Raw genomic sequence first — 119,939 nt, forward strand, 5'->3', positions numbered from 1 at the left:
CTGGAGAGATCATCAACCTGAAAGTATGTAAATAATTAATCAAAGACAGAAATAGAAAGACTAGCTAATTAACAATAAAAGTAAAGAAAAAGTTGCTCTACCTTGTCATCTCTCAGCAATGCACGGCACCCTGAGTGCTCCTTTTCTAGAAGCTGATTTGCATACACAACCAACAGCTCATGTTGTACTTTCTGCATACAAAAGATAAATATAGAGGTCAAATAGATGCCAATCAATAAAAACAATATATGCTTGTCTGAAAATACAGAGTTTGAAAAGTATATCTCTACAAATAAAGATGCAAAATCATTGCTTCGTTTAAGTACATGTATAAAGACTACTGTGCATAATGTTAAAATAACTAACCTCGACCAGCTTTGGCTCGCTGCTTGAGTGAAGGTAGTGAGCCACTCTCTCCCTCTCCTTTCTAAGACATTCTTCAGACTGCAACACAAAAGTACAAGAGTCAACAAATGCATTTTACAAATTCGGTACGAAAACACAATCTAGAAACGATATGACGAGTCATACCTTCAGCATGTAATCAGGGCAAGAATCTTCTTGGATCCAGCTTGATGCCTTGCGAGAATAGTAAGATGCTGAATCTAAAAGCATGAAGCTTTCAAAATCTTCTTCGTATCTTTCCATCTGTCCCATTCCAATCTCTACATAAATGTCTAATACGTTTTTCAGTAGAGCCCTATCAATCTGCTCGCCTTCACGTTCTTTATCAATCTGACATAAAAACAGATCATGTTAGACCTTCAATAAGGCAAATACAGGAAGTTGGAGGACAAATGTACATTATAAATGCCAAACTTACAAGCGCTATTACAGCATCTTTGACCTTGGAATGCAACTCGTTATAAACCTGAAACAAGAAAATCAAACAAGAATTAAAACATTCTTGATGCAGTGGAAAGCCATAATAAATCATAGGAATGAATGCCAAACCCGGTCACGGAAGCAGGTCAGGCCAACTTCATTCAGGGGTGGAAGTGATCTCCGAGCAATGAAGTAACGGTCAAGATAGTAGAAGAAGCGGGATAGCCATCGAACCATAACTTTATGGTTAGACCATCTTTTGACCAGCTCCCGCAGCATGTATTCATCATGTTTCTCCATTAAAGCAGGCAAAACCTAATCACAGAAAACAAGAGAGAGAAAATAATCAAACCGCTTGATTAACTTAAAAAGCATATCAAGCTTCACAGATGAAGAGGATATATAAAACTAAAAATAATGAAGAAGAAGACTCACAGTTGAGTTGATATACTCCTCAAATGCTTCACGATACTTGTCATAAAGCTGCTGTGAGTAATCATGAGGCGGTTTCTGAGTGCACATGTTGTAGATAGTCCTGAGAGAAACACAATACGATCCTCAATTATTGTCAAAACAAATAAACAAAACTGCTGTAAGGAACAAGTAGTATGTATGGAACAACGTACGTGTAGAGCATCATGTATTGCTCAGAGTCAAACTGCGGCTCAGGCAGGCCTTCGAGAATCCGTTTCAGCTTAGTGATACCAGTCTGCATATAGTCCCATCCTTGGTCCAAATCAATCGTCTTGCGCTCCATCTTGAAAAGATAAGAATCTTAAAATGCTCCCCTGAAACATTGGAATTAAACAAAACCACATTACTGAATCATAAACTCGTTTTATCATCCAACAACAAAACCAAAACTAGTCTACGAAGCGTAACCATCATCAGAAACAACAATCGAGAAATTGAACAGTACCAACGCCCAATCCAGATAGACCGACGGAACCCTAACAATCGCGATCCCTAACACAAACTCAAAAACTAGGTCAATAGACGAGATAGCAACGAAACGATTCAGAACAAGCGTTGAAAAGTGATACCGAGAGATTTTTAAACCCTAATCGGACCCGATTCAAAAACAAACAAAAAAACCTTGAGGATTCCCGATTCAAAAAGGATCGAGATAGATTTTGCGATCAATAGAGAATCAAAAGTTGTAGAGAAAAGGCGTAAGATAGAGAGGAGAGGAGGAAGAGGTGGAGAGACCTTTGAACGAAGAACAGATATATCTCCGGAAAGGAACAAGCAGCTCCTTCTCTTCTCTCTATTATTCAGGTCCTAGATTTATTCATTTATATATAAGTATTTTTTTTATTTTTATTTAATAGTATATTTCGTTTTTTTTAATAAGACTTTTCATTTCAACGCGTCAAAACGCTTCGTTTATATTTTTATGCCCCTTCTATTCCGTCTTCATTTTATTTTTTTCTCTATAATTAACCTTTTCATATTACTTCTTGCATCTTTACAATTATTTACCTAGATTTTAACTTGTGATTTTAACTTGTGATTTTAAAGCTCATGATCATATTTTTAGTTAAATATTTTAATTTTTAGAAAAACATTTTAAAATTATTTTTACATAGCTTTGAAAATTAAATTATCTTTAGTGTTTGTTATATGGATAAAGTTTTTAGGCTTTAAAAATTTAGTGTTTAAATTTAAAATATTAAATTAAATTTTAGTTTTTAAATTAAGAATAGTACATTTAAAATGTATGTATTTATTAACAAAGATACTGAAAATATTATCACGTAACTGATTTTCAAAGTGATTAATCAAAAAATAAATTTAAAATACTACACTTAATGAATATTTTAAAAATAAAAATATTTTCAAATACACAAATAGTAAAATACTATGGAAGGAAAAAATATTGTAAGCAATATTTATGTTTTAGCAAGCTAGATTTCTTACCCTTTTTAACTAAGACTAGATTCGATCTCCGCGTTACGCGCGAATAAGTGTTGAAATTGTTACTTCCTCTGTTTCATATTAAGTGTCGTTGTAGAGAAAATTTTTCGTTGTAAAATAAGTGTCGTTTTAGCATTTCAATGCAAAATTTATCAACTTTATTCTCCATTATATTTTTCTATTGGTTGAATTGTATCAGTAATGATGTTTTTATATCGGAAAAATGCAAAATTAAATAATTTCTTAATATGTGTGTACAAGTTTAAAATGACACTTATAATGAAACAGAGAGTATTTTTTTAGATCATAAGTTTAAATTTTGTATGGGATTAGAGTAATATTTTTCCCCCAAATAAATGAAAGCAGATAGTTACTAAATGCACGTAACTAACAAAAAGAGTAAAATGGTTGCTTAAAGTAACGTAAATAATGTAAAAAGACTTCAACTATCCTGAAGAATAGAGTCTATAATGTGGTCCATATTAAAATAACTTGAAATAGATAAAAATCAAGACAATTAACTTTATTTAAATGGGTACGAAACAATTGCTATTAGAAGTTAAAGATACATACTTGATATATCTGAATAAGAACTCTATAATATGATTTCTCAAAAATAATCACAAATTTTTACTACTTATTTTTAAGAGATATTAAAGCTAAAAATAATTTTTAACAATAAACGTATTTTGATCAAATAATTTAAAAATATTTATAAATAGCATAACATTATATACTTGAATGAGGTAAATCTAATTTATTTTATCCTTATTAAAATTATTTTTTTTAATATTTGATTTGCTTTTTAATTTTATGTTTTTATGCTTGTGGAACTTATTATAACCATAATAAAAACATACCCAAGAAAATCTGAATTCTCATTTTAAGGTTATTTAAAATATCTATATGTGTTCATGTGCTTCTAAATTTTTTTCAGTTACTCACGTATATTGATCATCGCTTTATTTTCTAACATTTTAAAAAACCAACATATAATTTGATAAATATTATGAAAATACATGCACATTTAGACGATAAATAAAAATAATTTTATTTGACGTATTTATAATCAAAAACAATTATACATCAGTTCAAATTTGAAAGAATATATATAACTTAATATACTCACAACATGAGTTACTCGACTAATCCAACTTATGTCTAAAATCATAGAATTAAATACAATAGAATAATAGTTTATTTACTATATATATCGTAGGATGACTCAAAACATATTAATAAATGAAAATAAAATATATAACCAACTGTTACAATTTAGTTATTTTGTAGAATTTATATATATGCATGAGACTTCAGAATACTATCGTTATATTGATTTTCGTAATTTAGATTCAGACACTTTAGTTTATTTTTTTATTTTATTCTAAGCACAATATATCTTAAGTTATATATAATCTTACTAAAATACATTTACATTTCTAAGACAACAACATCCTAAATGCTAATAAGAAAGTTAATCAATATTTTAATATATTTAGAAAAAATACTCTAGTTGAATTCATAGAAATAGATGCAATCTAATATACACGAATGATAACTAAACTGGCTGTAAAAACATCAAAACCGACTAACTATAACATATCTAAAATCATATTTCTAATTAAAGTAATATAATATTATTAATATAAATTATACATATAATTTATAAATTAATTTTAAATTAACAGTAAATGTCAATCTATTATTATAGTATATCTATTTTAAAAATATTTATATATGTGCATGGGCACGGGAAAATCATCTAGTATATATTTATAAAACATACAATATTTTTTCATAGTACGATTTTATCATTATTTAATTTAATTTCTAATAAATTTTAATTTAATTTAATTTCTAATAAATTTTAAACTGACCAAAAGTATTATAAATTTATGAAAATATTTTATTAAAACATAGCTAAAATGCTATGTCTAGTTTTTTATTCTCGAACAAAATATGATGTCTCGTTTTCTTATAGTTATGCAAATTTTTAATAAAATACAGATTATGTTTTAAACTAAATTAAGCATTAAATCACATGCATCTATCTTATTAAAACAGAAACATTACAACTTCTTTTAGGTGGATTTTAAAGTTGGACCTTATGTAATTAATGTTATATTAATCTACTTATTATTAGACATGTCTTTTTATATCTATCTTATTAAAACAAAAACATTACAACTTCTTTTAGGTGGATTTTAAAGTTGGACCTTATGTAATTAATGTTATATTAATCTACTTATTATTAGACATGTCTTTTTATAAATAATTAATATCAATTATTACTATAGTTTTTCACTTCTTACTTTATTATTATATCTACTGCGCATGTTTCCTTATATTGCATACATTAGACATGCCTTTTTATAAATAATTAATATCAACCATTACCATAGTTTTTCAGTTCTTACCTTATTATTATATCCACTATGCATGTTTCCTTATATTGCATACATTTTACTATAAGCTAGATACATCCACTAACATATTATACTATAAGATAGATTATTAATAATACATCTACTAACATATAATACTATACCACAGATTACTAATAATACAATATATTGTATGTATTCATTAACTTACATCTATCAATATTAGCAATACTATGAAGACGACTAACTTTATACTTTGAATCTATAAACCATAATATTCTAATTTATAACAAAAATGATATTACTGTTACAAATTAGTTTTTATAAAAATTATTCATAGCAACAATTTGTTATATAAGATAAATTTAATCAAAAACCATTTTTTTTTTACTTTTTTCCTGTTCAGAAAAAAAAACCTACAAATATATACCACTAAGTTAGCCAAAAATCTTCCGAATAAACAGTAAATCTCACCAACCCAACAAAATGAATTAAAAATATAACAAAAGATATTATGTTTGGAATTTAGCTTACTGAGTCGGATATAAATCTGTTCATTTCAGGTATGAGTTCTTCGAGTCCTCAACATTTGGATCTAAGTAGGTATTTGAAATTTTTTGGTCCGGATTGATTTCTTTTGGATCCGGATTATTTTAACTTTTTATATTATAAATCTTAAATAATATACAACGTGTATATAAAATATGTGAATCAAAATAAATCCGCGCGGACGCGCGGGTCATGATCTAGTTAGCTTATTATAAGATCACATGCTTGGAAAGTGGGTAGAGTATATGTGTCAATCAATAGAAAGACTAATATTGTACCATGTGACACATATTCTCGGCTTATTCATATTAGGTCTGTAGAATATAAGGTAGAAGCTACCAAGGCATAAGGGAGAATACTAAATGAAAAAAATGTAATAATGAACCTTTTTTCTAGTACACACAGACTTCGTACTTCAGGGAGGCCTGTTAACTAAATCTGAAGATGTAAGCTAGATGTCATGTAAAGACGCAAGGTCAGACGACAACAACCAAATTGCTGAGGGGATCTACGTAAAGCAAGTAATGAGTTCAGACTTTAGCCATGAGGCGTCCACTGGATTGTTTTTTTCGGTGTAAGTGGTCCTTATGGCCCTCACCTTCCTAACGATTTATGCAGAGAAACATAAGGATAATAAAAGTTTGAAATTAAAACTGGCGTCTTTAGCATAATACAATGAATATTTTTGTTACATGGATTAAAGCTTCGGGGTTTTGATACACACAGAAACACATACCATTGACAAAGGAAAAAAACCTTCGCATATGCTTGAACATCATGGAGATCATATCTTCTCTGTTTGATGTACTCTGAAAACTCAGGAGATGGAGCTTTCAAGCTCCTACATCAGTCGCTGATGAACCTGGTTTAAGCCACGCGAAGAAAGTCTTGAAGAAAGCTTGTTTGTCCTGTTAAAAGTGAGAGAGAGACCATCTTTGAGGTCTTTGACAGCTTCAGTAAGAGCAATTAAATTATTAAAGCCAGTGGTTTCAGCTCCTCTGCCAAGAGCTTCTGCCTGGTTAACACATCCTCGCTGTTTGCTATAAACCTAGCTGTTGTACCCGGATTAGTGATTACCAGCGCAGTGCAGGTGGGTTGGAACCACTTGTGGCATTACCCCTGAAACAGAGGGCTGTGTATACCTTGGGCCATGCTTGATGAGATCATCAAGTATGCTCTGCTGAGCTTTCTTAAGACCTTGCATCGACACCACAAATCGGTAGGAGTTAGTATCCGGCAGTCCAAATATTTATATAGACATATCTATGTGTTAAAGATGGTTCCGTGATCCTATTCATCTAGACCAGTCATGTGAGTATGTAACATGATTTTCAAACAGATAATCTGAGTACTATTATCACCTTGAGTTTAATGATGTGCTGCAACTCCATGGGAGTTCCTTCTGGAAACAGTGCATGATAACTGCCTACCACTGAATCGATTAGGGATAGAATGATCTTAAAGCACTTCTTATTTCATGGCTCACAAATTTATAGTAGCTAGCAGCAGTTCAAGTCTGCAATGATATCACAAACTTCAGATTTAAAAGACTAAATTGGTATCATACTGAAACAAAAATACTTTATGATACCCAATGTTTTATGCTCAGATAACACGAATAACAAAAAGTTTAAAATACAGAGACACCAGCAGATGCACATATACATAAATTGGTGATGATCAGATAGCTAACCAGTCCGGCAAGGGAAGGAATTTCTAGACGAATTGTCATCATCGCTTGCGTATCTACTAACATCTGTGAACCAAAAAGAGAAAAAAAAAACAGATAATCATATTCCAACTCTACTTTTGTAGCTTTGACACCTCAAAGATAGCTACATTTCAAGCTCCCTTTATATAACATTACCTTCTGCTAACAGAGATGCAATCCGAGATTCAGCTTGGTAATAATATGTACCTAACATCAACATATCCTGCCAAAAAAAAAACTTAAACCAAAACTCTGTTTGATCAGAACAATATTCTGATTGGTTTGTTAATCAAAACGAAGAGATCTGAAGATTCACCTGAAGCTCAACTCCATAGTCTAAACGTGACCAATCTCCAAGGATGGAGCGTTGGACGCTGCATTTTTGCAGTCGCAAGAAACATCCGTGTGAGATTATCGAATCTATCATTTTGTCTTTAATAGTTTCAATAACTTCCAAATAGTCTCAGAATATGTATCCATAACAACAAAATTGCAAAGGTGTTTGATTAATATTGTCCTCTAAGGATAACAAAGAAGAAGAGGATTTTATTCTTACTTAAACATCGTGATCTCTTCTGGCAGGAGGAATAATTTCAGCAAAGTCATTGGAACTCGAATACTGTTTGGTTTATTCGTCTTAGGATCGTAGGAGACTTCTGAGGGGACAACTTCTTTTCCATTTGGTTTCTTCGCGGTAAGATCGCCGGAAACAGGTTTTTTACTGTTGAAATTCATTGCCTGTGAGTTTTTTTTTTGTTTGTAACAAATCTGTGAGAATAAGATACTTATAAGGAGAGTTAGAGAAGAAAGGCGAAAGGAATCCATTAATGAGAACCCCAGAGGATTCATTGCACACTAATGAATTCGGTGTGGATTGATCCGTTGAGGAAAGGGAAAAGGCGAAGAAAGGAGCTGTCGAAGAGATTCAGAACACTGGTTCTGGGCTTTGATACACATGATCCGAAACTGTGATAGGTTGACAAAGCCCATATACATGAATTGCGATTGAAGTCCAGCAGAGTTAAATGACAGATCTGACGTGGACGAAAGCTCATCTCCTATTAGTCTGAATTAAATTGCTGATGTGGAGGCATTCTCCTTTAATCTTATTAGCCTTTTAGTATAGTATTGACTAGATTTTTGAACCGCGCTACGCGCGGTTTATATTTTTGAATTATATATTTTGAATTTATTTTTTATATTAATTAATTTTTTTCCGTCAAAATTAACTATGTTTCACAATAATAATGTTTTAAAGAAAAAATAAGTTTAAAAATTATTATATTTTTTATTAGGTAACAATGATAATTTGTAAAATTTGAAAAGAAATAATTTAACTTACAATTGACTGAATAATAAATATTTTATTTATAACTGAGACCATGTGAATGGAATAAATGTTGAATGCACGACTTAAAACCTTTTCTGAACACTTTTGACATAAATCTTTTGGCATCAACATCTTTGTTATGTGAGAATTGTATGTTCATATTTTTGATTAAATATTTTATTTTCTTTAACATGAATTTATAAAATAAATTATTGTAATGTATCCATTATTTTTATCATATATTTGTTTTTATTGTCTTATGTTTTTATTGTCTTAAATTATGTTCATCAAATAAATTTTCGTTGTTATTTAAATAATAATATATTAAATAAATTAACTTTAGTATTGATTTTTAATTCATATTTAACTTATTGAGTTTGGGTATAGTTAGTAAAGGTCATCTACCCATCTTTTTTTTTTTTGCAAAATAACATTTGAGACATCATAATAACAATAAGATTTGAAATACACGATATTAAATGTACTAAAAATGTGTAGTTATGTTACCATATTTTTTAGTTCATCTTTCACATCTATTTTCTTATAAAAACTAATTTGAAAATAAAAGTTAAAGAAATTATTTTGATTAGGAATTACACGAAGCTACTCTTCTAAAATGAGTATTCTATAGCTAATATCATTCAATGAAAATATTAGTTTAGTTATTACTCCATCCGTTTTATTTTTAAGTGTCATTTTAAAATTGTGTACACAGAGAAAAAAATAATTTTGTATATTTTTTTATATATGAACATCTTTACCAACACATATGATCACATTTCAACTAATAAAATATAAACTGACTCATAAATTTTGTATCGAAATTCTGAAATAACATTTATTTTATAATGAAGTATTTATGTACAACAATATTTAATATAAAACAGAGAGAGTATTGTGTCATTGACGAAGTTGTTGTTTTATTTTGATGTGTGCAAGTGACCGTATTTGTAAAGTTTGCATTTTTCTGTCGTCTTTGATTTACTTACGCAGTTGCATGTGGGGTTCATTTGTGTTGTTGTTTTTTTTTGAAAAAACATTTGTGTCGTTTAAGCCTTTTGATATTGTATATCATTGAAATTTCTGTTTTACTAAAAGATTTTCATTTAATCTTTTTTGTTATCTAAATTTCTTGTGTTTTTCTTTGTATCCTTGCTACAAACTCTTTTGTTCTTCTTCCTATCATTACATATTTGAAAAATTCCTTTGTTCATCTTCCTATCATTACATATTTGCAGTACCACCTAACCTTATTCGACTTTGTATAATGGTTTTTTTTTTACTTTTACTTCAGCCAATTTACATTGCCACTCATTTGACTGTATCATTTTCCTTGAATTTTTTCCATTCTTTTCGTGTTTCATTTTTTTTTTTATGATTCCACGAATCTGAAAACCTACCTTGTGCCTAGTGATATTAAAGCTTACTTCACATTGAAGCTTAATGATATTAAATAGTTATTTTTTTGTTTGTTTATATATCCGCCGTGTTTCCGAGGGTCTCACACTACAAGAAAACAGTATTTTGGCGAGGAAAGTTAACGAGGAAATATAATCCTCGTAAATTTACGAGGAACTTACGAGGAATTTACAAAGAAAGAAATAAACCTCGTTATTTCCTCGTAAACTAACGAAGAGAAAATTTCGTCGTAAAACCCACGTAACTTTACGTGGTCTTTACGAGGAAATACATTTTCCTCGTAAAGACCACGTAAAGCTTGCATTATCTTTACGAGGAAAAGTGGAAATATACTTTCCTCGTTAAATCAACGTAAATTTACGTCACCTTTACGAGGAAATGATATACGTGAACTTAACGAGGAATTTTAAAGCACGTTTTTTTTGGCTACCTACCTTTTCCTCGCAAATTCATCGCAAAACTTCAACTACCAGATTCGAAAATTTTCTATAAATATGGAAGTTTCAACATCATTTTAAACACACCAACAAGAAAAAAAAAAGAAAAACGTGAAAGGAAAAAAATGTCAGGTTCCGGGAATGTCTACGAGTTGCGGAGGTGGATGTATATGCATAGAGATGCTAACGGGAGAGTGACGAAAGAATACATTGCGGGACTGGAGACATTTATGCATCAAGCAGATTCCACACCGCTCGCCCTAGAAAGCGGTAAGATGTTCTGTCCATGTCGGAAATGCAACAATTCGAAATTGGCAAATCGTGAAAATGTTTGGAAGCATTTAATAAATAGAGGTTTCACGCCAAATTACTATATCTGGTTTCAACATGGAGAAGGTTATAATAATTATGATCAGAATGAAGCTAGTAGTAGTAATAGCAATTTTCAGGAAGAACCGGTTGCTCTTCATTTGCATAATGAACCTAGTTACCATCAGGAGGAGCAGATGGTAGATTTTGATAGGGTTCATGATATGGTAACTGATGCATTTGTAGCTCATGATGAAGATGAAGAACCTAACATAGATGCAAAAAAGTTTTATGAAATGTTAAATGCGGCGAATCAACCACTTTACAGTGGTTGTAGAGAAGGTCTCTCTAAATTGTCGTTGGCTGCTAGAATGATGAATATTAAAATTGATCACAATCTACCTGAAAGTTGCATGAATGAATGGGCAGACTTGTTCAAAGAGTATTTGCCGGAAGACAATGTGTCTGCTGATTCTTATTATGAGATTCAGAAACTGGTGTATAGTCTTGGGTTGCCTTCGGAGATGATAGATGTTTGCATCGACAACTGCATGATCTATTGGGGAAATGATGAGAAGTTAGAAGAATGTCGATTCTGCAAGAAGCCACGATTCAAGCCGCAAGGACGGGGACGTAATAGGGTACCGTACCAAAGGATGTGGTACCTACCAATTACAGACAGATTGAAAAGATTGTACCAATCAGAGCAGACTGCTGGAAAGATGAGATGGCATGCCGAGCATACTCAGATGGATGGTGAGATGACACATCCATCAGATGCAAGAGCCTGGAAACATTTTAACAAAGTATATCCGGAATTCGCTAGCAATATCCGGAATGTGTATCTCGGATTATGCACAGATGGATTTAGTCCATTCGGAATGTCAGGGAGACAATATTCATTGTGGCCAGTCTTTCTTACGCCATACAACCTGCCACCGGAGATGTGCATGCAACGGGAGTTGCTATTCTTGACCATATTAATACCTGGTCCATAACATCCTAAAAGGTCGCTGGATGTTTTCCTGCAACCACTGATAAAAGAGTTGAAGGATTTGTGGTCAACAGGGGAGAGGACGTATGACTGCTCAACGAAGACGAATTTCACGATGCGAGCGATGCTTTTGTAGACCATAAGTGACTTTCCTGCCTATGGGATGTTGTCGGGATGGACTACACATGGGAGATTAGCTTGTCCATATTGTAATGGAGCGACAGATGCGTTTCAACTGAAGAATGGGAGGAAGACAAGTTGGTTCGATTGTCATCGTAGATTTCTTCCCATTGGCCATCCGTACCGAAGAAACAAGACATTGTTTAGGCACAAAAGGGTTGTGAGAGACACTCCTCCTCCATATTTAACTGGAGAAGAAACTGAAAAGCAACTCGATTACTATGGAGCTTTGGAAACAGTTCCTCGTGGTGGTAATTGGCATGTTCCCCCTAATATGCCTGATTCTTACGGTGTTCATCACAACTGGCACAAGAAGAGTATATTTTGGGAGTTGCCATATTGGAAGGATCTTCTTCTGCGCCACAACCTTGATGTGATGCATATAGAGAAGAATTTCTTTGAGAACATCATGAATACAATATTGAATGTCCCGGGGAAGACAAAAGACAACATAAAATCAAGGTTAGACTTGCCGGATATTTGCTCAAGAAGCGAGTTACATATAAACAGCAATGGGCAAGTTCCTGTTCCGATATTCAGATTGTCTTCAGAAAAAAAGTCGGTGTTGTTCAACTGGGTAGCATCAGAAGTGAAATTCCCTGATGGGTATGTTTCAAATCTGTCTAGATGCGTTGAAAAGGGTCAAAAGTTCTCTGGGATGAAGAGTCATGACTGTCATGTCTTTATGCAACGACTACTTCCCTTTGCTTTTGCGGAGCTACTTCCTACAAACGTACATGAAGCACTTGCAGGTACTATATTTATTATTGCAGTTATTTTATATATAATGATTTAGTTTGAAATATATATGACTAATATGTGTATAATTGTTTTTGGAATATACAAGGCATTGGAGCATTTTTCAGGGATCTGAGCACCCGCACCCTTAAAGTAGAAGTCGTGGAACAGCTTCAAGAGAACATTCCCATCTTATTGTGCAACTTGGAGAAGATATTTCCTCCTGGGTTTTTTGACGTAATGGAGCATCTAGCTGTCCACCTTCCATATGAGGCATTGCTTCGTGGACCTGTACATTACGGATGGATGTATCAGTATGAGCGAGCCATGAAATATTTGAAGGGAAAAGCAAAGAACCTTGCAAAGGTTGAAGGTTCTATAATTGCTGGAAGTTTGACGGAAGAAACTTCTCACTTCACATCGTACTACTTTGCGTCAAAAGTACGTACTCGGAAAAGAGCTCCAAGGAGATATGATGATGGTGGTGTCGCGCCAACATACGCAGTTGCTGGTGTTCCAGACATCTTTAGCCAGATTGGGCGACTGGGTGGAAAATCAAAAGAGGTTTGGTGGTCGAGTGAAGAAGACGCTCATAGTGCACACACCTATATTCTACTTAATTGTGAGGATCCATTGATTCGTTATTTTGAAAGGTAACATAAATGGACACGTATATATAAATTAACACATATATATAATTGCCAAATATTAATTAATATAAAATGTGATTTTACAGCCTATTTGTTTCACAAGTCGAAGAAACATTTCCTGGTATATCCACAACTGACGTAGACAAAAGGAAAGATCAACACTTTATAAAGTGGTTGAAGAGTCAGGTATTAACTCAAACTCTTTATTCATAAATGATTTGTATTTTAACGTTCACTTTGTTTTTGCAGGTTGATTTTGACGACGATGCAGATTATCCTAAGTGGTTACATGAAGTAATTCAATCTCCACATGTAAAGGTCACCACTTCACAGATGTATTTCACACGAGGCTATACTTTTCACACATATGACTATGGTAGACAGCGGGCAACCAGTAACTATGGAATATGTGTGAAAGGGGAAACCGATTTCTACGGTATCTTGACAGAGATTATCGAAGTGGAATTTCCAGGGATATTGAAGCTGAAATGCGTCCTCTTCAAATGTGAGTGGTTCGACCCCGTCGTCAACAGAGGTGTTCGGTTTAACAAATTCGGTGTAGTTGATGTCAATGGTGGAAGAAGGTACAACAAATTCTTTATTTGGCATACATGAGCACAATAAGCTTACTTCTATGTTTTCTTTATTTTCAGGTACAACAAATTCGAGCCTTTCATCTTAGCTTCACAAGCAGATCAAGTTAGCTACCTTCCATACCCTCGGATGAGAGAATCGGGAATAAATTGGTTATCCGTGATCAAAGTTACACCTCGAGGACGAATCATAAGTGGAGAAGAACCACCATTGCAAGAAGAACAGATAAATGAAGTCGAGGAACCTGAACAACAAATTGATGACATTCTTCTCATTGATCCGCATAATCATGAGTATGAAGATCTTACCGACGATGGCACAGATGAAGCTGTTGAAGACGAGTTTAATGAAAATGATGATGTTTCTAGTGATGACGAAAATGTATCCGATTGATGTATTTGTGTTTTAATATGATTGATTTTCAGACTTAATGCATGTGATTCGATTATAAAAAAAAAATATTGAGTTTGAGGGTTTGAATGAAAAATAATAGATTGAGGTTTGGGATTGGAATATGAAGAGTAGAAGATAGGAAAGATGGTGTTTGTGGTTTGGGGTTTTTGATTTTAGAGGTTTAGAAAGAAAACCTCGTTAATTCCTCGTAATTTACGACGAAATAACAAGGAAAGTAGAAAAAAAGAAATACACGGGCCTCGTTAATTCCACGTAAGCACAAATCGTCGTAACGTCCTCGTAAGCTTACGTGGAATTAACGAGGCTTTCTTTTTTTTTTTAGTTCCTCGTTATTTCCTCGTAGGTTTACGAGGTTTTAACGAGATATGTTGTCTAAACCCCTAAACCCTAAACCCCAAACCCCATCTTTCTTATCTCTTTTGTCTAAATCCCAAACTCCAAACCCCATTAATAATTTTATAATTTTCAAAAGATTATATTTTTAAATCTTCAAAAGATTATATTTTCAAATCTTCAAATGATTATATTTTCAAATCTTCAAATGATTATATTTTCAAATCTTCAAATGATTATTTTCAAATCTTCAAATGATTATATTTAAATAAATAATTTGATTTTGTATAAGTTTTAATTAGGAAGAAGAGATTGATATTAGAAGTTAAAGAATTGTGATTATAAATTTTGAGGTTTGAAATGTTAAGAATGTTGAGGTTTGAGGTTTTGAATGAAAAATAAAAGATTGAGGTTTGGGATTGGAATATGAAGAGTAGAAGATAGGAAAGATGGTGTTTGTGGTTTGGGGTTTTTGATTTTAGAGGTTTAGAAAGAAAACCTCGTTAATTTACGACGAAATAACGAGGAAAGTAGAAAAAAAGAAATACACGGGCCTCGTTAATTCCACGTAAGCACAAATCGTCGTAACGACCTCGTAAGCTTACGTGGAATTAACGAGGCTTTCTTTTTTTTTTTAGTTCCTCGTTATTTCCTCGTAGGTTTACGAGGTTTTAACGAGATAAGTTGTCTAAACCCCTAAACCCTAAACCCCAAACCCCATCTTTCTTATCTATTTTGTCTAAATCCCAAACTCCAAACCCCATTAATAATTTTATAATTTTCAAAAGATTATATTTTTAAATCTTCAAAAGATTATATTTTTAAATCTTCAAAAGATTATATTTTCAAATCTTCAAATGATTATATTTTCAAATCTTCAAATGATTATATTTAAATAAATAATTTGATTTTGTATAAGTTTAAATTAGGAAGAAGAGATTGATATTAGAAGTTAAAGAATTGTGGTTATAAATTTTGAGGTTTGATATGTTATGAATATATAAAGTAGAATATAAGAAAGATGGGGTTTAAGGTTTGGGGTTTAGAGTTTAGAGGTTTAGAAAATAACCTCGTTAATAACTCGTAACTTACGAGGCATTTACGAGGGACAGAAAGACGGGCCTCGAAATTTCATCGTTTTATTTGGGACGGGCCTCGCAATTTCCTCGTAAGGTTACGAGGGTTTTACGAGGAACAAAAAGACGGGCCTCGCTAATTTATCGTTTAATTTGGGACGGGCCTCGCAATATCCTCGTAAGCTTACGAGGTTTTTACGAGGAAGAGGAACACGGGCCTCTTTAATTCCTCGTAAACTTACGAGGAAATTGCGAGACCTCCGTAACTTATATATACAACCTCACAAACCTCACACTTTCCATTCCTCCCAACTTCCTCTCCACTTCCTCCCCATTTCGTCTCCAACTCCTTTCCCATTCCTCTCTCCTCCGAAAATGGTAATTTCCTCGCCCCCTTTATTAGTTTAGACAATTTAGATAGGTGGTTAATTTAGGTGGTTAGTTTAGAGAATTTAGATAGGTTTACGGATTTTATGTTCGTTAGATAGATTATTAAATTATTGATGATAGCTTTTTAATTATTGATGATCATAATCTCAAAAAAATATATTTTTGCAGGTTCGCCAGCGCATGCTTTCTGCTCACTACAGGGAGATATTCGGTGAGCCTGGTAGTCAGTTAGACCCGCCAGGTTCTTCTTCAGGTGCCGGCGGTTCAGGTTCTTCGGATCAGGAGTCTGTTCCCGAGACTCAGCATTTCTTCCCTCCGATGCCTCCTCCGATGGCTCAGCCTCAGCCGATGCCTCAGCCGATGGCTCAGCCGATGGCTCAGCCGATGGCTCCTCCGATGGCTCCTCCGGTGCCTCCTCCGATGGCTCCTCCTGAGATCCCCGCCGCTGTTCATTCCAATCTCATGGTGCCACCTACTGTTCCCTTCTCGCAGTACACTGTCGAGGATATTCTCGGTATGCCAGGCAGAGCTGGTTTACCAATCATAGACCCCGACAGACCCGACGGGACTTTATGGTAAGTGTATTTTTTAAATAATTATTTTAATTTATAACTTCATTAAATAATTTAAATTTTCATTTTTTTCCAGGTTTGGGGTTGACAATTCCCTTGCGACAGATGTAACCGAGACGATTAAAGGTTACTTCTCCATGGCGCATCCAAACTGGAAATTGACGCCGATCTACATCCGAAAGACGTGGTTCAAGATTTACGCTGTAAGTAATTCTATTAATTAAATTTTTTTTTTATTAACTAATTATTAAATTTTTTTTGCAGCAAAAGTATCATTGGTCCATCGGGGTCAGTGAGAGAGTGAGGAAGGCGTTTTACGAAAAGGCGCAAGTTCGCTTGTCGGACACGGTTTGCAACTGGAAGGGTGCCTGGATCGTCAAGGGGTACACCCGTGGCAAACCCGCTGAGCTTACCACGGATGTTTGGGATGGCCTCATCCGTTACTGGAAGGATCCTAACTCCATTAGGATCGCAAACATTTGTGCTGCCGCCCGTAACACGGTAGACGAGCACGGTAACGGCCCGATGCTACATTCTACGGGCCAAAAACCACATGCCGGTGTCCGTTTGAAAATGGTACGTAATTAAATATTTAATTATTATTTTTAATATAATTAAATATATTTCTAACAATTTTCTTAAATGTTTTTAGGCCAAAGAGTTGGGACGTCTCCCGACTCTTCCGGAACTTTACGAGCGGACCCACAAAAACAAGGCGGGCCAGTTTTTAGATGGCAAGTCCGAGCAAATCTACAACAACGTAATTGCTCGGGTTGAGGAGCGCCAGACTCAGCTGACTCAGCAGTCCGGCGACGGATTACCAGTTACCTTATCCACAACTGAAGTGGATAAGATTTACGAGGAGGTAAATTTTTTAACATTATATCTTTTTAATTATTAATTGATTAAATTTACCTTTTAAATTTAACTAACAAATATAATTTTTTGGTTTTTAAGGTTGTCCCTAAGAAAAAGGGACGTACGTTGGGGATCGGTTCCGTCAATGATGTCCCGAGAGCGACATCATCTTATGCTCAGAGACAGACCGAAGAAGTCACTCAGTTGCGTTCCGAGCTGGGCGCGACCAAGAGCCGTGTGAGTGGACTCGAAGCCTTCATCGACGTTATAGCGTCCACAAATCCGGAATGGGAAGCTTTGTTGAGGAACATGAAACAACAAAATCCCATTCCAGGCGAGTCATCGGGCACACATAACGAGGAGGATGTTACGAGGAGGAGCGAGGAATTCTACGAGGCGATGAACGAGCCTTAGTTTTTTTAGTTTTTTTAGTTTTTTTTTCGGTTTATGTATTATAAAATCCAAAACTTAATTATATATAAAATATTTTGTTGCTTTTGAATTTTATTTAAAATTTATTTATAAATCCAATATTTGAATACTTTTATTTTGTTAAATTAATAATTATTATATTTATCAAATAATATTTTATTAATTCGAAAAATGGAAGTCTACGAGTTATTTACGACGAAAAGGTTTCCGAGGAATTTACGAGGAAATGCTTTCGAGGTTTTTACGAGGAAAGTCTTTCGAGGTCTTTACGAGGAAAAGCTTTCGAGGTTTTTACGAGGAAAACCTTTCAACGATTCTACATCGATTTTACGAGGAAATCCTTTCAAGGATATTACATCGAATTTACGAGGATATGATTTCAAGGATCTTACGTGTAACTAACGACGCGTGTTTCGCGTGGTTTGTACGAGGAAACTCGGCGAGTGATTTACGAGGAAATGGGGCGAGGAACTTACGACGAAATATTAACTTCGTCTTTACGAGGAAATAAAAAACTCGCTATTCTACGAGGAAATGGCGACGAATCCTTTGTTACGACGGACGATAAACGACGAAAGACTTTTCCTCGTTAATTCCTCGTAAACATCCTTTTACGAGGAATTAACGAGGAAAATGGCCCTCGTTAATTATTTGTTTTCTTGTAGTGTCACCCTTGATTACGGCCAAATTTATAAGAGATGGAGGGACCAAGTCCAGCTTTATATCAATCTCCAAGATGCATCTACAAAAGTTCAACATTTCTATATAAAAAAAGAGAAAACCATTTCAAAATGTGATCATTCACTCACACTACTCACCTTAAGTAACTCTTTTCTGGAGACACCTTTTGTATAGCAACTCCACCTACTAAATCAACCTTCACAGCATCCGCTGCTTCATATACACCATTCTTTTCGAAGTTCTCTACTTCTGGTGCTGAGATTGTCGAGCGCGGGGTGATTGTGCTAAACATAACATGGTATATCTTTTTTGGTTTATATAGTTGGTCACGAACGCTGATCGGTGATGTGATTACAGACAGTGTCATATTTTTTCGTATATTGTTTCTCCGGATTTATTTGTATAGATTGCATCCAAATATTTTGTAGAAACTCACAAATTTGTATTCGGAAACTGAAAACAGATAAACGCATATTTCAACTGGTTTTTATTTCAAAAAAAAAAAAATTGTGCTCACAGGATTTACAATACCAAGTTGATCCATATAATTCAATATGATCAATGGGTCTTTAGTAATAAATACATTAAGTTCAGCATACATTGTATGAGGAGCCTCCACTTGTCAAAGAGGCTTTCTTCGCTTCTGCACCTTATTTATTAATCAACCTCTAAACAGCTCTCTCGACCTTTCCTCTTTCTACTTCACTTTCCAGCTGACTCCCTATTTCCCAAACACGTACTATGTATGCTGGGTTTACCTTCTGCTCGCTTTGGAAAGGTATACAAATCAGTGGAACTCCTTTCACATTGCTCCAGAAGCCTCCCACTGCAGGATGTCTTAGTACTTCTATTTTCTGTGCACATTTCACAATATATCATCTTTCTGAGACAATTGTACTGACTTCATTTGGCAATGTCTCTATCCCGGCTGATCCAAGGATAGAGCCTGGTGGAACGACCCATAGAAAAGGTTGGTTATTACACATCCCCCAAGCCATCTCCACATCTTCCTTGCTTTCCATTTGAGCTACAATTCTCACACTTAGTATTTTTAAAGTCTATCAATGACTGACCTCGATTTCACATGGAGAATTTTTTATTTATTTTAATACTGACCTGGTCGCTGGATCTATACAGATAGGTATGAGGATCACCAATTGTCACAAGTTCTTTCTTTTCAATGCCCCAAGGTTTCAACACGTGTAAGAACCTCTCTCGCTGCACCCAAGCTAGGTGTTGTTTCAATGGCGGGGATGGTGGTGTCAATGTAGAACTTGGTCCTGAGAGGAGTTCAGATGGAGGTTACCTGAAAAAGAGTAAGTGTTGTCTTAGTTTAGGTTACAAATGAGGAATATGTGCTGAGAGGACTATATTTTGAGCAGAAGATTTAACATAAATACTAGATTTTGACCCGCGCTTTCAAAGCGCGGGTTTATGTTTGGTGAAAATTTTATATAATCATATTTATATAATCTGTCTTGTATATGCATTTATATAACCCGTCTCATATATGTGTTTTATATCCGGGTTTATGTTCGGTTAAAACTATATTGTACATGTATTTTTAGGTTTTTAATTTTGAATTAGATATTTTAAATATAAATCAATATAACAGTTTTATAGTTTTGATCGGTGTTTTGAAACCCGACTCGGACCTGCGGTTGAACGAATTACCGGTTTGTAACCCGGTATTTTTAATATTGTGATTTTTTCTAATGATAAGACAAATTCGGTGATCATAAGTTGGAAATTTGTTTAAAATATATTTATATTTTTCAAAATCGTTCTAAATGATAATGATTGTTGTCAAAATTAATAATTTTAGAATTAGAAAACCGGTGGTTAATAATAGTATCAAACATGGAAATAATCGATGCAGTATCAAACAAAGAAATAATCGCAGGCCGAAATTAAATTAGGAAACCGGTGATTAATGACAAACCAAAAAATAATTAAGAAGAAACTGGCGCAGAATGTCCAGAATACCCTTAATGAATACAAAAGAAAGATTCTTTGATAAGGGTAAAAAGAGTAAAAATCCAAAACATGCTTGTACTTTAATAGTATAGATATACTCAAAGTCAAAATTAAATATATACTCAAAGTCAAAATTTGTTTAATTTTTTTTTAATTATGACGAATAAGGGAATAAGTGAAAATCAAAGCTACAAAATGTTTGATGAGGGCTGAGGGGTCAATGAGAAAACAGACCATAGATCGATTAGTTGCGGTGACGTTGTAAAGAGCGGAACCTTGGACACCTTATTTGGCATACAACATCTACAAAAGAAAAAAAAATCTCAGACGCGTATATAAATGTAAGTGATTGTTTTTCTGTAGACTTGTGAAGCAAAATATGGACCAATGCCGTTCTAAATTAGTTTTTGCTAAACCTTAGAGGTGGTCGAGCTCTCTCAGCATGAACTTCTGAAGGTAAATGACAGGGGCAGCGGTAAGGACTTCATGAACAGTGGTGGGGGGATGAAACAGATAACAAAAGGATGATCCGTAATCTTGTATATATTTGTGCATCGCTCGACGTCAAACCGATCAACTTTGATGATCTTACCGGTTCGTAGAGAAGCACCGTACTGATGGCATGAGCAGCAGGGATAAACCCATGAAAAAAGGAATTCTGCACAGCCATAGATGAGGGTCAAGTCGTTAGAAGATCACAAACAACATAAAAGAGTTTTTTGGTTATTATATTTTTTCAGTCTGAGATCAAGAAACTGTTAGGAAAATCAATGATTTTTGTTTCCATTATGAAAGCAAAACATGACTGAAACCATAGAATAACAGAGATATACATATTAACTTCCCCACTCACCTTGTGTACATGGTGAAGAATGCAGCTCTCATGAGGTACAAAGTCCATAGCAGCTTCTAACTCACAAGCTGAATACAAAATAAAGAAGTTCGTTAAAAATGGTTCACAATCAGTGCTGCATCACAGAACCAGATTAAACTATATGTAGGTCGCTTACTGAAACACAAATTCTGCATCAAATATTTCCAATCACGTATAGAAACCAAATCATAAGCGGCTTTTTATCTAAACTTAACATCCTGCAATCTAAAGGATTCCATCAGCACACCAAAGGCTTCAGCTTTTTAATACATGACTTAAACTGTCAAGGAATCATGCTTATATACTTTTTCTTAATCATGCTACCCCACAGTGAATTGGAACTTTGTTTTGCTAAGACAATTGTAACAATTGACAAACGACCGAGCAGATTTTTTTTTTTTTCTTTGGTTCATGAACAGATCAGACGAAGGGGATTTCATCAAATCAAAACTCTCATCACAAAACAATCACTACACAGAAGCGTGTTTTTTTCTGTCAATGATTCAAACGTGTATTCAATGAGACAGAGTTATATTAATCAAATAAGTAAAAGCAAAATAGAAGGTTAAAAATGTACCTGAGGGCGCTGAAGCTGATCTCCTTCTTTTCTATGAATCAGCAGCATCAGCTTCTCTCTTCCTCTTCTCATCAACATCATCTCAAGACCAATTAGGAGCCTTTCAGATTCGGTCTTCTTCAGCTCGCCTCAGGGAAGAATGTCGTTGAAGAAGAGAATAGAATAGCCGGAGCCGTTGATGAATGTGCAACCATCAGGGTTTTTTTAGCTTCTCTTTTGAGTATGGGTCAAGAGGGAAAACCCTCTGAAATATAAAATCCCAAAGGTGCTATTTATAAAGGATCCTAGATGAAGCAAACGCAAAAGATCTTTAGAAATCGGAAGGAGAAACCGAAGAGACACCATTAACTCCATGATTAAAGAGCATTAGGTGTGGGAAGAGGATTGATCGATTTTGAAAAGGATGAAGAACGAAGGTAAGAAGAGGAAGGGTCTCGCAAAAGAAAAACGGTAGGAAATGGTTGTGGGCTTTGGAAAATTATGAATGGACAAATGGCCTGTTGTAAAATCAGGAAGTCCAGATACACAAACTCTTGTCCGACGTGGCCACTTACCTCCACTGCTATTGGTCGATTAAATTAAGTGACGTGACTGTTCTCGTAGAGCTCCGTATCTTCCTTTTAGTAGTGTAATAATAATAGATTTCCATTTGAATCAATCAGAACGCTGCGTTTTAATGTTTTTATACGTTAAGGAAAACCTTTTGAAGCACTTTTTACTCGTTACTGGTTTGATTAGCCTTTTCAATGACCGTTTTAATTAAAACGCACCGTTTAGTTCTCTGTTTACTGTGTTTTTCTTTATGGGTAATGTAGTTTCTCTAATGGGGTATTGAATTCAAACTTATCTTCACAATTTTAATTGCTGAGCCGATGTGTCAATGTGGGTTCGTAGTGTAACGCTGATGATTTTGAACTGTTTATACGATGAAGGATACTTGGCTCTTGTATCACTTCTTATGCCTAGTAAATCATCTTGCATCTTCTGTGTTAATGATATTTTGATACTTGGCTCTTGTATCACTTATTTTTCGTCCGAGTAATCGTTTGTGTGTTGAAGATATTTTATCTGTTTTGTTTTCATTTTTTTTGCAGGCTGCTGGCGCTTTGCCCATTAAAATTGTTTGAGTCTTACATGTGGACTGTTTGAGTTCCTGTCAGTTTCTTTCCAACATTTTTTTCCGTTTGTTTAGTAATACTTGTCTTGGTAGTCTAAGTTTGTCACCACCATTTCTTTCATGATTTCATCTATTCTTCCCTTTTTTTCTAATTATAAAGTATATATCACAGATAGTGTTTCAAATCATTGGTCCTCTCTGTGTTCCTTAAAACAAGCATTGAATACTGTTGCCTATGTCTCATATCTGTTGAATTGGTGAATATTTCAGGAAAGAGGCCAAGAGACTTGTTGAATCCATCAATTGCAGATTCAAGATTTTGTTGTAACTCAATTGATGGTGTTCCGGAAAAAAACAGTGCCATGCCTTAGGTTGATCCCGTTCCCTTGAACTCTATATGGATCCGGAGGCATCATCCATAAGTTGGGGTGAAGGTAAAAAAAGTAGCGCTTATGTCCAAGGAGGATATTCCACCTAGCATCAGTAATTCAGACAAATCCTTTGTTGAGAATATATATTTTTCCTGTTGCGTAAAGAAGAGACATTTGTAGGCCAGGTGAAATAAATGGAATGGATCATGCAGATACAAGATTCTTCTGTGCTGATCTGGTACTAACTGAAGATTCTCTCTCACTTGTTATCCTATTGTATTTTGTAATTTTGTAATCTCATTTTCTATCTCTGTGCACAGGTCTTTGTTGAAAGGAGGGGTTTTGATTCTTACAACATGGTTAAGTCAAGCTGCAAAGGAGGAAGAGCAAATAAGTGTCTTACTTCTAATCCTGAAGGTACTAGATTTATTTACTTGCCATTGTATTGTTGTAATGCAATCTCACTGTGTTGAAGTATAAATAATTGGCACTTAGAACGCAGGTTCTTTGTAATTGGTATCTTCTGAGAATATGTCAGCAATATTGCATTTGATGAATATGGTAAAACTGCTTGATTTGATAAAAACTGGTACACAAAATTCAAGCAGAATCTCATATAAGGAGGTTGAAGAAAGAGTTGAAGGTTCCAGGACTCCATCAACCAATCCTGGAATGGTGAGTTTTCTGTGATGCACACCCTCAAAGTCCACCTTGGACATTAATGAATTAATGAATCAGATGATAATTAATGTTTACTGATTTTCTTATTCTGTTTGTGAAGTAAGTTTTGTCATTCCATTTTTGCAGAGAGGGATTGGACATTAATGAATCAGATGTGATTTGGAATCCATTTTCAAGGCAAAACCACTTTGGTGGCCCTGCTGCTAGAATGAGTAAAGCTTCCTGTTTCTTCAATGCAATGGCAAGCATCAAACGAACAATCCCTCTCTCTACATACACCCATCAGCATGTAACTCACACACACAGAAAGACAAGAACAACCACCTATGCAACCTAGACTAGTTCATACACAGAAAGGGAACCATTAGGACAAATGGGTACAGCTACATCAGCTTCATGGAGGTGCCATGCAGATAAATAAATAACTACTACACACCACAAGCAAATGGGATTGCGTCAGCTTCTTCTTCCAACCAAGGGAAGGGAACGAGCAGTAGTAATAATCCAGGATTTGAATCATCGAGTCCTGATCATAGCCTAAGTAGGAAACAGCAACAACACCGATATAGGAAAATATGATTCGTCTTCTCATAATTATTGGAACCAACCCAGAAGATGGCCTTGAAACGTTAATTATGATAAGACGTTGGTTCTTTCAATATCCGTTACTTATGTTCACACATTTAATTAGCATCAGAGATCATAAACCTTTAAAAAGAAAGAAATGGGATAAAGGTCAATTGCAATGTGTTAATTGGCCTCGGTTACTGAACCGGAACATCGGTGATTTGGTGAAGACGGTGAGAGCGTACTACATTCGCTACGACAAGATGGTGATGAATTAACCTACAAGTTTAATTCATCTAATTGCCAAAAGTGATTGACAAAAGACAAAATAAAAGTTGGAAGACCAATTATTCAGCTAGTCTCTTGTAGTAAATGATTGAAGAACAATAAAAAAGATTGATGAATGAGAGAAGAGCCAAGCGATCAGATAATTGTAGTCTGAGTTTTGGTCGACAGAATAAATTAATATTTCCGAATTTAACCTTTATCATCATTCCATTGGCTCTTTCTCATGGGAAACTCAAACAAAAAGGAAAATAAAAAAAATTGTAATGGAAGAAGGCTCAGAAGGATCCATTGGTGAATTTTCTAATCAGAGTTTTACTCATAAAATAGGTAGATTTTTCATCATCACTGCCTTCACTTCCAAACACTAACTACTACTACAAAATCAATGATCAAAAGATTGAAAGAAATCCCGAAATTTGAAAAAGAAAATTGAAAAAAATCAAAGAAAATTTGAAACATGAGAGTGGAGAAGGAGAACGGTTACTAGGGGACATATATACAACGATGGAAGTAGCTAGCTAGGGTTTACGTTAGGGAATTATTGAGTTGGGCCCAATGGGTTTTCCCCAAATCAACAGTATGGGCCTTGTGAATTGTTTCATATTCGGCCTATTAAAGTTTCAGGTATGACCTGGCGTTTTTATTGCTTAAACCGAGTTAATCAAATCTTACAAATTATCCGAATTTTAACCAAATTAGTCTGATTAAAAATTTTGGTTTTGTATTAAAATCAAACTTATCAAATTTAATAAAATAATTCGATATTTTAACTAAGTAAAACTAAGTGGGGGTTATTGGTTCTAGTATTTTAATGGATTTAGAAATTTCAACAGATTTGGAATTTTTTGATAAATCCACTGATTGTAAAATCAAATAAATGGATTTCATAAGAATTCAAATAAGATTTCAAAATCAAGTAAGTAGATTTATTATAAATCAACCAAATGGATTTACGAGAGATGAGACCAGCTTATTAGTATTGTATTTGTTTGAATTCAATATGAGAAGAAAGATGTATATTCTATAGGCTCAAAAAAACATTTTGGAGGAAAGAAATCAAAGAAACATTTAAATAACAATAATCATTTGATATAACAGAGAAGAAACTAAAGTAGCAATAATCATCTACTACTCATGAAATAATTAATGACAGAAACAAACAAGAAATTAAGGAATTTCTCTCTACCTCTCTCTTTGAAGTTTTTAAAATGTTTAAACAGAAGATGGTTAACGTGCAAGACGCTGAGTCGCTGACGTTAATGATTATCTTCGTTTTAAACAGTGAGCTGTCAATCTTTATTTTTAGATTCATAGTGGATTGTTTGAACTACAATCTCCTTTCTGTATTTTATCTGGGAAATTTAACTTTTCCAATGCAGAGAGTGTTATTGATTAGCTCATTTCAAATTCAGAAAGTGTTGTATATTGAAAGAAAATCAAGCACTACAAAAGTTAACAAAGGCAGCAAAAACTTGAAAAATTGCGGTCAGTTTACTTAACATGTAATTTTACGTACAACTTTCATCCTATTATTCAGGATGTCATGATAAAGTTGGATGGAGAAGAGCTTAATGTGTTCTGACGAGGTTGTAGCTGTAGGTGGTGTGGGGTTCATGACTTCGTGAACAGAAAATAAATTGTGATGTTGAGAAATTTTTTTTAAAAGTCAATATTACAAATCTAAGAGAAATAACAAGGTTTACCTTTGTATTTGTTCCTTTGTATTTTGAGAGTAAAACCCCTTACAAATCCATTGAAATATAGTTTCAAATCAAATCCTTAAATAAATTCTTGTTATTGAATAACACTTGATTTCAAAATCTATTTTAAAATCATATAACCAATAACACTTGATTTGCATATAGATTTTAAAATCATAAAACCAATAACACTTGATTTGGTTTGGATTTCTAAATCCACTAAAATATACAAACCAATAACACCCTCTAAAATCTAATTGAAATTTTAAATCTTCGGTTTAGTTTGGTATAACTTTTAGAAAATCGAGTTTTGTTTTGTTCAGTTTAATAATATTTTATGGAAAACCGAACTAACCGAAAATCGAATCAACCAAACCAGACCAACAATATTGAACCGAACTCCATCCCTACGTGAAAGTGAGTGGTTGGAGGAAAATAAAACAACGCAACAAGTCTAGCTAGAGACCTTATCATCAACTCATCATCATCATCAAAAACCATCCAACATGCCAAGTAGGAGTTTTGAAGAGGACAAGGAACAATGGCGAAGTCACTCCTTTGTTCTTCAGCGCTAACCTCATTCTTCTCCTCCACTCTCTCTTCATCAACTTCTTCCAGGAACAACCAAATCGCATGCTCAGGAAACATCAAGAACCAGACACCGTCTCTGTCATGGAACAGACGAGAGTTGTCGCTTGGTTTTATGAGCAGCTTTCTCGCGGTTGGTCTCGTTGGTAACGACAGAAGAAGCAGCGACGCGAATGCAGCGATTCTCGAAGCTGATGACGATGAAGAGCTTCTGGAGAAAGTGAAGCAAGACCGGAAAAAGAGGATTGAGAGACAAGCTGTTCTTAACTCTGCTGTTAAAGAAAAGGGTACTTCTTGTAATCTTTGTCTCTGTGTCTGCATTGCAAAAACTTGTTATGTTGTGTCTATGTGTTGTTGGTTAGAAAATTGCAAACTTTGGGTTGTGTTTAGAAAAAAGTTACAAACTTTGAAGCTACTTCATTGTGATATTAATTGGTTTATTCACCTAAAAGCATTTAGTGTGTGTGTTGTGTTGCAGGGTATTTGCAGGATCTTGTTTACAATTTAAGCAAAGTAGGACAAGCCATTGAGAACAATGATCTACCAGCTGCAGGTTTGGTTTTGGGGAATGGCAGTGATACCGAATGGGTCAAAACAGCTAACTTGGCTTTCACAAAGGTCCATATCTCTCTTTACAGAAGTTCAAGACTTTGTGTTAATGGTTTGGTTACTTAATGTTGAAGCTTTCTCCTTTGTGTTCTTATGACAGTTGAGTGCAAGTCCAGAAGAGAATACAGAGGTGGAAACATTTAATTCATCTTTAGCTTCTCTTGTTACATCAGGTTCGTTCTTATTCTTCTTTAACTTCACCATTCACAACAAACATATATTATCTATCCATTTAAACCATATTAAAGATGTTTTTGAAACGTGTTTACGCAGTGAACAAGAACGATCTAGAGTCATCTAAGCTCGCGTTCGTGTCATCGGCTAGTGCACTTGAGAAATGGTCGAGCTTGACTGGTCTTTTAGGACAGCTCAAGGGCATCTGATAGGCTGCCTACCATTTGTCTACTTTTGTTTGTAATTTTCTGAAGATTGTCAACAAAAGAAAGAATATCCTTTGAAAGTTATATCCTCTTAACATCTTTGGCTATCATTCTTTATACATTTGTTCGTACTTGCCTTGCATTAGCAAACTTTTTTTAAGAATTAAAAAGACAACAAGATTTGAATGCTAATTAAAAAAAGATATTTAAACCAAACAATTTTAATTATAAAATTATTAATGTATATTGATGATTTTACATCAAATAATTTTATCATCTTATGTTTGTGCCAATACTAAATAGTTTCAGGAAAATTCATATGTTAAAGCTTTATTTCTATTGTTCAAAAGATGTAATTTTAATCTTCATAAATAATTTTAATTTATTATTGTAAAAATATCAATGAACTATTATTTAAAGTTTAAACCACCAGATTGAAAGGTTTTCCACAGGTCACCACAGGAAAGGGTTTATAATTAGTTATATTTTGGTTACTATAATTCAAAAATCAGAAAAATCTTAACCAAAACCGGATTGAACATGTACCGTTGTCCTACCGAATTTTACATCAATAGAACCCCCATTAACGGACAAAGCATGCCGATTTAAAGCATATCAAAACTACCTGAACCCGGTAGCAACCAAGGAATGTGATGTTAGTACTAGATAGCTTGAGTCACATGGCTGTTAGTACGTACGTCCTTGTTTTGATCTTTTCTCTAATGACATTGAATGCTTTATTAAAAAACTATACCCCATAACCAGATGAATGTAAAAACAAACAAATATTCAAACGTTTTCAACTTTGAATAAATCATCCTAAGAAGACAAGTCAATATTGGTTTGCGACGGTCTTGTAAATGCATCATTTATCTGTTTTAACAATATATTAAACATTGATGACAATACTTGAAATGCTCTGTTTTTAACAGTATAAATACCATCACTACTTGTGTTTTGATTCCATCACCTTCAGCTTCAACATCAAACACATCACATCGAGTCTCTTTCTCTCCCAGTCTTCAAATAGTTTCTTAGTAACCAAACTAATGGCTGGTATCAAGGTTTTTGGAAACGCTGCTTCCATTTCCACCAGGAGAGTCCTCCTCGCCCTCCACGAGAAGAACCTCGACTTTGAGCTCGTTAATGTTGAGCTCAAGGACGGTGAGCACAAGAAAGAGCCTTTCCTCTCCCGCAACGTAAGTATATCTATATATGTGTTGCTCTAAGACGAGACCAACCATTTCAATGAATTTTTTGCGTTTGTTTGATACTGCAGCCTTTTGGTAAAGTCCCAGCCTTTGAAGATGGAGACCTCAAGCTCTTCGGTAAGAACGTTTTCGTGCACCAGCTCTTTGGTTAAGGTCGATATGATTTTCAAACAAATTTTATTTTGGGTAAATTCTACAAGATTTATGTCAGACCGGACTAACCGCAAACCAAACTAAACCGAACTAACCACATGCATAGAAAAGAAAAGTTCACTAACATAATTTGGTTTTTTTGTGTAGAATCAAGAGCTATTACTCAGTACATAGCTCACCGATACGAAGGCCAAGGAACCAACCTTCTCCCAGCCGACTACAAGAACCCAGCCCACTATGCGATCATGGCCATTGGATTGGAAGTAGAAGCTCACCAGTTCGACCCGGTGGCTTCAAAGCTTGCTTGGGAGCAAGTGTTCAAGAACTTCTATGGCTTGACCACAGACAAAGCCGTTGTTGCAGAAGAAGAGGCCAAGTTAGCCAAGGTCCTTGATGTCTACGAGGCTAGGCTCAAGGAGTTCAAGTATTTGGCTGGTGAAACTTTTACTCTGACAGATCTTCACCACATTCCTGTGATTCAATACTTGCTTGGAACTCCCACCAAGAAGCTTTTCACCGAGCGTCCACGTGTCAACGAGTGGGTGGCTGAGATCACCAAGAGGCCAGCTTCCCAGAAGATCCTCCAGTGAGAAACATAATGGTCCTGCTTCAGTCACAATAATATAGTCGAGAGAAAATAAGTGGCTGCCTGTTGTGTCCTGTTTTTGTTCTCAGTTGTGTGTGTGTTCTTGAGAGATCTTTGTTGAATCAAAAACTATGTATCTAATTTTCAAACCCTCTTTAATAAAACAACATATTTAGTTTTATGGTACATTGATTGTGATGCCTTAACTACAAAGTTACTGATTAGTGAGAATAGTATAGGAAGACTTTTAATGCAAGTTTGATTGACCTAAGACTTTGGACGTTCTTATCCTTTAAATGTCTCATCGCTTTGTCTGAAATGACATGTAAAAGATCGTCTTTAGCTTCAGACAAAACAAAAGACACATAAGATTTCTGGAATTATTTACATAAGATTAGTTAAGAGGCTTTCTTCACCGCCTTAAGATGCTAGATGAAGCAAGCTGGTCTTTTGTCTCTAATGGGTTTGCTCAACTCGTTCCTCACTTTCTTGACTTTACAACTACTAAATGAATTGGGGGCAAACACATATACTATTTGCCTCTGGTCATCCCCATAGTTAAGAGGCTTTTGAAAGCTCATGTACCATTAGTACTATATTTTACATAAATCTCAATTTATCAAAGTGAGTAAAAAACATGAACTAAATCGAGTAATAATAAAGATCCTTCGCCAGCATTCATCAGTAGAGAGAGTTTCTGACGTATTCAGCACATGATGTACTTGTCAAAACCTTCAGGGAGTAGCACAAAGCAACAACTATGGTTTCCAAGTTTGACCATTCGGGAGAACCTTCACTCACTACCGATTCTACACATTGGGTGATTATCAACAAGAGTAACTGGATTCATCAAAGGCTATGTGATTTTCCTATGCTAAACACGATGGAGATGACTCGATCATTATACAATCTTATGAGCTTGGAAGGTGTTATGTAAAATAATATTTTTTTCTAAAATAATAATTTTTCGTAGTAGTATTTATCTAAAATAATAATTTTATTATTTTGTTAATCAATTTTGAGAATTTATATAAATAATATTATTTACTTATATAAATGATTTGAGAGGAACTATTATACTTTTAAAGTTTTTTTTTGGTAAAATTATACTTTTACTTTTAAAGTTTTTACCATGGTATCAACTATCAAAGATGTGAATGTTACTAGTGAAGCTTTACTACTAGGTGGAAACGAGTAATTTTTGTCCGTCAGAACGCACTTGTTTGATCTTTTCTATGATGGCATTGAATGCTTTATTAGAAGAAAAATACAAATATTCAAACTTTTTTAACAATCAACTATCAATATTTCGCGACGGTCTTGTTGAGGCATTATTTATCTGTTAAACAATACTAAAAAATAGTGAGAATGCACAAAATGCTCTATTTTTAACTTTTCAGAACTGTATAAGTACCTTCACTACTTGTGTCTTAAATCATCACCATTACCATCACCTTCACCTTCAACATCATATTAATGGCAAGCATCAAGGTTTTCGGACACGCTACTACCACTTCCACCAGGAGAGTCCTCCTCACTCTACAAGAGAAAAACCTCGACTATGAGCTCGTCAACGTTGAGCTCAAGGACGGTGAGCACAAGAAAGAGCCTTTCCTCTCCCGCAACGTAAGTACATCTGTGTTGCTCTTAAGACAGTAAGACAAGACCAACCATTTTGGTTATTCTGGTCCGAATCTTGAATGTTTTGCGTTTGATTGATAATACTGCAGCCTTTTGGTCAAGTTCCAGCCTTTGAAGATGGAGACCTCAAGCTCTTTGGTATGAAAAGTTTATAAGCAATCATTATCTCATCTTCAATCTCAAACCTGAATTGAACAGATACGCACAAGAAAAAAATTTCACTAACATGATTTGTTTTTTTTTTTTTTGTGTAGAATCAAGAGCTATTACTCAGTACATAGCTCACCGATACAAAGACCAAGGAACCAACCTTCTCCCAGCTGACTCCAAGAATATAGCCCGCTATGCGATAATGTCCATTGGTATGGAAGTAGAAGCTCACCAGTTCGACCCAGCAGCTTCAAAGCTTGCTTGGGAACAATTGTTCAAGCACATCTACGGCTTGACCACGGACAAAGCCGTTGTTGCAGAAGAAGAGGCTAAGTTAGCCAAGGTCCTTGATGTCTACGAGGCTAGGCTCAAGGAGTTCAAGTATTTGGCTGGTGAAACTTTTACTCTGACAGATCTTCACCACATTCCTGTGATTCAATACTTGCTTGGAACTCCCACCAAGAAGCTCTTCACCGAGCGTCCACGTGTCAACGAGTGGGTGGCTGAGATCACCAAGAGGCCAGCTTCCCAGAAGATCCTTCAGTGAGAAAAATTTCTGAAAATGAAAACACTCTGCTTCGGTCACAATAATAATGCTCAGAGTAAATAATGATGCCCACTTTCTCAGTACTCTGTTTTGTCTTTCTGGTGTGTCCTCTGTTTTTATTGTCAGTTATATGTAAGTTTCCGTTCTCGAGAGATCTTTGTTGAATCAATATAATCTTCAAGATATTCTATAATAAATCAGCTTAATAAGTTATTTAATACATAGATTCTGTTTCTCATCATCAGTAACAACCACACATGATGGAAAGAGAGGGATATAAACAAATTCTAACTCAGATCAATCAAATTGGGTTAGTTTGTACCTTGACCGCCTTGAGACGCCAGGTGAGACAAGCTGGTCTTTTTTCTCCAATGAGTTGCTCAACTCATCCCTCACTTTCTTGACTTTTACCTACCAAATGAACTTGAGGGTAAACACATACTACTTGCAGCTTTTGGTCATCCGTCACAGACTGACTTCACCAAGAAACATGATGTTTTACTAACTAGAGTTTGTTTTGTCATATACCCAGGTCATTTAGCCGCTATAATTCAACAACTAGAAAGTGGTTTGATTGAAATATATTACAAAGAATTGAATATAACAATAAGTAGAGACTAAAGTGGCATCAGAAGTCTTACAGATTTCTGACAAGTGGAGAAGCTTAGATCACCTAGCATTGCCTTCAAGTTCAAGGGACCAACTCCAAGGAACACAGAATAGTGTACACACCTGATTAAAGATTCATCAACGAACCCTTAGTAACTTCTGCAGAAACTAAGCCACAAATATCAAAACAATCCAAGCAACATCATCAGAATGACAAGAACCAATAAAAGACAGGACTAGACTCCATTCTTTTTGATGAATTACTGAAATTGAAGAAATACTGATACAATCCGATAGGGTAATTCTCAACAGAACAAAATACAACTTCAAGAAAATCTCAACAAGAGTTTTATTAAAGTAGAGAGAAAAACTTGAACCAAAAACCAAATAACATAAAACATCCTTCTCCTGCATTCATCAGCAGAGGGAGTTGCAGCCATATACTCAGTACATGCTGTACTTGTCACTGGCCCCTTCAGGTCGAATGAGCTTGTAGATGGACATAGCAATTGGAAGAATGGCAGTGAGAGCAATCTGCAACTGATCCGAGCTGCTGGTTCGGACTGTGATCTGCCCGCTCATCTTGTTGTTAAGCCCTGCGCGAAGCGCTATCTTTGAGTTCCTTCCAACAGAGACTTGAGATTGAAGGTTGCCTCCGAGTGCTAAATCACCTCTCCACTTCACCAGAGACAGTCCTAAAGAGTGTTGGTCCTGGCCTATTGGGAAATCAGCTTCCTTGAGCCTGACCTCCAGGTTCGCACCATAAGCCGCGTCTCCCTGTGATCGCATGGTCCCTGTACTGCCCACAAGCACAAATCTTTTACCAAGTGCTATTTGGTCCTCGACTTTGACACCAGTGGCAATGTTCTCGCCCAAGAAAGTCACTGAACCTCCGAGAGTTGTCTTGTTCTTCTTCAAGTTCTTGAATTTGGTTTCTCCTCTGACCACATATGCAAGCTGCTTACCTACATTCTGGATATCGAAACCTGCCATGGTGGAGCCACTTTCACCGTGCTTAGCAGACACGGAGGAGTCCAGATGAATGTTGAACTCTTTCTTGTCCTTGGTGGTTTGGACAGTAGCTGTAGCAGGGAACCGGCTTGCTATAGCAAGACTGTATTCTGCATTCACACCGTCATACCCACAGTCATGGTCCCAACCATGGGTATCCAATACTGGCCTAGTTAGGAGCTGTGAAGTGGGTTCCAGGAAACGGTATCGGTAAGCTGAATTATCACTGTCAAATGAAGGTGGCAAGACCATATCTGGTAGTGGAACTGGCACTGCAGCTGGAGCACCGTTCTCCGGATCCTCTTCTTCACCCGGATAACCAAACTCATTTTCACCCACCTTCTTCCCGTTTTTCTTCATCTCCCTCATCCTCTTCAATTCCTCTCTCCATTGCTTCTTCTGCAGAAGCTTTACCCGATAATCATACTCCTCCAAATATGCCTTTCTCTGATCCTTTGAGAGTTTTGCAAGTTGGGTTTTTCGAAGAGGCTTGAATGGTGGCAGCTGATCATACTCATCATCATCCCCATCTTCCTGCTCAGAATCAGACACGTCATCAATCTCAATATCAGAGTCAACACTATCACCACCTTGGTCTGTAGAGAGCTTAGGATGTGCACGTGACTGCAACAGCGAAGACAACAAGTACGGGAGAGGCGGGGATCGAACTCGGAAACCAAATAGTTTACGTTGGTCCAATGGTTCCTGAGGCTTAAGCAGAGAGTTTGCTTCTGACAAAACCTTCAGGGAGTAGCACAACAGCAACAACTGAGGTCTCCAGGTTTGACCATTAGGCAGAACCTTAACTCCCTCCCGATTCTTCCTACACAATGGGTGATTCTCAACAAGAGAAACTGGATTCATCAGACTGGGGTTCATCAAACGCAAATCACCAACGGCCTGTCCAATAGACTGTTGAACAATATGTGAGCACTGCGCTACAAACACATCATAGCTCAAAGGGGCGCCAGATGGGCCATCAGGAGGGGCTGAAGCAGCATGGGTCAATGTCACTATGGCATTTTTCCATATGGATGCACCAAGAGAAGCAGTAACCGTCTTTAGCAGGGGCAAATTGTTCAAGTCTCTGTTCTGTGTATCAAGCCGATCCACATAGAGAACAATATCAGGGGGACATCTCTTCATCACCTTCTTCACCGAAGACAGCATTTTAGAATTGGCACTTTGATCCATTGCAGCAGGCTTCAAACCAGGGGTATCAATAAAGGTAATCTTGATGCCACCAACTGTTTCAGAAACTTCTCTTACTGAATTGGTTGAGAGCCCAAAAGCATCAGTGGACGCCTTCTGATTTCCCAAAATGGAGTTTATCGTAGCACTTTTTCCAACCCCAGCTTTTCCAAGGACCAGTATATTTAGCGAGAAGTTCAATTCTTCGTTTCCCTCAGCTTCATACTCCACAGCCTTCTTCTTTGCAGCATCAAGACTGAATAACTGCCCTGTTTGTCTCCCAGCAAGTAGTGCAATACGGTAAAGAACTTGCGCTGCAATTGAATCTTCTGCTGACTGCCCCAACCTTTGCAAAAGCCGCAAAAACTTCACTCGGAGGCTCTGCAACTTCTCCAATTTCTGTTTCTCTTCCTCGCTCAAGTTAACCTCACTTTCATCCACTGCGACATTCGGATTGGAAAAGATGTTGGGACGGATTGCACGTGGAGCAGCTGCAGGTTTCAAAGGTCTTAAAGATGAACTCAAGCCAGCAGGGCGATCCATAGAGAAAAGCTTCGTACCATCCTGAGATGTTATGGTAAAATTGCCACCTTCTGAACTTCCACCACCAGTGGCTGCCTTCAACAGTGCAGCCAAAGCTTCAGAATCAAACATTTTCTCCTCACCTTCATCCTCTGTGTCCACATCCTCATCAGAATCGGTAACAATCTGGCCATCAATCCTATCTGACATGTTGTTAGAAATATTTGCTTCATCAGAATGGCCCTCGATACCTGAAGAAGCCTTTTCAAGCTCTGCCAAGAACTGTCTTGCAGCTTCAGAACTCCCGAATATCATCTCTTCAGTCTCTTCTTCACTATCAGACCTATCAACACCAATAACACCTTCTCCTCCAGAAGGTTCATGATCCACTTCCTTGCCTTCAAGACTAAACTCACGAGAAGAAACAATGTCAGCGACTGGGATTTTGTCTCCATCTTCTTCAGCAATGTTTCCTTCAGAAACTTTCCTGGCCTCTGGGTTAGAGTTTGGTTCAGACTGTAGCTCAGCTGCTGGATCTGAATCCTCTCTTGCATCAACTGAATCCACAGTTAAACTTTCAGACGCATGCAGTTCTTCTTCTGCTCCACCTACCTTCGGTTCATCCGGCTCTACTCTGGCTGCCTCTGATAATTCCTTAGCAGCTACATCCTCTGCCTCAGCAGCACTTCTATCAGCAAATTCTAGTTTAGAAGAGTCTGCGATAGAGTCTGCCCCAGAAGTCAACTTTTCTCCTACCTCCTCAACGGATTTATTAGACTCAACTTCAAATCCACCACCATCATTATCGCCAAGTTGATCAAACTTATTAGCCACTTCTAGATTTTCACCATCAGCATTAATCTTCACCTCCTCGATTCCCTCTACGTCTCCTACAATAGCCACCCCTGGTTTCGCCACATCGACATGCACAGATTCTACAGTGGATGAGTCCACAACTGTATTAGTTAACTCTGCACTTTCTTCCTCAATTTTATCGTCAACATAAACTTTTTTACTGAATTCACTCTGCTCCTCATTGGTTCCACCTCCCTCTGTCACCTCATCATCACTTTTGGGTACAACAGCTTCTTCTTCCACAACCGTAGCTTTACTCTCACTCTCCACTTCCGGATTCTCATCCACCATCACTTCAGTTGAAGCCTGTTTCTCTGCAACATCAACACTCTTGTTTTCAAGGTTACGCTCACCATCGTCTTCAACAACAGAAGCATTGGTTTTTCCTGTTAACAAATACATCCGATTAAGTCCCTATTTCCAAAGACAGGATTCAATCCTACTGAAAGAAGATATAAACGATGAAGAAGATGAAAACAAACCTGACTGCTCATTGTCTTCAACATCATCCACACCCTCTGTAACCTTCTTGTTCTCTTCGGTTGTTTTCTCAGAAACAGCTTCCGGCTCCGGAGATAACGATGAAGCAGTGTCAGGTGAACCAGCCTCATCGGAAACTTTCTCATCAGCTCCAACCTCCAAACTCGATTTCTCCTCCTTGTCAGCTTCACCAACAATGCCTTTATCTGAATCTCCGGACACAGCCTCTGTTGAGGAAGCAAACTCCTTCTCACTACTCACAGCCTCACCGTCCTTACTGGCGGCTGCAGCAACAACGGCAGCATAGGTTTTTCCTGTTAACAAATACAACCGATTAAAACTCTGTTTCCAAAGACAGGGTTCAATCCTATTTAAAGAAGATAAAAAACAAACCTGACTGCCCATTGTCATCAACATCATCCGCATCCTCTTCAACCTTCTTGTTCTCTTCTTGGGTAGCCCCTACATCATCTTCTCCAGTTATTTTATCAGAAACAGCCTCTTCAACCTTCTTGTTCTCTTCTACATCATCTTCTCCTGTTGCTTTCTCAGAAACAGCTTCCGGCTCGGGAGATAACAATGAAGCAGCCGCATCGGACACTTTCTCATCAGCTCCACCCTCCAAACTAGACTTCTCCTCCTCCTCTTTATCAGCTCCACCAACAACCCCATCAGTGGAAGCCTGTTTCTCACCAACATCCAAACTTCCATTTTCCACACCTTCTTCAACCTTCTTGTCATCTTCACCCGTTGCTTTCTCAGAAACAGCTTCCGGCTTCGATGTAACAGTCTCAGGTTGTGAAGCAGCCTCATCGGAAACTTTCTCATCAGCATCAACACTCTCATTTCCAAGCTTGCTCTCACCGTCTCCTTCAACAACATCATCCACACCCTTCTTGTCCTCATCTTCGGTTACCCCTACTACATCATCTCCTCCAGCTGTTTCCTCAGAAACAGCCTCGGGCTCCTCCGGAGATAACGAAGAAGCAGCAGCCAATTCCTTGTCAGATCCAACCTCCGAACTCGGCTTCTCCGCCACGGATACACCATCGGCTCCACCTTTATCCGAATCTCCAGACGGTGAGGAATCGAGCTCCTTGGGACTAGTCGCAGCCCCACCGTCCTTACTAGCGGCTGCAGCGGCGGCGACAACGGAAGCATAGGTTTTACCTATTAACAGTATTTTTTCATCCGAATTAAAACCCTATTTTCCCCCAATATTTTTATATATGTGATTCAAATCCCATAGAAACAAGTAAGGGAGGAAAGGGAATACCTGATGGCCCCGAAGCGATGAACGGATTCTGCTCTGGTGGTGGTGGTGGTGGTGGTGTAACTGCCTTCGAGTCCATATCCGCTTTTTTCGATAAGGGTTTTAAGAAAGGGTTATTAACCCCCTTTTTTTATGCGCGCTTGAGAATTGTGTTCTCTCTCGTTGAAGAGAAGAGAATGAGAGAGTTGGGAGAGATAAGGTTAGTGAGCGAACGAAAGATGACTCTTTGCTTTGCTATTTTATCAACTTCCAGAAAAGGTGCAAATGACATACCTACCCTCTGCTAAGTTGGTGAAGTACGCTCGTGTGTGTGCTCTGCTCGGCTCTACCAACGCCGTCGTTTTAAGTGAATGCAGAAACAAAGGGTTTAGTAAATTTCTTTTAAATACATATCTTAATTAAACTTGTATTTTGTTTTGTAGTTTTTTTATTATTTAATTTTTAGTAATGTTAATATTACATTCTCATTTTCTTGGACAAAATTATTTATCAAAATTGTGGGATTATTATCTATACATTTAAAAACTTTCACCGATGTAAAATGTTTTGATGGAGATCCTTGTAAAATTAGGGGGTTTGAAGGCATGAGAACTAGGGTTTTTATATTTCTTCTCTCTGATAAAATACAGCAAAACAAAAGAAAAAAGAAGAAGGAGAAAGTAGATAATTTCTAAGACTGTTTTTTTTATAAAAGATGAATATTGTTTTTGTTTTCTTCTTGATTCTCATCATCTCAAGATTTTGCTTGGCCACAAAATATTTGTTTTAAAAAAATGTCCATTATCTACTTTATGCTCTTGGAATTTTGTGTATAATGGATTCCATTTATTAGGCCTGAATAATAGTTTACATATGTCGATCGGCTCTCATATAAGGCCCATTGATTATTGATCCATGAAACTACAAAATCTCAAGGGACTCCAAAGAGAAGTAAAAAGAACTAGTAGTACGTGTAGATCTAAGTACGTGGAGAACAAGTAGTAATAACAAAGGAATAAACTGATGTCTATTCTATTCACAACACTTTTGTGTCATCCATCTTAGTAGTACAACAAGCAAAGAAAAGAAAAGAAAAGAAAAGAAACAAAGCATAAATTCTTAAAACGCCGTGCAAATTCGATTTCAAACTTGGTTGGTTTGCAACTTAAAAACCTTGAACGCTGGATGAAGCAACCCGAGCTCGTCTTTTATCTCCAGGGAATGATAGTCTCGTTCAGACTAGACCAGGGTGGTAGTTTTCTATCATTTCCTCGTACCGGTCCACGAGAATCCCCGAGTAACCGTGAAGATAGTATCCGCTTTTATACCGATAAACACTGTAGCGGATCGAATGAGAATATAGAGTCAGACCAAAACCACAACAAGATACAACTCGCCCAGGTCTCCACGGCCACAACGTGGGGTACTAACCACTATACTACAGCCACTTTGTTGACAAGATTCAACTCGAGTATAATTTATTAGGATGCAATTATATAAATCTTTATGTGATGAAGAGATGTTATAAACTGACAAGATGCAACTCACATTGTCATTTGTGAAAACAAATCCAGTCTTTAGGTGATCAAGAGACATTATAAAACCGACAAGATGCAAACTCACACTGTGACATGTGGGGTAAATAAGCTATATTTATGTAATCAAGAGATGCTATAAAGTAAATAAACCGACAAGATACAAACTCACATTGTGTGATAAATAAGCAGAACAAAAAACTATATTGATGTAATCAAAGAGATGCTCTATAGACTTATAACTATTGGTATCAAAATTTCAGTTATTACCTTATTTCCCCCCAAGTGTCTCGTTGAGTAGCTGGGAGATAAACCATAGCGGACTGATCATCAGCTTCGGGCTCACGGGTCAAAACCTTACCCGCTTCCTCACACGGATCTTCCCTTTAGGACCATAGGAGGCCAAGTATCAAGCAAATCAAGCGGCCATTGATTGTTCCTAAGCAAGAAACTCCCAGTATTCAACCCAATCCAATTCTTCTCATCATAAACCATCTCATTCCATCGGTTTGCATCACAACAAGGTTATATAATCTTTATACCTCTCCCACGGAAGCTCAAACGACATTTCAGTAAACATAGCATCACTATCCATCCACCATAGTCCATAGAAACTCAATCTCAGGATGTGAAAGTAGAAGCTTCCTAATCAACGGCAGCTTTGCCCAAGTAAAGCCATTATGTTGTAGAAGATCTCGATCCCGTGAAGCCTACAGTAATCAATCTTGTTCTTGATTGATTTCAAGAGGTAGTGATCTCCGACAAGATTCTCACGCGTGGCTTGTTTGGTCCGATGAAGTTGGGGAAGCTAGGGTTCTCTCAGCTAACCAATCGGATATCTGCTCATCCCAGTCGGATACCTTGGGTCCAAGAGTGCAAGGCTTACCGGCGCCGATTGTGCCAAGTAGGAGTAGGACGACTACTGCGAGAACGAGGCAAAGAACCGTTACCTTGAGGTGGTGTAAAGCTCTTTGGATTCGCCGGCACCTGTGAGATCCTAAACACCTGTCGATCATCTTTCTCTGATCTTCTTCTTCGTAGAGATCCTCTCTGCGTTTTATGACAAGATCTGAGTCTCCGTTGATGAAGATTCGCCTTTAGACACACTGTTTTTCTTTTTTCTTTTTTTTTGTTAAAGTTACTACAAGAGTTTTGGGGGAGTTTTGGTGTTCAGTTCAAACAGCTGAGGTTTCTTGTCTGAATTTTTTACTTGGCTCTTGTCGGTAGGTGGTGGTGGTGTGTTAGTGTGGTGTTGTTTACACGTGGCGATATGTCAGGGTATGTGACCTGTGATCTATTGTCCTGACCGTTGATGTAGCATGAATCTAGATATCGGAGAGCGTTGAAAAGTCGGCTCACCAATACTGTAATTCTTTTTTATCCGTTAAATTTGATTCGGTTCGTTATTCATTTCGATTAGATTAGAAAATCCCGAATATTTGTAAATCTTCAAAGTAAGGCAAATATTAAAATTCGTTAATATCAAAACAAATCACAAATATTAAAATTTTAGAAAGCGGATATCCGATGTGATCCGAAAATATATAAATATACATGCATATCTTGAATATATTTAAAGTTTTAAATATATAAAATAATATATTATTCTAACATAAGTTTTGACAAATTCTATTCACAATATAACTTATATAAAAGTATTACATAAAAGAAAAAAGTATTTGTCACAATTATAACTTTTTTCTTAATTTTTATGTTATTATAATTGTTACCTAAGTTTAAAAAATCTACAAAATATGTAAATTCATTACTTATTTTAATTTTTATCTTATATACCATGTAAAAATATATTTTACAAAAAAAATTGTATCAAATTTTTAAGATTATTTGTATTAATCAAAACAAATGAGATATCTGTAATTATTCGTAAATATCCGCAAATATCTATTTATTTTGATATTCATTTTTCCGAATATTCATATTTTTCCGAAGCAAAGAAAATCAGAAAATTAGATATCCGTGACATACAAAGCAAATCACAAATAGTAAGAAAAATGTAAATATTCGGAAAATTCTAAATATAATCACAAATACTTTCATAATCAAATTCAAATAAATTTTAAATTAACCAGAAACTAATCATGTGTGTTCAATGTGTTATAGAAATCGAACTTGCAAATTCTACCAATAATCCTTCAACATACTCAGTTATGGAGTTTAATAAAAAAAACATGCTCCAATATGCATGGAAAGCAACAGCTACAAGAAATTACAAAGGGTATGTAAATCAATTTCGTGTCATTAAACTTCTATTTCAAACAGTAAGTTAAATAACTCTGGAACATAATTTTTTTATTTTAGACAGCTCAAATAGTTTTTTTTTAAGATTCAGTATAAACACAAATATTGTAATCAAACAAAAATGTATAAACCTAAATGTAGAAGATGAAAATATTTTAAAACTAGATGCTTGATTATTAAACTCTCGATTCATATATGTATATATATATAGCTTAACTTCAGAACTTTTATTAACACATGAATATCACAAAGCAGTGCTCAAAATACTGGACCATGTCTTCTCATCAATATTTGATACTCAAGATAAAGTAAGAAATCCAATTCAGCTTTCATGTAACTCATAAAACTATTAATATATGATATATACATATTGTAAATATCATTATGGATTTTTTGTGCACTTTTTTGTGCACTAAATATCATTATTGATTTACTTTTGTTATTTATTGAACTTTCATTCGTTATTCTTATCATGTCTCTAAACACCATATGTTAAAGAGATATAAGCCATCAGATTTGATGAAAAGAGATTTTGAAGAAGAAGAAAGGAAGAAAATTTGAATATAATTAATTAGGATTACTTCTTAGATTTTTCAGATTAAAAAAAACAAATATACAAAAATATAGAATACATATTCTAAAGAAAATAGAACATAGACAAAATGTAATAATACATATTATAACCAGAATAAAATATAGAGAAAATGTTAGAATTTAAATTCCACCATGTTTAGAACATAGCATATATGTAAGGATATGTTGTTTTATCTACGATACATGATTGAATACAAGATAAAATACAAGTTAATGTGGTGTTATTTGCTAATCCACCAAACACCTAAAACTCGGGTCCATGCAACAACACCTCACCCTCCACTCACCAATCAACTCCAGGAAACCACCCTGTCCTTTCTCGTTTTGGCTGCCCTAACCCTCAGTACACGTAAGCCATTACCCTACAAAAAAAAATTCACACCAGGTTTATATATAAGAAAGAGTAAAACTTTGTGTTACTTCTCTTCTCAGGCTCCAGTGGGAGAAGAATCAAATTCAAAGCCATAATGGTGTCAAAAAAAAACACTCTTTTGTCTCTTTGGCTTTTATAAATTTTTACTGTCTTTAGCAAGTAAATGCAGGATTTAGAAGTATTTTGTGTGGAAAATAGTGGTCCAAGAGACTATTTAATGTCGTGTAACATCGCTGGGAACTTGTTGATATCCATTTCATTGTTGCTTCGAGGAGCAACAATAACATTTGCTTGTCTCTTAGGTGGGTTTCTCTTCTTTACCATTTCGATAAGGATAGATGATCATGCTTTGTTGGTCTTTGAGTCAACCACAATCTATAGCAATGGTAAATGATTTTACTTTTATAATCAAATTCAAATAAATCCCCTATACATTATATGAGAAGCGATTTTGCCACATGTTTTCTCTACAATCATATTTACAAAAATAATATGGCAAGACTACTAAAATTGATGTCTTATAGTTTAATATGATATGGAAAATTATATTCAATGTTAATTTAGATTTTTGGTAAACTTTTTAAAATATGGTAATAACTCATATATTACATTTAATGTCGATTTATTCTTCTGGAAATTTATTAGAATATGGTAATAACTCATAAATCATCATTAAAACAAATATATTCAAATATATCATTGAAATTTTGAAATATCATTTAATTATATATTTTTAAATGATAGAATTTTATTACTAAAATTTTCAAAATGTATACATTTTTTTAGAAAATTATAAAAATTCAATCGTAAAATTATTAGTTTCTTATATATCTACAAATTTTATAAATATTGTTTAGTTTTAACTTTTGTTTTTACAAATTTATTTGATATATTTAATTAAAAGAAATATACTCTAAGATTATAATTTTAAAAATATACATGCATATTCTTAAATGTAATTTAAAATAAACAAAATTGTTTTTATCTTAATTTTTATGTTTAATTTAAAATTTAAATTAAAATATTGATAAAAAAAGAAACTTCTCAGTATTAATAAAATTGTATTTTAAATATAATTGTACTGTTAAAAATATATTTTAAATTTTTACTGCACATGGTGCAGGAAACCACCTAGTTTAAAATTAAACAGAAACTAATCATGCATGTACAATGTGTGATAGAAAATGAACTTGCAAATTCTACCAATAGTTCTTCAACATGCTCAATTATGGAGAAATAAGCCATCCGACTTGATGAAAAGAGATTTTGAAGAAGAAGAAGAAAGGAAGAAGACTGATGAATTAAAAAAGTTGAATTCAATAACTCAATGTCAAGAATAATCTAAATTTGAATATAATAAGTAGGATTACTTCTTAGATTTTTCAGATTTTAAAAAATCAAATATACAAAAATATAGAATACATATTCTAAAGGAAATAGAACATAGACAAAATGTAATAATACTATTATAACCAGGATAAAACATAGAAAAAATGTTAGAATTTAAATTCTACCATGTTTAGAACATAGCATATATGTAAGAACGTGCTGTTTTATCTAGATACATGATAGAATACAAGATAAAATACAAGTTAATGTTTTCTAAATTTTTCTACAATGATGTAAAAAGCCTACAATATATATTGTATTTTATAAATAACAAAGATATTTGGTTAGAAGTGAAACAGACATATTCTATATTTGGATAGATCATTAAGAAGACGTTACAATACAAATTGTAACTTTCATAAAACATATAAGACAAGTTAGATATTCTATTTTATCCTTGTAGAAGGGTTGTAATATACATTATAACAAATTTAGATCACTGAAATTGTTTTTGGATTTCTATTTCGGTATATCAAAAGATGTAAAATATTCTCATGATGGTATTACTTTTTTATTTATATATAAATTTTTAATAATTATTTTTGTTATTATTAGGATAATTATGTCGAAACTGATCAATTAATGGAAGCGGTATAGAAGAACAAAATCTTTTCATTGTGGCATATTTTCCCAATTCCTCCGAATTAAAGTTCTTTTTGACTCATTTATTTACCAAAATGCTCTTTCTATATATATACCTATTTTTGTCATCCTTTAATAACTATAAACAACAGGAGAAAGTAAAAAAAAATTTGGTTGCATATGTCTATCTAATCTCTTATTACGTTTGTGCAATAAAAGAAAAGAAATCCACAACCCTTTATTTTTTCAAATTCAGAACAAAGAGTTAGATGTGTTCTTTTTTTTTTTTGTCGACTCCCATCTTCGAAGATCAAGTGGTAAACGGTCTTGAGTCATTCCGGAGAACCACTCTGTCCGGCTGGGTCTGATCTATATGAGAAAAGAGAACACCACTAAGTCTCGCCTCCTTGGCGAGAGAATCTGCACGCAAGTTAATACTCCTGGGTATGTAGGCAATACTGAACTCCGAAAAACTAACTTGTAGAAGCCGGAAGGAGACTAGCTCAGAGTGAAAGGCCGGCCAGTCGATAGAGCTGGCAATCATGTCCACCAGATCGGAACAATCCGTTTCCATATGGATCACGTTGTAGGAAAACTCTCTCAAGCAAGACATCGCCCATATAAGCCCTTCCATCTCTGCATGGAGAGTGGATAGGCTTTTACGGCATCCTTGTAGTCCAAATCTCTCGACTCCCATATGATCCTTATAGAACCCTCCTAGACCACTGATCGTGCCATTATCGATCCATGACGTATCGATTTGGCAGGTCGGGCGTTGGGGTGCTATCTGGACATGCGAGCTAGGTAAATGATCTGATCGTGCTCCCTATTTCTCTCCCTCCTCAGGTAGATTCGCTTTCCTCCAGCATTCGACTTCGATAGAAGCTAACTGGAGAGTGTCGACCAGTGATACTTCTTTTCCATTGAAAACTTTATCATTTCGTGCCTTCCAGATGTACCATAAGATCCATGGGAAGGTTTCAATAAGTGGTTTCATATAGGCCACGTTTTTCTTCTTCCAAAAAAGGAAGTTCATGTTTTGATAAACAGAGGTACTCGAAAAGTAACCCGGAATGGACTGATAGTTCGATAAGGTCCACACCTGGATGGCGGGGGGACATTCAAAAAGAAGATGGTTTATGGTTTCCTCAGGGTCACCACATCTAGGACAGCTCCTATCAGTGCCCAAGTGTCGATAAGCAAGTCTTTCGGTCGTGGCAATACATCCTGTCAAAGCTTGCCACATAAAGTGTTTCATCTTTCCGGGGGCACTAATTTTCCACACATGGCTCTGTAAACGAGTGATACTTGGTTGTGTAATATGGGTTCCAGCATCACAAGCCTTAGTTTCCTGTAATCGGTTATATCCTGATTTGACCGTATAAGCACCTGATTTTGTGTAATGGAACCTTAGTTTCCTGTAATCGGTTATATCCTGATTTGATCGTATAAATACCTGATTTTGTGTAATTCCATGCGTAACCATCCATGTGTTCAAAAAAAAGAACAAAGAGTTAGTTACTTTTATTTTTGTACATTAGGACTGATACTGTTGGCTATTATAATCACAAATAGAATTTAAGAGGAGATTATCGGTTTGTGTTTTTCAATTGATTTTAAAATTTTATACAAATTTTTGTGTTATTTGTTATTTTTTAAAAAATTATGTTAATGTGTTATTAATTTAATAACTTATGAATCTTAATTCAGATATGCAGTGGATGTTTAATATTCTCCCCGCATTTGAATGATTTATTATGGTTATATATTTAAGATTCACTCGGCATTTGAATGATTGATGTTTTATATTTTGTATTTGCTTAATAGTATAATTAATGGATTTGAAAAAAATGTAAAATGTGAATGGTTATTGTTTAAAAAAAATCAAAAAGAATAGACAAAATAATGTATAGTACCTTTTTAATGTGTGAAAAAAATCTTAAAACATCAATATTGGTATTGCAGTTTCTACTCTGACAAAAGAGGTATTACAGTTTCTAACAATGATACCTAAACAATGGGAAATATTTAATATAAGAACTAAAAGGTCTTACTTTTGCTCATGTATGTTTGGTTAAGCACATATGCCAAAAAGATTACCAAACTAAGCTAGTCAGAACTAAGATGGACATAGTTTTCTCAAGGTGATAGAGATTCTTCGTTTCTGATCAATTTCTTCTCCTTCCCATACCTGAAACCCAATCTGCTTCCGGTTAATCTCGTGTTTCCAATAATACCTAGCTTCTCCAGACATTAGAATGAGAGATCCTGGGATCAACAAAACATCGACACCGTCACCTTCTCCCTTTTCTGCGGGACTGAACCGCATCACGCAAGGTGACTCCAGAGAGACAATGGCAATTCCATCTTCAAAACGCAGCAGATCAACATGTGCACAAATCCCCTGTTAAGAGATCATTTTCATTGTCATGAAATCTTATCCTATGTTAAAAGATCATCCAATTTTTTTTATTTTTATTTTGCATTTGCATTTGTCATAGAATCTTGATGTAGTGGCTGTCTATGACTGATTATTTCACTCATTGTGCAACTCTCTATGTAGTTGTAATGCTCCAAGAAAACACAACAAGTTGATAATCTATTGGTTTCTTCTAGCTTTAGCATCTTAAAGATCAACCATTAACTATCTAATTCTAGTCCTATAGCTCTAGGAAACCATAACAAGTTGATAATCGTAATTCGTACCTCACCTGGTTGGTATAAATTGACAATGAGCTGGTTGAACAGAGGTTCTCTCCACAGCAAATCAGCAGGCAACACTGGAAGATCAACAGACTCCACAGACTCCAGTATGAGCTCAGATAGTTCTGTTGCCCATGAAGGTAGATCACCAAACCTCATCGCCTTCCAACAGAAAAAAAAAACAGAACCTTTAGTTTCTTTTAACATCTCGTATTAACTCCAAGACGCATCACACCAAAGAAACTAAGAAAAAAACATGAACCGTAGTGTCTCGTTACTCATGTTTGGTAAGAAAAAACAAGACAGAAGGAACCAGAATCCATACAATTTAGCTCCAAATGTTCAAGATGAAACAGAAGCCGCATAGTAAGAAAAAAAACACGATGCCCAACTCATTCATACACCAAACAAAGCGTGTTTGAACCACTGTCTCAACAATGCAACATAACAATTTCAATTTTGTGTTAGGGTTTTAGTACCTGGTTGATAGATTCTTCAACGAACCAACCTTCTGCAGAAATTCATAAATAAAAAAAACAAAACTTTAAGTGAAGCAAATCCATGTAAGTAAAGATCAATGAGCATTTGGAGTATTAAGAGAGAAGGGTACCGTTTAGAATGGCGGAGAGCAAATCAGACTGATGATGAAGAGAGAGAAAGTTTCTACAGAGCCATAAACCATTGATCTTCTCCACTCTCTCCCATACCGCCGCCGTCGAATCTCCGACGACCACGGAGGTTTCGCGATCTGCGAGGTGTTCATCGTCTGACGAATCGCCAAACGCCGCTTTCAAGTGCGCCTCTTCTTCTTCGTCGTCCATTATTTTCCCGTTTCATTTCTCTCGGGTTTCGATGTGATGGTCGTCGGTTCAGCAAGGATGTTTCGGTTATCTGGCTATGATTGGGCCTTTGCTTAAACAACTATAGCTTATTGGGCTTGTAACTTCTTTCGCTTTATCCGCAACTAATATAAAAGCCCTTCTAATTCTTCTCATGATTACAAACTTTAAATCGAACTAGATTTTGACCCGCCTTTAAAAGGGCCGGTATATTTTTTTGTTTTAATTTAATTCTCATATTTATATTTTCTTTCTGGTTATATTTTTATTTTTCTTTGTAATTATATTTGTGTATAAATTTTAATCGAAATATATTTTTGTTAAATAATAACAATTTAAAAATTGATTCAACATACGTTCGGTTAGGGCTGGATTGCCTGTCAAACCTGCCAATCCGCAGGTTTTAATTTTGTTTTGGTTAAAAAATATGACCCGCATAACCCGCAAATAAATAATTTGTACCAGCACCCGCATTTGTGTTTTTTTGTAATCATATTTTGTTTAATATTAATTTAATTTAATATAATTTTTGATAACTATATTAAATCTGTCAAGTTGCATAACTATATATTTATGGTACATGTATTTCAGAAATTATTTTTATTTTTGTAAAGTCTATAACATGTTATATTTTTTTAATAGTTACCCAAATAATTAGTCAAGAATATTCATACATAAAAATCTGATTTGGATCCGACTCGAAAATCAAACTCTCGTACTCTATTAGACATAAACTATATACTTGAACGATTCTTAATGTGTTATTTCCGAAAATCAATATCAAACCCAACCTACATTGAAAACCGAACAAAATTTTGAAAAATGTTTTTAAAAAATAATTTTTAATATATTTGTTAAATATACATATATAGTCTTCATTAAATTTAAGTAAAATCACATTTAGTAAATTTACTAAATATTATTTAGTTGATAACTTATTTAAAATCCGTTAAACTAAATGAGTTTATAAAAATATTTTTTTCAAATCCAAAGGATCACAATTTAAAGACATCTTGAGCTTTTTTATTTGGAAAATATACATGGTTACCAAATATGTTTTTAGTTTGTAAATGTTTTACACGTAAATCATTTGTTTAATGGGTAATAGTAATAATGTCATGTTTTAATATATTTGGGTTTACGAATCTCATTTACAATGAAACGGACTATTCGTTGATATTGATAATGTTTCGAAGCTTTATTGATGGCATTAAAAAGAAAACAAATCCCTCCAGTTTTCTATATTCAGATTATAATTTAATTAAATAAAATAAAGAATAAAACATGACGTGAATTCGAAATGGGCTATTTTTTGTAACTTATTTTGTAGAGAAAGAATGATTTAGCTATTTACATTTTTTGTTAAATAATAAAACGTATGGATCCGAAAAAGTTGGAATTAAGAGGAAGTTAATAACAAAATTTAAAAGGTCAACACAACCTTCTATTTCATGGCAGTTATAAAATTAATAATATTGATTTCATGGCAGTTATAAAATTTAAAAGGTAGACACAATCTTTATCAATTGGTCATACATGAGAATTAATAGAATATACTAGATTCTGATCCGCCCTTAAAAGGGCGGGTATATTTTTTGTTTTAATTTTAATTTTCATATTTGTGTTTTTATGATTATAATTTTGTGAATAAGTCTTAATCAAAATACATTTTATTAAATACCTGCAATTTAAAAATTGATCTTGTATACGTTCGGTTAGAGCTGGGTTGCGGGTTGAACCTGGTTCGCTGACCCGTCAACCTGCGGATTTCAATTTCTTTTGCTCAAAAAATTTGACCCTCATAATCCGCAAAAAAATAATTTTATATTTGCTCCGCTTAATTTTGCGGTTATCAGCAGATTATATTTTTTTGATCCGCCCTTAAAAAGGCGAATATATTTTTTGTTTTATATCTTTTTAAAAATTTAATTTTTATATTTTTGTTTTAGTCATATTTGTGTTTTTCATTATATAATATTTATTTTAAATGATTAATAAGAAATATTAATAATTATATTAAAATATTTGGACCACACCTATATCAATAAATCATATTCCTATTTTAATAGTATTGATTTGTTTTTAATATTTCTTTTAAATGATTAATAAGAATGAACACTGAAACGAACACCTCTCATGTGAACAAAAGAACCAAAACCAAATGTGAACCTAATTCATATAAAACCAAGTGAATCCTAACAAAAACCAAATATGAACATAATTCATAAATAACCAAGTGAACCTATCTCTTGATCCAAAAATTGAATTTGAACCGGAATTAAACCGGAATTCAAAAAAAAAAACCGGAATTAAACCACTAACCAAATAGGTATCCAAATTTTTAAAATAAAATTATATACCCACAAATATTAATTATATTTAATTTCTAAATAATTAAATATACTAAAATTCTATTTATTAACAAAATTACCCAAATTTTTTTATCCATAAATTTAGAATCATCTGAATTACTCTACTATTTTTATTCAAACATTCTGATATTTAAAGTTAGTATAGTTATTTATTTATTTGTAAACAAAATTATTTATACTATGAATATAAATGCTATTTTTAAAGTTATACTTTAGTAAAGTTTATTTATATTAAGCCAAAAAATATTTATAATATAATGCGGAATTATTTTATATTTGGAGATCTATTTTTGATGCATTAAATACTTTGTATTTATAAGTTTTCATGTTTTTACATTATTTTTATACAAATAATTTTATTATTATTGAGCTGAATTTATATCATCTGAATCCAATTTAAGTGAATTACTTAAATGAGCTTCTGAAAAGACATTCATTATTTTGAAATCCACGTTAGATAATTAAAATATTGTCGAAAATTACAACATCAGTCCTTTTTTTTTGTTTAACACAACATCAATCCTTTTTTTCTTTAGATCGTTAGTATATTTTCAGAAAAGAATCAGAAAAGTTGAGAAAAAAACTGATACTTATGTCATCTCATTCTCTTTGTGTAAACGCATACCATAAGTCGACAAAAAAAAACGCATACCATAATAATAATTTTAGTGTAATGATTAAAGCCGGTTATAGTCTGTTCGAACACTAAATGAATTTCGTTTTTAGAAAAGAATAAAGGATTAGAGAGTCTTTGCACATTCGTCTTCTTCCCCTTGGCCATGTAACCCTAAATCTCCAGCCGGTCTATTTTTTCTAGATCTGTTTTTTTTTGTATTTATAAGTTTTCATGTTTTTTACATTATTTTTATACAAATAATTTTATTATTATTGAGCTGAATTTATATTATCTGAATCCAATTTAAGTGAATTACTTAAATGAGCTTCTGAAAAGCCATTCATATTTTGAAATCCACGTTAGATAATTAAAATATTGTCGAAAATTACAATATCAGTCCTTTTTTTTGTTCAACACAACATCAATCCTTTTTTTTTCTTTAGATCGTTAGTATATTTTCAGAAAAGAATCAGAAAAGTTGAGAAAAAAACTGATACTTATGTCATCTCATTCTTTTTTTTTGAACAAATGTCATCTCATTCTCTCTGTGTAAACGCATACCATAAGTCGACAAAAAAAAACGCATACCATAATAATAATTTTAGTGTAATGATTAAAGCCGGTTATAGTCTGTTCGAACACTAAAAGAATTGCGTTTTTAGAAAAGAATAAAGGATTAGACTCTTTGCACATTCGTCTTCTTCCCCTTGGCCCTGTAACCCTAAATCTCCAGCCAGTCTATTTTTTCTAGATCTGTTTTTTTTTTTAATTCTTTCATCAATTTTTTTCCAGTTCTTAAGTTTGTTAAAAATCCACAAAACTATCAGCCATTCATCGTCTTTTACACAAAACTAACATTATAAAAAAGATTTATCAACATTTCCAGTCAAGCATTTTTACTCCAGTTAATCGGTTATAGAATCGCTTTTTAGGACAACATCCTGCTGATTCTCTGCAGTGAGAGTAAACCTTAAATTTTACAGTTAATCTGCATCATTAATTATACAAATCAATCTCAAAATTAAATACAACCAATTTTTTTTTTGGAAAAAAACATTTCAGAGAAATATCAATGAAAACAGATTTTGAAATATAGGAAATGCAGAAAATTATAAATCATAAAACTTTCTTCGTCATGGTTTTTAAATTCCAGTTTAATTTGATCATCATCCTGGACATTGTTCTGAAACTAATCGTCGTGCTTATAATTTTTTGTTTGTTACTGATAAATCTATTGATGAAAATAAAAAGCGTTGGAGAGATGACGACCTTGTAACTGTTTTGGTAATAAAATTATAATGTGGAGTATTTATTATAACATTTAATAAATAAGTTTCTTGCATATTTTGATTCAGTTATATTTTAAATTGGACTCAGCTATTATCAACAGGTCATACTTCAACTTTAATAGTATTGATTTTAAATCAGGTCATCTGATGTATCAATGTATCATCCACACTACATGCGCCGCCCACGTGCGTAACTACAACAACAATTGGTAGACGAACCTAACCTCTCGTGTATCCGTCGAGACGTTGTAGTAGCGAGCGAGCAAGACGGTTCCGGTTCTTTACGTCTTAAATATTGGGAAAGTTTAAAAAATTGGGGAAATTTAATGATAAAATGATCATGGTGAAAATAATTGGGCAATTCTCTCGACCCTTTTCAAGTTTTATCACAAAACAGCCTATAAGGAGGAAAATGACAAATGTGGTTTAAAAAAATGGAAAATGACAAAAATATTTTATTTAATAGGTAAAGACCCTTATACTCTAGATATATATATACAAACAAATAAATAAAATTAAAAAATTGTTTTATTTTTCAAATTATATGTTTTCAAATTCGATTTTTTTATAAAAAAATTATTTTGAATTTTATTTTCGAACCTTTTTATTTTTATCATCAAAATTTTCTTTTTGAAATTCTAAAATGCTTTTGAAACTATTTTAAATTATTTTATTTTCATTTTTTTAATAGGATAATCCTCCTAAATAGATCACTTTTCAAGTTTTTGTCAAGAAAACCTATAAGGAGAAAAATGACCAAAATATTACATTTAATAGATAAAAGACACTTATACCCTAGACATATAAATACAAATAAATAAATTAAAAATTAAAAATATTTTTTTGTAATTTCGAAGTATATTTTTTTCAAATTCAAACTTTATTATAATTATTTTTATTTTAAAAATTCCAATTTTTTTTCAAATTTTACTTTTATAATTCAAAAATGTCTTTTGAAACTATTTTAAAACTTTAAATATTTTTTTTTATTTATAAATTTTAACTTCAGTCTCTAAACCTCATCCCTTAACTATAAACGGTAAGGTTTAAATTAATTAACCCTAGAGGTAATAACTTATATTTACATCTCTGATGAAACATTTTGGTCATTTCGATCTTTAGAGATTATATTTGTGACAAAAACTTTTTAGGGTTTACCTAGATATTTCTCAAAATAATTTGATTTTTTTAAAAAACTAATAAACTATGGATAATATTGGTTAAGCAAAATAGTATTTTCAGTATAGATATAAAACACATTTTACATATGATCAGCTGGTATAGACTTTGAATGGTAACAACGGGTTGTACGGTGATGGTCAAGAGGATTAGATATTGTGGTACGGTTTAACTGCGGTTTGTATAAGAGAAATGCATGCTACGGAATAATTCCGCTTCGTCTAAATAAACGATTTCAAAACAAAAGATGAATGTTGACATATATAATAAATAGTGTAAATGCGTGATACATAATGCTATATATAAAAATATATGATACTATATAGTTTAAAAAATTTATAATGCTATATATTTTCCTACACCACAAATAATATGGCTTTAGTAATTAAAGGGTTAACAACTGTTTTTTTATTTTTCTTTGATGTAGTTTTAAAAATTGACTTAAAACATAATAGTTGAAGCATGTATCTACAACTCAACATGTCACTTCAAATATAACTAAATGTGTTTCAGTTATATGCTTTAATTATTATAATATTTTTTAAAAGTAATTTGGAATATTGTGTAAACTGATAAAATGCATTTATATTAGTTTTAGAAATATTTGATCACAATAATTATTTAAGGAAGATACAGTAAGGCTAAATATAATTAGTTAACAAAAAAAAGATTGACCGCACTTAGAGTATCTCCGAAAGACACTTTATAACTTCATATTTGAAGTTTTTTTTTCTCCAAAAGTACACTTCAAAACTTCAAATTTGAAGTTTTTAGTAATGAAACTTCAAATATAGAGTGTCACTACTCAAAACTTCAAATTTGAATTTTCACATTTTTATTTGCATTTTGGTCATTATAATTACATATACATTTTATGATTCTTAGATATTTTGTTGTTTTATCATTTTGATCTTTAAAAAATCATATCTTATTATATTTCATATTTGTTTTCATAAATTTTAGTTTTACACATAAAACTAAATATAAACCTTAAAATAAGAAGTTTTAATGTTTAAAAACATCTTTAAACCTAAATATATAACTAAATATTAAATTACAAGAAAAATACACTATATTTTGAAGCTTGCAAAACTTCATATTTGAAGTTGAAAAACATCTTTAAACTTCAATACGAAGTTTTCTAAGTTTCAAAATATAATGTATTTTTCTTGTAGTTTAATATTTAGTTATATATTTATATTTATAATTTATATATTTACTGTAAATTTTTTATTAATTAATATTAATGTGATACTTTTATATATGTGCTAGTTATTTATAAGTTTTATGAAGATATATTAATTATAACAAATATAGTGACCATAGTGTAAAATACAAATAATTTTGAAGTTAGATTTGAAGTTTTTTTTTTTAAGAAAACACATTGAAATTTCAAATTTAGAGTTTTACAAATTATAAATAGAGAGTTTTTTTTGAAAATACTCTTAACCACACAAAAAATGAGAGGTGAATAAAATGCAAAGTGGTTCGTCATTTTGTACTGACACGATTCTCAATGGCGGTACAAATAATCTGAGAAACGCACATACTTTTCATTTTAATTTTTGTTGAATGGTGACTCAACCACTTAACCCAACAACCACACGATTCTCGCAGTATACATTCACAGCCATAGCAGTCTGGTGATTAACGGAACAAAGTTTGACTATAGTGATTATGTGGTAAAGTAAAAAGGTTTGACCTGTGGAGTCAATCTTCAGAAAAAGCAAGTAGAATCGTGCTTACTGCACAAGCGGATCTAACTCTCGCTTTGTTTTTTAAGAAACTAGTAAAAAGGGGAACTTTTTAATTTATTTAAAAAGTGGCAGTAATTATAGCCATCAACTACTCTAACAACAGTAAGTAAAATAATTACATGCATTTATTATATATAGAGCTTTGATTTTTTTTTCAACAAAAAAGTTGTTCTTGTATTCGTATATGACCATTTATACTTATATTCTATAATTTTATGATTGGTTGAAAATATATTTAATATCTATATTTAGCAACATTTTTGAAAAATATTTACTCATGATTTTTTGCCAAAATAACTTATAGTATGGAAAGTAAGAAATATATTATTTTGTTCAGCACTATGGATATATTTTTTTTTTTGACAAAGCAGTATGGATATTAGTCGGCCAAGTTATTTTGATATCTGACCAAAAATGTAATTTAATGCACAGATACAAACAGTACACATACAATAAAGTTGCAGGGGTTTATTAATAAATTGACCAGGGGAGTAATCATTTACATGAAAATCTCTCTGATTTAATTATTCGTTTCCCAGTTTCGCGTCTATCTCTTCTCTCTATATCTATTGGGAACCACCAAGCCAAGCGCTTCTTCTTTCTTCTTGGATCAATCAACGCGAAACAAAAGTCAATCGCGAAAGATATGGTTGAGACGAGAAGCAGCTCCTCCGCTTCAAAGCGTTTCTGTTCCTCCTCATCCCCTGAACCGTCGGCGTCGTCTCCACGCCCTTCGAAGCGATCTAAGGTCAAGATCGATGCCGCCTCTACTGCTATTGAATCCGTGAGATTATTGTTTTGATTGATTGGATTTCGAATCTGATTTTGATTTGGTTTCTTTTTCGAATCTGATTTTTTGAATTTCGAATTTTCGGATGACCTAGGCGGCGGCTGCGGCGGCGGCGGAACCGGCGGGGTCTTCGTCGGCGAGCGAGGTTCCGATCGAGAACCAAGGACCGGGTTCGGATCCTGGATCGGAATCTGGGGAGCCGGAGCTGAGATCCTCTGATCCGCAAGGTGTGGATGCTGCGGAGAAGCCTGTTGTTCTCACTGATGTGCCTTTGAGAGAGGCCTCTCCTGAAGAAACTGATGCTAACCCTGAAGTCGATGTCTTGGCCACACCTACAGTTGCAGGTTTTGTTTCTTGTCTATAAATGTTCTGTCTTTATAAAAAAAAGAGTTACCGTTTCTAATGTTTTTGGTGTGTTTGTTTGTGGATTTAGAGGAAGTGGTGGGGGATGGTGAGAAGTCGAAGGCGGGGAAGAAACGTGCTAAGGCTCCTTGGGCGAAGCTGCTTTCCCAGTATCCTCAGGTGAGGCTGTGAATTGCTCATTGAGGGTTTAGCAGTGTGAAACTCGGGTCATCTTTTTAAGTAAAGATCTGGTCTTTTAGTTCACTCGGAACGAGATTAGTTGTCTGCATGTCCGTTTCTTTTATTTTGTCCGATATCGGACTGTTCGGACTCTGCTTTTTAAGTTTTGAGTATGAGACTTTTTACTTTTGTTTCTGACTGACCTGAGGTATTTTCTCTGCAATTTCAGAACCCTCACCGTATCATGAGGGGACCTGTGTTCACGGTTGGACGTCGGGGATGTGATTTATCTATCAAAGACCAGTCTATGCCCAGCACCCTTTGTGAACTGAAGCAGGCTGAGGTAAGGACATCTTATAGCACCTATCTAACTCGGTCTTTTATTGACTTTTAAGGAGAAAAGCCGTTTGCTTACATAGTTTTTGTGCAGAATGGTGGTCCATTGGTTGCAACTTTGGAGATAACTGGGAATGGAGTTCTTGTTCAGGTGAATGGAAAGTGTTACCAGAAAGGTGCTCTCGTTCACCTCCGGGGTGGGGACGAAGTGATCTTCAACATTTCTGGGAGACATGCTTATGTATCCTTTTTGGAGTTGTGTGGAATTTTTTGATTCACGTTTATCTTTTTAAGAATGTTCTTGCCATTTGATTTCAGTGATTTCTTGCAAATATTTCTTAACGTTTGTCTAGATATTTCAACCTCTTAAAGATGAAAATCAAGCCGCTCCTGACAGAGCTTCTTCACAGATTTTATTTGAAGCTCGAGGTGGCCGGGTTCATTCTGAGACAAGAGCAGGAGAGTCCTCAGCTGTTGATGGGGCCTCTATATTGGCATCTCTATCAAAGTACCGCAACTTACATCTTCGACCACCAATTGCTAAATCTGCCAAAAGGCAGCAAAATCCAGAGGTTCCGCAGGAGCCTCCGAGCTGCAATGATTGCACCTCAGATACTGACATGAATGATGCTGATAGTAACAATGATCATGCTGCTATTGCTTCAGTGGAGAAAACTGCTGCTTCAACCTCTTACACTGCCGATGAGAATCTTAATGCCGATGGCACTGGACTGGATCCTTTTCAAGAAGCCGATGGTGGAAACCCTCCGGCTTCTGGTTATGAAATCAGACCTATCTTACGCCTTCTTGGGGAATCCTCTTCATTGGATATGAGGGGCATCTCCAAATTGCTGGATGAACGAAGGGAAGTGAGAGAACTCCTTAGAGAATTTGACATTTCATCTACCATATCGACTAGGCGTCAAGCGTTTAAGGATAGTCTGCGAGGAGGAGTGCTAATTGCTGAAAACATAGATGTTTCTTTGGATAACTTCCCTTATTTTCTAAGGTCGGGCTGCTATATATTATTTTTGATTACGACCATACATCTGGATTATGATTGTTTGATGATTTATAACCAATACGTTTTCTGAATTCTCGCAGTGCTACGACGAAGGATGTTCTGATAGCATCGATGTATGTCCATATGAAGGGTGGAAGTAAGTTCGCAAAGTATGCATCAGACTTGCCTACAACGAGTCCCCGTATCTTGCTGTCTGGACCAGCAGGTATGAGGCTTTGCCATAAGTGTTTCTATTACCTTCATATATATGACTGATATGCCTATTTTTCTAACCAAGTTTTACCGTATGGCATATTATTAGGCTCTGAGATATATCAGGAAATGTTGGCAAAAGGGCTTGCGAAAAATTTTGGGGCCAAGTTGATGATCGTTGACTCTCTTTTGTTGCCTGGGGTACTTCTCTCTTTTTTCCATTAGTTTCTCCTTTCTGATAGCCGTACAATTTTGTTTTGTGTATTAAAATAATTTTCTGTCATCTTGAGCAAGTGGATATCAAGCTTAGATGCTATATTTGTCACAGTGTCCACTCTTCCATTGTTTTCAGCTGGCTCTTAGAAAATTAGTAGGTTTTGTCGGTCAGTCCAGGGAATTCATTGTTTTCTTTTACTTTTTCTGGATGGCTTCAGGGATCTCCAACCAAGGAAGCTGAATCTTCTAAAGAAGGTTCTAGGCGTGAAAGGCTCTCTATGCTTGCTAAACGAGCTGTTCAGGCTGCTCAAGCACTGCAGCATAAGAAACCAACTTCAAGTGTTGACGCTGACATAACAGGTGGATCAGCATTGAGTTCTCAAGCTTTGCCAAAGCAAGAAGTGTCAACTGCAACTTCTAAGAGTTACACGTTTAAAGCAGGCATGTTGGTTTTTGATCTGATTGGTTCACTTTCTTTCCTGTACCAATTTTCACGTGTTACTGAACAAGCACTCCTATCATTTTTAGGTGACCGAGTCAAGTTTCTAGGTCCTTCATCATCTGCAATCTCGTCTCTTCAAGGCCCACCACTTAGGTATTGTTTGCTGTTTTTAAGTCTTTACATCTGCTGTATTCAGAACTCAGTTCTAATACATTTACTGCTTTGTACTTTATAGGGGACCAACCATTGGTTTCCAGGGAAAAGTAGTCCTTGCATTTGAAGACAACGCTTTATCAAAAATTGGGATTAGATTCGATAGGCCTGTGCCGGATGGCAATGATCTTGGTGGCCTCTGCGAAGAAGACCATGGTTTTTTCTGTTCTGGTAATTGGCGGGCTGTTATTTCCAATTCAAACTCAATTAAAAATATATTATTTTACTAATGCCATTCTGTCTGTGCAGCTAGCTCACTTCGGTTAGATGGTTCTTCTGGTGATGATGCTGATAAACTCGCCGTTAATGAAATCTTCGAGGTGCATTTTACTTTCAGTAATGGGAGCGTACTACTTAGTCCTTTAGGTGCAGGATTGTTAACCCTCTTGACTCGTATAAATAGGTCGCACTTAGTGAGGCTGAAGGAGGGTCATTGATACTGTTCCTTAAAGATATTGAGAAATCTCTGGTGGGGAATAGTGACGTATATGCAACCTTGAAGAGCAAGCTCGAGAATTTACCGGAAAATATTGTTGTCATAGCCTCACAAACCCAGTTGGACGCTCGAAAAGAGAAAGTAGGCATCTTATCTAATCGTATCTGGTTCTCTTTTGGAATCTTTAAGCCATCTAAAATGTCTTCATCTGTATAGCTAATTGAATGTTGGTATTTTTTCAGTCCCATCCTGGAGGTTTCTTGTTTACTAAGTTTGGCGGCAACCAGACGGCTCTACTAGATCTTGCATTTCCGGTATGATGACCTGACTTATCTTTAATTATTTTCCGCTTTTGTAATTGCTATGTATGTTTTTGAGATGTTGAATGTTATTTCGTGTTTCATCTGCAGGATAATTTTAGTAAACTGCACGATAGGAGCAAAGAAACACCTAAATCGTTGAAACAAATAACTCGTCTATTTCCTAACAAAGTCGCCATCCAGTTACCTCAGGTCGATACCTTTGTTCTTTTCTTCTCGCCTGGGTTCATTTTTATCTGTTATTTCCTCTACTTATGCTTTTAAGGCATAATAGGACGAAGCTTTACTGTCGGACTGGAAGGAGAAACTGGACCGTGATACAGAGCTTTTGAAGGTTCAGGCTAATATAACCAGCATCCTTGGAGTGAGCATCTTCTTATCAAGTCCTTTAGCTATCTAAGTCTTTGGCTTATGTCTTTGTTGATAATGCCTACAGGTCCTCGCCAAAAACCGTCTGGACTGCCCTGACCTTGGAACCTTGTGCATCAAAGATCAAACCCTTCTTCCTGAAAGTGGGCCTCTCTCCCTTACCATTTTTGATTATTTTCTTTCTGCTTTGATGAGCCGCTTGGGGTGGCTAACCAGTTACTGTATGTATTTCTAGGTGCTGAGAAAGTGGTTGGCTGGGCTTTTAGCCACCATCTTATGAACTGTTCAGAACCTATAATGAAAGATAACAAGCTTCTTATCTCAGCAGAAAGGTTATCTTTCTTATATATTCTGAAATACAGTAAGCTAAAATGCAGCTTCGATTTGAAAGTAACACTTTTGCATGTGTTGCAGCATTACATATGGCCTGCAGATGTTACATGGTGTTCAGAACGAAAACAAGAGTCTAAAGAAATCCCTCAAGGTAATATTTTATAATTTTATTTCTTTCCTCGTAAGTTAATAAGTTTCGAATCTAAGAGTTGCTGTGCTGTTTCAGGATGTTGTTACTGAGAACGAGTTTGAGAAAAAACTCTTATCAGATGTCATTCCCCCTAGCGACATAGGTGTTTCGTTTGATGATATTGGAGCTCTAGAGAATGTGAAAGACACATTGAAAGAGTTGGTGATGCTTCCTCTTCAAAGACCCGAATTATTTGACAAAGGCCAGCTTACCAAGGTACCTTTCGTGGCTTTACGTTTTCATTCCCTCTCTTCTGGACATCAAATATATGATCACGTTTTACTGCAGCCTACAAAAGGTATTCTGTTGTTTGGACCTCCTGGTACCGGAAAGACGATGCTGGCAAAGGCAGTAGCAACTGAAGCTGGCGCAAACTTCATTAATATCTCAATGTCTAGTATCACTTCAAAGGTACCTCTCCAACAATCATTTGAATTTTGTATGTATGCTAGTTTTAAAGGTTGTATTTACCCAACTAATACAAATCCTTTGCAGTGGTTTGGTGAGGGAGAGAAGTATGTTAAAGCTGTCTTCTCTTTAGCAAGCAAAATCGCTCCAAGTGTCATTTTTGTTGATGAGGTATGTTCCAAAAGATCAAAAAACCGTTCTCTGTTTCACCTCTCCTTTGAAGCCTAGCTTTCTTGTACTCTCTCAGTCTAATGATTGCTGAAAACATTTAACCTTTAGGTGGATAGCATGTTGGGAAGACGTGAAAATCCAGGGGAACATGAAGCTATGCGTAAGATGAAGAATGAATTCATGATAAACTGGGACGGTTTACGAACAAAGGATAGAGAACGAGTTCTGGTACTTGCTGCTACCAACAGACCATTTGACCTCGACGAAGCAGTTATTAGACGGCTTCCCCGGAGGTAAAAAGCTAACATACTGTGTCTCTTATAAACAGTATTTATCATGTTTGTTACTATCGCTGAGCGTCCGATCAATTTGTCTATGCAGATTGATGGTTAATCTTCCAGATGCTACAAACAGAGCAAAGATCCTGAGCGTTATTCTAGCTAAAGAAGAAATAGGACCAGACGTTGATTTAGAAGCGATTGCAAATATGACAGATGGGTACTCAGGAAGTGACTTAAAGGTCTCTTCTTTTCTTCTCTCTCATCTCTCCTTGAATCTCAATCTCCTTGGCTTGTAAAAAGCTCACATTCTCTCTTATGGTTGCAGAATCTTTGTGTAACTGCGGCTCATCTTCCAATTCGAGAAATACTAGAGAAAGAAAAGAAGGTTTTGTTTCAACTTTTAATGCGTTGCTTCTAATCCAAACACCTTTGATTTACAATTGGTTTTATACTGACTGTTTGTTTTGACTCTATAGGAAAAAACGGCAGCTGAGGTTGAAAACCGTCCAACGCCTCCATTGTATAGCTGCACAGACATTCGTCCACTGACAATGACTGATTTCAAGGCTGCCCATGAACAGGTAGGTGTAGAAAAAACTCGGCATTGTGTTTTATGTAAGATCTGAAAATTATGGTGACTAAATGATCTGAAATGCATGTACATAGGTATGTGCGAGTGTGTCTACAGACTCATCAAACATGAACGAGCTTCAGCAATGGAACGAGCTGTATGGAGAAGGAGGATCAAGGAAGAAGACTTCCTTGAGCTACTTCATGTAGATGAGACAGTGTGAGAAAAGGAGAGTGAGAGATTTGTTCGTTTTATCTGATTTTGGTCCCTTTTCTTAATTTATAAAATTTATGTACAGAAGAGAGAAAGAGTGTTGTTCGTTTTCGTTGTCTAATTCATTTTCTTTCTCAACATAAAACATTCGCTGTATAATCTAGATACATGAGTACATAGAGGTTCGGATCTTTTGAAGTATACGTACATGTTTTCTGAAATCCTGAAAATGTATGCCCTCTTTTTAGATAAAACTTGCAATCTTAAGATGTTAGTCGTGACCTTGAGTGTGTGTAAACTTGCTACGTCTTCTTAGGGTTTTAAGTTTAAGATGTTAGTTATGACCTTGAGCGTTTCTAGACATGCTACGTCTTCTTAGGGTTTTAACTTCTTTCCCATGCTTATTAGCATATGTCCGGTTTTCATCAGTGTCTGCTAGATCTAACTTGGAGAGTAAATATGACACATAAGTGGTCTTCGCATTCATCTACATATGCTTAAATGTCACTATAAGTGCAAGTGTTCTGCAGATACTAGAACACTACTAGGCAGATCTGGAATCTCCTTGACAACTTCAATCCGCACACAAATGGAACACACAGAATCCGCTGTATAAGAATTTTGATTAGACAAGGGCAAGTGGGAATATAAGTTTGTAATTATGTTTGTCAAGTTAACAAACATCTGAGACTCTTTTTTTCTTTTCTAATTTTATCGTCCTTTCTTAGTTCATGCAAAGGTAAGCTAGTGATTTTGCAAGAGCCAAAAAACATGACTACTATGCCTGTAATGAACAACTCTTCTTCTTCATTATCGTTGCACAAAGGCATGAAGAATTTGGTGCTAAATGACGTGCATAACTCATGTCTCCTTATGAAATCTCAAGAAACAAAACCGAACTCCCCAAACCTAGGTTCAGTTCGGTTGGTTCGGTTCTCAGACCTAGTATATATATTCATAAAATCTCCCATCCTGTACATCAGTGTCAAAACTCAGAAAACACACTTTGTAAAGTGACTTTGCATGGAGAAGGATAATAAGAGAACGTACTTCAGATAATAGTCAGTTTCTGAAACAGATGAAGCTGAAACCTGATCGGACATCCATCCATCCAACCAGAAAAGAAAGAATAAGCCACTTTATTAAATCATACAACAACATATATATATATATATATATATATAATTTTCCACACAGATATAGCTAAAAGCAAAAAAATACTGTAGCAGAAACATCTTTATCTTCAATCTACTTTATAGAAAGCACTTGAGATATGTCTTTTGAAAAAGGGGCTTTAATATAAAGAAAATTGAGAAGGGGATAGTGTTTGAGTGGCCAGAGAAAGAGATATAGCTTTGAAGATACACATTATTCAACCTTCCTTCCTTCTTCTACATCTTCATCTTCTTAGTATACATACGAGAGCAAAATGGAATCTGATGGAGTGTCGTTACCATTGATTCACAAGCATCCTATGATGCCTTTCAATGATCTGAGGAGAGGTGATTGTTGTCGACTCTTTAAATCTGAGAGTGATGGCTACTACTGCGAACTCTGTGATATTTTCGTGCACAAGAAATGTGGCGACCTCCCTGGATATATCAACCACCCATCTCACCCCAATCACACTCTACGGCTTCAAGAAAAACCAGGTCACACATGTGCTTTATGTGAAGGAAGAATCTGGAATCTATGCTATAGTTGTGAGATGTGTGACTTTGTTGTGGATCTACACTGTGCTAAGTACCCACCACCAGATGTTATTGCCAATTTAGAGACGCATCCCCACAAGCTCACACTTGTTAAGGAAGAAACCTGCAGGTTCAAATGTTGTGCTAAATGCGGGAAGTATGGTGATGGATTTACTTACAAATGCGATGAGTGTGATGTAGCCTTCCATGTGGAATGTGCATGGCACCCAGCACCACTAGATCACCCAACAGAGGTAAACCACTCTTACCACTCCTTGCATCCTCTTAAGCTCCACACGGGTTCACCACCGGACTATTCTGATAGAATGTGTCGTCTTTGCGGAAGATGGATTCAAGAAGAATTATTTTATCATTGCTCATCTTGTAACTTCACTTTGGATATGCGTTGTGTTCTGAACCCGCCACCAAAATCTCTTGTGGATTTGAAAGCTCATGATCACCAACTCACCCTTCTTCCACGACTCGATTCTTTCACATGTAATGCTTGCGGCCTCAAAGGAGTTCGAAGCCCTTACGCATGCTTTATCTGTGGTTTCATGATCCATCAAGATTGTCTTTCCCTTCCACGTGTCATTAACATAAATCGCCATGATCACCGTGTTTCTCGTGCTTCTGTTCTTGGTGACGGTGCTATGAATTCTGTGTGCGGAGTGTGTCTGTTACGTATGCTCATACAGCTGTACACGGATGCTATCTTATCCATGTGAATATTTCTTTATGCATAATAAACACATCACGTGAGGAGGCACGTGGGGAGGAAGGCTTCACGCAGAGTGTGTGACTGAAGAGGGACCTTTACTATTTAAGCAGTGAGAGGGGAGAGAGTTAGGGTTATCTAGAGATTAGATCACAAGAGGGGGAGGTGAGAGACTCCATTAATAATTCTCTCAAGGTTGAATACAGTTCTTATCATCAATCTACGTTTGTTTCCTTTGTTTTGTTACTGTTTTGATCCAAGAGATACGTTTCACGTATCAAGTGGTATCAGAGCTCAGTTACGAGCCATGGGGACGATGGAGATTCCGATCTTCTACGGTGAAGAACCGGAGGAGTGGGTTTCATGGATGGATGCGTTTATTGCTGATCAAAGTCTTTCAGAGTTTGAGACAAGGCAGTTTACGTATGGTTTCATTGACGGTGAAGCACACACATGGTACTGCGATGAGTTGTCGAAATCTGGGTTTGATAGCTGGGAAGATCTGAAAGTTAGGCTGATCCGACGGTTCAGCACGAGAGTGGTGGAAGCGAAGCAGCCTAGCTTGTTGGACCATATCAAACAGATGAGAATTCTTCTGGATGATCTTCAACGAAAGTGGAAAGAAGAAGATGAGGCGAAGAAACAACGGGAAGAAGAGATGAAGGCCGCTGGAGGTTCGAATCAGACCCTGAGCTCCGTCGAAGGATTTGTGAGTTTCGAGTCGGCTCCACCGGTGACTGTATCGGAAAAGAAAGACGATCTGATTGTGTACTCAAATCAACTGATGCCAGAGGTGAAGAAGGATGCGTTGATTTTGGACTGTCCAGTGTCGGTACTGGATAAGGATGATCCAGAGAGCGAAAGCCTTTTGCTCGAACAGGACAATAGCTCAGAGACAGAGATGGATGGTTGTGCCTGCCAAGTGTTCGATCAAATACCCAAGAGAAGAAAAAAAGTAGCAAAGAAGAAGAAGAGATGGAAAAGGCTCTTTCCTAATATTGAGGATCAGTTGGCAGAGATTTTGAACAATGAAGAGAGTGATAATTCAGACATGTTGGGGATACAGATGGAGAACACAACCAAGAGTCAAAGGAAGAGTTGGTTGGAGTGGAGTAAAGGGCGCTGTCACTGGGTGCACACTCGCCAAAAGGTGGACAGAAAATGGCTGCTCATGTTCAGAACAAAGAAGAGGAACAGGAAGAAAATGACAGAGAATGCAGAGAAAAACTGTGGGACTTATGAAAGGACAAAGCGATGCAAGGAAGCTGGGATAGCTTTGCTGAGACACATGATCAGATGTTGGTACTACCAAGAGAGGAAAGATACATCTAAGAGATGGAACAAGAAAAGTGTGGAGATCAGAATACACATCGTCCAAGTGCCAGGGAGGAGGATGCGGCTGCATGTTACAAAGCCTGAGAAGAATAAGAGCAAGTGTGTCAAGCATGTTGATTGCATTATCAGCTTGTGGAAAACAAAAATGACGGTTGTGAGGAAGGTAATCATGCATGGGTGGGGGTCTTCAAAGCTGTCAGGGAGGCCTAAAGCAACCTGTAAGAAGCTGGCAAAATGGCAGAAACATAAGTTCAAGCAGAAAAATCATAAGGAATGGATTGAGCTAGATGGTGTTGTGATGAAGATTAAGAAGTTGCTAGCTGGTACGATGACAAGGAAAGCAAGGAGGAATCTCTACGTGAGTCAGGTGTCCAACAAAAAGTGGCTGCTGAGATTTATAAAGAAGAAGAAAGGGAGAATGAAGAATGCCAAGCTCAATAATCAGATTAAGAAGAGATTTTCAGGTAGCTATGTTACTGTTTTGTGGGACTTAAAGCTTGAACTTTTACTGGAACTGAAGAGAAAGAAGTTCAGTCGATGGTGTATGAAAAAGCTCTATAACAAAGTCTACTTGGAGAGCAGAAAATTGATGCAAATAAATGGTTCTTTTTGGAAGTTGTTGTTGGCTGTGGTGCTGAGAAATAGGGCCAAATTGAAGTACATATATATGGGCTGTGGTGAGATTTTCTTGCTGGGTAAAACAGTGAGGCCATTCAAGGATCATGGTAAGCGAAACACAAGAAGTGTGAAGCATGATAAGACGAGGAGATGGAAGTATAAACTAGGTAAAATGGAGCTCTCTTTGCAAGTGTTTCTGGTTGAAAGGGATGGTACAGAATGTGAAAGGAAGAGTGGCGATGAAGGAGGAAAACCCAATCACAAGACTCTAGAGCTCACTTGGATAGTCTTCAATATGAGTGCCAGTGTCTTGCCTCGGAAGTTGGACATCACACGTATAGGTCTGGTACTACAGTGGCTTGATACTTTAATGACCCTAAAAGTGAATTGGCAGGAGCAGGTGAAGTTCACAAGAATTCAGACGCTACCATTTGCGAAGAGGATTTCAGAGTCTAATGTCTGTGCACTTCTAACAGCTACAGAAGCGGATATGAACCAAGAGCTAAAGAGGGTCACCCACATCCTGCAGAAAAGAGCTCAAGACAGTGTGATAAAGACACAAACAACCATTGGGAAGTTCTGTGGCTTGCTGGGTTCAGTGCTTTTGGTGAGGGAAATTAATGATATCATAGTTTTAGAACTCGTGAAGAAGAGTATGACGGCAACACATTGTTTTGAGCTAAAGAACCGTGTGTGGGAACCAGGAATAGTAGCTTATGTTGGTGAGTGGAAGGAATTTGAGGAATTATCAAATGGAGTTCTAGATGGTTACCTGAGTGATTTCTTGAGCAAGTTAGTGGCTGTATCTAAGGGAGCCAGGATTATCAAGCTCAGGAGACGACATTATCTGACTTCCGTGTCTGCTTTCACTGTTGTTGTTCGGTTTCACTTGACATATGTGATGTTGCACTCACCAAGACCACCAGAATTGTTGGGCATTGCAGATAAACCAGAAACGTTTGGTAGCTTAGTGGATTGGGAGGAATATCAGACTGGCAATGAATCACCAAGACCACAACAATTCCTTAAACTCTTCACCGGTGCCAAGGTGACAAAGGCAGCTTCAAGCTTCAGGTTTACAGCAGATTGGAAGTTGTTTTTAACAACGGGGACAAGGTTAGCTTGCATAGAGGTACCAATCTCTCAGCAAGAGGAGATGTCAGTTTCTATTTTCAACCTTGAGGACAAGGTTGATTTCAAAGGCGGCGGTATTGTTACGTATGCTCATACAGCTGTACACGGATGCTATCTTATCCATGTGAATATTTCTTTATGCATAATAAACACATCACGTGAGGAGGCACGTGGGGAGGAAGGCTTCACGCAGAGTGTGTGACTGAAGAGGGACCTTTACTATTTAAGCAGTGAGAGGGGAGAGAGTTAGGGTTATCTAGAGATTAGATCACAAGAGGGGGAGGTGAGAGACTCCATTAATAATTCTCTCAAGGTTGAATACAGTTCTTATCATCAATCTACGTTTGTTTCCTTTGTTTTGTTACTGTTTTGATCCAAGAGATACGTTTCACGTATCAGTGTCGCAAGAAAGTGGATTGGACTTGTGGTGGTTTTTCTTGTCTGAGGTGTCCTGGCTATGTCGTTCATTCTCGCTGTGCTACCAGAAGAGATGTGTGGAACGGGAAAGAACTAGAAGGAGTACCTGAAGAAGAAGAAGATGTAGAACCATATGTGGTGATAGACGAAAACACAATACAACATTTCAGCCACAAAGAACATTACCTAAGAAGAAGCCATGGGAATGATATTCAATATGAGGAGAACAAACGATGCAGCGCATGCATCCATCCCATCGGTCTCCAATCCTTTTATGGTTGTATGGGTTGTGATTTTTCTCTCCATGAGAAGTGTGCTAACTGTCCTAAAAGGAAATGGCATGTGCTACACAACGAACGGCTCACTTTAGTTACAAACAAGGAGCCAGATGCCTTCAGATGTCATGCTTGCAGTCGAAGGTCCAATGGTTTCATGTACAAGCATGGGGATAAGGAGTTAGATGTGTTGTGCGGTTCGATTTATGAGCCATTTGTCCATACAAGTCATCCCCACCATCCATTATACTACCTTCCAACAGAAGAACTTACAAAAGGATGCAATGGTTGCAACCGATGCGACCCACGTTTGCTAACGTGCATTGAAGTTGATTGTGGATTTGTATTGTGCTTCACATGCGCCACTCTACCACAAGTGATAAAACACAGAGTAGACGATCATCCTCTCTCACTATGCTTTGGAGATGAAGAGGCAAGTGGTAAATACTGGTGTGACATTTGTGAGAGAGAAACCAATCCAAAGGACTGGTTCTACACTTGTAAAGACCATCGGGCTAGTTTGCATACGGAATGTGTGCTGGGAGAATTTACGGGGCTCATGCCAAGAAGCGTAGTAAAATATTCGGAGACATTGTATGAGGTGGTGCTGAATAATAGCGTAACTCGCCCATTTTGCCAACCGTGTAAGTCTCGTTGCATGTACCCTATCATCCTCAAGTTGCTTGGAACCTCGGAGACATACCTTTGCTCTATTGCTTGCGTATATGAGCATTGTTTCGATTATGAAGCGTTAAAAGTATAAAAAGTGTAATTAAATATGTTCATGGAGGCAAGATATTTATCCGTTTTTAGTTTCTTATATTCTTCCATTATGAGTTTTTTTTTTTTTTGCTAAACAATTCTTCCATTATGAGTTGATCTGCTTAATGTACTTATTTTATCCTTTATAAACAAAAAGGCATAACGATCAGTAATATTTGTGATGTCTGCGCCAAATCAAGCATAGAAGAAGAAAGACGCACATCACAAACGTACCGTTCCTAAATTCGTCTTCTCCTTCAGGCGTCTGGCATCACATCACATTGGTTTGTCAAACTTCTGAAAACTCTTTGGACGCTATCCTAATCCACGGGAATACTGGATACTGTGTGAGTGAGATCACTGTATCCACGCCCTCAAAGGAAGCAGCACAAACTTTCAGATGACAAGAAACCATCCATGGGAAATGACGATGATTAGTGATTCTAATGATGATTTATCTTATCAGAGCTTTACAAAGCTGCTCCCACTGAATCAGCAGCAGGAGCAAGCTGAATCAGCAAGAACCCGCAGGCGTATTACCTTACATCCTCAGGTTGGTATATGGATTCAAAACGTGAAGAGCAAATGAGAAGAAGAGGCTCTTGTTGCAGAAATGGAGATTACAAGTTGGACTTGAATGTGGAAAAAGAAGAAGCAACACACCGAGGGAAAGCATTATGTTATAATAGACCTACTGATTGCCACAGTGCTGGAATCCCCTTTGCTTTCTCAACCGGTCCAAAAGTTAACAAAACAAATATATTATTAGAATTAGTTAATATGTATTTTAATTTTTAATTATTATGTTAAGTATGATTATCTATAAATAATAATATATTATTTTAACTAGGCATGTGATTTTGGATATATAATATTTAATCAGGCTAATAATTATTAGGTATATTAGATTGAATATAATTTTCTAAATTCAACAATAACCTTTTTTGTTTTTAGCAGATTAAATTTTTAATTAATTTAATTATTTGCATCTAGTTGATTGTTTTTAGATTTCTAAATATAGTTTAATAAGTTTATGTAGATTCATATAAGAAAATAGCTTAATATACAAATAAAATATTTTTATTAGTTTTAATATATATATATATATATATATAATATGTCTCATATTTCTGCTTATGTAATAAATTGTATTTTCTTGTGTTGTATATGATTCTTTAACTCTATTTGTACTTCAGTATATCAATGAAACTTGTTCAAACAATACATCCCCTAATTATTATTTGTGAAGTGATTTGTATAGGTATCATCACAACATTCAATTTCAGCAAAAAAAAATGATAACATGGCCTCTCAAAAATGATGACATGGTCTCTCAAAAATGATGACATGTATTATTTTCCTTACAAAGATTTATTATTTAGGCATGTTATTTTAATATGGTAATGACTATGAATATTACCATAAATATAATTTTTTTATAAGTATTTACTTTGACAAAACTATTTAAATACAGTAATAATTTATAACTCATATATTTACATTAAAGTAATGTATATGTCACATTAAAAACTATATAAAATTAAAATATATTTTTAATCAATTTATATATCTTATTTATATATATATATATATATATATATATATATGTATGTAATCAAAATTAGTTGTAAATGTGCATCAACAAATACAAAACTAAATTAACACTAATCAAATATTTTTTGATAGTTGAACCCAATTGAAAGGAATAAAACTTCAAAAATACATTTATGATTTTATTTTTTCAAATCGATAAAACTAAAATAGAAAATAATAATATTTTAGTGTAAACAATTATTTTTTGAAAAAACCAAAATATTGTATCTAAAATCATTATTTCTGCGCATGGCGTAGGAAAACTCCTAGTATGTATATAAAAATATTTAAGATTATTTTTAAAGTAAATATATAATTTTAATATCAACATTAGTTTTTGAGAACTTTATAATTTAAATTATAATATGTATAGTATATATATTTTATTTATAAAATTTATCATTGTTCATTCAATAAATATTTCATTTTCATCGTATATGTTATTTAGAAATAATATAGAAAGGAAAAAAATTTAATAACAAATAAATAAATGATAGTAAGAGTTAGATATAATATTTTAATTTATTAAGTTTACCTATGTAATTAATCATCATAAAAATTAAAATAAGGGATACACGTAGGGGAAGTGGGCGTACAGGTTTTGTAAATTATGTTGTCAAGTAAACATCTGAGACTGTTTTTTTCTATCTTCCTTTCTTAACTCCTGCAAAAGTAAGCTAGTGATTTTGCAAGAACCAAAAAAAAAAAAACATGACTAGTATGCCTGAAATAAACAACTCTTCTTATTCTTATATACTTTTCCACACAGATATAGCTGAGAAGCCAAAAAAAAAATGTAGCAGCAATTATTAACAAAACATAAACTAATAATTATTCGTAAGAAAACTATTCTCGCATGTGCGAAAAAAACCGCTTAGTTGAGTGTTAAATAACAAAAACAGAATAATAATACTTCCTATGTATCATTTAAGTGACTGTATTTAAGTTTTTTTGTACATTGATTAAGAAAATATAAATTTTCATACAATTTGTCTTGGTTACATAAAAAATATCATTAAATGATACTAATAAGAAACAACTCAACATTTTGTAATTAGTCATAAATTTCAGATGATATTAAATTATGCCTAAAATAATGAAAATACCAATGTTTTGAAACAATTTTTTTTCTCTCCAAACACCACCTAAAGTGATAAGAACAGAGTAATTAATAATTTTCTGCTTATTTTTTTTAAATAGTTCTTTTTAATGCTTCTGTGGTAATAAATTGATCTAGGTTTAGTGTTTTCCAGTCTATTAGATCTCACCTGGCAAAGTATTGTTTCCTTTTGTTTTCCAACTAGATAAAAAATGTTAAATATTATTGAGTAATATTACATAATTATATACCATACACAGTTTTATTCTAATTTTTTAAGTTTAGTTACAAATAATTGTTAAGTAAAACATAAATAAACATTTGTACAATCTGATCAATAATAATCTCTTAGATGGCAAAAAAACATAAATAAAGAAACTTTTATTTCATAAAAGGTAAAAAACTAACATTAACAAAAGAAAATAAATATTCTATTGGGTAGGAGAGAAGAGAACAGTTTTACGAAAAATTGATTAAAATATAATAAGGTGTGTAAAAAATTTGCAATGAAAAAAAGAAAACTTGTACTTGATTCAAGTTGTGTAAGAAAAAAAAGAAAAAAAAAAGAGAAGAAAAGTTCAAGGTTTCGAACAAAAGCTGTATGGACATTAACAAACGTTTAAGCCAAATGAATGAATCTTTTTTTTTTCCAAATCCCCTATATATTAAAGGAGAAGCATTTTTAAGGCTTTCCTTAAACGATTTTTGTGAGAATGCATGAGAATGCTCGGATCCACGTGTCACTCTGTGAGCGAGTTTAAGAAAAACAGAACATTTAATTCTTTGCTTTGTTTCCTTATTTGCTTCCATTACAAGAAACGAATCCAGTTTTTTTTTCATTCATGCGCGAACTGCGTTGACGTTAAACGTGTAGAAACAACTACATTTCCAACTTATGGTTTGAATCCCCATCTCAACATGTTGATAAAGAGCGTACGAAACTCACCACCATGAAGCGAGTATCTCGAGTATCCCACGTTCGGTATCAACAGATCCTCGAGAGCAGCTTCGTCTAGCTGCACACTGATCTTCCTCTCGAGATTATCTCGAGTGACCGCACTCGCGTGCAGAACCATCGATGTCCTGAGAAGCCTGAGCAAGAACCCTCGTCGAAGCGACGCGATCTTCGCTAGGGAGCAGCTCCACGATCTCTTCGAGCAGACTTCGCTGATCGTCATGAGAGTAGTATACGTCATCAACGTAGCTACTACTACTAATACTACCTTCCTCTGGAGACGACGAAGAACCAACGTGCCTAGAACAACCGAGTAAAGGAAGGTTCCGTTTCGCGTAGTGCGTAACAGACGCTGTTATCACCTCAGCTTTGACGCCTCTCGATGCAACGGTTTGAATAAACCTTTTGTAAATCGAAAAGTCGAGGAACGATGAGACATCATTGAACCACCAGTTACTACTACCGCTCATGGACTTAGTTTGTTGTCGTATACCGTTCCAGACAGTCACTTCCGAGATCGGCCAGTTGAACAAACTCGTCTCCTCCTCCGCAGCGTAAGAAGCCTTGACGGCTAAAGAATAAACGCACCTAGACACAATGCCGAGCTCTTCGGCGATAGGTAGTAGGAGGAGCTTTCTCTCGCAGCAGCTCTCCAAGGCTCTGATGGAATCTTCCCAGTTAGTCAACACGTCGTCGTTGAGGAAACTCTCGGTGAGGTAGACGAGGTTCGCGTTCCCGTAGTTCTCGCTCATCTGTAGATACTCTGCCGCGCATCTGAGGCTCACGACGTTTTCGGCCGTGACCTCGATTCTCACGCCGTAGCAGAAGTTGGCCACGAGGAGGAACGTGTCTGGTCCGCCGGGGATGTCGTGGAGCTGAGCGTGGGACAACGTCGTCTCGGAGGCTTTGCTGAAGAGAGCTTCTAGGTATCCGCTTCTCGACAGCAACGGAAACTTGTGGAGGTGGAAGGTTTGGTCTTGTACTTGGATCACCACATCGGGTTTAAGACCAGTTGAGCAAATCCTGATTACAAAGATTTTTTATTTATTAATTATTTAGTTATAAATCCATTAAAGAAGAATGAAGAAGAGGAGGGGACTGACCATGTGTGACCACTTAGATGAAAGACTTCGGATTTGGAACCAAGTTTCAAGCAAGCCATCTCTTTAGTTTTTTTAAATAGTTGCAAAATAAGTTTTTATAGACGTACGCTTTTTTGATTATATGAATATGAGACCGAGTCTTGTGGATAGATAGGATTTGTTTAACTACTTCAACTAAAAAAGGGTTCTCTTCTCTTTTTTGTCAAGTAAGGTTATAGAAAGAAACTAAATAGACGTACAGTGCAAGAAAACACATTTGTTTAACTACTCATTGGCTTAGATAACATTGCACGATAATAATATCGACCAGATTCTGTAAATCACATATGTTTTGTTTAATACATACGAGGACGTTGTGCATGTTAAGTTTTTTGCATTTAATTGAATCAGTTAAAAAATTATAAATTTTTTTCTTGCTTACCATATTTACCTACTAAATATTTTTCTTGCTTACCAAGTCTCAAATCAGTAAAAAAATGTTAAATATCTAACTTCGAACTTATAAGATATCTATTTAACATAATCTAATTTTGCATTTACTTTCGTATTGCCTTTCTTATTAGCAATAAATTGCAACTATATAAACTAAAACACTATAATTACTTTATAAAAAACACAAATAAAAATTATATATATATAATATATACAGAGAGAGAGAGAGAGAGCCATAGAGAGAGAGAGAGAGAGAGCCATAGAGAGAGAGAGAGAGATAGAGAGAGAGAGAGCCATAGAGAGAGAGAGAGAGAGTTTAGGGTATATCCAAGAATTTAGGGTTTAGTGTTTTGGATTTTTACCCATGGGTTTAAACTTTGTCCATGGATTTAGGGTATAGTGTTTAGTGTTTATGATTTAATTTTTTGTGACGGTTTTAAAATTGTTAAAAAAAATTCATCTTTTTGCAGCTAATAATATTTTCTTATATTTTAAAAACTTAACACAAATTATTATTATTTTATTTATTATATTTAAAAAAATTGTACATTAATTGGCAAACTATGATTAGTTGGTAAGTCACCAAGAAAAATTCATGATAAAATATTAAACTAGGAAATATTTCCATATAAATAAAAATTGTGGTAGTTAAAAGATAATCGATGAATTAAAAGAATGTTTACATTTTTATTTTTTCAAAAAAAAAGGTTTACGATTAAGGGGATATCAAGAGAGAGAGAGAGAGAGAGAGAGAGAGAGAGAGAGAGAGAGAGAGAGAGAGAGAGAGAGAGATTTGGTGTTTAGGGTATACCCACAGGTTTACAGTTTAGTGTTTAGGATTTACCCAAGGGTTTAGGGTATATCCAAGAATTTAGGGTTAGTGTTTGGACTTTTACCCATGGGTTTAAACTTTGTCCATGGATTTAGGGTATAGTGTTTAGTGTTTATGATTTAATTTTTTGTGACGGTTTTAAAATTGTTAAACAAAATTCATCTTTTTGCAGCTAATAATATTTTTCTTATATTTTAAAAACTTAACACAAATTATTATTATTTATTTATTATATTTAAAAATTGTACATTAATTGGCAAACTATGATTAGTTGGTAAGTCACCCAAGAAAAATTCATGATAAAATATAAACTAGGAAATATTTCCATATAAATAAAAATTTGTGGTAGTTAAAGATAATCGATGAATTAAAAGAATGTTTACATTTTTATATTTTTCAAAAAAAAGGTTTACGATTAAGGGGAATATCAAGAGAGAGAGAGAGAGAGAGAGAGAGAGAGAGAGATTTGGTGTTTAGGGTATACCCAAAGGTTTACAGTTTAGGATTTACCCAAGGGTTTAGGGTATATCCAAGAATTTAGGGTTAGTGTTTGGATTTTTACCAAAGGGTTTAAGCTTTGTCGAAATGTTTAGGGTATAGTGTTTAGTGTTTATGATTTAATTTTCTGACGGTTTTAAAATTGGTTAAAAAAATTTCATCTTTTGGCAGCTACTAATATTTTCATTTATTTAAAAACTTCACAAATTAATATATTTTATTTATTATATTTAAAAAACTGTACATTAATTGGCAAACTATGATTAGTTGGTAATTCACCCAAGAAAAATCATGATAAAATATTAAACTAGATCCCATATAATTAAAATTGTGGTAGCTAAAAGATAATCAATGAATAAAAGAATGTTACATTTTTTATTTTTCTCAAAAAAAAAAAGTTTACGATGAAGGGGATACCGAGAGAGAGAGAGAGAGAGAGAGAGAGAAGAGAGAGAGAGAGAGAGAGAGAGAGAGAGAGAGAGAGAGAGAGAGAGAGAGAGAGAGAGAGAGAGAGAGAGAGAGAGGAGAGAGAGAGAGAGAGAGAGAGAGAGAGAGAGAGAGAGAGAGAGAGAGAGAGAGAGAGAGAGAGAGAGAGAGAAGAGAGAGAGAGAGAGAGAGAGAGAGACAAGGAGAGAGAGAGAGAGAGAGAAGAGAGAGAGAGAGACAGAGAGAGAGAGACAAGAGAGAGAGACAGAGACAGAGGAAGAGAGAGAGAGAGAGAAGAGAGAGAGAGAGAGAGAGAGAGAGAGAGAGAGAGAGAGAGAGAGAGAGAGAGAGAGAGAGAGAGAGAGAGAGAGATTTAGTGTTTAGGGTATACCTAAGAGTTTACAGTTTAGTGTTTAGGATTTACCCAAGGGTTTAGGGTATATCCAAGAATTAGGTTTAGTGTTAGGATTTTACCCAAGGGTTTAAATTTGTCCAAGGGTTTAGGGTATAGTGTTTAATGTTTATGATTTACTCTTTTGTGACGATTTTAAAATTGTTAAAAAAAATTCATCTTTTGGCAGCTACTAATATTTTTCATTTATTTAAAAACTTAACACAAATTATATTATTTATTTATTATATTTATAAACTGTACATTAATTGGCAAACTATGATTAGTTGGTAATTCACCCAAGAAAAATTCATGATAAAATATTAAACTAGGAAACATTCCCATATAAAACAAAATTGTGGTAGTTAAAAGATAATCGATGAATTAAAAGAATGTTTACAAAAGGTTTACGATGAGGGGATACCAAGAGAGAGAGAGAGAGAGAGAGAGAGAGAGAGAGAGATAACTACGATCCACTTATGCACTTATAATAATAACATAACATGTAGTATATGAATTAGACATAATGATACATAGAGATTGAGAAAGAAATTACAATCTACTTATATTTATACTAATAGCTAGACGGGTAATATATGAATCATATGAATGCTCGCACGCATGATATGATCGTAATTACCTTTTTATCTTTTTCAAAAAACTAAAAATATTATGATGAGAGAGAGAGAGACTTATATGTAGATAAACCTAAATGAGTAAGATACAAAGATACAACGAGAGTGAAATATAATTACGATCCACTTATGCACTAATAATAATAGCTATACATGCAATATATAAATCATATCGATGCCCGCACATGCATGATTTATTATTTCATATTTCAAAGTATATGATAATAATTTAAACCTCAAAGTATATTTGAATTAAGTAATGTCTGAAATGCTTATAGTTTGAACCACAAAGACTGAATGGAGAACAAATTTAGTTTTAGTAATACATAAAACATATGAATCGTATTTGAATAATACATATTTATATTAATAATACATAAAACATCTGAAGAATAAATTTAGTTTTAATAATACATAAAACATTTGATTAGATATTAATAATATTTATACACAAAACATAAGAATCGTATTATTGCCCGTGTGCGGGCATTAATACGATTCATATGTTTAAAATAAAAATATGTTAAAATCTTAATCTTATTTTTTAAACACTCATCAATACTGATAAAATCTGAGAGAGAAAGAGAGAGAGAGAGAGAGAGAGAGAGAGAGAGAGAGAGAGAGAGAGAGAGAGAGCCATAGAGAGAGAGAGCCATAGAGAGAGAGAGAGATAGAGAGAGAGAGAGCCATAGAGAGAGAGAGAGAGCCATAGAGAGATAAACAAAATGAGTTCGAGAGTAAGATGCAAAAAAAAGAAATATAGAACAAGTTTGATTACACAAAAATTTACGTACATGATAATTTGATTATATATTAATCATATTTATACATAAAACCTATGCAAAGAAATATATAAGTGTGATTACACAAATATTTACGTACATATAATTTGATTAGATATTAATAATATTTATCTTACTCTAATTAGATATTATACACAAAATCAGTTCTTCTTACATGGTTCAAAGAATACAGCCAAATTATGTGGAATCCTTACATGTTTGAAGTCAATGACCTACGATGAAGGTATGTTATTATACAAAAATCATGCATATGAAAATCAAATTGTATAATAATAATTATATCTTTATACGCAAGTTCTTGCAAATGAATCAGAGTAAGATAAATCACACCGGTGATATGTATAAACTATTGAGACTATGGAAAAAGAGGTTGTGGACAAGCTTTTCAAACCTCAACAGTTAAAGATTTGTACAGACATCGAACCATTCTCACTCCCACAAATGATGAAGTGGATAAAATAAATGATTACATGCTTTCGCAGTTGCCAGGTAACATGTTTTGTGTTTACTCTTATGTTCCAGTAAATTTTTACATGTCACTAAAGTAAAGGATTTACATATGTTTCTATCTCAGTGACGTCTATTCCGTAAAATCAGCACGACCGAGATTAAACACAAAAAAACACACAAAACCCAAATTCCAAACTATATATATATACTTTCTAATATTTTCGAAAAATTGCTGATCTAACCATCTCATCCCGCGCAAGGCGCGGATTATTACCTAGTTGAAATATTATAATACCATTTGAACAAGTGGTACAAGCAAGTCTACACTTTTAAAAAGGGGCTCTAATATAAAGAAAGGGGATAGTGTTTGAGTGGGCAGAGAAAGAGATATAGCTTTGAGAATATACACCACATCAATTCAAGAGATCTCCATGATTGAGCCTTCCTTCTTCTTCATTTTCTTAGTATACGTAAGAGAGCAAAAATGGAATCTGAGGGAGGAGTGTTGTTACCATTGTTTCACGAGCATCCTATGATGCCTTGGAATGATCATATGAGGAAAGGTGATTGTTGTGAATGCTTTGAACCTCAGAGTGATGATGGATACTATTGTAAACGCTGTGATTTCTTCGTGCACAAGAAATGTGGGGACGAGATCTCTGAATTCATCAGCGACCACCCATCTCACCCTGATCACACTCTCCGGCTTCAAGAAAAACGAGGTACCAACGTATGTGATATATGTGAAAGGAAAATCCAGAATCTATGCTATAGTTGTGAGGTGTGTGACTTCGACATGGATCTACACTGTGCCAAGTACCCACCACCACATGTTATTGAAAATTTCGAGAAGCATCCCCACAAGCTCACACTTGTCAAGGAACAGACCGTGTTCAACTGTTCTGCTAAATGCGAGAAGACTTCTGAATATACTTTTGGAAAAACTATAGGATATAGTTCAGGCGTGTTTCTCCTGGAATTTCTTATGGACTTTCGTACAAATGTGAAGAATGCGATGTAGTCTTTCATGTGGAATGTGTATGGCACCCAGAAGCAGTGGAGCACTTAATAGAGGTAAACCACATTCATCACTCCTTGCATCCTCTTAAGTTCCTTACAGGTGATCCACCAAACTATTCCGATGGGAAATGTCGTCATTGCGGAAGAAAGGTTCATAAAGAATTGTTTTATCATTGTTCTTCTTGTAATTTCACATTGGATTGGCGTTGTGTTGTGAATCCGCCACCACAGTCTCTTGTGGATTTGAAAGCGCATGACCACCAACTCACCCTCCTTCCAAGGCTCGATTCTTTTACTTGTAATGCTTGCGGGTTGGATGGAGTTCGAAGCCGTTATGCATGCTTTCATTGTGGTTTCATGATCCATCGAGAATGTCTTTACCTTCCACGTGTCATTAACATCAATCGCCATGATCACCGTGTTGCTCGCACTACCGTTCTTGGTGAGGGTGCTATTAATTCTGTTTGCGGGGTTTGTCGCAAGAAGGTGGATTGGACTTATGGCGGGTTTTCTTGTCACAAGTGTCCTCCTGGCTATGTCGTTCATTCTAAATGCGCCACCAGTTTTGATGTTTGGAACGAGAAAGAGCTTGAAGGAGTACCCGAAGAAGAAGAGGACATAGAGCCATATGTGGTGATTGATGAAAACACAATACAACACTTCAGCCACAAAGAGCATTACCTAAGAAGAATTCATGGGAATGATGGTATTCTGTATGAGGAGAACAAACGATGCAGCGCATGCACTAATCCCATCGGTCTCCAATCCTTTTATGGCTGTTTGGATTGTGATTTTTATCTCCATCAGAACTGTGCTGGATGTCCTAAAATGAAACGGCATGTGCTATGCAATGAGCGGCTCATTTTACTTATTAACGAGGAGCTAGAACACTTCAATTGTTATGCTTGCGGTAAGGGGTCCAATGGTTTCATGTACAAGCATGGGAGAGTGAAGTTGGATGTCTTGTGCGGTTCAATTTCGGAGCCATTCGTCCATCCAAGTCATCCCCACCATCCCTTGTATAACATTCCAACAGAAGAAAAGGAAATATGCAATGGTTGCAAGATAGAGGGGCGACATGTCCTCAAGTGCATTGAAGTTGATTGTGGATTTGTATTGTGCTTCAAATGCGCCACTCTACCACAAGTGGTAAAGAACAGGGTAGAAGATCATCCTCTCTCACTATGCTATGGCGAAGAAGAAGAAGAGGCAAGTGGTAAATACTGGTGTGACATTTGCGAGAAAGAAACCAATCCAAAGGAATGGTTCTACACATGTAAAGATCACATGGCTAGTTTGCATACAAAGTGTGTGCTCGGAGATACTGCGGGGCTCATGCCAAGAAGCAAAGCAAAGATGTGGAGCGGATCGTATGAGGTGGTGCTCAATAATAGTGTTACTCGACCATTTTGCTGCTATTGTGAGTCTCGTTGCATGTACCCTATCTACCTCAAGTTCCTTGGAACCTCGGAGACATACTTTTGCTCTACTAAGTGTGCTCTCTTCCTTTTTTTCATACAGTCTATGGAGAGGTAATGCGGTAACTATAAAGTGCAATAAATATTAATACGCCATGGAGGTAAGACGATTTATTCGTTTTAGTTTCTTATAATTCTTACTTGGTGTTACAGGAATCCCGAAGGGAACATAGATGACATGTTGCAGAAATCGATGGATTGAGAGAAGTGGTTATGAAGCCGTTACAACAAACTTTCGAAGAAGAAGAGGGAAACACGTGGAACGTTCTAATTAGCTTCGCCCTGGATTCTGTTACAAGTTGTTTTCGTTTAAATACAGAAAATGTAGAATTCATTCAGAACACTCTTTGTAAACTCTTTCTAAGATCTGGACTTTTATCTCTTTGAATATATCAGTTCATTGTTGTGGGAAGATCCTTTTTTTTTTTTTTTATCAAGGGAAGATCCTTCTCTTTCGAGAGCTTATGGAGGTGAAACTTCGTTTCTTCCTTTTTACGAACGTTTATTCGATCTATCGGTGACTGGTTTTACCTTTAACACTTGGACAATTTCATTCATGAGTTGATCTCCTTACTATACTTATCTTATCCATAAGTTTTGTTATAACAAAGGGTGAACTGTTTTCTTACCAAACAAGAGTTTCGGTGGTTAAAGTTTTAACTGAAAGTAACCTCTGGAATTTTTGGTAAAGAGAAAGCACCTCTCAGTGCTTCAGAAATCTGCCTACTCAAACCGTTCATCTTAACCGTTAATTAGTCGCAATCCACCTAATGTTTTGTACACTAGCTCGTACAGGGACACAACCTATGTCGAACATCTAACTTTTTCTTGTCGTTAGTCCATCTAATCAAGTTAAAAAAAAAAAGAGCGCTTCTTCTCTCTTCTCCAAGGGTTCTTCTTTCTCCAAGCTTCATCCATTAAACATGAGGTAGATTAGAATCCCTTTCATGACTCCATCATCATCTTATTCTTGATCTCTCCTTAACCTTTTGATGGTATTTAATCAGATGACAGTTACTTTACCTGTTTGGTGTGGTGTTTTCTCTTTTGTTATGTTTGCTATGTTCTTTCTTTGGTATTGAAAGTTGATATGCTTTGTCATGTGTGTTTGCAGTCGTCATCCTGAAGTGAAGTGGGCTGAGACCACTGACAAGATCTTCCTCACTGTAGTATTAGCTGCTATTCGAGCATAGAAGAAGAAAGACTCTTTGGTCATAATCCATGGGAATACTGCTGGATACTGTGTGAGATCACTGTATCCACGCCCTGAAAGGAAGCATCACAACTTTCACACGACAAGAAAACATCCATGGGACCATGGAAAATGTCGATGGTTAGTGATTCTAATGATGCAAAAGTAAGCTAGTAATTTTGCAAGAGCCAAAAAAAAAACATGACTAGTATGCCTGAAATAAACAACTCTTCCTCTTATTCTCTTCCTTAACGTTGCACAAAGGCAAGAAGAGTTTGGTGCTAAATAAAATCATGTCTCCTTGTGAAATCTCAACAAGTGAGCACCGACTGCATCACATTTCAAAGTTTCATCAGCACATGATTAGTCCACTATCTGTAAGTTAGGGATGCAAGTAAAGACAAAGCAGTGGCTCCAGTTTTGCTCAGTCAAAATTTGAATGCTTTCATTACTGTTTTACTCAAACCAGTTCATATTATTATTAACGGTTAGATCTGTCAAAGCCCCAGCATCTCAATCTCTCACCGTTTATTCATCGTGGCCCACCTAACGTTTTGTACACTAGCTCGTACAACACAATCACTTCGAGAGAGTTCGAGAACTATAACACAATCTCTATGTGGAGCATCTAAGTTTCTTCTGTCGATCAAAGCTAAGTAAAAAAAAAAAATTTATTCTTTGCGTCACTTCTCTAGGGTTCTTCTTCTCTAAGCTTCATCTACTAAACATGAGGTAGTTAAGAATCCCTTTTAAATAGCTTCTCGGATTCATTTGTGTGCTGTTAGTGTTTTTCCTTTCCTGAGGAATCCGGGAAATAAATTAGGGTTTTAAATTTGGGTTTAGGGTTTATTGTGTTGGCTGAATCTTAGAGCTGTTGGATTCAGGGTTTTTAGGGTTTAAGCTTGTGTTATAATAAATTTGATTTATTATTTGGTATTAATTGAAGTTCCCAGTTAATGGTATTGAATCAGTTACTTTTATATTTGGGTGGTTTCTCTTTTGTCATGTTTGCTATGCTCTTTGGTCTTGAAAGTTGATTGCTTATATAATGTTTATTGCAGTCGTCATCCTGAAGTGAAGTGGGCTGAGACCACTGACAAGATCTTCCTTACTGTGGTATTAGCTGATTCCAAGGAGACTAAAGTTAATCTAGACCCTGAAGGTGTCTTTGATTTCTCTGCAAAAGCTGGTCCCGAGAACCACGTTTATGAACTTAAACTCGAGCTTCACGGTAAAGTCAATGTAGAGGTGAGATTCGTGGACTAACCTGGTCTTGTTTGTTTCATCTGTTGTTGCCTTGTGCAAGGTTCTGAAACCTTTCTTTGACTTCAGGAAAGCAAGATTAACATTGGAGTCAGAAGCATCTTCTGCATAATAGAGAAAGCAGAGCCTGAAAGGTGGAATAAGCTAGTCCGTGGAGGGAAAGCGCCTCACTACGTCAAGATTGATTGGGACAAGTGGGTTGATGAAGACGACGAAGGCAACGCTGGTTAGCATTCGTCATAAAGCTTATTATTGTATATCATTTTTTTTTTACTCTTTGCACTTTATATAAAGTTCTGGAGGTGTTAACTTGTTTCTTACTGTTTGTTTTGATATAGGTGCTGGAGATATGGATATGGGAGGAATGGGTGGAATGGATTTCTCGGTTTATTTCTAGCTTTTGAATCTTGTCTAATCTTTTATTTTATATATATAAGCTTTGCGAATTGACTTCAATGTTGATTCTTTCTTCTTGCAGAACTTTGGTGGAATGGGTGGTATGGAAGGACTTGGCGGTATGGGTGGCATGGGTGGACTTGGTGGTATGGCCGGACTTGAAGGACTTGGTGGCATGGGTGGTATGGGTGGCATGGGAGGCATGGGTGGAATGGAAGACTTTGAAGATAGTGATGATGAAGGTAAGGGTTTATAAAGATCTTCTTAGTCTCTATGTCTGTGTCACACATCTTCTTGATGAACTGAGAGGCACTTTACCGAGTTAAATGTCTTTGTTAGTCAATTAGCTCATACTCCATTTGAGATGATGTTAACTAGTCTTAAGGAAACATTTTGTTCAGACTTTGGTGTTTCTCTGGTTTGTGTCATTAGTTGTAATAAGGTAGTGAAATGGTTTTTGTGACTGCTACAGAATTTGCAAAACCAGGAGATAAGAAAGATGAAGCCGTCAAGGAAGAAGCGAAACCAGTAGATGTCAAGGAAGACAAGTGAAGAAGATGCTGTTCGTTCTAGAGATGAACTCATTACTGTGTTTTGCTTTCAAGTTTATTATTAGCTAAGGGTTATTATTATTATTATTAGCTTTTTGAGTTTATTAAACCCTCTGTTTTACTTCCTCTTTTCTAAAATGTTTTGCTTTTATGGATTTATTTACAGTTTTAAGTCTGCATTTTTGGCATTGCCAAAACATCGAGTTTGCGTGGTAGCCTTCATTGTGTGAAGCTGCCGAGACGACCAAATCTAAACAGGCTTATAAAGGACCACAAAATATTCATATTAACAGGCCTGGACCCACAACCACATGCAAATATGGTGTCAACCGATCATGTTCATATTATCATTCAATGCTTGCATCGCAAAACATGTAACACATTGTTGTACAAAATGAACTAATCATTCCTCTAAAACCTTTAAGATAATGTGTCCAATGAAACAATCATAAGATAAAGATTGAAGACATTGTAACAATCACGAGATCAAGATAGTGTAACAATCATAAGATCAAGATTCAGGATAATGAAACAATCATAAATCTTTTTCCTTTTGAATATTAAAATTATTCGAATCAAAACAAACATTTAAAAACATTTTTACAATGAATGTAGCTGAACGAGTTTAGAAGTTTTTGAAAAAAGTGATTTAGAACAATCATAAGTTCAAGAACCAAGATAACGAAACAATCATTAGATCCAAGACAAAACTGAATCTCATTTCATATTGAAACCACCACATCAACGTAGAGCTTATACATGAATCAGAATATTAAAAACACACACACACGCACACAAACGATCACAGTTCCTACAAAGCATCAAACAATCCAAGACCAAATCGATAAAGACACAGTTTCTTTTTTTTTTTTTTTTTTTTTAAGACACGACCTTTTACCGTTTTTCAAGTGTAGAGAGGTAAATTAGTCCAAGCACCAGAGACATGACCATTCTCACAGACATAAGCCCTCACAACAGGCTCACCATCATCATGAAACCCAAACACCCTCCTCAAACAAAACGACGAGTGCATATCCCACGTCTCGTCGCACTCACAAAACGCACACTTCAACCCCGTGACCTTACTCCCATCGCCACCGTCCTTGATCGTTCTCCACACTCTAGACCTCTTGAAATCCTTGAACACGCCTCTGAACAGCATGTAGTTACGCTTCTCCTCCACGTGGATGCACCCGGGCCAGTTGCATATGTACAGAGAGTCCCCGCGGAACCTGCTCGCCAGGAGCTTGTTGCCCTGCTCGCGGCTGAGGTTCCACCCGCCGGAGGCGAGGTGGGATCCGAGGGACCGGGAGATCTTGCGGCGTTTCCTCGCCGGGAGATCGCCGCGGCCGGGTCGGATCTCGGTGGTTTCGGTGGGTTCTTGTGGTTCGTTGACGGGATCTTCTGGAGGAGCGGAGAGTGTGTCGGTGTAGAGATCGTCGTAGAGCGACCAAAACGGCGCCGTTTCTGAACCAGATCCGACTTGTTTCGAAGCAGATTGAAACGACGGCATTTCTACTAAACCAGATTCGATTGGTTTTGAAACAGGCTGAAACGACGGCGTTTCTACTAAACCAGATTCGATCGGTTTCGAAACAGGCTGAAACGACAGCGTTTCTACTAAACCAGATCCGACTTGTTTCGAAACTTGGACCGGATTTGTCGGTTCAGGTTTCGGATCGAGGCTTTGATCGGGACCGAGCTCACGTTCTAAACCGAAATCGGAGTTCTCGAGGAGAATCCCGGCGTGGAAGAGACCGGGACAGCAGACGGCGAGTTTGTAGAGAGAAGCCCAGCCGCCGGGAGGAGGAAGAGAGGAAGATGAAGAAGCGGAGGGAGAAGGGAGGAGTTCGGAGACGACGGTGGGGATGGAGGAGTAGCACCGAGTTTTACAGCAGACGTTTCGTACGATCGAGGAGAATTTGGTGCAGACGCATGCGAGGCGAGCCCAGTTTCGAGGATCGTCTTGGAGCTTGAAGAAGATGTTGAAGACAACGTCTTCTGGTATGAAGGAGAAGCAACCAGATTCCGACATGGATGATCCCTTCGCTCTCAGCCTCTAAAATTTAATGTCTTATCCACTCTTCTTCACTTTCTCTTCCCTTTTTAATTTCTAAATGTGTATTTATCCGGTGGTTCGATTAAACCGGAATAATTTATTACGTTTAATGTGGATCACACATTCAAACAAGTGAATAATGCGCGACACAATGCAATAAAACGAGATCTTTTTGGAGATTCTTCGAACACACATTGTTGCAGACTTGCAATGAATATGTTAAAATATATTTTCCTGCATTTTATAATATAATGCTTTGAAGTTTTAACTTTTTTTTTTTTGTCAACGGCTTTTAAGTTTTAACTAACAGCACAAATACTAAGAAAATAACCTTTTCAAATATATTTTTCCAAATATCTATTTTACATACAATTCAACTAATCATATAGAAACTACATGGATATAATTACTTCCCTTACTTCTACAGTATTTAAATAAATATACAAATTTCTTTAAAAATATGGATATAATTTATATTTTCAAAATAAAACTTATTTTTGAAAATAAGTTATTTTATCAATCTTTTAAAACAATTTGTATCATTGAAAAAGAAGAGAATATTGAACTCATATTGCTGCAAAATATATCAAAATATCAAATATAAAAGTAAAGATCTTTTAAGAGAATCTTAAACACAAATTGTTACATTTAAAAATTAAATAAAAAACAAGAGTAATATAGGTACTTAAGTCTTAGCCAAACGACAACATATAATGTAGATATGATCCTTAGGAGAATCTTCCAACCAAACCCAGCTCGCTTATCTTTTTGTTTACCTGTAACAAGTTGGTGAGAGATTCAGAGAAGGAGCCAGACTGTTCCAAACAAGTAAAAGATAGTGAGTGCAGTCTAGTGTGCATTACCGAGATGGACTCCTGCTTCTGCTCTTGCTCCTGCTACGCATAGGGCTCTTGGCTGGACTCACCTTGCTAGGGCTCTTGCTTGCTTCCTTCTGAACCTGCAACACGCAAAAGATAAATGAGTATAATTACCTTAACATGTATCTTATCTTTTGGATGGTATAGCTCAAAAACCATATATAGAGCTCAGTAAAGTGTATCACTTACAGGAGGCAGAGGGGATCTTGACCTTGAACGAGATCTGCAAAATTCCGAGAAACAAAATCCAGTTTTAAAATCCTAATATGTTTTCCGTGTATAACAGCTGTTTCACCAAGTGCCTTGATGCCTCATTCCATATCACAAGAAAGTAAAAAGAACACAAAGTTTAGACGATTTCTAGCAGAGAAGGTAAACTAAGACACACAGGCTTTTCTAAGTTAAAACAGAGGGCAGAGATCAAGTGTCCAAATCTATCAAACCCTGTATCCTAAGCACAGCATCTGTTCCATGAAGAATCCAGAACGCTTGACGAAATTTGCAGGTAATGAAAGTATCTTTTCCTAGCTCATCGATGGATCCATATCGATGACACTATAACAATGCGATCCAATGTCTCTCCACTGTTATCCATCTAGCAGCAACGGATATTATCAGAAAACAAGGGGACAAAGTTTCAATTCCAAAGTTTCCCATCTAAGGAGCATATACCTCTGAGACGAAACACTTGTGTACAACCAACCAAGTAAGTAATCCATGATCCAGATATTAATCCCCAATTTTAAGTTGATTGTACGTATATCCATATCTAGGAAACAAAACCATTCTCAGCAATAAAAGGCCAGACTTTCAGAAGAAAATAACTAATACCCTTAACTAGAAGTAATAATCATTTTTAATACATAACTCAGAAGTCTCCCCAATGACTAATTTTAATGAGATGTCAGCAAACTCCAAGGGAAGAGCTAAACCATACTCATGTTTAGATGATATCCAGAGAACATCTAGCATAAACATTTATAAGAGACGAAACATACCCTCTTGGAGGTGGTGTCCTTGACTTAGAGCGGGAGCGAGGAGATCTCGATGTTGATTTTGCAGGCGACCTACGCGAAGATTTAGCCTTTGGGCTCCTGCTCCTGCTCCTGCTGCGGCTAAGACTGCGGCTGTGGCTCCTCCCACGGCTGCGACTACGGCTACGACTGCGGCTTTTAGAATAAGATCTTCCACGGCTAGGGCTTCTCGAGTCCCTCCTTGAGTCATATTCTCTAACCTATAATTAACGATGTACGGAAATGTTAAAGTGCAATAATGAAAGAGAATACAGCTCTCAGAATACTCGTATTAGCGTACCCGGACATAACCACGGGAAAACGCATTCCTAAACTCTGTGTCATCGAGCTTTTTTATCTGTAGAAAATGAAGAATATACTCATGAGTAATCAAAGATGAAACCACAAAAAACAATCAAATATTAGGAACAAGAAGAACATCTCACCGCATACTTCATGTCTTCGTAGCTGGTATAGTCTACGATTCCCGTTGTACCTGTACATAAAATAGTCCAAGACATAGACTATTAAAGCAGGCCACAGACTACGAAGCAGTTAAAACACGTAGAAAAACACAAACAGCTTGACAAACATCTCTATACTTGTGTAAGATATGAGAATATACCTCTACCATCACGGAACACTTGAGAGAAACAGACTTCTCCTCCTTTACGCATGTGATCCTAACACACACACAAAACAAAAGATGATTATACAAAGAACTTTGAAGAGTTTGTCCACACTGAGGTCTTAAGAGTCTTAAATCTGAACCTTGAGGTCTTGCCAAGAAGCAGATGAAGGCAAACCTGACACAATAACTGTATAGTGGGAAAAAAAACCCAAATTAGAGACCTCTCCAACAACTTTAAACACACTAAATCAAAATCCTAAACTAATCATATGTACCTCGGTACTCGGATCTCCTAGATGGGCCACGTCCACGGTCACCACCATCACGACCACCGCCGCCACCACGGCTACCACCACCGTAACTACTACGAGCATCATTAGACGAGCGCCTCCCACCATGTGCTAGCTCCACCTGAAATGGACTCAAAATGCATCAAATATAATAACAACACTTGAAAAACCAAACTTTTGTGGTTGAAGTTGTGAAACATTGAATGATTTAACAAACCCGTAAGGAATGGCCATCAAAGTCATATCCATCACGACCATGAATTGCATCTTCAGCATCTCGAGGATCCTCAAACTAAATCAAATATATCACAAGTGAGCTCATTTGTGAAATCAATTGACATAAAAACCTATTTGTTGTATAACAAGTTGACCTCGACGAAGGCATAGCCAGGAGGTCTTGGTGGGATCTTCAGATCGATTTGAACAACAGGTCCATACTGCCAAGAACAACAATTGTTAATCAGATCCAACATTCAAGAAACCAAATTGAAGAATCAGGGGGAACAGAAGTTGTGTATACCTTACTGAACAAATCTTCGACTTCTCTCTCGCGGATATCGCCGGGAAGGTTCCCGACGTATATGGTTCTACTCGAACGGCTGCTCATCTTATCCTTTAATCCAAAATCAAAAACGCGATTTAAACGATACGTTAGTAATTGAAACGAAGAAGCGTTTCACACACGAAAATAACTCGATTAAGACAAGAGAAAACCCTAGATTTGATCTTAATTTAAAAATACGGTAATGATTCCGTTAAACAAAGGGTAGATATCGATGGAACAGAAGATAAAGGAGAGAGAGAGAGGCGAAGGGATTCACCTGAACGAGAATTGAGATCTGGGTTGGTGGGGGAGAAAGCTTCGGAAAGTGGAGAGAACTCTTCTGGCTCTAGGGCTTTCGAATTGGTCGAGATGATATTATGTTGAGAGTATCACGTGCCTCACGTGTTCTTCTTTTTATCTTTACAAGTTTGTCCCACTGGGGTAAAGTCTAAAGTAAGCCTGCGATTTCGGTTTTCCGAGATCGAACCGAAATTTCGGTTGTTAGTTAACTACTATTTAAATCTAGTTCCAAAGAAAACTGAAAATTGAATTCGGTTCAGAAATCCGTTTTATTCAGTTATAAATTTATTTTCGAAAAATAACCGAATTTTTAAAACAATTAGCAAAATAACCGAATTTTTGGTAATACTCGGTTATCTTCGGTTTTCTCGGTTATATTCGAATTTTTCGGTTATATTTTATAGTTCGGTTATTTTTTTTACCTTATTTTTATCATATTTTGTTTCATTAAATCCTAACCGGACTATATATACGTTATTGAATCTATGGTTTGAACACAAATCTAGATTGGACTTGAAAACATTGTTTAAAACTCAAACATTATGATATGATAACTTTTAAGTTATTTATTTCTAATAAAAAAATACAAATTCATTCAAATTTAGAAATACATGTAGTTCTACATGTAGAAAATATAATAATTGGAAAAAGTAGTAGAAATTTGATGTAGATTTTAATTTTTTTTTTAAAAGGTCATCATGATTGGAAAAATTTGATGATTAAAAATAAATAAAGCTACATAATTTATATTTACTTGATAAATTGTATTTTTATACTACTCAAATTTAGTCCATCAATTTCACATTTTAATAATGATACTTTTAGTATAAATTAATATCCAATAAATTAATACACTCCAAATTAATAAATTTCACTAGTTTTGTGTTATACCGGTTAAAAATATGACATAAATGATAAAGTAATAAGATAAAAATTATTTTAAAAAATCTTATATTTTCTCGTTAGAATTATAAATTAATAATTTATATAAGTATAAATATTTTATTTTAGTTTTGTATTTACAATCAAGTGTAATTATATATTTCTGAACACTTTAAAATTATTTTGATAGAATTTAATCAGATAATATATATGTAAAAAAGGTAATTACATTCTAGGTTTTTTCAAATATAATCTAAAATTTCAAGTCAAACACAAAAATAACTCATACTTTTTTGAAATTTTCTTTTTCTCTATTCACCCTAAATATTTTACCTTATCATCCTAATTTTCACCAAATATTTACAATATTGTCATTGTCATCAATAAACCTACCACCATAAAATGCATTAGAAGACTTCGTGGATAAGATTTTGAAATCATATCATTTATTTTTATTTTTTTAATTTGACATATATTGTTCGTATTGTTCGTATTATGCTTGAAGACTTCCCACCCCAAAGTGGTACAAATTTTGGACATGTATTTTGTGTCTTTTATATATTAAATTATAAATCCAACTTAATATGACTGTTTTGTCTATTATTTAAGAATACAAATTTATTTTTGAAGTCTTCTTTATTTAGAAACTATTTGAATGCTTTTAAATATACAGTTTTTTATATCTAAGACAGATTTTGGAAGACTCTCGGAAGGCTTCTTGAGAAGTCTTCTAATGTATTTTATGCTAGAAGACTTCTCATGAAGTCTTCAGAAAGTCTTCCGAAGTCTTTTGCCCAAAATGGTACAAATAGATGATGTCAAGTGGAGACCAAGCTTATCTATGTTCAGGAATAATATCTAGTTCAATGTATAATAATTTTGTTTATGATGTGTATGTATACAAATTTACTTGTGAATCCTTTTGTAAACTTTAAGAGAAGTTAATCAAAATAATTTGGTAAATATGTTCATATTTTGCCAAAAATACTTGACAATAATAAAGTCATTGATACAATATACCAAGAATATTTTTTTAACCATTCTATCCACTTATAACAAAAAATAACAACACAAAAACTTAGTCAAATTTACTAAAATAAGAGAGAAAGCTAAAAATTCAATTTTGATCTTTTGTGAATTGACTGATTAACAAAAGATCAAAATTAAAATTTTAGTGAAAACTGAAATTTTAAATCTCATAGAAGTTAAATATTATATCTTATGATCTAAAAGATACATTAAATCACATGCTTTGATATTCTTGAAATTACTTAAAACTTTTGAAAGTTGAAAAAAACATATCTTAAAATTATTTAACACTCTTGAAAACCTACCTAACGTAGAAATCAGATTAGTTAGAAATACTAGTAAACATGAATATTTGAAATCTCATAATTATCACCAAATAAGTTATGAATTTCATCCAGCAGCTCCAATATTAACTAATATACATGAATTAACAAGAAAATACTAAAAATCTATTTTACGTTTCGAGAAAATTGAAGTTTAATAAAGATTAACGTAGAAGACTTCCTAAGAAGTCATCTGTTTAGGTCATTTTTGCAATTGCAAATTTACAAATTAAGGAAGACTTCTTAAGAAGTCTACTCTAGAGAAGACATCTTGAGAAGTATTCTTTTGTAAATATTGACTTATTTTTGAATTTGAAAAATTCTCAAAAATGCCAGAAAAAAACTTCTCGGATAAACATGTTAGTTTTGCAATTAACCAAAATTTGTCAGAAATTTGACTTTATATAGAAGTCTTCTTGGGGAAGACTTTGTAGAAATCTTTCCTAGGTCTTTCTTGTAACTGACTATATTTGACTTCTCCAAAGAAGATTTTTTAGATGTCTTCCGTCGGAAGACTTCTAAACCGAAAGTTCGACCAAAATCCAGAATAAACTTTGAGAAGACTTCTTTAGATTTCTAATTTAGAAGTCTTTTCATTAATATTAAATATTTTACTATTATTTTGCAATTGTAAAAACAATCCATGCAGACTTCTTTCGATAGTGAAAAGATTTCGGAAAGTCTTATATAAGAAGTCAAATTTCTGATAAAATTTGGTTAATTACAAAATTAACATGTTTATTCGAGAAGATTTTTCGATGAAGAACACATCTAGCGAAGTCTTCTGAAAGTCGTTTTCGAAGTCTTCTGAAAGTCGTTTTCGAAGTCTTCTCAAAGTCTTCGCGAACAGATCTAAAAAAAGAAAAATTTCATACCTCGAATTTATGAGATGACTTTCTTAGCTTTTCCAAGCACGCAGAACTTTGTTACAAAAGCTATCAACTTGTTAATGACCAAGAATCATGAACTTTAATGTCTCTATGAACTATCACGCTTGGAATCAAAATCTTAGATTTTGGATGAATTTAAAGAGAAAGGGAAAGAGATGTGATTTGTGTTCATAAGTAATGAGATATGAAAAGTAAAAAAACAAAAAAAATTGTGCATTAAGAGTTTTAAATTGGTTGTTCATGGTGGTTCGTATGTGTGTTGATGACAATGACAATATTGTAAATATTTGGTGAAGATGATGATGGTAAGATAAAATATTCATTTTCGAAAAAAGAGTAATGACATTTTCGTGAATTACTCGAACTTTTAGAATAAATAGGGAAAAAGAAAATTTCAAAAAAATATGGATTATTTTTTGTTTGATTTAAAAATTTATGTTATATTTGAAAAAAACCTTTAAAATAATATTATAATTTTAATATCATTAACTTATTTTTGTATATTAGTCAATTAGCATATAATTATGCATTCGTGCAATTCATCTTCTGAAGGAAAAACAAACACTAAATTACTCAAGTCTTCTACTTATGTTAATACAAAAATATATGGTCTAACTTCTACATGTTGGTATCAAAAAGTTTATTTACTGAACACAAATTACTTTTAACTTTGGTAGTATTTTTAATATACTACAATGGTTTGTTGTCTTATATAGTTAGACCATTTAATGTAATGATCATACCGGTTAATTTGTAAAATATATTTAATTTGCAGGAACAAAATTAGAAAAATTTAGTTACTATCATAACTGTAAATATATTATATATGCAATTTAACCATGCATTATATACTGTATAAAATTTATGGTTTTTGTTAAATAAAATTTTGTTTAAAAGAACTACAGATCAAAATCTAATAACTTTGTACACATGATTAAAAAGGTTTAAAACCGCAGTTTTAATCAAGATAACCAAGTTGGTATCACATCGTCTACCTTAAACCAACATTTCCCTTGATGGGAACAGTACGACTTTTCTACGTTCTCTCCACACCATAAATTGACTTTGTTCCTCGTAAACTCAAATATACCACACAAAAGAAAAGATTATAGAGAAAAGAAAAGACAGCCATGTTCGTGAAGCTCCTCACCATCATCGTCTTCTTCGTCATTCTACTCTCTCAACTCCAAAAATCATCTTCCCAGTTTCTCGCCAACTTCAGTACTTACAATGGCTTTCATCCTCCATTCGATCTCATATCCCTCCAAGGGATCGCTAGCGTCACACCTAGGGGTCTATTAGAGCTAACAAATTCAACATCGCATCAAACCGGTCACGCCTTCTACACCCGACCAATCCGGTTCAAAGATACTCCAAACGACACCGTCTCATCCTTCTCCACAACATTTGTCTTCGCCATCCACTCACAGATTCCGACACTTGGCGGCGACGGCATCGCCTTTGTCGTGGCTCCTACATCCAGCCTCCCGTTCGCAAGATCCGGACAATACCTAGGACTCTTCAACCTTGTGAACAACGGTAATGAAACGAACAATATATTCGCTGTTGAACTAGACACGATTCAGAACAACGAGTTCAATGACACGAACGATAACCATGTCGGGATCGATATCAATAGCTTGAAGTCAGTGAAAAGTTCACCAGCAGGGTACTGGGACGAAAAAGGTCAGTTTAAGGACCTTACGTTGATCAGTGGTAAGCCCATGCAGGTTTGGGTCGATTACAATGGTCGTACTAATCAGATCAATGTAACAATAGCTCCATTTAGAAAGGATAAACCTACAAAACCTCTCGTCTCTACGGTCAGGGATCTATCCCCAGTTCTTTTGCAAGATATGTTCGTAGGTTTCTCGTCTTCAACTGGTTTGATTAAGACAAAACATGTTGTCCTTGGGTGGAGTTTTCGCGTGAAGGGGAAAGCTCCTCAGTTAGCCTTACAGAGACTTCCAAAGATTCAAGAGCCGCAGCCCACGACATCCGGAATCTCACCATTTACTTCCGTGTTTATTCCAGTGTCGGTTCCCATTATTGTGTTTATCTTTTCCGTCATCTTCCTAGTGCGCTTCATATTAAGGAGGAGGAGAAAGTTTTTGGAGAAGCTAGAGGATTGGGAAACAGAGTTCATGAAGAACTGACTCAAGTTCAAAGACTTGTACTATGCCACCAGAGGATTCAATGACCTTCTCGGATCTGGCGGGTTTGGGAAGCGTTTACAAAGGTGTCATGAAAAAGAAAGAGATTGCCGTGAAAAGAGTGTCGAACGAATCCTGACAAGGGTTGAAAGAGTTTGTGTCTGAGATCGTGACTATTGGTCGGATGAGTCACCGGAACTTAGTCCCCCTCTTGGGTTATTGCCGCCGGAAAAAGGAGCTTCTTCTGGTGTACGACTACATGCCCAATGGAAGCTTAGATAAATATTTGTATAATAGTCCCGAGGTTACCCTCAACTGGAAACAGAGAATCCCCTATATATTAAAGGAGAAGCATTTTTAAGATTTTCCTTAAACGATTTTTGTAAGAATGCATGAGAAGGTTCGGATCCACGTGTCACTCTGTGAGCGAGTTTAAGAAAAACAGAGCATTTAATTCTTTGCTTTGTTTCCTTATTTGCTTTGTTTCCTTATTTGCTTCCATTACAAGAAACGAATCCAGTTTTTTTTTTCATTCATGCGCGAACTGCGTTGACGTTAAACGTGTAGAAACAAATACATTTCCAACTTATGGTTTGAATCCCCATCTCAGCATGTTGATAAAGAGCGTACGAAACTCACCACTACGAAGCAGAAACACTTTGAAACATCACGTCATCGTTCTCTCCCTTCGAGTCTTGCTGTCTTCTGTTGCGGGTTCTTGACCCCGAGATCGATAAGCCAGCCCTTAGCGTAGACGAGGAGGACAAAAGTTAGGGAGAGCTAAGGGACGAAGGCCAAAGCGGATGAGTTTGAACTTCAGTTGCGAAGACCAAATCGGATGAGTTTTCCGTTTGCAAACAGGGAGAGCTAAGGGACGAGCAAATACGAAGAGCTAAGGGCGAGCTAAGGGACGAGCAAACTTCAGTCCCGAGTAACTATGGAAGATTGAGAGAGAGAGAAGGAAAAGATTTGATACGTTTACGAAGAATAAACTTTATGTTTTTCATAGTCTCTACACTGATTTTTTGTTGTTTTATAGGTCGACCATAGTTATCTATAATTTTCATGTTTTTGTAGAACCGAGCTGCTCGTGGAGCTGATGTTTATTTCCATGTTTCTCGCAAGCATTACGTTAGTAAGTCGTGTATTTTGACAAGGCAAGTGGGTGAAACAATTGCTTCTATGGTGATTTGCTGCTATTCAAAGGAAGTCTTGCATTCAAAGGAAGTCTTGCATTGTGATCAAACATTTGCTGCTATGGTATAATCATAGTTTTTATTTAAGTAATATTCAGAGTCATTTGCTTCTCTGCATAGCCAAAATTGGATTGAATGAACCAGTAACATTATAGTCAAGTTTGATAGACTGTCATGTATTTTTTTGTATGCTATAGTTTGGTTATTTGTGCACACTGATGTTTCATGTATGTAAGTTATATGTTGTATGAATTCTTTGAAGCAAAAAAAAAAGAACTATGTGTGTCTTCTTCGCAGAAGTTTAATAACCAAAACAACAGCTTCAACTAATAAAAGGGTTCTCTTCTCTTTTTTGTCAAGTAAGGTTATAGAAAGAAGCTAAATAGACGTACAGTGCAAGAAAACATATTTGTTTAACTACTTCATTGGCTTAGATAATATTGCATGATAATAATATCGATCAGATTCTGTAAAACACATATATTTTGTTTAATACATACGAGGACGTTTGTTGCATGTTAAGTTTTTTGCAGAATCAGTTAAAAATATATAAATTTTTTTCTTGCTTACCATATTTACCTACTAAATATTTTTCTTGCTTACCAAGTCTCAAATCAGTAAAAAAAATGTTAAATATCTAAACTTCGAACTTATAAGATATCTATTTAACATAATCTAATTTTGCATTTACTTTTGTATTGCCTTTCTTATTAGCAATAATATTGCAACTATATAAACTAAAACACTATAATTACTTTATTAAAAACACAAATAAAAATTATAGAGAGAGAGAGAGAGTTTAGGGTATATCCAAGAATTTAGGGTTTAGTGTTTGGATTTTTACCCATGGGTTTAAACTTTGTCCATGGATTTAGGGTATAGTGTTTAGTGTTTATGATTTAATTTTTGTGACGGTTTTAAAATTGTTAAAAAAATTCATCTTTTTGCAGCTAATAATATTTTTCTTGTATTTTAAAATCTTAACACAAATTATTATTATTTTATTTATTATATTTAAAACAAATTGTACATTAATTGGCAAACTATGATTAGTTGGTAATTCACCCAATAAAAATTCATGATAAAATATTAAACTAGGAAATATTTCCATATAAATAAAAATTGTGGTAGTTAAAAGATAATCGATGAATTAAAAGAATGTTTACATTTTTATATTTTTTCAAAAAAAAAGGTTTACGATTAAGGGGATATCAAGAGAGAGAGAGAGAAAAGAGAGAGAGAGAGAGAGGAGAGAGAGAGAGAGAGAGAGAGAGAGAGAGAGAGAGAGAGAGAGAGAGAGAGAGAGAGAGAGAAGAGAAGAGAGATTTGGTGTTTAGGGTATACCCAAAGGTTTACAGTTTAGTGTTTAGGATTTACCCAAGGGTTTAGGGTATATCCAAGAATTTAGGGTTTAGTGTTTGGATTTTTACCCAAGGGTTTAAGCTTTGTCGAAAGCTTTGTCGAAAGGTTTAGGGTATAGTGTTTAGTGTTTATGATTTAATTTTTCTGACGGTTTTAAAATTGTTAAAAAATTTCATCTTTTGGCAGCTACTAATATTTTTTATTTATTTAAAAAACTTCACAAGTTATTATTATTTTATTTATTATATTAAAAAAAACTGTACATTAATTGGCAAACTATGATTAGTTGGTAAATCACCCAAAAAAATTCATGATAAAATATTAAACTAGATCCCATATAAATCAAAATTGTGGTAGCTAAAAGATAATCAATGAATTAAAAGAAGTTTACATTTTTATTTTTCTCAAAAAAAAAGGTTTACGATGAAGGGGATACCGAGAGAGAGAGAGAGAGAGAGGGAGAGAGAGAGAGAGAGGAGAGAGAGAGAGAGAGAGAGAGAGAGAGAGAGAGATAGAGAGAGAGAGATTTAGTGTTTAGGGTATACCCAAGAGTTTACAGTTTAGTGTTTAGGATTTACCCAAGGGTTTAGGGTATATCCAAGAATTTAGGTTTAGTGTTTGGATTTTTACCCAAGGGTTTAAGTTTTGTCCAAGGGTTAAGGGTATAGTGTTTAATGTTTATGATTTACTCTTTTGTGATGATTTTAAAATTGTTAAAAAAAAATCATTTTTTTGGCAGCTACTAATATTTTTCATTTATTTTAAAAACTTAACACAAATTATTATTATTTTATTTATTATATTTTATAAAACTGTACATTAATTGGCAAACTATGATTAGTTGGTAATTCACCCAAGAAAAATCCATGATAAAATATTAAACTAGGAAACATTCCCATATAAAACAAAATTGTGGTAGTTAAAAGATAATCGATGAATTAAAAGAATGTTTACATTTTTATATTTCTCAAAAAAAAAAGGTTTACGATGAGGGGATACCGAGAGAGAGAGAGAGAGAGGAGAGAGAGAGAGAGAGAGAGAGAGGAGAGAGAGAGAGAGAGAGAGAGAGAGAGAGAGAGAGAGAGAGAGAGAGAGAGAGATAACTACGATCCACTTATGCACTTATAATAATAACATAACATGTAGTATATGAATTAGACATAATGATACATAGAGATTGAAAAAGAATTACAATCTACTTATATTTATACTAATAGCTAGACGGGTAATATATGAATCATATGAATGCCCGCACGCATGATATGATCGTAATTACCTTTTTATCCTTTTCAAAAAACTAAAATGTTTATGATGAGAGAGAGAGACTTATATGTGGATAAACCTAAATGAGTAAGATACAAAGATAAAACGAGAGTGAAATATAATTACGATCCACTTATGCACTAATAATAATAGCTATACATGCAATATATAAATCATATCGATGCCCGCACATGCATGATTTATTATTTCATATTTCAAAGTATATGATAATAATTTAAACCTAAAAGTATATTGAAATTAAGTAATGTCTAAAATGCTTATAGTTTTGAACCACAAAAACTGAATGGAGAACAAATTTAGTTTTAATAATACATAAAACATATGAATTGTATTTGAATAATACATATTTATATTAATAATACATAAAACACCTGAAGAACAAATTTAGTTTTAATAATACATAAAACATTTGATTAGATATTAAATATTTATACATAAAACATAAGAATCATATTAATGTCTGTGTGCGGGCATTAATATGATTCGTATGTTTAAAATAAAAATATGTTAAAATCTTAATTTTATTTTTTAAAACACTCATCAATACTGATAAAATCTGAGAGAGAGAGAGAGAGAGAGAGAGAGAGAGAGAGAGAGAGAGAGAGAGAGAGAGAGAGAGAGAGAGAGAGCCATAGAGAGAGAGAGAGCCATAAAGAGAGAGAGAGAGAGATAAACAAAATGAGTTCGAGAGTAAGATAAACACACAAAACCCAAATTCCAAACTATATATATATACTTTCTAATATTTTCGAAAAATTGATGATCTAACCATCTCATTCCGCGCAAGGCACGGGTTACTACCTAGTTACAATCATTAAAGGCGTGGCATCTGCCTTATTCTTCCTCCACGAGGACTGGGAACAAGTGGTGATTCACCGTGACATCAAAGCCAGCAATGTCTTATTAGATGCAGATTACAATGGGAGACTCGGAGATTTCGGTTTAGCTCGGTTGTGCGGTCACGGTACAGATCTTCAAACCACTCATGTCGCTGGGACATGGGGATACCTAGCCCCCGATCTAATGAGGACAGGAAAGCCCACGACTGCTACCGATGTTTTTGCATTTGGGGTGCTCCTACTAGAAGTTGCGTGCGGTAGACATCCTATCGATATTGATAACGAGAGTGGTGAGAGGGTCTTGCTTGTAGACTGGGTTTTTGGGCTTTGGAATGAGGGAAACATTTTGGATGCTGCGGATCCGAATCTAGGGACAGAGTATGATCAAAGAGAGGTCGAAATGGTTTTGAAGCTAGGGTTTTGGTGCTCTCACTTCAACCCTGAGGCTAGACCAACTATGAGACAAGTATTACATTACATAAGTGGAGATTCAATGTTACCAGATTTCTCGCCTTTGGACTTGCGTGGGAGCGAGATGATGTTGGGAACCCACCACGGACTTAGCGAGATAGGCATGTTTACAGGTGGATCTTCAATGGTTGATTCTGTACTCTCGGGTGGGAGGTGACTTTTAATATTACAACGTTTGTATGCCTTACATTACATATTGCAGAAAAGTATTTATCCACACAAGACATGGAACCATATTGTACGTAGATCTGGTCATGGGCTAGCAAATGAAATATTGGCATTGGACCGCAAAATTATTTGTTACAAAAAAAAAAAAAAAGAAAAAAAAAGGACCGCAAAATTATTATTATTTTAAGTTCTTTTTTTGAAACACTTTTTTTGTTTGAAACACTATTATTTTTAAGTTCTTAATAAATTGACTTTACCCTAAAATATTAGTGTCAGTTCTGGTTGTACAAACTTTATATAGAAAACCAGTTCATTCTTATATTTAATTAGTGTATAGCTGGTTCCTTGACAAAAAAAAATAGTGTATAGGTGGTTGATAGCTGGTTTGATGTCCAATTTGGCCAAAGTATCTGACGACGATGGAGATGAGCATATTTTTTTAATGATAATCTATCTTATTAAAACAAAAACATTATAACTTCTTCTAGGTGAATTTTTATATTAGACATCACATTATTATTCTTAGTCTAACCTTTCATTTAAATATTTCCTTAAAGAGTTTAATATCAACTATCTATCATTTAATTCCACTATAAGATCTATGTCTATGCATCTATTAAATAAAATATATGTTCTTTTCGTTAGAGTATACTCACATTATCATATAAACTATTAAAACTGAAGTACAAAAATAAAATAACCCTTAGTTTTCCTAAATAATTACATATCTATGCCACTGGATTAAATATATCGTTTAACATATTACCTACCATTGATTCACTTTTAATGAACTTGCAATTGTCCGTTGCTGGTGGTGAGATTGGGTTTCACCAATTGTTATTTCTTTGCGTTTCTCCTGTTCCATGGCGATTATGATCGATTTTTAATGGTTTCTATGGTGAATTCAACACTGCATCTCTTCTCTGGCATGGGGTTTGTCCTGCGTCAAATCTGATGTGGGTTTTGTCTCCCTTCGGGATTGTTCTCTGGCACTTAATGAATGGTTTGTCTGGTTTGTTGTCGGCGTTGGTCCGTTGCCCTTTTGGGTTGGCGATTTTCTGTCTCATCTGAAAATTTCAGGCGAGATTCATGGTTGCTAATTGTTCAATTGGTAATTTCAACCGCCATGGCCGGATGATATCAGTTGTGTGTCGTGCTTCTCTGACCTATCACTTATGCTCTCCTTTCATCTCCTGGCATCTGAGAGTTTTTTTGGTTACTCATCATTGGATTAATGTGCGTCCTTTTATGGAAGGGTGTATGATTCCAGTCAAAAGTTTTGTGTTTCTGGTAAGGCAGAGAACGTATGTTTCTCAGGGGGATGGACTTAGTTTTCTCTAAAAACCAGTCATAGTCACTTCAAGAACACTAACAGCAACAAAAGAAAAGAAAATAACACCAGTGGTGAAACTCTTTCTTCGCCTTAGGGAAGGTCCAAACCGTTTTTATTATCATAGCAGTTCTTCTTATTTGCAGAAAGAACTGTTGTTAGCAAACTTTTATGCAGAAATCTGCAGTAGCAATCGATTGAATTATCTTGGTTTCAAATCTAAGAACAATTTTCTCCATGTATAGAAAAAAAAACTCACCATGAAAAGCATCAGCACCCACAAAAAGATAAGGTTAAACTTTCGTGGTGGATGTGAATTGTTCGTAGAAGAACACTGAGTTTTTTTATACTTTTGGTCAAAAGAACACTGAGTTTCTGTTTTTTTTTTCTCGGAAAAAACAGGCTTTCATTCATGTTTTCAGTCTATAATGATCTTAATGTTAATTTGTTAAGTACCAAATACCAATTTTTTATGTTAACGAAAGGGGCCAATTGTTTAATTTAAATTAGTCCTTATAAAATTAGCAAAAATTCTTAACTTATTTTGTATTTTCTTATTTCGTATTCCCTCCGTTTCAATATGATTTATGTTCTAGAAAAAAAATTGTTTCTCAAAAATCTCTATTTTACATTTTTAATGTATGTAATAATAGCAAATTTTAAATTTCAAAAACTTTAATTGCATTTATTAAATATTGATTGGTTAAAAATCATAGGAAATATCTAAACACATAAAATAATACATTTATTGTAAAAAAGTTTCGTATTTTCTTAAGAAGCGTGAAAATTTTAGAATATACATTTTTTTGAAACATAAGGAATATTATGCGAGCACTGTTTTAAATGTTTTTGTCTAAATATTATAATTTCATAAGATCAACAAGTGTACAGTAAAACCTCTATAAATTAATAATATTGGGACTATACTAAAACTATATTTTTATTAATTTATATAGATTATTAATTTATCGAGATACTAATTGAACCAAAAACTCAATTTGTGACTATGAAATTATATTAATTTATTGAGATATTAATTTATAAATTATTAATTTAAAGAAGTTATACTGTATTTAAAACTTTCATATTTTCCATTTAAGTTTTAGTTTTTCAAATAGAATCAATAGAAACATTATATATGAAAAACACAATCTCATAGTTTATAAATGATCGCTAAAGACATCGAGCAGAACACAACTTTATAAAAAATTATGAATATATAATTAAAACATTTAAACAATTATGTTTACGAAAGTGTTAAATGTTAAATACATAGACATAAACCCGTGCGGACGCACGGATCAAAACACTAGTTTATATTATATCATAGTAAAAATATAATAATCCATCTCCTTTATTATAGTCAAATGAATACAATAAATATCTCCAATATAAATATAACACGAGTCTAAGTTCTTAAAAATAAAAATATAAATAGATAGAAACAAAAATAAATATTACACATGTTATTAAAAATATAAATATTACACGAGTAGGTTGACAAAAAAATACAAATATTACGCTAATCCTTTTTTTTCATCAACTTATACAAACTTAAACTGAGTAGGTTGACAAAAAGATACAAATATTACATGAATCTTTTTTTTTACACGAATCCTTAGCCAGTCATTATACAATTTTGACTTTTTGGTCTGATTATTTCCTAAACAATTGATTCAATTAACCAAATAACTTAAGAACACGTTTCCTCTCATCATTAAACTATAATTATCTTAAACACAAAACCCCTTTTAATTAAAAACAATTATTTGGAATCAAATATTGATGAATCTTAAAATTTTAAATAGCTTGATACAGAACTTTTGAAACTCAATAATAAAGATATCAGAACACATTTTCTTAGATGTTCAAATAATCGAGGTTTGCTTTGAATATACACTAAATAGAATATACTAACGTATATTCTTACTTAAATAACAGAAACATCAATTTATACTTTAAAAAAACGATTATTGGAAAACCTCTTCACCAAGTTGAGTCTACTATGCCTAAAATCTCGGTTACAATCAAATATTCACAATCAAATTATCAGATTTGCAAAATCATGAATATGAAAAACCCTCTTCTCCAAGTTTATTCTACTATACATAAAATCTCGATGTCAAGAGATTTTGTATTTATTATATCTGACTTAATAGGTTAGAAAATATTCATTTTCTCCCACTAAAATGTGTGTACAAGTACTTGTCTTCGTATTCATCATTGGACATTCACAAAACTTTTAGAAAAAAATCCCAAAAAGCATAATGTCAAAACCAAATCGTATTGGTTGATATTATATTAGTGTTTTCACTATACAGTTACAGTATAACATCTTTAAATTAATAATCTTAAAATTAATATCTCTATAAATTAGTATAATTTCATAGTCTCAAATTGAGTTTTTGGTTCAATTAGTATCTCGATAAATTAATAATCTCTATAAATTAATAAAAAATTATAGTTTTGGTATAGTCCCAACATTATTAATTTATAGAGGTTTCACTTTATATCTCTAATACACGAATGAAAAGTTATTAATAGGAAAAACAGTTTTAACATTGTTCTTAAACAATATGTTTTAGACAAACTCAAAATTATATAAAACCACATTATGTGAAAAGGACAAATTCCAAATTGTATTAACTATTATAGAATATATGTTATATGTCAAAAATAAAAAAAAATAAAATCCGCGCGGTCGCACGGATCATGATCTAGTAACTTCTTAAACTACAACCTTTATTGATTTCTATGTTCAAACACTTGCACATTTCCTCTCATTGCTGAACTTGTCCTCCCCTAATGGAGTGTAGACCTTTAATTTAGTAAGGAATGAATATGTTTGATCAAAAAAATATTTGAGAAAAGTCTTTGGCTAAGTTGACGCCACAGCAAGTCTTTGGCTATAGTCCATCGCTTTTGGACCGTCTGCAATTTTATCATTAAAGCATATTCTCATTTAAAGGTCCCCAGCAAAGAAAAAACATGCAGTACAGTCCAACTAAGGAGACTTATATTTATATACAAACAGAATAGTACTAATAAATATCATCAAGGAATAATAACAACTCAATAACCAACACAACTGCAAAATTCTTAAGGTGGACCACTAGGGCTGGACATTTTATCCGTTAAATTTGATTCGATTCGTTATCTGTTGCTATTCGATCCGAAAATTCCGGATATCTGTAAGCTTTCAAATCAAATCAAATACTAAAATTCAATATCCGTTAAAATCTCCCCACATATTTGTTGGTGTAATAGTTGTTCTTAACTGATTGATATGTTCTATGCGCTGATTTTGGTTACAAGAAGTCAAGAACTTCTTCATCATTATTATTTTTTAGATTTTTTCATCATCAAAATCTTTTTTCTTTGGGTTATTTGTGAAAATGTAATTAAAAATATATTTTTTGGAACTAGGAAATATGATATTAAAAATAGTGATTATAGAATCGAGAACATGGAAGTTGGTTTGGAGAATTTTGAGTGGTGATTATAGAATGGAGAAAACTAATAATACAAATCCAACCAAATAACAAGGTTTAACTCAATATTTGTTTCTTTGTATTTTGGTCTTAAAAATATTTATAAATCCATTAAAATCCAATTTCAAATCAAATCCTTAAACAAATCACTGCTATTGAATAACATATAATTTTGAAATCTATTTTAAATTTATAGAACCAATAACATTGAATTTGACTTGATTTTAAAATCTATTTTAAAATCATAAAACCAATAACACTAGATTTACATATGAATTTTAAAATCGTAGAACCAATAACACTGAATTTGGCTTTGATTTCCAAATCTATTAAAATACACAAACCAATAACACCTCCTAAGCAAATCACAAATATTAAAATTTGGGGAAGCAAATATCTGATCCGATCCTTCAATATATAAATACATGTATATTGTGATTATTTTTAAAATTTTAAAAGTATAAAGTTATATAATTATTATTCTAACATATGATTTGACAGATTCTATTCACATTATTTTATATCAAAGTATTACATAAAACGAAAGAAAACATTATGACAATTATAATCTTTTGCTTAAGTTTTATGTTATTATAATTGCTAACTAAATTTAAAAATTTACAAAATATGTAGATTCAGTCTTTCTTTTAATTTTTATCTTTTATATCATGCAAACAAATTTGTATCAAATTTTAAAGATTATTTGTATTAATAAAAAAATGAGATATCTGTAAGTATTCGCGAATATCCGCAAATATCTATTTATTTTTCGGATATCAGTTTTTCCGATTATCCAGGAATTTTTCCGAAGCAAAACAAATTGAAAAATTAGATATTCATAACATTCGAAGCAAATCACAAATACCTTCAAAAACCCGGATATCCGATCCGTATCGAGTCCTACCTGCCAGCCATTTCCCTTGATGGGAACAGTACGACTTTTCTACGTTCTCTCCACACCATAAATTGACTTTAGTTCCTCATGAACTCAAATATACCACACAAAAACATAATTCTAGAGAAAGAAAAGACAGCCATGTTCGCGAAGCTCCTCACCATCGTCTTCTTTGTCATTCTAGTCTCTCAACTCCTAAAGTCCTCTTCCCAATTTCTCGACAACTTCACTTACAATGGCTTCCATCCTCCGTTAAATCTCATATCCCTCCAAGGAATCGCTAGGGTCACGCCCACGGGTCTATTAGAGCTAACCAATTCAACGTCGCATCAAACCGGTCACGCCTTCTACACCCAACCAATCCGGTTCAAAGATTCTCCAAATGACACCGTCTCATCCTTCTCCACAACATTTGTCTTCGCCATCCACTCACAGATTCCAACCCTTGGCGGCGACGGCATCACCTTTGTCGTGGCCCCTACCTCCAGCCTCCCGTTTGTAAGATCCGGCGCCCAATACCTCGGACTCTTCAACCGCACGAACAACGGTAATGAAACGAATAATATATTCGCTGTTGAACTAGACACGATACAGAATAAAGAGTTCAATGACACGAATGATAACCATGTCGGGATCGATATCAATAGCTTGAAGTCAGTGAAAAGTTCGCCGGCGGGGTACTGGGACGAGAAAAGTCAGTTTAAGAACCTTACGTTGATCAGTGGTAAGCCCATGCAGGTTTGGGTCGAGTATGATGGTCTCACCCATCAGATCAACGTAACAATGGCTCCTTTCAACCATGATAAACCTATAAAACCGCTTATCTCTACTGTCAGGGATCTGTCCCAAGTTTTTCTGGAAGATATGTTCGTAGGTTTCTCGTCTTCAACTGGTTTGATTAAGACAAAACATGTTATCCTTGGGTGGAGTTTCCGGCTGAAGGGGAGAGCTCCTCCGTTACACTTACAAAGTCTTCCAAAATTTATAGAGTCGCAGTACAAGAGAAGCGGGGACACACCGTTGACTTCCGTGTTTATTCCAGTGTCAGTTCCCCTTGTGTTTATGATTTCGCTCATCTTCCTTGCGTGCTTCATATTAAGGAGGAAAAGAAAGTTTACAGAGAAGCTAGAAGATTGGGAAACAGAGTTCAGGAAGAACCGACTCAAGTTCAAAGACTTGTACTATGCCACCAGAGGATTCAACGACCTTCTCGGATCTGGCGGGTTTGGAAGCGTCTACAAAGGTGTCATGAAAAAGAAAGAGATCGCCGTGAAAAGAGTGTCGAACGAATCCCGACAAGGGTTGAAAGAGTTTGTGTCTGAGATCGTGACTATTGGTCGGATGAGTCACCGGAACTTAGTCCCTCTCTTGGGTTATTGCCGCCGGAAAAAGGAGCTTCTTCTGGTGTACGAGTACATGCCCAACGGAAGCTTAGATAAATATTTGTATAATAGTTCCGAGGCTACCCTCAACTGGAAACAGAGAATTACAATCATTAAAGGTGTGGCCTCTGCTTTATTCTTCCTCCACGACGACTGGGAACAAGTGGTGATTCACCGCGACATCAAAGCCAGCAACGTCTTATTAGATGTAAATTACAATGGGAGACTCGGAGATTTCGGTTTAGCTCGGTTGTGCTGTCACGGTACAGATCTTCAAACCACTCATGTCGCTGGGACATGGGGATACCTAGCCCCCGACCTCATGAGGACAGGAAAGGCCACGACTGCTACCGATGTTTTTGCGTTTGGGGTGCTCCTACTAGAAGTTGTGTGCGGTAGACGTCCTATTGAGATTGATAATGAGAGTGGTGAGAGGGCCTTGCTCAAGGATTGGGTTTTTGAGATTTGGAGGGAGGGGAACATTATGGATGCTAAGGATCCAAATCTAGGGACAGAGTATGACCAAAGAGAGGTTGAAATGGTTTTGAAACTAGGTTTGTTGTGCTCTCACTCCAACCCCCAGGCTAGACCAACGATGAGACAAGTGTTACATTACCTAAGCGGAGATGCAATGTTACCAGATTTGTCGCCTTTGGACTTGTGTGGGAGCGAGATGATGTTGGAAACCCACCATGAACTTAGCGAGATAGGCATGCTTACAGGTGGATCTTCAATGGTTGATTCTGTACTCTCCGGTGGGAGGTGATTTTTGAATATCAGAATGTTTGTGTGCCTTACATTACAGATTATAGAAAAGTTCTAACCGCATGATCATGTTGTTCATGAAATAAATGAAACTTTATGAACTTGTTTTACATAAACTTTTTTTTTGACAACGTAAGCGAACAAAACTAGACTTAGGTTGCATCCTTTTGGCTAGCAACAGGGGCTAATGACCATGGGGCACAACCATTCACATAGGGTATCTGTAGCTCGTGTGATCGGATTCCTTTTGCCAGGCCATCCGTACGGATGTTCAACGATCGTGATACGTATGAAATGGAGAAGTACTGAGGCAACTTGCTAAAGCTTTAATTTCGTCTAATTCTGTTGCCAGGGCCGGCCACTCCTCTTCATCTTTCTGTATCAGGTTCACCAATTGTTGACAGTCATACTCAAAATGCATTATCATGGATCGCCTTTTAATCGTTTCCTGTAGTGCCCATATAAGCCCTTCAGCCTCCGCGTGTAGGGGAGATTCTGCCCTGTTTCTTCGCTTTGCCCCGAACAGGATAGTCACTCCTGCATCCAATATCACAAATCCCATACCAATGTCTTCTCGATCACTTAACCACGAGGCATCTACCAGACATCTCCACCTTGGAGGACTCGGCGGTGTGATCGCTTCATGTTCTCCCTCCATAGCAATGTTTGGCTCGGTTTCTTCCATCGCTGGTACGAGCTGAGCAATGGTCCAGCTTTCTGCTTCACTCGTGGCTAGTTGAAGTGTGTCTAGCGATGAGAAATCCTTGTTGTTGAACAGCTTTTCATTGCGCGCTTTCCATATGTACCATATTATCCAAGGAAAGATCTTCATCGTTTCTGCATTTCCGCCATGTTCCTTTGCCTTCCGTAGAAGATAATCTATATTTTTAAAAAGGGATTGTCGCGGGAATAACCCCGGAGCTGCAGGAATTTGGGACAATGCCCAGCACTGTAGGGCAGGTGGGCACGCGAACATAGTATGGTTAATGATTTCAGACTCTGATCCTGCGAACACAAGTACTCTCTTGCGCACATTGTCGATCTCGTAAGCTCTGCGCCGTAGAAATTTTGGTATGCAAACTGTATAAATGTCTTATATATTAAAAGAGAATCATTGTTATTTAATGCTTTCACACTAAATTACACATATGACAATTTTACATCGACTTCATTTTGAGTATGCTGATGTGTCGACCTCACAATTATTTAACAATTAATATGTTCACATATTATTATTTTTTAAATTTTACCCAGTGCCGTGCGAAGCTTTGATGAGGCTTGAGGCGAATATAAAAATGGGGCCTCTTAAAATAATTTTTTTTTGCCAAAAGTATAATATATAGTTAAAAACATATTAAAAACTAAAACAATAACTTGAAAAAACCTAAGACATAATTTTTCTTCCTTTTTTTTCAATAAATTCTTTCACCAAAGTTTCATAATCTAAATTCCTAAGTAAATCTCTTTCTATAGATATGACTGCTAGATCATTTAGCCTTTCCTGTGACATGGTTGATCGTAGATAAGAATTTATTAACTTTAGCTTGGAAAACTTCTTTCAGCAGTTGCAACTGAAACCAGAATCGTCAATAATATTTGGTAAGCAATCCATGTGTTTGGATAACACTCTTCTCTTCTTTTTAAGAAGTTCAAAACGTCAAGAGGTCTCTTGTAATCTTGTGGCAAAACCCCTTTTAGAACCATTAGTTCAAAACACAAATCGTCCCCAATAACATCAGAATGATTTCCATGCTTTAAAGCAGCTTCAAGATTTGTACAAGATACCATCAAACTATCTTCACTTGCTGACTTCAGTTTATCCAAATCAAACAAAAAACCAAATGTTTGTTCATACTTCTGAAATTGCTCAAATCTTGTTTCAAGAGAACAAAGAGCTCGATCCATGACTTGAAGGAAATAAGAAATTCTGAAGCTCTCTTCTGGAGATAGATCTATAGACTCATCTACTAACTCTGATTCTTCATCAAAAAACTTTTTTCTTTTGATGACACGTTTTTTCTTTGCTGGGAACATGGCTTCAATCTCCATAGCTTCTGCAATTTGTTTAACATCTGGTTTTGCACTTTCAAAGCCTGTCTCTCTATAACTCCGGAAAAAAGAAACAAGTCCTTTCAACTGGGAAACAGCAACTTCAATATTCATGTCTTTTGACTGCAAACTCTTGCTTACCGTGTTAACAGCAAATAAAAGCTTGTACCAAATCACCATAGACAATAAGAATTCATAATTTCCAATCCCATGTGTCTCACTTGTAACAAGACACTCAACAGTGCTTTGTGTACTCGGATCATCAGTAGTCTCTGCTATATAAATTAAAGCATCTCTTATCTTTGGAGCTTGAAATCTAATTGCCTTAACACAATTAAGATGACTTTCCCACCTAGTCTGTGATAAAGATTTCACTGTCAGACCTCCCACCTTGTCTTCTAAAATTTTCCAACGCTTCGTTGATGATGCAAAGACATTATATATACACTGGATTATCCCAAAAAATGATATGGCTTTGTCAGAAGTGTTTGCCATGTCACAGAGAGCAAGATTAAGACTATGACAACCACACGGCGTATAGAAGGCACGTGGATTAACATCTAGGAATCTTTTTTGTACTCCTTTATGTTTTCCTTTCATATTGGATCCATTATCATATCCTTGTCCCCTCACATCATCAATATCTAAATCAAGAGAAACCAATACATTCTGAATCTCACGGAAAAGCCCTTCTCCGGATGTATCATTAACTATCAAGAATGTGAGAAAAAAATCTTCTATCTTAGCTCAAGCTGTTGACACATCAACACATCAAAGGATAAGAGTCATTTGTTCATGATGACTAATATCTGGAGTACAATCAACAATGACTGAAAAAAATTGCACTTCAAATCTTTTTAATGATCATACCTTTGATCTCATCAGCCATCATTGCTATCAACTCATTCTGAATTTTGTTGCTGAGATAGTGATAACGAGATTCCCCATCTTCAAACCGTCTAACATGTTCTCTCATTACCGAATCCCACTCAGCCATTGAATCAATAAAGCTTAAAAAAATTCCATTGCCATCTACTTTTAGCTTTTCGTTTCCCCCACGGAATGCTAAATTTTGTTTAGCTAGAGTTTTACCAGTGAAAAAATTCTGACCGTGACATCTTTCCAATGATTTCTCTCTCTGCTGAGTTCTTCTTGAATGTGCTTGTCAATGGTTTGGTTTTTCTGCAGCCTTAATTCAAGTTCCATCCACTTGCTCATACATTTGATATGCTCATGACTTGTCTCATGGTACCTTAACCTTTCCAAAATATTTTTCCAATCATTGAATCCCTTAGATGCCATGTGACTCGGATTGTTGTCGCGAGTGAACAACTTACAACAAAAACAAAAGAGTTTATCTAGTGTTTTTGAATAAACTAGCCAACGTCTGTCTTGCTTCTTTCCATTGCTCAAAGATCTTATATAGTATGCATGAGAAAAATGTCGACCACTTGCCTTCTCTCTTGGAAACACAAAATCACTTGGTAGTCTTTCAGCAGGACCTTTTTCAACCATGACAAGCCTTAATCCAGGTTTGAATTCTCCCCAATTTCCAGGATCATAAATATCTAAGATTCTGCCGATATCGGTATTATCTTGATCGTTCACATCATAATTCTCCTTTTCACTTAGACTCTCATCCTCGTCAATGTCAACATCAACATTATCTTCATTCTTCTTTTCTTCTTCGTTAACATTCTCATTATTTATTTCCTTCTCATCTTCCATTGGATCATCAAACTCATCACTACTTCTATCAGATTCATTAAAATTTGCTGGTTGTTGTACAAGAAATCTGTCCATGGAACCTTGCATTGATCTCGTCAATGCATCAGCTTTCTCTTTTCTTTGTCTTTTTTTGGCTCCCGATAGATATATTCTCTTTGGAGGCATAATTTCTGAAATTAATAAATAATAATTAGAAATAATCACTTCAAAAAGCTAACAAACAAAGCTATATTAGAATTCTACAAAGAAAATAAATACCTTACTACAAAATTTGAAGATCTGGTGATCATGAAATAGCAAGAGAGAGTTGATGGTAAATACTAAATAGAACAAAGACAAAGACGTGTGTTGGCTTGAAAAAAACAGATTGATATGAGATTGTGTTTGTATATACAATATTTAGGAACTAGATAATAATCCGTGCCCTGCGCGGAATGAGTTTTCTCAAAAATGTTGTATTTAAATATTATAAATAACACATATTTTATTATCAATAACCATTTTTACATTTGACTAGAGATGGACATTTGGATACCATTTACTTTAGTTTTGTTCTGTTCGGTTGAAATCTTTGCTGATTCGGTTTGGATTTGGTTTGGATAACCCATTAAAATCATTTAAAAAATATTAAAGTTCATACATACTTTAAATTTTTCAAAATATAAAAATAAAAATAATATATAACATATAAATTTCAATAATGTATGCCAAATACATAATATTAACATAAAATTGGTTTAGCTTAAATATTTGAATAGGAAATCAATAGATATTTTAAATACTTCTGATGTCTTGAGTATCGTTTAGCTATTTTAAAATATGTATTTTTAACTAATTTTATATATTTCCAAGAATTGTGGACAACTTAAAAACATCTTATATATTTTGTATATTCTTCTAGATATTAAAGTTAAAAATAAATAATATATTTAAGTATATAAATCTGCTTCGAATATACACGATATCTGAATTTTTTTGGTTCGAATCGAATTTGGTTTTATTCTCCAGATACCAAAATTTTAAACTCGTTCGGATATCTAACCAATTTTAGTTAAAGTTAAGTACTAATTCTTCGGATTGCCTTTGGTTCAGTATTTTGGATTCAGATTTTTTGCCCAATCCTATATTTTTATTGTAACAAAATTTTAATTTAAAGTGATGATGGTTTGCATTGATTTTGGGTATGCAACAATTTTTAAACCAAAACACATTCTACTATGTATGTAGCCCATTTGGTTAAACATTAAAAAATGTTCTACGCTCATTTAAGGAAACCAGTGTGCTGAAATAAAAACGTTGTCATTTCAGATTATCAAAATCGACACTTTAAAGTTCAAATTACTCTCAATCGGTGTTGTGACGAAGAAACAGGGATTAGGATTAGGAAATAAGTATTTTTCTGCAATCCATATTCTCGCTCCATATTCTCGCTAGATGATTTAATAGCTTCTAAATATATATTCAGTGTATCGATCTCTTTTAAGATTTTTTAAAAATATTAATTAATAAAATCTTACACATGCTAGAGTAATTAATTGTTTTTCAATTAATATATATATATATATATATATATATATATATATATATATATATGGGATTAGAGTAATCACATAAATCAAAAAATACTTCTTGTTTATTTAAAATATTTTTATGGTAAATAAATCAAAATAATTATTATATTATTTTATATGGTATATAATTAAATTTCAATGACATTGACATAGATATATAGTATATTTCAATATAAATATTTATTATCATATGATTTTATTAACATATGTATATTTTCTGTAACAATAAATTCAAACCATTAATTCCAAAATTTATCGGAATGTTCATTATATATATATATATAAACATCGTGTCTTCAGAGTGCTATTATATAAACATAGTGTCTTCATAATGCTATTAAGAAAAATATATATAAACATAGTGTGTTCAGAATGCTATTAAGAAAAATAACAAAACACATTAGTTTAGTATGATATATATAGTCACATAGGGATAAAGTTTAGTGTCAACCCCAAAAATTCATAAAGTTTTGTGTCAAACGAATATTCGCGAAAATACAACCCCAAATTCATAAAGTTTATATAATTTATTATTTTGGAAAGTATTATATGCAGGGGGAAAAATTAGAAAACATTGACTATTATATTTGACTATATAGTTAACCTGATCGAATATTTATGGAGACAAAATTAATTAATATATGATTTTGGAAAGTATTATATGAAAGGAAATAAAATATAGGATATTATTTAATGATACTTTCACTCCATCCAATATTATTTTGCAGTGTCAACAGTTATGTTGATTCCTTAATTAAAAAGTCAATGTGTTTAATTTAAGTGATTGCATGAAATTTATGGACTTCTTTTTGAAAGTATTGTACAATCAGTTATAAGCCAACAAACGTAAAACTTATGTATATATATATGTTTAGACAAATATATATATACAATATTATCTCTTGGCCAAAAACCCAATTAATGTTAATATTATATATATGTTTAGACATATGTTTATACAATATATTGGCCTAACCAAAAAACATGAACTTAATTAGGCTGATTTGAAAAGACATGAACTTAATTATTTGGTCCATATTAGTTTTATAGACATTGTTAACAAATATATATGAGTTATGGTCATTATTCATTGTATCAGAATTTGATAATGGGATATGAAATGGTTGAGTATCAAAACAGGTTATTCATTAACAAAATGAATAACGCAATTGAAATGTTAAGTATGTAAAATTTATCGGAATGTTTATTATGGAAATAAAATGAAAACGATAATTATGGATGCTAATGAATATGGAAACATAATTCATTCACGGTATACATAATAATGTTTATAATGTATTTTCAATCATACAGAAAAAATGCTAAAGTAAAGAGGACACAACACTTTATATTCATTAATACTTTTAAAAAAATTTTATTAAACCTTTTCTTTTCTTTTCTTATTTATTTAAAATCATTTTTCAGAACTTTTTATTCATTATACAGAAATTTTGTATTACTAAAATACCATATAAAGTGTTGCCAAGTGAGAACGGGTAACTAATAGTTCTTTTACCTATAAAGTTTCATCAACTTATATTTGTGATTTTATTTTATTTATTACCGAATGAAAACTGCAGTTCAATGAATATTTAATAAAATTTGGTTTTAACTATATATTGTACAAAAATGTTAACTATGGAAACTATATCGGTATGTTATATATGGAAAAAAAATTACGATCATGATTGATTGAAATAATAAGTAAGGGATTGATTATGTGTATACTCTTAATAATACTAAACTTTGGACTGATTTATCAATGACATATACATGTAATTTTTCTAGTAATGTAAGGGTTTTTTCAAGATGGTTGTGAGAGTGAATGTGAACATGCCACCTAGGAAATGGCATTAGTTTAAATAGCACATGAAGTGAAAGTTATTTTTGTTAGTGCTTCTAAAATAATATATAGGGGATCTTTAAAGTAGTCGTTTATTTTCCTTTTTAAATTAGGAATTTGACATATGTCGGACAATATTTTCTTTCTCAAATTTGGAAAAAGTGACAATAATTTTTTTTAATTTAGAAAACATCTACAAGCAATTTAGGTTATTGAACTTGGGTTGAATGAAAAAATAATTGAGTACCACTACTATGCTACTAGTTTTTTTTAGAAATCTGGGGCCCTAAAAATTATATATTTTGGGGGTCTGTGGCAAAAGCCTTTTTGAAACCACATGAAGCACGGCTCTGATTCTACCGTAGACAATTTAATGTGTTCACACTAGTTGTTTTTTAATCAACTCATTTTAGTTCTTGTATTTTTAACATTTGTATTAGTGAACTGAAGTCATCTTCGTACAACAACTGAATAATATCATTTTTAAAGAAATAAATTAAAAAATGATTAAGATTCACATCAACTAAAATAGAAGAATGAGAGTGTTTTTAGAAACTGAAAGTTTTGTATCTTGCCAAACTTAGTCATGGTGGAAGCTTTTGTATACGGAAACAATTGTAATTGGTTATGAATTAAGAAAATTGAGGTAAAAATACCACACAAAAAGTCGGATCGTTAGTAAGCCAAATATTGTTTTTTCTTGACGGAGTTTAAATATCAGACCAAATATTAGAAACATAATCAGATTATAAGAAAAAAATCAAAAATAAGAATTTTTTAAAAGAAAACAAAATTCGTGAATTGAAAAAAGAATTCGGGTGGTTGAAGAGTGAAAAGTGAAGAGATCACATTATTTTCCACGTAATTCTAACACTTTTCACTCGATTGTAATATATTTTGTTATATGTACCAAGAATGTTTTTAAAGAAAATATAGGTTATTGGTTTTAGACCATGTCATTTTTGCAACATGTCCAAAGATATTGACAAGATTCTCAACCATTTTTATTGGTATTTTTAAAGTATAGTCCAATAATTAAATAAATTGAGAATATTTGTTTTAGATTGGTTTTATTTTCCTTTATTATATTAGTAAAAGAAAGTAAATCTGGGTAAAACATTTGAATCCAAAGAACCAAACTGAATTATATTTGAAAGCAATACTAAACACAAAATTAAAACTGAAAGCAATACTAAACACAAAATTAAAACTAATTAAGTACTAAGATGGATCTAAAAATTTAATATCCAGATAATCAGACTCGAATGTGATCCAAACTAAAATATTTTAGATATCAAAAATATCTATATCAAGGTTATATATTTAAATATCGTAATTATTTTAAATTTTATATCTATTAGATATTCAAAATATGAAAATATCTAAAAAATATCAACATAGTCACAAGTAAATATCTAAAATAACAGAAAATGGTCAAAATACTGAAAATATTTATTTTTTTCTCCATCCAAATATTTGAATTGGATTAATTTTATGTAAATTTAAATAGTCTTACATTTTCAAATTTTTATGTTTTATATTATTTTATTTTAATATTAAATCTATTTGGATTTTTGTTAAAAACATAAATAAAATGGGTATTCAAACTCAAATTGTAACCGAACACGCAATGATTTGAACCAAATCGAAACAAAATTTGTATATATTCGAATATAATTTAAATTTCTAATCCTAAAAATCTGAAATCAGAATAAATTAACTGAATCCAAAAGGATATATAAAATACTAGTCCAAAATGAAAACTATACAACAAATCTCTTAATACAGTATACAATAAATAATATAATAAACTATTTTATTCTGCATATAGTGCGGATTACTACCTAGTCTTTTAAATATCTAAATTACTTTATGTAAGGCATCAAAAAATTAATTAACTTGGGATATTTCTTTTATCTTAGTTTTTCGTTTTGAGTACTTTCTGTAAGATGTTGCACATCATCATATTGTTAATTTTGGCTCAATCATTTATGTAGGTAACCTTCTGATATATCAAACCGAACAAGTCTATTTTGTTGGCTCAACAATTTTTATTGGTTTATTGTGTGCGTAAAAACAGAACCAAACATGGTAATTCAATCGTGTGAATTCCATATGCAGTAAGCTTTCAGTTATTGCTCAAATTTCAAAGAAAACTAAATGTTTCCTGAACCATGTACAGAAATAAAAGTTACTATTTAAAATAATATATTGTTAATTTTTATATTTTACTATTTGTTTACAAAATTTAAATTTTAATTTAATTATATGTAAAATAAGATAAAATAAATATTATTTTATATTTTCATTCACAATATATGTATATATTTAAAATGGTAACTTTGGAAAGTTTTTATCTATTTCTTTTGGTTAAATATATTAAATCAAGTTCTATAATATTAAGAGAAAATTTTGTTAGGTATAATAATTATCAAAACATAAAACTAAATAATATTTCTAAAATTTATAGATATTAAAAAGAAACTAACTAATGGTATTGAAATTAGAAAATTAAAATTTTTAAAAAGTTGCATAAATTTTTGAAGAATTGTTTTAGTAATAGATTATATAATTATAAAATATAATTAAATATTATTTCAAAAATGTAAATATCGTTATATTTCTATTTTTACTATTATATTTTTTATTGTTATATTAGTGATGTTTTATAAGCTACTACCATATTCTTAAAACTTTACCAAAAATATAATTTATCAGTAAATTTAAATATCACAGTTAGTTTCAAGACCATATATGTTATCATTGTTAGTATGTCATATCATTATTTTTTTTTCAAAATTAATGTAATGATGACACATGACAAGTTATTTCTCAAATAATATCTAGGGATGCTTAGCTTAGCGTCTAACTTGTTGGTGTTGACCAAGAGATTCATTCTGTAATGTCGTTTACTAAGGTGAGGTCTATTTGTTGTCATGTGAACTTGGATTCACATAAAAATGAAATTTCACATGTATCTTTGACTGAGAATTGTTCGACCAAATTAATAAACTAATCATTGATGTTCATAATTTGTAACTAAATGCTTCTGAATTTTGTAGGTTGCTCACTAAAAGAAAAGTTTTGGCCCAACAAAATACTTATGTACCAAAAAATCGAAAACTAAACCAATTTGGTAGAGGCCAAACATTTTATATGCTCAAATATAAAGTTTATTTTTCAATAAAATATCTTTTAAATATTGTTTATAAATTCATTCTGCACAAAGCTTGAATCTCATTCAAATATATAGATAATTGTG

At 34.4% G+C, this 119,939-nt stretch overlaps 17 protein-coding genes, 1 long non-coding RNA gene, 2 other non-coding genes and 3 pseudogenes across 25 annotated transcripts in view; 11 read left to right on the forward strand and 12 right to left on the reverse strand.

The window, feature by feature from the left end:
• LOC108828214 (cullin-1) overlaps nucleotides 1–1,999 on the reverse strand; it is a 3,663-nt gene extending 1,664 nt beyond the window's left edge. Inside the window, exons 1-9 of the mRNA XM_018601829.2 lie at nucleotides 1,745–1,999; nucleotides 1,452–1,613; nucleotides 1,261–1,360; nucleotides 955–1,140; nucleotides 824–871; nucleotides 532–735; nucleotides 367–444; nucleotides 102–191; nucleotides 1–17 (exon numbers count right to left, since the gene is read on the reverse strand). The exon at nucleotides 1–17 is cut by the window's left edge and continues 64 nt beyond it. Coding sequence (XP_018457331.2) covers nucleotides 1–17; nucleotides 102–191; nucleotides 367–444; nucleotides 532–735; nucleotides 824–871; nucleotides 955–1,140; nucleotides 1,261–1,360; nucleotides 1,452–1,582 — 854 coding nt within the window. The 5' untranslated portion in view covers nucleotides 1,583–1,613; nucleotides 1,745–1,999. The remainder of the gene's footprint in view (nucleotides 18–101; nucleotides 192–366; nucleotides 445–531; nucleotides 736–823; nucleotides 872–954; nucleotides 1,141–1,260; nucleotides 1,361–1,451; nucleotides 1,614–1,744) is intronic.
• Nucleotides 2,000–12,003: 10,004 nt separating this feature from the next.
• Nucleotides 12,004–14,468, forward strand: LOC130499455 (uncharacterized). The gene is made up of 3 exons (XM_056993537.1): nucleotides 12,004–12,807; nucleotides 12,903–13,446; nucleotides 14,097–14,468. The coding sequence occupies exons 1-3, from the start codon at nucleotides 12,039–12,041 to the stop codon at nucleotides 14,428–14,430; spliced, it is 1,647 nt and encodes a 548-aa protein (XP_056849517.1). The 5' UTR covers nucleotides 12,004–12,038; the 3' UTR covers nucleotides 14,431–14,468.
• Nucleotides 14,469–19,263: 4,795 nt separating this feature from the next.
• Nucleotides 19,264–22,675, reverse strand: LOC108825975 (uncharacterized). 2 transcript variants are annotated; one of them, XR_001945337.2, is made up of 6 exons: nucleotides 22,222–22,675; nucleotides 21,624–21,691; nucleotides 21,187–21,428; nucleotides 21,005–21,073; nucleotides 19,910–20,099; nucleotides 19,264–19,820 (listed from the first exon to the last, which is right to left on the reverse strand). It is a non-coding gene; the product is annotated as an uncharacterized LOC108825975 (long non-coding RNA). The 2 variants fall into 2 exon arrangements; XR_001945336.2 differs by having other exon boundaries at nucleotides 19,264–19,834.
• Nucleotides 22,676–25,374: 2,699 nt separating this feature from the next.
• LOC130500540 (small nucleolar RNA Z155) lies at nucleotides 25,375–25,458 on the reverse strand. The gene has a single exon (XR_008939161.1). It is a non-coding gene; the product is annotated as a small nucleolar RNA Z155 (small nucleolar RNA).
• A 55-nt stretch (nucleotides 25,459–25,513) lies between these two features.
• Nucleotides 25,514–25,600, reverse strand: LOC130500531 (small nucleolar RNA R41). Its single transcript, XR_008939152.1, has one exon. It is a non-coding gene; the product is annotated as a small nucleolar RNA R41 (small nucleolar RNA).
• Nucleotides 25,601–27,419: 1,819 nt separating this feature from the next.
• Nucleotides 27,420–28,621, forward strand: LOC108824230 (thylakoid lumenal 16.5 kDa protein, chloroplastic). Its single transcript, XM_018597605.2, has 4 exons — nucleotides 27,420–27,820; nucleotides 28,012–28,151; nucleotides 28,243–28,315; nucleotides 28,416–28,621. Exons 1-4 carry the CDS (start codon nucleotides 27,487–27,489, stop codon nucleotides 28,523–28,525), a joined length of 657 nt encoding a protein of 218 aa, XP_018453107.2. The 5' UTR covers nucleotides 27,420–27,486; the 3' UTR covers nucleotides 28,526–28,621.
• Nucleotides 28,622–29,470: 849 nt separating this feature from the next.
• LOC108826124 (glutathione S-transferase F3) lies at nucleotides 29,471–30,653 on the forward strand. The gene is made up of 3 exons (XM_018599501.2): nucleotides 29,471–29,721; nucleotides 29,802–29,850; nucleotides 30,034–30,653. The coding sequence occupies exons 1-3, from the start codon at nucleotides 29,572–29,574 to the stop codon at nucleotides 30,474–30,476; spliced, it is 642 nt and encodes a 213-aa protein (XP_018455003.1). The 5' UTR covers nucleotides 29,471–29,571; the 3' UTR covers nucleotides 30,477–30,653.
• A 1,188-nt stretch (nucleotides 30,654–31,841) lies between these two features.
• Nucleotides 31,842–32,993, forward strand: LOC108827153 (glutathione S-transferase F3-like). The gene is made up of 3 exons (XM_018600503.2): nucleotides 31,842–32,098; nucleotides 32,203–32,251; nucleotides 32,368–32,993. The coding sequence occupies exons 1-3, from the start codon at nucleotides 31,949–31,951 to the stop codon at nucleotides 32,808–32,810; spliced, it is 642 nt and encodes a 213-aa protein (XP_018456005.1). The 5' UTR covers nucleotides 31,842–31,948; the 3' UTR covers nucleotides 32,811–32,993.
• A 672-nt stretch (nucleotides 32,994–33,665) lies between these two features.
• On the reverse strand, nucleotides 33,666–38,976 carry LOC108827152 (translocase of chloroplast 159, chloroplastic). The gene is made up of 4 exons (XM_018600502.2): nucleotides 38,755–38,976; nucleotides 37,872–38,648; nucleotides 37,481–37,792; nucleotides 33,666–37,384 (listed from the first exon to the last, which is right to left on the reverse strand). Exons 1-4 carry the CDS (start codon nucleotides 38,828–38,830, stop codon nucleotides 33,864–33,866), a joined length of 4,686 nt encoding a protein of 1,561 aa, XP_018456004.2. The 5' UTR covers nucleotides 38,831–38,976; the 3' UTR covers nucleotides 33,666–33,863.
• A 704-nt stretch (nucleotides 38,977–39,680) lies between these two features.
• Nucleotides 39,681–41,504, reverse strand: LOC108825026 (xyloglucan 6-xylosyltransferase 2-like; annotated as a pseudogene).
• A 5,852-nt stretch (nucleotides 41,505–47,356) lies between these two features.
• LOC108824253 (uncharacterized protein P8A3.02c) lies at nucleotides 47,357–49,026 on the reverse strand. Its single transcript, XM_018597636.2, has 4 exons — nucleotides 48,776–49,026; nucleotides 48,645–48,676; nucleotides 48,169–48,327; nucleotides 47,357–47,866 (listed from the first exon to the last, which is right to left on the reverse strand). Exons 1-4 carry the CDS (start codon nucleotides 48,984–48,986, stop codon nucleotides 47,582–47,584), a joined length of 687 nt encoding a protein of 228 aa, XP_018453138.1. The 5' UTR covers nucleotides 48,987–49,026; the 3' UTR covers nucleotides 47,357–47,581.
• Nucleotides 49,027–56,729: 7,703 nt separating this feature from the next.
• LOC108827784 (uncharacterized) lies at nucleotides 56,730–63,445 on the forward strand. 2 transcript variants are annotated; one of them, XM_018601265.2, is made up of 27 exons: nucleotides 56,730–57,001; nucleotides 57,102–57,351; nucleotides 57,441–57,529; nucleotides 57,759–57,872; nucleotides 57,960–58,106; nucleotides 58,219–58,874; nucleotides 58,970–59,094; nucleotides 59,191–59,282; nucleotides 59,516–59,738; nucleotides 59,826–59,892; nucleotides 59,975–60,123; nucleotides 60,202–60,272; nucleotides 60,356–60,529; nucleotides 60,631–60,702; nucleotides 60,799–60,900; nucleotides 60,983–61,072; nucleotides 61,145–61,220; nucleotides 61,313–61,409; nucleotides 61,492–61,561; nucleotides 61,637–61,816; nucleotides 61,889–62,011; nucleotides 62,096–62,179; nucleotides 62,288–62,472; nucleotides 62,561–62,699; nucleotides 62,786–62,845; nucleotides 62,937–63,041; nucleotides 63,127–63,445. In XM_018601265.2, exons 1-27 carry the CDS (start codon nucleotides 56,864–56,866, stop codon nucleotides 63,238–63,240), a joined length of 3,792 nt encoding a protein of 1,263 aa, XP_018456767.2. In that variant the 5' UTR covers nucleotides 56,730–56,863; the 3' UTR covers nucleotides 63,241–63,445. The 2 variants fall into 2 exon arrangements, with proteins under 2 accessions (XP_018456767.2, XP_018456768.2); XM_018601266.2 differs by having other exon boundaries at nucleotides 56,730–56,965.
• Nucleotides 63,446–64,358: 913 nt separating this feature from the next.
• LOC108825027 (protein VACUOLELESS GAMETOPHYTES-like) lies at nucleotides 64,359–65,899 on the forward strand. The gene has a single exon (XM_018598372.2). It carries the CDS (start codon nucleotides 64,674–64,676, stop codon nucleotides 65,661–65,663), a length of 990 nt encoding a protein of 329 aa, XP_018453874.2. The 5' UTR covers nucleotides 64,359–64,673; the 3' UTR covers nucleotides 65,664–65,899.
• Nucleotides 65,900–73,779: 7,880 nt separating this feature from the next.
• Nucleotides 73,780–75,003, reverse strand: LOC108825028 (putative BTB/POZ domain-containing protein At5g13600; annotated as a pseudogene).
• Nucleotides 75,004–79,769: 4,766 nt separating this feature from the next.
• On the forward strand, nucleotides 79,770–82,321 carry LOC108823466 (uncharacterized). The gene is made up of 3 exons (XM_056993380.1): nucleotides 79,770–80,340; nucleotides 80,403–81,963; nucleotides 82,063–82,321. Exons 1-3 carry the CDS (start codon nucleotides 79,896–79,898, stop codon nucleotides 82,109–82,111), a joined length of 2,055 nt encoding a protein of 684 aa, XP_056849360.1. The 5' UTR covers nucleotides 79,770–79,895; the 3' UTR covers nucleotides 82,112–82,321.
• A 1,357-nt stretch (nucleotides 82,322–83,678) lies between these two features.
• On the forward strand, nucleotides 83,679–85,470 carry LOC108828111 (co-chaperone protein p23-1). Its single transcript, XM_018601682.2, has 6 exons — nucleotides 83,679–83,833; nucleotides 84,163–84,349; nucleotides 84,434–84,590; nucleotides 84,703–84,749; nucleotides 84,843–85,002; nucleotides 85,233–85,470. Exons 1-6 carry the CDS (start codon nucleotides 83,829–83,831, stop codon nucleotides 85,310–85,312), a joined length of 636 nt encoding a protein of 211 aa, XP_018457184.1. The 5' UTR covers nucleotides 83,679–83,828; the 3' UTR covers nucleotides 85,313–85,470.
• Nucleotides 85,471–86,009: 539 nt separating this feature from the next.
• LOC108828110 (phytochrome A-associated F-box protein) lies at nucleotides 86,010–87,464 on the reverse strand. The gene has a single exon (XM_018601681.2). It carries the CDS (start codon nucleotides 87,344–87,346, stop codon nucleotides 86,216–86,218), a length of 1,131 nt encoding a protein of 376 aa, XP_018457183.1. The 5' UTR covers nucleotides 87,347–87,464; the 3' UTR covers nucleotides 86,010–86,215.
• A 477-nt stretch (nucleotides 87,465–87,941) lies between these two features.
• LOC108828699 (serine/arginine-rich-splicing factor SR34) lies at nucleotides 87,942–91,160 on the reverse strand. 4 transcript variants are annotated; one of them, XR_008938974.1, is made up of 14 exons: nucleotides 91,004–91,160; nucleotides 90,703–90,795; nucleotides 90,554–90,619; nucleotides 90,400–90,474; nucleotides 90,168–90,303; nucleotides 90,033–90,079; nucleotides 89,887–89,944; nucleotides 89,708–89,757; nucleotides 89,563–89,619; nucleotides 89,247–89,482; nucleotides 88,921–89,017; nucleotides 88,438–88,832; nucleotides 88,234–88,328; nucleotides 87,942–88,146 (listed from the first exon to the last, which is right to left on the reverse strand). XR_008938974.1 is itself a non-coding variant. In XM_056995336.1 (13 exons), the coding sequence occupies exons 2-13, from the start codon at nucleotides 90,787–90,789 to the stop codon at nucleotides 88,143–88,145; spliced, it is 945 nt and encodes a 314-aa protein (XP_056851316.1). In that variant the 5' UTR covers nucleotides 90,790–90,795; nucleotides 91,004–91,160; the 3' UTR covers nucleotides 87,942–88,142. The 4 variants fall into 4 exon arrangements, 1 of the variants encoding a protein (XP_056851316.1); XR_008938972.1 differs by having other exon boundaries at nucleotides 88,438–88,843; XM_056995336.1 differs by lacking the exon at nucleotides 88,921–89,017 and having other exon boundaries at nucleotides 88,438–88,471.
• A 4,120-nt stretch (nucleotides 91,161–95,280) lies between these two features.
• LOC130494516 (L-type lectin-domain containing receptor kinase IV.1-like) lies at nucleotides 95,281–96,306 on the forward strand. The gene has a single exon (XM_056994899.1). The coding sequence runs from the start codon at nucleotides 95,281–95,283 to the stop codon at nucleotides 96,304–96,306; it is 1,026 nt and encodes a 341-aa protein (XP_056850879.1).
• Nucleotides 96,307–96,328: 22 nt separating this feature from the next.
• Nucleotides 96,329–101,612, forward strand: LOC108826480 (L-type lectin-domain containing receptor kinase IV.4-like). The gene is made up of 2 exons (XM_056994900.1): nucleotides 96,329–96,389; nucleotides 100,933–101,612. Exons 1-2 carry the CDS (start codon nucleotides 96,329–96,331, stop codon nucleotides 101,610–101,612), a joined length of 741 nt encoding a protein of 246 aa, XP_056850880.1.
• Nucleotides 101,613–107,451: 5,839 nt separating this feature from the next.
• LOC108827172 (L-type lectin-domain containing receptor kinase IV.4-like) lies at nucleotides 107,452–109,611 on the forward strand. Its single transcript, XM_018600523.2, has one exon. The coding sequence runs from the start codon at nucleotides 107,481–107,483 to the stop codon at nucleotides 109,485–109,487; it is 2,007 nt and encodes a 668-aa protein (XP_018456025.1). The 5' UTR covers nucleotides 107,452–107,480; the 3' UTR covers nucleotides 109,488–109,611.
• A 146-nt stretch (nucleotides 109,612–109,757) lies between these two features.
• LOC108825031 (uncharacterized) lies at nucleotides 109,758–110,318 on the reverse strand. The gene has a single exon (XM_018598378.1). It carries the CDS (start codon nucleotides 110,316–110,318, stop codon nucleotides 109,758–109,760), a length of 561 nt encoding a protein of 186 aa, XP_018453880.1.
• A 707-nt stretch (nucleotides 110,319–111,025) lies between these two features.
• On the reverse strand, nucleotides 111,026–113,428 carry LOC108825032 (uncharacterized; annotated as a pseudogene).
• Nucleotides 113,429–119,939: the final 6,511 nt, after the last annotated feature.

The sequence above is a fragment of the Raphanus sativus genome, chromosome 9 (assembly GCF_000801105.2).
Source record: "Raphanus sativus cultivar WK10039 chromosome 9, ASM80110v3, whole genome shotgun sequence".
Lineage (NCBI taxonomy): Eukaryota > Viridiplantae > Streptophyta > Magnoliopsida > Brassicales > Brassicaceae > Raphanus > Raphanus sativus.

Excerpts from the sequence above, each read along its gene's own strand:
- LOC130499455 (XM_056993537.1), top strand. The coding sequence starts at position 12,039 with ATGTTGTCGGGATGGACTACACATGGGAGATTAGCTTGTCCATATTGT. Across the intron at positions 12,808-12,902 it reads CGTACATGAAGCACTTGCAG|GCATTGGAGCATTTTTCAGG; the intron begins GTACTATATTTA and ends GGAATATACAAG. Across the intron at positions 13,447-14,096 it reads TTGATTCGTTATTTTGAAAG|GTACAACAAATTCGAGCCTT; the intron begins GTAACATAAATG and ends CTTTATTTTCAG.
- LOC108824230 (XM_018597605.2), top strand. The coding sequence starts at position 27,487 with ATGGCGAAGTCACTCCTTTGTTCTTCAGCGCTAACCTCATTCTTCTCC. Across the intron at positions 28,152-28,242 it reads CTAACTTGGCTTTCACAAAG|TTGAGTGCAAGTCCAGAAGA; the intron begins GTCCATATCTCT and ends TTCTTATGACAG. Across the intron at positions 28,316-28,415 it reads AGCTTCTCTTGTTACATCAG|TGAACAAGAACGATCTAGAG; the intron begins GTTCGTTCTTAT and ends GTGTTTACGCAG.
- LOC108826124 (XM_018599501.2), top strand. The coding sequence starts at position 29,572 with ATGGCTGGTATCAAGGTTTTTGGAAACGCTGCTTCCATTTCCACCAGG. Across the intron at positions 29,722-29,801 it reads AGCCTTTCCTCTCCCGCAAC|CCTTTTGGTAAAGTCCCAGC; the intron begins GTAAGTATATCT and ends TTGATACTGCAG. Across the intron at positions 29,851-30,033 it reads TGGAGACCTCAAGCTCTTCG|AATCAAGAGCTATTACTCAG; the intron begins GTAAGAACGTTT and ends TTTTTTGTGTAG.
- LOC108827153 (XM_018600503.2), top strand. The coding sequence starts at position 31,949 with ATGGCAAGCATCAAGGTTTTCGGACACGCTACTACCACTTCCACCAGG. Across the intron at positions 32,099-32,202 it reads AGCCTTTCCTCTCCCGCAAC|CCTTTTGGTCAAGTTCCAGC; the intron begins GTAAGTACATCT and ends ATAATACTGCAG. Across the intron at positions 32,252-32,367 it reads TGGAGACCTCAAGCTCTTTG|AATCAAGAGCTATTACTCAG; the intron begins GTATGAAAAGTT and ends TTTTTTGTGTAG.
- LOC108827152 (XM_018600502.2), bottom strand. The coding sequence starts at position 38,830 with ATGGACTCGAAGGCAGTTACACCACCACCACCACCACCACCAGAGCAG. Across the intron at positions 38,649-38,754 it reads CATCGCTTCGGGGCCATCAG|GTAAAACCTATGCTTCCGTT; the intron begins GTATTCCCTTTC and ends TACTGTTAATAG. Across the intron at positions 37,385-37,480 it reads TGAAGACAATGAGCAGTCAG|GAAAAACCAATGCTTCTGTT; the intron begins GTTTGTTTTCAT and ends ATTTGTTAACAG.
- LOC108824253 (XM_018597636.2), bottom strand. The coding sequence starts at position 48,986 with ATGGACGACGAAGAAGAAGAGGCGCACTTGAAAGCGGCGTTTGGCGAT. Across the intron at positions 48,677-48,775 it reads GCTCTCCGCCATTCTAAACG|AAGGTTGGTTCGTTGAAGAA; the intron begins GTACCCTTCTCT and ends GAATTTCTGCAG. Across the intron at positions 48,328-48,644 it reads TTGAAGAATCTATCAACCAG|GCGATGAGGTTTGGTGATCT; the intron begins GTACTAAAACCC and ends TTCTGTTGGAAG.
- LOC108827784 (XM_018601265.2), top strand. The coding sequence starts at position 56,864 with ATGGTTGAGACGAGAAGCAGCTCCTCCGCTTCAAAGCGTTTCTGTTCC. Across the intron at positions 59,283-59,515 it reads ACTCTCTTTTGTTGCCTGGG|GGATCTCCAACCAAGGAAGC; the intron begins GTACTTCTCTCT and ends GGATGGCTTCAG. Across the intron at positions 60,901-60,982 it reads TCGCCATCCAGTTACCTCAG|GACGAAGCTTTACTGTCGGA; the intron begins GTCGATACCTTT and ends AAGGCATAATAG.
- LOC108825027 (XM_018598372.2), top strand. The coding sequence starts at position 64,674 with ATGGAATCTGATGGAGTGTCGTTACCATTGATTCACAAGCATCCTATG.
- LOC108823466 (XM_056993380.1), top strand. The coding sequence starts at position 79,896 with ATGGAATCTGAGGGAGGAGTGTTGTTACCATTGTTTCACGAGCATCCT. Across the intron at positions 80,341-80,402 it reads ATGCGAGAAGACTTCTGAAT|TTTCGTACAAATGTGAAGAA; the intron begins ATACTTTTGGAA and ends TTTCTTATGGAC. Across the intron at positions 81,964-82,062 it reads TTCATACAGTCTATGGAGAG|GAATCCCGAAGGGAACATAG; the intron begins GTAATGCGGTAA and ends TTGGTGTTACAG.
- LOC108828111 (XM_018601682.2), top strand. Across the intron at positions 84,350-84,433 it reads ACGGTAAAGTCAATGTAGAG|GAAAGCAAGATTAACATTGG; the intron begins GTGAGATTCGTG and ends CTTTGACTTCAG. Across the intron at positions 84,750-84,842 it reads TGGGTGGAATGGATTTCTCG|AACTTTGGTGGAATGGGTGG; the intron begins GTTTATTTCTAG and ends TTCTTCTTGCAG.
- LOC108828110 (XM_018601681.2), bottom strand. The coding sequence starts at position 87,346 with ATGTCGGAATCTGGTTGCTTCTCCTTCATACCAGAAGACGTTGTCTTC.
- LOC108828699 (XM_056995336.1), bottom strand. The coding sequence starts at position 90,789 with ATGAGCAGCCGTTCGAGTAGAACCATATACGTCGGGAACCTTCCCGGC. Across the intron at positions 90,475-90,553 it reads CTGGCTATGCCTTCGTCGAG|TTTGAGGATCCTCGAGATGC; the intron begins GTCAACTTGTTA and ends TATTTGATTTAG. Across the intron at positions 89,945-90,032 it reads CTTCTTGGCAAGACCTCAAG|GATCACATGCGTAAAGGAGG; the intron begins GTTCAGATTTAA and ends TGTGTGTGTTAG.
- LOC130494516 (XM_056994899.1), top strand. The coding sequence starts at position 95,281 with ATGTTCGTGAAGCTCCTCACCATCATCGTCTTCTTCGTCATTCTACTC.
- LOC108826480 (XM_056994900.1), top strand. The coding sequence starts at position 96,329 with ATGCCACCAGAGGATTCAATGACCTTCTCGGATCTGGCGGGTTTGGGA. Across the intron at positions 96,390-100,932 it reads TTTGGGAAGCGTTTACAAAG|GCACGGGTTACTACCTAGTT; the intron begins GTGTCATGAAAA and ends ATTCCGCGCAAG.
- LOC108827172 (XM_018600523.2), top strand. The coding sequence starts at position 107,481 with ATGTTCGCGAAGCTCCTCACCATCGTCTTCTTTGTCATTCTAGTCTCT.
- LOC108825031 (XM_018598378.1), bottom strand. The coding sequence starts at position 110,318 with ATGAAGATCTTTCCTTGGATAATATGGTACATATGGAAAGCGCGCAAT.